The sequence below is a fragment of the Sparus aurata genome, chromosome 1 (genome assembly GCF_900880675.1).
Source record: "Sparus aurata chromosome 1, fSpaAur1.1, whole genome shotgun sequence".
In the NCBI taxonomy this organism is placed as follows: domain Eukaryota; kingdom Metazoa; phylum Chordata; class Actinopteri; order Spariformes; family Sparidae; genus Sparus; species Sparus aurata.
The window spans coordinates 26,237,693-26,371,050 of NC_044187.1; the positions used below are offsets into that span (position 1 = coordinate 26,237,693).

At 41.6% G+C, this 133,358-nt stretch overlaps 6 protein-coding genes across 11 annotated transcripts; 5 read left to right on the forward strand and 1 right to left on the reverse strand.

Moving 5' to 3' along the window:
- The first annotated feature begins 1,624 nt into the window (after positions 1 to 1,624).
- Positions 1,625 to 40,883, forward strand: LOC115579751 (phospholipid-transporting ATPase ABCA1-like). Of its 2 annotated transcripts, none has more exons than XM_030413404.1 (49): positions 1,625 to 1,848; positions 5,936 to 6,044; positions 7,660 to 7,753; positions 9,097 to 9,238; positions 9,447 to 9,565; positions 13,891 to 14,012; positions 16,086 to 16,277; positions 18,235 to 18,324; positions 23,093 to 23,336; positions 23,429 to 23,568; positions 23,662 to 23,778; positions 25,190 to 25,384; positions 26,936 to 27,144; positions 27,230 to 27,406; positions 27,485 to 27,707; positions 27,986 to 28,207; positions 28,448 to 28,652; positions 28,771 to 28,884; positions 29,031 to 29,205; positions 29,321 to 29,452; positions 29,567 to 29,706; positions 29,882 to 30,019; positions 30,112 to 30,341; positions 30,461 to 30,533; positions 30,633 to 30,835; positions 30,949 to 31,000; positions 31,125 to 31,238; positions 31,536 to 31,684; positions 31,797 to 31,921; positions 32,416 to 32,514; positions 32,635 to 32,824; positions 33,003 to 33,097; positions 33,208 to 33,240; positions 33,349 to 33,454; positions 33,726 to 33,800; positions 34,352 to 34,521; positions 34,635 to 34,812; positions 34,960 to 35,075; positions 35,180 to 35,324; positions 35,440 to 35,563; positions 35,681 to 35,810; positions 36,017 to 36,200; positions 36,329 to 36,435; positions 36,675 to 36,816; positions 37,044 to 37,178; positions 37,289 to 37,392; positions 37,518 to 37,610; positions 37,726 to 37,969; positions 38,062 to 40,883. In XM_030413404.1, the coding sequence occupies exons 2-49, from the start codon at positions 5,979 to 5,981 to the stop codon at positions 38,200 to 38,202; spliced, it is 6,813 nt and encodes a 2,270-aa protein (XP_030269264.1). In that variant the 5' UTR covers positions 1,625 to 1,848; positions 5,936 to 5,978; the 3' UTR covers positions 38,203 to 40,883. The 2 variants fall into 2 exon arrangements, with proteins under 2 accessions (XP_030269264.1, XP_030269274.1); XM_030413414.1 differs by having other exon boundaries at positions 31,125 to 31,229.
- Positions 40,884 to 41,083: 200 nt separating this feature from the next.
- Positions 41,084 to 44,171, forward strand: spink4 (serine peptidase inhibitor, Kazal type 4). The gene is made up of 4 exons (XM_030417187.1): positions 41,084 to 41,233; positions 41,927 to 41,958; positions 42,179 to 42,291; positions 43,998 to 44,171. The coding sequence occupies exons 1-4, from the start codon at positions 41,179 to 41,181 to the stop codon at positions 44,041 to 44,043; spliced, it is 246 nt and encodes an 81-aa protein (XP_030273047.1). The 5' UTR covers positions 41,084 to 41,178; the 3' UTR covers positions 44,044 to 44,171.
- A 376-nt stretch (positions 44,172 to 44,547) lies between these two features.
- On the forward strand, positions 44,548 to 53,074 carry stra6l (STRA6-like). 2 transcript variants are annotated; one of them, XM_030416977.1, is made up of 18 exons: positions 44,548 to 44,784; positions 45,132 to 45,207; positions 46,653 to 46,753; positions 46,937 to 47,067; positions 47,176 to 47,296; positions 47,471 to 47,516; positions 47,726 to 47,851; positions 48,186 to 48,259; positions 48,433 to 48,541; positions 48,648 to 48,801; positions 49,031 to 49,106; positions 49,222 to 49,303; positions 49,755 to 49,803; positions 50,644 to 50,761; positions 50,853 to 50,972; positions 51,304 to 51,467; positions 52,215 to 52,358; positions 52,523 to 53,074. In XM_030416977.1, the coding sequence occupies exons 1-18, from the start codon at positions 44,657 to 44,659 to the stop codon at positions 52,762 to 52,764; spliced, it is 2,061 nt and encodes a 686-aa protein (XP_030272837.1). In that variant the 5' UTR covers positions 44,548 to 44,656; the 3' UTR covers positions 52,765 to 53,074. The 2 variants fall into 2 exon arrangements, with proteins under 2 accessions (XP_030272837.1, XP_030272913.1); XM_030417053.1 differs by having other exon boundaries at positions 44,714 to 44,784; positions 46,937 to 47,119; positions 47,203 to 47,296; positions 52,523 to 53,025.
- A 229-nt stretch (positions 53,075 to 53,303) lies between these two features.
- On the forward strand, positions 53,304 to 66,284 carry tdrd7a (tudor domain containing 7 a). Of its 2 annotated transcripts, none has more exons than XM_030442548.1 (22): positions 53,304 to 53,404; positions 54,632 to 54,850; positions 55,054 to 55,198; positions 55,349 to 55,466; positions 55,913 to 56,005; positions 56,362 to 56,402; positions 57,025 to 57,062; positions 57,408 to 57,578; positions 57,879 to 58,613; positions 59,197 to 59,384; positions 59,624 to 59,816; positions 60,036 to 60,147; positions 60,242 to 60,453; positions 60,728 to 60,862; positions 61,685 to 61,768; positions 61,944 to 62,078; positions 62,242 to 62,352; positions 62,867 to 63,050; positions 63,224 to 63,369; positions 63,818 to 64,011; positions 64,341 to 64,501; positions 65,507 to 66,284. In XM_030442548.1, the coding sequence occupies exons 2-22, from the start codon at positions 54,647 to 54,649 to the stop codon at positions 65,737 to 65,739; spliced, it is 3,633 nt and encodes a 1,210-aa protein (XP_030298408.1). In that variant the 5' UTR covers positions 53,304 to 53,404; positions 54,632 to 54,646; the 3' UTR covers positions 65,740 to 66,284. The 2 variants fall into 2 exon arrangements, with proteins under 2 accessions (XP_030298408.1, XP_030298326.1); XM_030442466.1 differs by having other exon boundaries at positions 53,360 to 53,613.
- Positions 66,285 to 67,709: 1,425 nt separating this feature from the next.
- tmod1 (tropomodulin 1) lies at positions 67,710 to 91,486 on the forward strand. Of its 3 annotated transcripts, none has more exons than XM_030434198.1 (13): positions 67,710 to 68,006; positions 73,466 to 73,544; positions 73,718 to 73,807; positions 74,258 to 74,394; positions 79,293 to 79,449; positions 80,824 to 80,940; positions 83,119 to 83,208; positions 84,529 to 84,659; positions 85,408 to 85,515; positions 85,731 to 85,874; positions 86,232 to 86,376; positions 86,982 to 87,081; positions 88,780 to 91,486. In XM_030434198.1, exons 4-13 carry the CDS (start codon positions 74,272 to 74,274, stop codon positions 88,796 to 88,798), a joined length of 1,134 nt encoding a protein of 377 aa, XP_030290058.1. In that variant the 5' UTR covers positions 67,710 to 68,006; positions 73,466 to 73,544; positions 73,718 to 73,807; positions 74,258 to 74,271; the 3' UTR covers positions 88,799 to 91,486. The 3 variants fall into 3 exon arrangements, with proteins under 3 accessions (XP_030290058.1, XP_030290076.1, XP_030290067.1); XM_030434207.1 differs by having other exon boundaries at positions 67,723 to 67,790; XM_030434216.1 differs by lacking the exon at positions 86,982 to 87,081 and having other exon boundaries at positions 67,711 to 68,006.
- A 659-nt stretch (positions 91,487 to 92,145) lies between these two features.
- On the reverse strand, positions 92,146 to 118,226 carry cplx2a (complexin 2a). Its single transcript, XM_030429419.1, has 4 exons — positions 117,963 to 118,226; positions 116,445 to 116,529; positions 96,261 to 96,439; positions 92,146 to 93,881 (listed from the first exon to the last, which is right to left on the reverse strand). The coding sequence occupies exons 2-4, from the start codon at positions 116,473 to 116,475 to the stop codon at positions 93,690 to 93,692; spliced, it is 402 nt and encodes a 133-aa protein (XP_030285279.1). The 5' UTR covers positions 116,476 to 116,529; positions 117,963 to 118,226; the 3' UTR covers positions 92,146 to 93,689.
- Between the last annotated feature and the right edge of the window lie 15,132 nt (positions 118,227 to 133,358).

Below are 133,358 nucleotides of genomic sequence, written 5' to 3' on the forward strand. Positions count from 1 at the left end.
TGTGGCGGAAAGTTCACATAATCACAGAGCAGACAGCAAGACAGTGCATTTTAACTTCATGCAGGAAAACAGACTCACACTGCAATGATGGTTTTACAAATTATTCTTGATTCCTCGAAACGTTATTGTGCCTATTTATATTTCATATAAAGCTGGTGGGGGCATTCATATTTTTATATAGTAGTAAACCAACTGTGTGTGTGTGTGTGTGTGTGTGTGTGTGCGTGTGTGTGTTAGAATGTCTTTCTGTTAAAAGTAGTCATGTGAGCACCATAGACTGCTGTAAACTGAGGTTCATTATTTCATCAAAGTGAAATTTTTTTATATTTTTAATTTTCAAATTGAAGTACATGAATGGTCAGGAGGACCCCACAATTCTCAGCAATTTAGTTACTGTTTTCTGACAAAGGAAGAAATGCAATATAATTGTACTTTAAATGATTTCAAAAGATTAAAAAAAAAATGTAATCAATATCCCCAGGGGGAACTTGCTTTTTTTTAATGATTCTTCAATCAACTTACTGATTAACATTAATCAGCCACTCTCTGTCCCTTTGGCCTTCACAACAAATGTTAGTCACATAAGGACATTTTCAACTTGCCAGGAAACTGGTAAAGATGTGAAATGGAAATGTTGGTGTACTGCAAGTGGCCCACTGTCCATTGCCGGCTGTGGTCTGAGTCTCGGTTTGATAGATGAAAGAAGTAAGTGCAAATGAAGCATTTGCAAGCGAACCTCCATCCATCCATTTTCTTAAGATGCCTGTCCTGTTTAGGGACATTGAAGCCTGGAACCTTCACCAGTACACATTGGGGTAAGAGTTGGAGTACAACCTCTAACCTGCCACAGAGCTAGCACACATATACAAAGAGATAACCACATTTACCCTCTCACCTACATAGCAATGCATCTCAGGAAGAGGAGACTTATGTCAGCAGGGGTTTGAGTCCAGAGGGGTTTGCAGGACACGTTGGAGAGACAAGACTGACAGAGTGTTCCTATTTCTAGTCTGAAATCCCACATGTAACTTAACAGATTACACTGCAGATTCATAGTGTTTTAAATTATAAATACCTAATGTCTATTGTCTAGTATAATTGTTCAACTTTAAAAGGATATAAGTGTAAAAGTCTCCAACTTTACAATTATTTTTTAAATGTTTTTTTCATCTTCCAATTCATTTCCATTATTTCTTATTCACTGTGTTCCTTTCCCGATATCAAATGTTCCTTATTCCCTTTTATATTTGCAAGCAGGTATATGTATGTGTGTGTGTGTGTGTGTGTGTGTGTTGTAACTGGCATGACTGCTTCACTACAGAAATAGACAATCAACTATATATATAAGTATACTAAACTATACTATAACTTTTATATACTTCTTCTATACTATAACTTGATAATGATTTCTCTTATAGGTTAGCCTACTTCAGGTAGCTTTAGACCTAGCCTAAAAATAGCCCATGTAGTAGTAGCCTAATTGAATATTTTCCCTGCACTCATCTTGAGCTTGGCAGTAATTGAAAAGCAGCACCGTGCATCGAGGAGGCGCCGAGGTGTCGCTGGCCCTTTAAGAGATGTTTTGACTCCGCACGTGCTTGCCTTATATGGCGCAGCATCAAATGGTGACCGTTAGTTACCTCTGCCGCCGCTCCGCTGCGCAGCGAGCAGCCGTATAAAACCCTGCTGGAGGAAAAAACTGTTTTGTCAGACACTGAGACTCAGAGGAACGGAGGACAGCAACAGTAGAGGAGTGCAGTTTACTTTCCCGTTATAACTTGTTTTGGACAAGGGAATTCACTTTATGAGAAGGGAAAGAGTGGATATTCAGACGTTCAAGATTGGCTGGTGAGTTTGGAGTTTTTTCTTTTATTGGCAGGGAGTTGGGGGGGGGGGGGGGGGGGTTGTGAGTTCCTTTGTTGGATCAACAAAGAGATGTATCCTATTGTAACGGTTAAATCAAATGTTTATATTAACATTTCTACATTTGATGTCAGCTTAATTTACTGACTTGACTTGACTCGAATTTAACCCTAACCCTCAAAAACCACAATCTTTTTTTGTCTTGAATGCTTATTGCTGCTTGAAAACTGTTTGCCGAGTTTTCTCCATTTTAACGTCGCTAAATTAAACAAGAGTTGCAATGCGTTGAATGGACGTTTGTTCATGAAAGACAATGCCGTTGTTTGGCTTAAATGACATGTATCCCATTTGCTGTTTTTTTACTCTTTCACGATATGGTATATCATCATCTTTTCGACCGAGACGAGGACCAGCGTTAAGCTAGCTAGAGCAAACACAGAGCTTCCGATGATATATTTTCAAAATAAAAGCATCCCCGTGGCAGCGTTTTTATTTCATATTAAATATTGTCTCTACAGAGGAATTGGGCAAATAGAGAGCAAATGTGGACTTTAGCTATTAGTGAGCTTCATTCTAAATCGCCACAGTTGTTTTTTTAAGGCTACAAAAGGGCATATTTTGTGGTCCTAATGGCAACCACTGTTGCATTTGTAGTCACATTTGCTGCAGCTTAATGCTGAAAGCACCTCTACCTTACTCGTAGTCTCATTTTGGCTAGCTTGACGCTGCCGTGGACCAGCATCGCGCAGATTAGTGACCGACAGTAACCTTATTTCAGGAGAACAATGAAACTAAAGTACATAAGTCAGTCAAACGACGATTAACTCTCCCAGTCTGTGCTAATGTTTACATTGAGTCACAGAGGGAAAGATGTCCCCGTATGACAATTAACAGAATCTTATTTTTCATTCCAGCCTCTTTTTTTCTTTCTTTTTTTCTCTCTCAATGTGTTGTCAGCACTGTAATGTACTCTTTTAGTGCTTTTCGTGAACGTACATGCGTGCAGTGATGGTGCAGCGTCGATGAAATGCATTTGCTTTCTGCTCTCATTCGTGGTTTGAGGAAGCAAAAATGTGTTTTGCAGAGCATCGACGCTCTTAAATCGCCTCTTTTCACAAAAGCGCAAATGAATCTTTGCTAATCTTCATTTTGAGTAGTTTTGGTAGATTTTCTCAATGATTTGTCAAATGTGTTCGGAAAAGAATGAAGACAATAGAGTCGAGAGGAAAAAACAAATCCTGTTTGAGTGCGTTATAACACGTGAGCGAGGATTGATGGTAAACAAGTATTAAAAAATGAGATTTTTTTTGTGCCACTAGAGGCGCCCTGGCTCTGCACCATTTGGCTGCTCAGCCTCTCTCCGGTCTTCATACGCTGTTCTTTGAACCTCCGTGTTTATCAAAACTAGACAGTTCACGTAGGATAAACTCGACCGAAGAACGAAAAACGACCAGATCTATGATTGTATAATCTGCAAACCGAAAGCTAACGGGGAACAAAGCTAATGCAAGTTAATGAAATCAAGTCATGTGATTGGCAATAAACATGTAAACGTGTTGCTTCGAAAAGATATAAATCCTCAAATGGAGGTTCAAGGTTTAAAGAGCCACAATTTGTTTTAGTTTTTTGTCGTTCAGTAGTCATAAATCGGGATATAATTAGGAGGAAAGAAGGGAAAAATCCATCCCATCCATTCACTGTGTGCCAAATGTGACGAAGGTGTAAATTGTATACACTGTTGTCCACCCACACACACACACAGAAACATTGCAGAGCACAAGATGATATGGTGTTTTTCAGCGCATTATTTTATAGGATATGTGTAGTAGTGTAGTGGAAGATATTTCAGAGCACATTTGAACTCTTCTGTAAAAGACAAGAAAATGTTCACCGACCTTACTGTCTAAGAAATATAGGCATTAATGTAGTTTCCAGGGTTGTTGAAGAGTTTCATATTGTGTCCTTGTTTAATCGGCTTATCTGCTTTTTTCATCAATCAAATGTTCACGTGTGTTTCCGGTGTACATCTGTTTCTTCTTATTGTGTCTCTTTCAGTAAGTCTGCAGCAGGTATTTTACATTGTTTGTCGATGAAGCAGTTAAATATGTGCCATGAGTGCTGCGTTTAAATCAAGTGACTCATGGAGAGAAAACAGATGTACCCTTAGGATAGCAGATATTGTACCTGGGTCACTGTGTTGTTTGTTGATCCCAAAGTTCCTGTTAGTTTTTTATTGCGACATTTCATACATTCCGGAGGATTTGCTTAATACAGCCAGTTGCATGTAACTGTGGAAAATTTGTGTAATGCCGCTGAGTTACTGGCAGAGAAAGTAAAATGTCGTAGACATCTGTGTTGTCTTAGTGGTCATCCCCCCTTGAAATGATTTAGTGCTAGAAGGCCTATATTCTGGTAGTGATGCTGTGATTTTGTTTCAGCCTCTTAGTAAGTGGATACGGCTGACGTGGTCAGATGTGATTAATGTGTCATTGTGATTAGAAAAAATGTGGTTTAAGACCTCAGAAAACTGGATTAATGACTGGACTTGAAGATCATGTTTGATCATCACTCTGTACTTGTGATGTGGCTGACCACTTACCTTTGTTCTGTATAAAGGACATTCTTAAGCCTTTGTCTTCCATAACAAACCACAAAAAATAACAGCTATAATAATGCTAATACATGTGAAATACAGAATGTATTTAGAACATTGATGTACTCACTGCACCCTAATTAATTCTTTGCAAACATGAAGTTTGTTAAATGTTCGTCATTAGCTATACAAAGTCTATTCTTTAAGTCTATTTTTTAGATTGCATTAATCCAGGAACCCAAACTATATTTTCCTCAAATGCTGTACATCATGAAAACCTTACTGAAGGATTTAAGGGTCACAGTCTTGAGTGGCTGACATGATTTTAATTCTTGATGTCTCTCGGTCTGTCTCATTAAACAGGATTGCAACAAACTTCTTGTTTTCTTAGATTTGACTAAGCAATCTCTACAAAATAAAAGAAAATCACAGAACTGCCAGATATATTTTGTGTACTTTGGACTTCACCTCTTAGTATTTCGTCCAAATGATGGTCCGATCCAAGCATGTTGTAACATGAGTCAATGGACTTTTGAATCCACAAATAGAATAAACAAATAGGCATGAAATTGTGTGCACCACACACAGGTTTTCATACAGGCTGAATTTAGTTGATCTGATATACTCGACACTGGGCTTCAGTGTCGAGTATGTCAGTTTATTTACTTACTTTACAAACCCACTATTTCTATTTGATCAGTGAGTAGTGAGTAGTAGTGAGTAGATTGAACAATGGGGCTGCATGAGACCAAAGTGATCAAATTTACTGTTGTGCGAGATACTGAGGTGTTAACAGGATGAAAATAGTGATGACAAAGGGATTTGTGACTACTTTCACCACATGCAAACTGCCCACCACCCACTCGTCCACCCAGTTGAACTGTAGCTTGACCTTTGGACGGATGAGTCTACATCAGGCGGACCTGAATCTCCAGTGGCTAGCAGCTTTTCTCAGTCATCAGCTAACTTCCATTTGCTGAGCGTTGCTGTACTTTTGGCTGTGCTGCGTTTCAGAGTGAAACAGTTTTATACAATAGGTGAATCTTTTGTTAGCAGTCCTTCTTTGTATATATGATATAATAATATTACGCAGCCAGGTAATGTTTGTCGTGCTCCTGTTTGATTTTTTTCCTTGAGGATTTTTGTTTTTGTGTTTTTTTGTGTTTTTTTCAAAGAAAATGTTTCTTTTGACTCTACATTGCTGTTTACGCCGTATTTTGGCATAATCACCTGGGTGTTAAAGCCATATTTGGCACAGTTGCATGTATTTGGTGATGGTATTCTTCTGTAACAACTTTCTGTTCTGTTTCCACATCAGTTTTGTGCATTAATATGTGCTGGATATAAAGTCTTTGATTAACATGTAGTCTTTTTACAGAGCGAATAAGGTGTTTGTTCTTGACTGTGTGAGCAGTAGTTTTATCTGTTGTGCATGATTTCAGTGGTTGATTATCTCTTTTCGTCTTTTTGGGTTCACAGTGAGGAGCAGGAGAGGGCTCATTGAGGTTGGGAAGACGTCAACATGTCAGTCTCCACTCAACTGGGTTTACTGCTTTGGAAGAACTTTACCTACCGACGGAGACAGACTGTAAGTATCAATGTTTCAAATTACTGTCTCATAGTCCACAGGGCAGTCCACAGTAAAATATCTATCCAGCTATTTGTTTTATTTTTTAATCGTCTTCTATTCACTTAAAAATGTGTTTTCCATTCCTAATGATCTTACCTAGCACTTAGGGTTGCACAAGTAATCAAAATATTATCATAATTGCAATATTATCAAATGAAATCTCCAAATTACAGAGGCTACTATTTGATAAGGGTAGAATATAAAAAAGCAGCCTTATTATGAAGCACTGTAGCGCTACAGAGATGCCGTGGTCTACAAATCTTCTTCAGATTTAAGAAAACATTATGGTTTGGTACACCCCTAACAAATGCCATGAAATCATGATTTGAATATTTATAATGATAATTATAATAAAATCAGTGAAAATGAGAATTGTGGTATAGAAATAACCTTTCCCACTCACTGTGAATCATATTGCAGTTGTAGTCTCTATCAAAATTATCACAATGTACATTTTTGTACCATATTGTGCAGCCCTATTGGCACATATATTTAAGTAACATTTTTCTTTTACAAGTCCAGGTACACAGAAGTATTTAGTTATACATGCTGCTAAACAGAATTATTAATACATGTTTTACTTCTTTGTGTTAACTGTCCTAATAATGCAAGCAAGGTGGAAGGTGGAGGACATTTTCAGTCATACTAACAAAGACTAAAAAACAAAATGGAGGGGTGTGTTTCCTTAAGGAAAACTTCCCCTGAATACTTTGTCTCAGGCACAATTTTTGTGGATTCGCAGAGTTGATTTTTCCAGCGTCACATGACTAGCCACGAGGGCGTTACACAGGCTTTTTAGAAGTTTCTTTTTATGGTTCCAGTACATATGTAGCTCACAACAATGGAAATGATGTAATTCTCCTCTGGGCAGTTTGGACTGAAAAGCATTATAGTTTACAGATTACAGTGAGTCAGTCAACGATGTGATGATGACACATTTACATGTCAAGTCCATTGTCCAGTTACCATCTTGTGCTGGTTGATGCCCACACACTCAAAGTTATGTAAATCAAATTCAGTTCCAAGCTGGAGCACAGTGTATGCTTTATACGTGACGAGGCTCATCTGCACACAATTAAGCCATTTGACCATCAAGCAGAAACCTCTCCTCAAAGTGACAGCAAGGGCTGCTTGACAATCAGTCTAATTACTTCCAACAGAGGGATGCAGTGCGTTTTCTATGTCTTTATTCTTTATCCTCACACTGCATGTCTGTAATGCTGGTTAAGGCTGAGACACAGACAGCTGAGTAGAGGGGCCATATGGTACAGATGGACAAACTCATAGTCCACTAAACCCCACAGACCTCTATCTCTCTGTCTCGCTCTGTCCCCCCTTATTAACCCATATACTCTTCCCAGACTCATGGTGGGATTACTGTTAACAAAAGACAACAGCTGACAACCCCCTCCTCACACACATACACACACATCATTTCTAAAGCAATAACGATTACCTTATTTGAACTGAAAAATATGCAAAAACTGCAAAACTTGTCACTTGTTTTTATTCATTCTTCCTGTATTTGCTTGATTAACGTATGTCACCATTCTTTTTTGTCTTCCTTTCTTAGATCCAGCTGCTGATTGAGATCATCTGGCCCCTTTTCATCTTCTTCATCCTGATCTCAGTCAGAATACATTATCCACCCTATGAGCAACATGAATGTAAGCAGACAGGGAGAGACTGTGGGAGGGGGGTCACATTATGAAAGCTTTTTTTGAGACTTTCAGATTTAAACAATATGAAGTTTAGGGTAATTAGATATGCAAATGCTGCGCAAGGAAAATAATTTATGATTTTTCATACTAAGGAGTATTGATGTTAATTTATATTTACCTCAAACACTGTTCTACAGAAATTGTCTGTTTTTATAGGGTGTTTGACTCTTAGTTCCTGGTAAGATCAACATGTCCCTCATCCAAGGTTTCTGTGTTATCCTCATATAAGGATCTTTTGGATTTGTCAATATTTGTCTGCACTGTGTGAACATGTCAGAGGACCTTTAACTCCTGGAAAAGGGAATTGCAATCTAATTCGTCAGCAGAACTGGTTTCACAACTTTGACCACATTTCAACTCAATAAGATTATCACTGGTTGAAAGCACTTTAAGGAAGGAGAACAGTTACCGGAAAAATAGTTTCCAATTGAGGTAGTTGTTGAAATCCTACTGGTATCGTTATGTAAAGTTAGATTTTCAGTTGGGTTCGACCTATTGAATGGAAAAGACATAAAATTGGTGTTACTTACATGCACCTGCTTTTGGACGAATCAAGTGTCAAGTATAATCATTATGAGTTGGCATGTAAGGGTTTTGTTTACCACCAAAGTAGATCCCTTATTTGGAGCGAAAGCAAATGACAGTGAATCACAAGACAGTTTTTACCAAGTTAACCCAGTAAACCCCCCAAAATGGGTCAACCTCCTGACTCCCCCCCCCCCCCCCCCCCGTACTTATCTTTTCAGTATAATAGCTCGTTAACCTCAGTAGATCACAGCAGTAGCAGTAAAGTCAGCAGATAAGAGGACAAACAATTGTAAAGATAATGTCAGTGCTTTATAAAGCTGATTCCAAAGGCAGTGGCAGTGGTTTATCTGTTGTAGTCTGCATTGGTTATATATAAGTTTATAAGTTATAAATCCTGTCAATGTCATAACACACATCTTTTGGAAAGCTCCCAGTTCTGCAAATGTTCAACACATTTAGCAATAGCTTAACCAAAGGGGCTCTTAGATGTTGGTATAACAGAGAGGTAATTATTTACATAAAAGTTCATACTGTTTCAGGGTTTAGGTTTGTTGATGAGGCAACCAATTAAACATCTAGTAACTGAAACAGTCCTCTGCACTAGGTGGGATTGACAGATTAGCAAAAATAACAAGTATCTGTAAAACAAGTATCACTTTTCTCCAGAGAGGCCCAATTATGTCATTTTCTGTTTTTACTGATATTTAAGTCCAAATCTAAAATTAATCATAATAAGTGTATGCTGTCCCTTTCCTTTCCAGGCCATTTCCCCAACAAGGCCATGCCCTCAGCAGGTACCCTTCCCTGGGTACAAGGCATCGTCTGTAATGCCAACAACCCCTGCTTCCGTAATCCTACGCCTGGCGAGAGTCCTGGGGTGGTGGGAAACTTCAATGACTCTATGTAAGTAACATGACCCTCGTGCTGATTAAGCAAGTAGTAGTTTAATCTTTTAATGAAAGCACTAATTCAACTCTTTCCACAAATGAGTTTTGTGTAATTTTGTATTCATGTTTTCCAATCTTATTAACATTGAGAGCTCATCTTAGGTCTTAAATTCTCAAGAGATGTGTCTAATTTAGTCTCCCTTTCTCCCTGCGAACAACACCAGAATCTCCCGTCTGTTCATTGATGTCAAGAAGATCCTGGTGTATACCCAGAATGACAAAAGCTACGAGGGCTACAAAGGCCTGTTGAGGGCCCTTGGGAAGCTGCAGAAGAACACTGCTCGTAAGGAACATACCTTTCATGTCTGTTATGTAAATCTCTTGAATGACCAACTGATTGATCAGTTCAGTCACCCACCCATTCACATTGATCACCCAGTCATCCATTTTCTTGCTCACATAAACAGAATGGAACACTCCTACACAACTGCTTATGCAGTGACTCACACCTACATTTTATTCACACGTTGCTGGTAATGCTTCTAAGCTTCAGCTTGGGAAATATTTGTGTTTATCACAACATGCTATTTCCCCAAAAAAGCAACATGTATAATGTGTAAGCTTGACAAGTATATTTTATCCCATTACTGGAAACATGTAAAATGTGTTATTTATTAGCTTTTGAAATATTCCAAAACAGTGTTTATAATCACCTAAGAGCCCCGACTTTTGCCAAAATGTAGATTTTAACAATTTGTTAATTGAAACATACTAATTTCCGCTGTAGCTATAATCTCTTTAGATATGGAGTAAAAAGAAAGATTGAGGCATGCTTTCAAAAATCCCAATGTAAATGAAGCTTAAATCATTGCAGATCAAAAAATTAAAAAGGTCACTTTTGCAGTGTAGCATCTAAAACAGCTGAAGTCTTCAGAGCAGTGTAGAGAGTGTGACGTCCCCCTTCCTTATCACTGCCTGCCAGCCATGGTGGGCCCAGCTCCCAAAGGCCTTTGGGCGTTATGCCCCGCCTTTATTACATGCCAGTTGTGGTATAAGACAGGAAAAACAGAAAATTGTGCTCCACCCTGGCAATCGTTGAACCATCCCTGCAGGAACAGATCACAGATGTGATAAGGTCAAGCTGTTTTGCTGTCCAATTTTTTTTGTCAATCCATTTAATAATCATCTTTAAATTTAAGAGCTAGAGGGAGAGATTGATCGTCATGACCCTGGCTGTCAAGAGCAGAGAAAGGTCATCTTTCTAAAATAACGTCTTGTTGTTGACTCGACTGTGCTGAGTTGGTCAAAAGCAACCTGCAAATAGGAAAGAGGGCTATGTTGAACTCTGCACCTACTTTACTTTACTTGAGCAGGAGTCACACAAACACATAGAGATTTTTTTCATTTGGGTTCAGCTGCTGATATATATTTTCCATAAAAAAGGGGTTTGGTTGGTTTCACATCAGTTCCCAATGTGGGTAAATTGAGCAAAGTGTACCATCAGAAATTATGCAACAAAGCAGAACAATCAAGCTTCTTGTTGTTTTGGCTGCCGTCTGCTCTCTTAGCCCAGAGGTACAGTATGTTATGCAATCGCCCTGCAAAGCATAGGATGGCCTGTAAAAAGGAGAGATTACATGTCAGAGCAAATGACAAAAAAAGTGTTCATTTCTAATTTGAAGAATCCTCTTCTCTTTTTGGTTATATCCCTGTCATCTTGTTAGAAGTTTAGCCCAGTAATAGATTTTCACCTTAACTACTCACAGTGGTTTATTATATTTCGACTGGAATGAGCAGAGCCAGGGCTCTGCATTGATTTTTGTTTCCTTTTTGGCTCGTTTGTTATTTTAAACTTCAGTGCTTAAGTGCACTTTAGAAAAGCACAGCGGTCTGAGAGTGCTCAATCCTGTATTCCACATTGAATGGTCTTCAGTCCACGTGAAGGAATGCAACAATATCACACTGTACCATCATGTAGGATGCAGGAGAAGGTAAACAGTGTTGCTAAAGCAGAGTGATGATGATAACAGCACGGATCAAAGAGCTGATGGTGGAGCCTCACGTGGCAGTTAATAATTCAGCAACTGGCGGGGTCAGCGAATGAGATTTACACTGACAGTGAAGGGGAAACTGTGAGGGACCAGGGAGAAGAATTAGCTTTTTTCCTGATAGGATCCCTGCAGGATATGTATATTTATATAATCAGATCTAATGCATTTCCATTCCAGATGCAGTGCAGGATCACATGGCAGATAGATGAAAGGTAGAAATTTTAAGAACTGAGTAATGCAACATTTTTCAGATGAGAAAGATTATCAAAGTACCAAACAGATAAATACATTCTGATCATCAGTCTCAATTTTTTCATATGCCACAGGCTTTTTTCTTATCTTCCTACCTGTCATGACAAAAGTGAAGCTGAAAGTGGATTTGCATAATAGAGGAGAACTTCTTACATTTGTAGCCTTTCACCACCATCATATTTAATCTGGTTGGCTGCTTCAAAAGACTCCATTTGACTCAAAGAAGTGATGTGTCTGAGATTGAGGCTACTGAATTTACCCGTGCTGCCATTTTCTGAAATGCATAAAGTATTCCAGTTTGCTTGCTCGGTGTGCACACACACACACACACACACACACACACATATTTTTTACCCCTCTCTTTGAAAGGACACAGTTTCTTATCATTAACCAACATCGCTACTTCAACTTTGATTTTAACCGTAACCTGCCTGAGCAGTAAAACCAGCTCCTATACTGAAAGGAGGGGAATGGATTTGGTAATATGTGGTTCAACAGATCACAGCCTGCTCGTGGACCAGTTTGGCTGGTGATGACACTGGTTTCAAACATGATAGGCACCACCTGGAGCATGTACAGACATGTTAGTGTTAATGTAGGGCTCACCCTTGCATATCTGGCTGCAACATAGGAAAAGCACACATAATCAAATAAGTCATAGTTTCTTACATATTACATTGTTCCTGATAACTCAGGGGATTAAGAGCACTTAAGCGGTGCAAATAAAGACAAACACACAAAGTTAAGATAGCAAAAGGAAGTAAAATTACATATACAAACATTTTGTTGACTAAACAATCCTGCTAGATTTTCCGTTTCAACAAGTTTGCTCCATCCAGTTTTGTCTGTCCTCATGGGCCTTTGGTTGCAATGCACCATGGGAGCTGGGACTTCCTACTGGGACACTGATTAGACCTTATTAGCACTCCCTGGTTGTTCACTTCTGAGAGTTAAGAGCACACATGAGCATCTGCAGGCACAGGTGCATGATTCATACACACACACGCGCGCGCACACACACACTACATGCACAGAGGCCCATGGAAAGCAGGAATGGTAATATATGTAACAGTGACACTGCACATGTGCCCACTCGACACACAGAAACACACTGTTCTCTTTCACTTCCTCCCAAGGGATGTTCAGTTCAGTCAAAGCAAAGTATTTCCTGTGTGTGTGTGTGTGTGTGTGTGTGTGCGTGTGTGTAGGGAGGGCATCTGATAGCTATAAATGATTTAAAGTACAAAAAGATTTACTGGAGATGAAGGGAGGACTAGAGGAAAGGGAAGCAGGAAGACATTTTAAAATACATACATTTTTTTAAAGCTGGCAACAGACTTTGTAAAAAATTAATCTTGGTAATAAGTTAAATGTGATGCATCAAGCCATGGTAACATAAAAGTATGTAGTTACACAACAGATATATTAACAGATGTTAATAACCAAAATAACAGTATGCTGAGCAGCAGCAGCCCGAGGGCAACAGGAGCTATTCCTGTTCTCTTTGCATGATTCCTCGCAAGTAGTTTCAGCCCGAGTCAAGTGGGGAGAAAAATGGGTAAAAAGCCACTCAGGGTACAGAAAACTAGGTGAAAGGTCGAGATGGTAAAATTTGAGAGCGAGGAGAAAGGAAGATCAGTATCTGGACTAAAGTGGAACACCCTGTAGTAACCCCGACTAAGAACAAAACCCAGAGCTGAGGAGAAGTGAGCTGTGTGTGTGTGTGTGTGTGTGTGTGTGTGTGTGTGTGTGTGTGTGTGTGTGTGTGTGTGTGTGTGTGTGTGTGTGTGTGTGTGTGTGTGTACCACACAGCTGACTCAGGCCAGTTTCAGAAATGGGTTTGACCTTTTTAGAATGCAGCAAAGTACAAAAAGTTCTCAGGATGCAGACAGGACAGTCTGTGTCTGTGTTTGGGAAGTATTCAAATATATCATTTGATTTGGAAACAATCCTTTAATTAAGTGATGTATATTCATGAGCTCAGTTTGAGTCCACTTATCCATGGTATATAACATGTTGTTGTCACTGAGCATTAAAATCATAGCGCTCTTGCTCCGGGGGATTTCCACTGGGTATAATTTCTGTATTGTTAAGGAATTTTAAGAGGAATACTGAGGACAAGGAAAATCTGGGACTTTTCTTGTCAGAATGTATTTTATGGCTTGTTTCACATGGTCATTGCATGAAAAAGTGGTTTACAGCCCAATTTTATTGTGGAAAAGAGATTGAATTTTACTGTATGTAACGCCGTGAACACTGCTGTGAATCCTGGTATCAATATCAACCAGTGAATAAACATGTCTTTTTTTCAGAAGCATCTTATGTTTCACACTTGGTTGAGTCAATGCTTCCATGTTTTTTCTAGGTTTCAAGCTGAAGGACTTTTTGCGAGATGATGAAACCCTGTCCCACTTCCTTCACCACAATGCCTCACTTCCTCATCACGCGCTGAAGCAGATCGTGGAGGCTGACGTCAATCTGGAAAAGGTCGAGTATCATGATTATAGCCCCTCAGAACCAAAGGAGACAACAGAACAGTATTGTTATGTGTTTAAAGTTGTTTTGTGGAGATAATCACACTCCCCCACAGTGCTTGTGCATGAATCCAGTGACCTTGGCTTGACAGTATCTGTTGGGCCATAGGACTCTGCTGTGGCACAGCTAAGCCCTTAATACCCAGCAGAAAGATCACTGTGGGTGGGGGATATAGAAGCTGTTGGGCACCAAAAGACCCTGGCTGCCTCTACCTTGTGTTTTTCTTTCACACAAGAAGAAAATCAAGTTCTTCTTCTTGTTATCTCCTCTGCTCTGTCTCTCTTGTCTTTCTCTTTTTTTCATGATGACGTGATGATCCATCCCCCTGCCCCAATGTCACACACATACATTGACTGAGCCAGCTACCCACCTCAACAACAGCTCCCAACCCAGCCCACCACATCATCCCCGCTATATGATTGGATGGCTGGTGTCACATGCCTGCCTCCCCTCCCTCTCCCCCTGCCCCCATTTCTCCTCACGTGCAGACACAGAGGCTCAAAGACAAATTCACAGTACACCATCTGATTCGGTTCTTGCCCATCAGTCTCTCTCAGACATGTATTGATCAGATAGGATGACTATCCATTAGTCCAGGAAGGATGTTCGGAACATTATTTAAGGAGAGGAGAGAAAATCAACGGAAGCTTGTATGGAATAACAGCAGTGAGATACATTAAAACAAAAATATCTTTAGGGAAAAAATATTTTTGGATTTCACTGGAACGATTCGCATTATTCCCAATCCTCCAAACTCACTGCTGTAAGCCCTGATGTTTTTCCCAATGAAAAGATTATCCAAGTGTGTGTATGTGTGTGTGTTTACAATTTGTAGTCCTACAGACATGATGGCATAACACAGACTAGTCAAGGACATTTAGATGATAAGTCAGTGTGCTCCCTGTCTTTGTTTCTCACTCACTCACACACCCACAAACACACACCGTTTACATACATACAGACACACACACACACACACACACACACACACACACACACACACACACACACACACACACACACACACACTCACAAAGCCACTGTCCAGGGACATAGGATACAGCATTCTGTTACTTTGCTTGCACGTGCAAAGCTGTGGTTCCTCTACACTGTCTTTAACCCTATGAAAAATGAGAGGAGAGAAGTTTTATTTTAAACGACAAAGATGAATCTCGGCACCTAGAGTTTTACTTTTATTATGTGTTTTGTCAAAAGCATTCTAGAAGATGTCCTTTTTGTTTGTTTTTTGTTGTATTGTTTGCACTTTAATAAAACATTACAAACAAAGAGTATATCACATAAAGGAAAAAATATATATATATACAATAGATAATATATGATAAACTACAATTAATCAGTGCTGGAGAGGTTTGAAACCCTAGGAGGGCTTATCGAGAACCTCACCATTAAAATAAATAAGTAAAATTAAATGTATCTTATCAAAATAAGATAACAAATGAATTAATGAGAGAAAAAAACAAGATTAAAACACAATAACCAAAATTAGTAATTAAACAATGAATCAAGAGATACATTGAAAGAGAATCAAGAGATAAATTACAATGGCTTGGCTAGCCCCAGCCCTAAAATTCATAACATTTCTCTCCCACAGCAATATCTTTCTGCGAAAATCATTGTTTTGTTCTCATGGTCGGGATAAGACTGTTTCTAAGCTGATAGATGACAGTCTTTAGAGAGTTGAGAACCCCAGCAAGGGACCTCTGTGAAGAAACAGTGTTACTCACCACACACTGATGCAATGTTACTTGCGAAGGCAAAGTGAGCAAGTGTTTCTTAGAAGAGAAATATAAATAATTTACTGGATCTTCTATAAACATTTATTGGCAGGACCAACTGTTCTTTTGTTTTATGCTTTAAAGTCAAACAAGCAGATCAGTCCCTTTTTTGAACCCAATCAATCACACTGGATATTTTTCTCTTGGTCTATCCGTTCATGGCATGTAGTACACATGTGTTTCCTATTTCTCCAATTTTTCTAAACCACTGTCTTTGTTCTCTGCACAGGTGCTGACTAAAGGTTTCGGCTTCCATCTCAGAGACCTCTGTAACTCCACACCCCTGGAGGAGTTTGTTCACATTGCAGACCGCAACGTCTCCCAACTGACTCAGGAAATTATCTGCAAGTCCTCTAGTGATTGGCTTAACAAGGCGCAAAGCCACTTCCTGTCCAATTTGGATTTCCTCAAACCAATTCGGGTAAGTTTATCCATTGAGTCAAACACAGTTGACCAGTTGTAGTTTTAACATTCCGATGACAAATAGTAATCAAATACTTATAACAACATTCATCTTATTTTCATAGTTTTGGCCATGTACCTTGTTGGTGATGACATTTTACTCAGTAACATTAAACCTGAGAACATCGATTTATCAATCTGTTGGCCTCCCAGTCAGTCAGGTTGACCATTCAGTTTCACAATTTTGCTGAAATGTTTCATCAGAACTCTGGATATTGTCCACTTGACCAGGAAGTCAAACTCTTCCCGTTTTCAATGGAACAAACATTATAACATCTCTGACCTGTGTTACTTCACTGCAGTCAATTGGGGATCATACCATATTGTTTTAGAATAACAGATTTTCTCCTCTGTTTTATAATGAGAATCGCTGAGAGGTTTCGCTATTTTTTAACTTTTTAACAACTTGGGTATTTACAGAATATGTGATATCATGGAAGTGCACACACAGATATAAATGCAGATCCACATCTACATGGTCCTCTTCACCTCAGAGACTTGTTGTAACTGTCTTTGGAGGTCATTTTACTGTGACTGCTAAATGGGAGCCATTGAAAGAAACACTAACGTTATGTGATAAGAGTATTCACTGGTTGTATAGGTGTGACATGAAATTGACAATCAGAGCCGGACACCCGTATTCACCCATTTGAAGTAAATCCCTTGTCTTTAGTGCTTACTATGAAACTTTCCCCTTGTTTTCTTGTACTCATTTTCCCTCCCTCTCTCATCGCCTCTTTTCCCTGTCAGTGTCACCTCTCCTCAAACTTATCTTCCCGAACAGCCTGCCCCCTTCCCCTAAAACCCGTGACAATAATGTGAGTCACGATGGTAAAGGATGGCAAAAGGTGAAACAAACATTGTGCGCTGTAGTTCTGATTATAGAGGAAGAAAAACAGAGAGTGTGTCTTTAAGAACAAGTCAAGTCAGCACTGCTCTACATCCCAGAGCCTCACTGTGTTTGCTGCGCTATTATAAGAGATTAGAAAAGCTGCTTTCGTGTCTCTTGGTATGAGAATGAAATCATTGTCTTGCTAACTATGGACCTGATTCACCTCAAAACACTTGTTCTCCATGCAAAACTCCAGATTTTGATAATCTTTGAAGCATGAATGGAAATTCCGCTCTAAAAGTAAAAAAAATTAGGTTTAAACTGAGAGCAAGAACTCTTATACAACTCAGCTTTCTCTCAAAGGTTACTCTGTGTGGGTGCATGTCTGTGTAAGACAGTGAGCAATAGACATCGTTATGGTAAATAGAAAATGAGGCAGACGACTGAGAAAACGAGAGTGTGAACATACTAGAAAGTTACAGTATCTCTCTCTCTTCCTCGACGGCTGTTCTGTCTTCAGCGACACCTGTGCTTTATCGAGTGTCAGGCGTTCCAGCAGCTGAAAGCATAGTGTGACAGATGAGAACACACACACACACACACACACACACACACACACACAGCAGTTTGAGTGACAGCAACACAGGGGGTCAAAGCCTGACCTGTTGTTCTTTCTCGGCTCCCCTCTTCACCCACCTTTGACCCCAGTGTTTTTCCACATCCCCACTTCTCCTTTACCGCAACTTTTATTTCCCCTCTCACCCTTCTTTGCCAATGTGATGAGTCTTCTCCTTCTATATGCCATATGAGAGAAAAACATACGAAGGAAAACTAAATAGAAGTTTTATAATTAATACTAAATGAATAGGTAGGAAGATAGTACATGTTAATACAATATGACTAGGAGATCTGTTTGTATTTTGCCAACTTTTTGAAAGGACCTTGGCCTCCTTCTTTTCCTGAATATCAATTTAGTTTTATTACCAGTTTCAATTTCATTTTACAGGATGTATTAAATATGCACACACAAAAGAACAGTGTGAAGTCTCTGCAATTTAGTAAAGATGCCCTTTCTCTCAAACAGAAGGATGTGAGGTCTGATCCCAAAGTCGTTCAGGAAGTCTCAGCTGCCACCGATTATCTTCTGGAGAACCTGGGAGCACTGGCCGTGGAGGCAAGTACACTACACACACACACACACACACACACACACACACACACACACACACACACACACACACATCAAGAACAAACCCACGCATGTTACAACAGATACAAACAGGCGACTGAAATATTTGTTTCCAAAGTTCAGACTTCAGTAGTAATGTTTGTTGATAAAATCAATTTTTTACCAAGAATCCGCTTTCTGCAAAGTTATTTAGTGTATGATAAACACAGGTCGCTCGTAGTAATAATGTCAACTTTTGACAGTTAGGTCAGGGACATTTTTTTACCAACAGTGATTTCTAATAATTCAAAGCACACTGATAAAAAGACAAGTAAGTAAACAAGTAAGTTGAAATGAGTAAAAAGGGTCCCTAAGTTCAGCAAGCTGTCATGTGGTGGTATGGGTTTTGTTTTTTAACATTCAGCAATGTTAATTAAGGAATTTTAGCTTTCTTTTCCCATTTTTTGAAGCTAGATTTCACCTCACCTTAACAAACTACAGTATAAATCTTAAAAGCTCTACCAGAAAGGTTTCTTTCTCAAGCTTCAATGAGAACAAAGAAGCTGTATGAGATGTCCCTGTAGGTGGTGGCACGAGAGCCTTACTCAGCTAACAACCAGGTGTCTTCACCGTCTTGTGTACACAACCAATATGGGATCACATGCACACAAACACATGCACAATCTCGCTTTCTCACTCTCTAGCACTGGTATGCTGACCTCAGCTAATGTAACCCAGTCTGAGCAGGTGGAATGTAGTATGAAAGAAGAGAAGCAGCAGTTCATGGTGCAAAACACACATGGCACAACACAACACAGGCCACTTTATCTCAGGCTGCTGCTGAGTTCGCTAAACACAGACCCAGCTGTACGTGTACAAGTGTGTGTGTGTGTGTGTAGATTTTCAGATGTGATTGCTTTCCTGTCTAAACAGCTGTAAAAACTTCACAGATTTCCCCTTTCCTCTTTGTTGAATGAGCTTTTTCCAATATTAAATCCAATTTTATCCTCTTTATCCTTTATATCAACCCGTAAAATTATTGCATAACTCCCTCCTAGGTTCCACCACAATTTTGTTTGTGTCTGAAACGCTCTTGTCGATTTTTTGTTCTACCGTGGAGACCATATGTTTATTTTAGGCCAGTGGTACTTCAGGTATGTTGTAAACACACAGTGGCATGTTCACTGAAAGAGCATCTATTTAATCTGATTATTCTTTTGCAAACAGAAATCATTCCTCTTCAGGATGTATTACTTTGTTAGAAGCAGATTACGTAGGTTTGCTCAGCTGGTTGGTAGACGGCTGGCAGAGTGGATAAATGCACTCATGTAACCTCTCCTCCCTAACCAGTAATCATCTGTAGCCTGTGTTTCAATCTGGGGTTTATCACTGTTGGAAGGCAAAAAGAACCTCAGTGATAATGCATTTTCAAATGTCCTCTCAGTAGTCAAGAAAAAAACTTTTTTTAACATTTGCAGCCAATATCAGCAATATGTAGAAGTCCATCTTTGTTGCACTTTGACAGACATGTTTTAATTTCAAGTTTTGTTGCACTTGCATTGTATATAAAGAACTGGCAGATTGTCCTCACTGCTCTCACAACGATCCTTATAAAATGTACATAATCTTCAATCAATAATAATCAATCAATAATAATCAAAATGAAGTAATCTGTGAGCAACAAAATATCCTTTACTTATTCCTTATTCATAGTTGATCAATCTTGTCCAGCAGCCATCCAAATTCTTGATTTACAGTCATTAAATCCTATTTAGTTGCTGTGCTCTCTTTAACCCTTTTCTCTGTTTGTAAGTGGATTACCTTGTTTAGCCCTGGAGGCTGGCAGTACACCGATTTGAACTCTAATAATCTGGACTCCCACTCATTCCTAAGATATTACATCAACATATGCTAAAGTCTGCATTATTATTAGTGTTAATATGTGGAAAAAAGGGTATTTTTTTTCCTTCACTGACAAGCCCACCAAACAAATACATTTTGAATAATTAATTCTAATTTATAATCAACATGCTTCCAGGAAACATTAGTGACAGTTATCGTCTTTGTATTGTTTGCCGTAAGTAGCTCAAGCCGTTGCTAAGCAAAGGGGCAGGGAGGGAGTGAATAATCTGTAGTAACCTCTCTGTTTCGAAGCCTGATCACTGTCATTGAGAAAACTACAACCTGAAATCTAGACAGAAAACGATTAGAATCTCTAAATTTAACTGACTGTCTTCTAAGGTCAGAGTACAAAGATGTTGCATTTTGATCAGAACCAAAACATTTTGATTATATATTAAGATTCATTTTATGTAAGGCAGATGCTCATTATCAATATTTGAAGTCTTTTGCTTGTTTACAGCAGGAATCATAATATTTGGGGCACAACCTGGTTTGGATTTAGTTAAAGACTACGATTTCATATTAACAAGTCCTTTATGATTAGAGCCTGAGCTAACCTGGTCTAAATACCTGTGTACTACAGCGTGAATTTGAACTTTAGTAACCTCGTAGCAGGCTCTGCTACGAGGTTACTCTGGGACAATCCTCGTCTACTGCCTGCCTGTCTGTGTGTGTGTGTGTGTCAATGTGTGCGTGTGTGTGCTTCCACCTAGTCATCCAAGTTAACATGGGCATCATCCCTCGAGGGAAATGACACATATACTCAGTCACACAAAACGTGTTTTCAGCAAAGTCAAATGAAACCTTTTGGCAGACAGTCGTCTACACGCAGACAAAAAAAGCCCCTACTTTATAAGATATGTTTTGTGTGCAAGCACTTGACACCGAAACAGCGGAAATACATGGTTTTTGAGGTTTCTGTCAGCCATCACTGTTGGCTGCAGGCGTGAAGAGATGAAGACCCATATTTAGTACATATGTAACACATACATGCACTGCTTTTTAATATGTTAACACACATCGACAGCCAAGAAAACCACCTACACAAAGACCCAGATATGCACCCGGTCCAACACACACACGCAGTTCTTTGCGTGAGCAGGAAAGCATGTGACTGTTTGATGTGGCAGTAGGCTCATCTGCAGAGCAGCTGTGTACAAAACGTGCATCTATGATCTCAGATGCAGCAGCCCTCTCAGTCGCACTGTGTCTTTGTTGGAAAACAGTTTTGAGTAGCTTGTTGACGGGCAGAATAAAAATAACATGCTGTAAACAGGTGATTTGACATTAAACTGACTTGATGAAGAAAACAGTGTTATTTGTTCTAATACAGCGATGCGTGACACACCAGGATCTTCTGTTGAGCTTCTGAACTTCTCATTTGTGCGTTAGTGTGTGCATGTGTGTTTATATGTCAGTGAGTGTGTACTCAACAGTTGTTAGTATAATAGCGCTCTGCTTGTGGAGCCTGTGGAGGTTTGCCTATTAGGAGGACGACCGAAAGTAACCTCTCTTTGTTCTCACACCTCCCTCTCCTGCCTTCTCTGCTGTAAGCTCATATGATCTTCTTTCTTTCTCTTTCTTTCTTTCTTTCTTTCTTTCTTTCTTTCTTTCTTTCTTTCTTTCTTTCTTTCTTTTTCTATCTATCTATCTATCTATGACCTACTCAAGTACTTTCCTAAGCTTTCGTGCCTCACGCGTCAGCCAAAGTATAACCTCCTGCGTCTCAAACTTTACTAATAAAAGCTCCCTTTTTCTTTTACCCTTTCTTTGTACTTGTATGAAAAAGACAACACCCCTACTTTCATTCCTTCCGTATCACGAGATGGTGACATAATTGTATGCGCATTTGACTAGGTTGGAGACATTAACTTAAAACTTGTGGCGACTTGTCTCTTGACCCATAGTAACCTCCATCTGTGCCACAATGAACTCCCTGCTCCCTTCAGACTGACGTAACACCAACTTGATGGTAGTGGTTGATAGAATATCAAGGACAGTTTCTCTGAAGAATTAAGGAATGTGACAATGGAATACTTTGATAAGGAACAGTGGAAAAAAATGTCAAAGTCACAATTTGGCTTTTGCCTTTTATTTCCCTTCTAGTCATCGCCGAAGAATTCTGAACTATGATATGACTGTTAATAGAAGTTGAGGAGCAGCAGTACCAGTAGACTGACGTAATAACAGAGCAACAGTACTACCCTGGCCCCAAGCCTACAGCATTGACATTATTTTAATTTAAACACAGTGTAGAGGTAAAACTATTAACACCAGTGACAATATTTACATTCTAAGTAACTCCAGTAATATACAATGTTGTATTTGCTTTTTCTGTAAGAAACGGTGTGTTAACATCCAAGCAACACACCAAACTACATCTAATGTGCTATCTGACCTGTCCTCTGATGAGAAATGCAAAACCACACACACACACATGCATACAGAGGGGGGAAAGATAGGACTGGGGCCAGCAGTTAAATTTATCTTAGTCATGCAGACGGCTAAGTGGTAAGTGTCTCCACCCTGCAATGCAACACTTGACTTCCATGTCTTCAATACCAAGCATAGTGTAGATGATAACCTTTAATAACTTCAAACATGCAAAGTCACACAAACAGGTTGCATATAAGCTCCCCTGTTATGAAAATGATCACCTTAAAAGAAGACGATAATAGAAGATAAGAAGATTAATTATTTTCACTGCTCACAGTTATTTGCTGTATACGAGGCAGTTGGGAAAAATTGAAAAGTGCAGCTATTCATAATCCATATACTTCAGATCACCTTGAAGCATGACAGTAAGACACCTCCAGCAGCCACAAAATGTCACTGTTTTAACAATTATCCATGTGTCTCCCCCTCTCTCCAGCTTTCCAATATGAATAGTTGGAAGGATATGCGTAAGGAAATCCTGTATCTGACTGCAAATGCCACAGGCTCCCCAAACCAGATGTACCAGGCTGTGTCACGAATCGTCTGTGGACACCCCGAGGGAGGCGGCCTCAAAATCAAGTCTCTCAACTGGTATGAAGACAACAACTACAAGGCCCTATTCGGAAACCATGGCAATGACAGCGACAGCGAACCTCTCTCCGCTTATGACAACTCTTCCAGTACGTGTCTAAAGTAACTGGAAACAACCTTTTTTTTTTTTTCTTGTCAGACAAAGTTCAAAATTGAGAATGTCTCTGTGTTTAATCTCCAGCTCCCTATTGTAACAACATGATGCGAAGCCTCGAGTCCAGCCCCATTTCCAGGATGATCTGGAGAGCTCTGAAGCCTCTGCTCATGGGGAAGATTCTGTACACCCCCGATACTCCAGCCACACAGAGAATCATCCATGAGGTACAACAATAGGCCTCTCTAATCTCTATTCCCTCATCAGAGTCATAAATAAAGCTCCATAAATGAGACTGAGTGCATTTGTGTGTGTCGCAGGTTAATAAGACCTTCCAGGAGCTTGGCGTGCTGAGGGACCTCGGTGGAATGTGGGAGGAGATGAGGCCCAAAATTTGGAACTTCATGGAGAATAGCGAGGAAATGGACTTAGTAAGGGTGAGTGTGTATGCACTGATAACACACAGGAACAGACGTCATAGCGTCTCTGTGTTCTTCCTGTTTACATGAAGGGTATCAAGAGAGTAATCTCTGCATCTCTGTCTGAAGTTGAATCATGTGTCTATTGTGAGCACCCAGACTACTTCAGTATGGGTCTACAAGATTTCTGACTGCCCCCGAATGTTGCAAAATCGGTTTGACCTATTATGGGTTCTTTACAAGATGATAAAAGTTCTTGTAACTGTGGAGAAAGAGGAGTCAAAAGAGGGATACATTTTTTAAACATAACATGAGAGATATACAGAAGGATAATTCAGCTGAAATGGGCAGAGCGTTTCAGTAAACTATGAAACTAAATGATTTAAAACAAATCATAGTTGTCAGAGTGGTAATAAAATTTAGGTCTGGCAGCAGTCTGCAATTTCAAAGAAAAACAATCATTTTTCCTCCTGATTACATTAAACAGGGACATGCAGACAAAGTGTTGGTTGTCTTGCACACTGGACTACTTGTTGTGTCTAGTTTAATGGCTATAAAAATACAGTCAGTCTCCCAGATTGTAGTACCATCGTGTTCATAAGGAAGAAGTATCTATCAGATGCCATGCAGTTCACAACATGGCTCTTTTTCTTCCACTTTTCTTATGTAAACTGCATAAGCACCACTTCCACCTAGTGGTGAAAGGTACTACTGTAAAATAAACCTCGTGCCAGAGATATTTGCTGAGCACATTTACTTCATATAAAGAGTCCTGGTTCTCTGTGTAACGATTAAAAGCACTTTGAAGACATGAATAGGGAAAACAAATATTTTTTGTTACTATAATGAACAACTCTTAAAGGCTGATAAATATATTTTTGCAGGTGCCATATGAACACCCATTTATTGGGATTAGTTTTAGACATTTAAAGCTCTGATCAGTTGTTTTTTTTGTGCCACTAATACTGTGCTGTTGTAAATAGTATTTGATTATATGGCTGTCTCTGCTATTTCAGCCACTGTCTGCCATGAAATAGTTTTCTCAGGCTGGGTTCCAGGAAAATGGCTTATGACAGAGATAATTGAGCATAGATAATACTCTGAGAAGAGCCTCGAACAGGGATCTCAGGAAATCTATTGACAGTAAAATAGATCACAAGGAGACACACAACCATACACACAGGGTGCATCAGGAAAAAGGTCTCAAAACCAAAGGCTAAAGGCAGAGAGTGATTATTCAACAATTATTTTCACTGTTCTTTGACATACATTTTAAAGCAAGAGAAAGGAGGTTAATAAGGATTGTATGGTCCTATGACAGTAAGACTCTGAGCTGCATGTAAATGTCAGGTTCTTTATTTAACATTTTAGGTTGTATTCTTTTCTACCACAACTCTGTAATAAAAATAAAAACCTTTCTTTTTCTCAGACCCTGCTCCAGAATAATGCCAGTGCCTCATTCTTGAACACCCAGCTCAGTGGGACTGAGTGGGGTGTGTCAGATGTGTCGGCCTTCCTTTCCAAGGCCTCGGAGGACAAGAGATCTGCCGGATCCGCCTATACCTGGAGAGAAGTCTTCAACGAAACCGACCAGGCCATTCAGACTATCTCACGCTTCATGGAGGTTAGTGTGTTAATCACATGACTAGGGGTAGAAAAATCTGTACTCTCAAAATGTGAGCAATCAGATGTATAAATCAGAGCGTAGGTCATTTTTACTAGGAAACACATCAAATCAAAAAATTATTTTACTGTCATAGAAAATGATGATATGATGTTTTCACATGACAAGCTCAGTCTGTTTATGCAGACATTTGTAATTATGTAACTGTGTGGCTGTCCTTGTTTTCAGTAAGACAGTAAATACATCTCTTTACAGGTCTCAGATTGTGTCTGTAAAATAGGGGTCAGCCAATATCTTCCATTTAGGTCAAGATGCAAAGAAAAGTGGGAAAATAGGTTAAATGCCACTTGCCCAAATAGGTCATCACATTACAAATCTTCTGGTGCCTTAAATGTTCTTTTAATGCACTTTGAACTCAGTTTAGCTCCTGGCACGGCTATTTAAAGACTTAGAAATCAAATGTTCTTTCCACTTCCTCCCCTCATCATATTAAATTATTGCCATGCTGAGTGTGTCACTGCTCCTGCCTTTGCGTAGCGGGTCAGTGTGCCAGAGCCAAGCCTCGGAGATAAACAGCCACTCCTAGACCCCTGCAAAATGTTAATCAATGTTCATGGCATAGTGAATGGTCAAATCTTGATTGAGAGGTCTACAAAGTAACTATTAAAGTTCAGTAGTAAATGTGAACTAATGGCCTTGTGATTTACCATTGACATATAATGATTAGATTAGCTAAATAAATAATGATGTTTTCCATTCCACACACTGATGATTAAACTGATGATTTTTGTGGGTTTAAATCCACCTGACCTTAATGACTCTTTTTAGTCCTCTCATCCCTCATGCCGTTATAGATAATGCAATAACATGGAGACAAACAGTACTAATCATTTAGAAAGACAGAATTTATAAACCTCAACTTGAGGTCAATGTCACATAAACACCAAGTAAACACCATGACATTCCTTTCCTTGACCCACTGCCCCGCTGACTGTGTCTCACCCATTAAAGAGATCATATAATGTGTGTTAAAAGACTTTCCTCGCACTAAAAACTATGTCATGGCCTACCGCAACCATATAAGCCTGTCATGGCTAGAGCATTAGGGGTGCCCATACTATGTTTTCATTATGCTTTCTGAACTCATTGGCTTCTCACACAGTGTGGAGAGATGAGGTACAAGTCAGCTTATGTCAGTTATGTGCAGTATAAGAGAGGCTTATCTACAGGATATCTCAACAACTGTGGTTACTTTATCTCTAAACTCAGTAATTGAGTTTGTGTAATAGGTGTAGCGGTCATTTTTATGATATGAGTTTAAGAGTTGATCAGTTTGTTTGCATCTATTAAGTATCTGTCTTTTAAACTTTTCACATTTTAAGAGATAAAGAGATGCTCCATTTCAGAACAACTTATCTCAGGGAAAGATGTTCTTACAGGGTTTTTTGTTAACTAGGTGACACTGTTTAAATGACACAACTCACTCAAATTCAACTTTACTCTTGGTCAGACTCTCGGAGTAAAAAGTGTGCCTTTGTTTTTTGTTTGCAGTGTGTGAACCTTGACAAACTGGAGCCAGTAGCGAATGAGGAGAGACTGGTCAACAAGTCCATGGGTCTTCTGAACAACCAAAAGTTCTGGGCTGGAATTGTGTTTCCTGACATCACCCATGGCAGCAGCGCTGACTTGCCTCCTAACGTCAACTATAAGATCCGCATGGACATCGATAATGTGGAAAGGACAAACAAGATTAAAGACGGGTAAGAGGTTTTGTCCAACTAATATTTAACCTCCGCACCTTTGCAGTTTAAGTATGTTCTCACTGATTTTTATCTTTGTTTGCAGATATTGGGATCCCGGTCCCAGGGCAGATCCCTTTGAGGACCTTCGCTACATCTGGGGTGGATTTGCTTACCTGCAGGATGTCATCGAGCAAGGAATCATCAGAGCTGTCACAGGCACCAAGGAGAAGACAGGCATCTACATTCAACAGATGCCATATCCCTGCTATGTCGATGACATGTAAGTGACCTTGAAAAGTAAAAAACGAATTGCGCATTACTTAAAAAGTTACTTACCAATTCCGATTTTTTTTCACAGTTTCCTGCGGGTGATGAGTCGCTCAATGCCTCTCTTCATGACATTGGCGTGGATGTACTCGGTGGCCATCATCATAAAGGGTGTGGTGTACGAGAAGGAGGCTCGGCTCAAGGAGACCATGAGGATCATGGGACTGAACAACGGCATCCTGTGGCTCAGCTGGTTCATCAGCAGTTTAATCCCACTCCTGATCAGTGCCGGCTTGTTGGTGATGTTACTGAAGGTTGGTTTTGCCACACACACACACATACACGTGCATACACTCTGTCATCATGCAGGAATGTCAGTAAATTGTAGAAAACAAGTGAAGTCACTCACACTGATCATTGCTGATATTTATACTCAACATTTAACTCAATTGTCAAGGTTTTCCATGATCACGACACTTCATTGTCTAAGAATTTAATCAGTTTGTGGAAAACAAGTGATATCATCCTGCTATCACCAGAAAACTATTTAATTCTCTGTCTTTTTCATTATTTACCCTTCCTCCCTTCTCAGATGGGAAACCTGCTGCCCTACAGTGACCCAGGGGTGGTGTTTCTTTTCCTGGGATCCTTCGGCGTAGTGACGATCATGCAGTGTTTTCTCATCAGCACCCTGTTCTCCCGCGCCAACTTGGCAGCTGCTTGCGGTGGCATTATATACTTCACCCTCTACCTACCCTATGTCTTGTGTGTTGCCTGGCAAGACTACGTGGGCTTTGGAGCAAAAGTTGTAGTGGTGCGTGGAAAAAACTGAATTATATACATATCAATAAGACATGAATAGTCATTATTTTGTGCTAATTGTAAGGTTATTGAAATTTCACCCTCGTATGTACTTTCAAATTAAAATAGAGAAATAAAAAAGGTCCTTATTATTGTGTCAAATGGTCCTACATGTTCCAAACAATCATGTGCATGCTTTCTAGAAATATTATCTTTCTCTAGCTTATAACTGGCTTCTCTGTTGTCCTTCCAGAGTCTCCTGTCTCCTGTGGCTTTTGGTTTTGGCTGTGAGTACTTTGCCCTGTTCGAGGAGCAGGGGGTCGGTATCCAGTGGTCAAACCTGCTGGCCAGCCCTCTGGAGGATGACAGCTACAACCTGACCACCTCTATCTCCCTCATGCTGTTTGACGCCGTGCTTTACGGAATAATGACCTGGTACATCGAAGCTGTTTTCCCTGGTGAGTCATGAATAAAGTTTGTGGTATTTTTTCCTTAAATCATTGATTTACAGTTAAATAGTTTTTTTGTGGTCGTTATAGTGAACAGGACTGACATCAAAAACATTCATTATTACAGGTCAATACGGGATCCCCAGGTCCTGGTATTTCCCTTTCACTAGGACATACTGGTGTGGAGAAAAAGAGAACAATAACCTCTCCACCCCTCTATCAAAGAAGGGCAACGCTGACGGTACAAATCATAATCATCACTACATTGCATATTTACATGTACATATTTACTTGTCTTTCTGTTTTTTGTATCCTTACAAATATGAATTGTAATTAATTAACGTTGTGATTCAAACGTCGTTCTCCTTGTCTTTATTTTATCCACAGCTGTGTGTATTGAGGAGGAACCGGGCCACATCGAGCCAGGTGTTTACATTGAGAATCTGGTGAAGGTCTACAGCCACGGAAAAAAGCTGGCTGTAGACGGGCTGTCCCTGAGGTTCTATAACGGACAGATAACCTCCTTCCTTGGACACAATGGAGCTGGCAAGACCACAACAATGTAAGATAATGCAAACATTACCTCTAGTGCATCTAAAATACACCTCAGTCAGAAATCTACTCTGTTGAGATGGCGATCAATGATGACTATTGTTTCCCTGCTGCGTTTCTGATAGGTCAATCCTGACAGGACTATTTCCACCCACCTCTGGCACAGCCTACATCCTCGGCAAGGACATCCGCACTGAACTGAGCACCATCAGGCAGAATCTTGGTGTCTGTCCCCAACACAACGTACTTTTCAGCATGTACGTTTACAGTCTAGATCTCAGTGTCAGAATCTGTTTATACTAAGAATTGAATTCTATTCAAATTTGTTCCCGCTAACATTTTTGGCAATTGTGTGATTTGTTGTAAACCAGGTTGACAGTGGAGGAACACATCTGGTTTTATGCCCGTATGAAGGGCCTGCCGGAGGAGAAAGTGAAGGCTGAGATGGAACAAATTGTGAACGATGTCGGATTGCCTCACAAACGAACATCTCGCACCAGCACACTGTCTGGTCAGTTTGAATATTTTGCTGTTTTTATTTTTTTTCCTTTTAGTGGCTTCACAAGTAATATTTTAATTGAAGGGGAGTTTCCATTAAGATAGTAATTAGATAGTAAATATAATAATTGACAATTGATTAACAATTGATTGATAATTCTGACGTCTTCTTCCTGTTGTCTTTGTAGGAGGGATGCAGAGAAAGCTGTCAGTTGCCCTGGCTTTTGTAGGAGGCTCAAAGGTTGTAATCCTGGATGAACCTACTGCTGGGGTCGATCCCTATGCTCGCAGGGGCATCTGGGACCTGCTGCTTAAATACAGACAAGGTAAATACAACTGATAGTTGACTCTTGGTCATATCATAGTTATTTCGCATATATGTATTTAACTCTGATGAATGTGTTTGTTCCTCGGTCAGGCCGCACCATCATCCTGTCCACTCACCACATGGACGAGGCTGACATCCTGGGTGACCGCATTGCCATCATTTCCCACGGCAAGCTGTGCTGCGTAGGCTCCTCGCTCTTCCTGAAGACCCAACTTGGCACTGGCTACTATCTGACCCTGGTCAAGAGAGACTATGATCTGACGCTTCAGTCCTGCAGGAATTCTGCCAGCACCGTCTCTTACAGCAAGAAGAATGAGAAGGTAAGAGAGACATCAAGAGGAACAGGCATTTTTAAAGATGCAAGAGGAGGAGTCTCACTTCTGTGTTTTATTGAGTCTTTCTTTTACTTAACTGTTTGCTCTCTTTATCTTTGCCTCAGGAGGACAGTGTATCACAGAGCAGTTCTGATGCTGGTCTGGGCAGCGAGCCAGAAAGTGAAACCACCACCATCGGTAAGAACTGACACTCAGTTGGCTACTTCAAAGCTAGAAAAGCTTATTCTTGTAAAATTAACGAACCCGTCATTCTTTCTGCTGGTTTCTTCCCCACAGATGTGTCCCTTATCTCCAACGTGATATTCAAGCATGTCTCTGAGGCTCGTCTGGTTGAGGACCTTGGCCACGAGCTCACTTATGTCTTGCCCTATCAGTCAGCTAAAGACGGAGCCTTTGTAGAGCTCTTCCATGAGCTGGATGACCGCCTCACCGACCTGGGAATATCCAGCTATGGAATATCTGATACCACCCTGGAGGAGGTGAGGAGCAGCAAAGGGTTTACACACCCTTATGCCTGGCCTTAATTCTCTGCTTGATTTATTGTTTGAATGATTCTGCCAATGTTTTAATCGTATCTCTTCCACCTCTATAGATTTTCCTGAAAGTGGCTGAGGACAGTGGAGTGGATGCTGTTGAGCTATCAGGTGATGTTTGCACTTTTATTTGAAAGTTAACAGAACAAATGGAGGGTTATGGTTTAAACAAAACTGAAGATTTGAAACCCGAATAATAGTTTATGTTAACGTGTCCATCCTCCTGTGGCTGCAGATGGAGTTGTGCCAACCAGAATTCGCCGCCATCATGCATTTGGGGACCACCAGAGCTGCCTGAAGCCCTTCACTGAGGACGACTTTGACTTTAACGATTCTGAAGGTGACCCAGGTAGAACTGCATTACCCATCATGCAGTGCAATGATAGCATAATTTCTATTGCTATCATTGCTGTTACTCTTTGTTGTACCAAAAATATATATAGAAAATGATGACAGATATGTCACATCTTAGAAAAAGTGCAGTTTCACCCTGTCTGAAGAAAAGCAGATTTATATTGCAAAACATACATATTTGGTTCTCTGTGTTAGAACAATTGCAACTGCAGGCATTCTGTAAACTTACAAAATCAGGAAACAGACTTCATTTTGCAAGTTTGCTCACTTGTATCGCCATCTCTATGTGCAGAATCCCGGGAGACCGACTGGCTCAGTGGAACAGATGGCAAAGGTTCGTACCAGGTCAAAGGCTGGAGTCTGAAAAGACAGCAGTTTGTTGCACTGCTCTGGAAACGATTCCTCTACGCTCGGCGCTCCAGGAAAGGCTTCTTTGCTCAGGTATACTGATGGTGTTTTCATAGACAAACAATTTTAAATAGACAAGCAAATGTGGGTCTTTCTGCTTTACATCAACACAATTTTAATGCATTTTCATGATGTTGTTTTTCAGATTGTTCTTCCAGCCGTGTTTGTGTGTATTGCCCTGGTGTTCAGTCTGATTGTTCCTCCATTTGGAAAATACCCAAGTCTGGCTTTGGATCCTGGCATGTATGGAGAACAGTTCACCTTCATCAGGTGAGATATTGCATTGATTTTCTTCTTATTCATTTATCTTGAACTTTTGTACAAACAAAAACATATTCTGTTTATTGTGTACATTCATTCAGTTTTTATGTCAAGAAAAGGAAACATTATTTAAATAAACATGTTATTTCCATCACCTAAGTGCACAACCCATTAAAGATGTAAAGGTTACCTAACTGCATTAATGTCTGCATGTTACCTAACCGATGTATTTTTAAACTCACCGGCTTAGCAATGAAAGAGTGCTGAACTGCACTTAGCACAGTTGTACTATTTTGCAACTATTGTGAAGTAACTGTGAAACTCACATACTGGCGGTATGAAAAATTGATGATAAAGCCATTTTAAATGTTAGTCTATTAGTAGTAGTGTTCCACTTACCGTCTATTTACACTTAAAGACAATTCAAGAAATGGATTTTCTCTCACATTTACGGAATATCAGTATGTGTTAATAAAGGCAACTTGTTCTCTGTTGATATGTAGTAATGACTTACCTGAGGACCCTCACACCAACACACTACTGGGAGCCCTGACAGAAAAACCGGGATTTGGAACACGCTGCATGGAAGGAGAACACATACCGTAAGTTTGGAGAAGAAAAGTTAATGCACATTTGAACAGATCACATTATTGGTTGTTTACACATATGCACAACATTTTGATTTGAAATTAAATTGAAACATATCTTTTTTTGTGCTCCAGGGACATTCCCTGTACGACAGTTGAGGATGAGTGGTCAATCCCGCAAGTCTCTCAAAGTCTGAAGGACGTGTTCGACAAAGGCAACTGGTCTATGGAGAATCCCTCTCCCCTGTGTGAGTGCAGCTGTGGAGGACGCAAGAGGATGCTTCCAGAGTGTCCCGCTGGTGCCGGCGGACTTCCACCACCACAGGTCAGTGACACCAAACAATTAGATAGTCAACACTTAAGTGTCAAATCAAGTGAAGAGCATATAATCTTACAACAAAGAAACGACCAACCTTTCTTCCTGCTTAGACACAAAAATGAAAGTGAACTGATACAATGAAAAGCAAATGGTAATTAGGTGTTTTGTGTGTTTGTGTGTTCAGATGAAGATCAGTGAGAAAGACACTCTTCAGAATCTGACTGGCAGAAACATCTCGGACTATCTGGTTAAAACCTACGCTCAGATCATTGGAAAGAGGTAAAACACTAATCTTACACACACTGATACTAGTGCAAGTTCATTGCTTTATAACTCATATGATGATGTGTTGAACATTTAATCATTTTATGTATTTTCTTCTCTTACAGCCTGAAGAATAAGATTTGGGTCAATGAGTTCAGGTAGGTTATCAGACATGATCCATCTTGAGCTGATTTGTCAATAATATTGAGCTGAGCAGCTCTCTGCTGTTTCCTGTGCTGAGATTAAAACGGATGTTCTCCATGCAGATACGGTGGATTCTCGTTAGGCGCCAGGAGTTCTCAGCTTTTGTCCCACACGGATGAAATCGATGATGCGATTGCTGAGCTGAGGAGACGCTTCCGTCTGGAGAGGGTAAGAGATGTCATTACAGTATTATTTTACTGCGCTCATACACAAGAAAAGCTCAATAATGTGGTTGGTTTTACTACTTTGGTTTCAATTAATGCTGTACACAGTGACTCATTTTGATGTTTCAATAATTTGAGCTGTAGTGGAACTATACGTGTATTATTGCAGATTCAAAGAGTGTCAGCTTACCCAGTTTACCCAGTTTACATGTGCTAAAGATGATTCTCTCCCTCTCCTATCCTCTTTCTCTGTCTCTGCCTCACCCACCCTCCAGGGAACTGCAGCAGATCGTTTCTTTCACAGTCTCTCCACTTTCATCCAAGGATTGGACACCAAGAATAACGTCAAGGTTAGCACACTCACGCGCGCACACACCGGTTATACAACAGCACGTGGCGCTGCAGGTCACCGTCAAGCTTTCCTCGCCAAATTCTTAAACAATGCAGCTGTTATACCCATGTAGACACGCTTCACTCATTTGATTGATATTGTCTAATTTGATTGTATAATATTTGCATTTGTTGCCCATTTGTTTTCACTTTATTATTTATTAATTGTGTTTTTCTTAGTTTGATGACCAACTTTGAATGTTACACATTACAATTTCACATTTTAGTCATGAGGGGTCATACTTTTCACCAGAACCACAAACTGAAGGAGCTTTAATTTTTCAAAAAGAAAAAGCAACCATAAACCTGGAAAGATATAAGACAGAAAATCTGAAGCGGGAGTCAGAGCTGGAGGGAAGATATATGTTTACTCAAGACACACTGTAATCTTTACTCCCTCACAGACTTGCGGCATTCAACTCATCACCAAGCTACTAATTTACTCCTAGCCTGCATTGTATGTCCTCTGAGGTTACAGAAACTAAATGTCTTCCTCTCTCTCTCTCTCCAGATCTGGTTCAACAACAAGGGCTGGCACAGCATTGGTTCTTTCCTCAATGTGATGAACAACGGCATCCTGCGGGCAAGTCTGAAAGGCGGCAAAGACCCCACAAAGTTTGGCATCACTGCCCACAATCACCCACTCAACCTCACCAAGGAGCAGCTGTCACAAGTGGCACTGTGAGTATTATTGTTGCTACAGAGAGGTCCATAAACAGTTCTAACATTTCTTTGACCTTTTCTGAGAGACTTCACTTCTCATTGCTTTCTTTGATCTGTTCTCTCTCCCTCAGGATGACGACATCAGTGGATGTGCTGGTTTCCATCTGCGTGATCTTCGCCATGTCCTTTGTACCTGCAAGCTTTGTAGTCTTCCTCATCCAGGAGAGAGTGAACAAGGCCAAACACATGCAGTTCATCAGCGGAGTGCAGCCTTTCCTTTACTGGCTGGCCAACTTTGTCTGGGATATGGTAAAACATTTCAGATTATCTTGGCCTCTGTTTTAACTAAATTAGAAATCATGGATTATGCATTAGGGTGTATTAAAGTTATCTGATTTTATTATCTTAAAATGTACCAAAACTACTTCTTAACCTCCTCTCTTTCATTTCTTACAGTGTAACTACATCGTCCCAGCCACACTGGTCATCATCATCTTTGTGTGTTTCCAACAAGACGCCTACGTCTCTTCCACCAATCTGCCTGTGCTGGCCCTGCTGCTGCTGCTCTACGGGTACATTCTGACACACACTCAGCTTGTTTGACCCTTACTTTCATTTATTTTCTCTACTTCTCTGACCCCTTCTCATTTTAAATGATCTCTGTATCTCTTCACAGATGGTCCATCACCCCTCTGATGTACCCAGCCTCGTTCTTCTTCAAGATCCCCAGCACGGCCTACGTGGTCCTGACCAGCGTTAACATACTGATAGGAATCAACGGCAGCGTGTCCACATTTGTTCTGGAGCTGTTTGGAAGCAATGTAAATAAGTTATTTATTTTCAGGTAGAAGGGTGCTTCTGAATGCAGTCTAAGAAGTAATTGAGATTGAAAGCTTTACCCTTCATAATAAAGAATTGTCTTTGTTCCCATTTAAGGAAATCGGTGGTATCAACGACATCCTAAAGAACGTGTTCCTCATCTTCCCTCACTTTTGTCTGGGTAGAGGACTGATTGACATGGTGAAGAATCAGGCAATGGCTGATGCTTTGGAGAGATTTGGTAATTTCAGCAGACTTCTCCTACAAATGTATCCAATTTTTTTGTCAAGGAAACAAAAATATGTTTTCTAGATATGTTTAAAATGTCTGATCTGTGGATCTGCTTGTGTCTCTGAAGGTGAGAACCGGTTCCGCTCCCCTCTGGCCTGGGACATGGTGGGAAAGAACCTGTTTGCGATGGCCATAGAGGGCGTGATCTTCTTTGTCATCACTGTCCTCATTCAGTATCGCTTCTGCATCAAGGCGAGGTGAGTGAAGCCTTCGATACACGTGTGATCCCTCAACTTAATTGTGAAGAAAGCAACCTCAAGAATTTTCCTCATGACACAGTAACCATTACTAAAATGTCATAAGTCAAAACAATAAGGGGATTAAGATTTGAATCCCCTCTGGGAGAAGGATTCAACTAAACCCTGTGTTGAATGTGACCCCTCCTCCCTCTCTGTCAATCCAGGTCGTCCACCAGTCATCTGAAACCAATCGGTGAAGAAGACGAGGACGTGGCCAGAGAGCGACAGAGGATCCTGAGCGGAGCAGGACAGTCAGACATTCTGGAGCTCAGACAGCTCACCAAGATTTACAAGCGTAAACAGAAGCCGGCAGTGGACCGGCTATGTGTTGGCATCCCCCCTGGAGAGGTACAGGACAGAAAATATTACACATGGTTTTCTTGTATTTTACAGATAAAAAGTTTGTCCATCATTGAAGCTGTGCTTGTAACAGGATGATAAGGTTAAGCTAATATCATGTCTCTCCCCTCCTTCAGTGCTTCGGTTTGTTGGGTGTGAATGGCGCAGGCAAAACCAGCACCTTTAAAATGCTGACTGGAGACTCTTTGGTTACCAGTGGAGAGGCTTACCTGGCTGGCAAAAGGTAAAATGGTTCAAAAGGTCCAATCATTTGTATTAAAATTCATCTAATCTTCTAGTGTATTCCGCAAGTTCAGCCAGTCTGTCAAGAGGTAGTGAACACCGTAATACATTCTTGGCATAAGTGATACTTGAAATAAATATTAAATCATGGCAGAATTTGATGCAACACTGGAACTCAAATTAGCTTTCTTTAAATTGTTTTGCTTTCTGTGAAACTAAGTACTCTTAAACTGTCTCCAGTGTGAACACAGAGATAGACGAGGTGCATCAGAACATGGGCTACTGTCCTCAGTTTGATGCCATCAACGACCTGCTGACCGGAAGAGAACACCTCGAGTTTTACGCCATCCTGAGGGGCGTTCCTGAGAAGGAAGTCTGTGAGGTCAGTAACACACACTGGAACACATATACATGGACCAACTGTATTTACTATGACAGATAGTTTTGGTCATTTAGATATGAAATAGGCTCATCCTTTTGTTATTGTAGTCTGCAGAGGCATTGTATAGACTATTGGTCTATGTTAATAAACAGATCATTAATCCTCTGTATTATTGTTTCAAAAGAAGATGGTTGACACTAACTCGCAAATATTATCCTGTCCACCAGGTGGCAGAGTGGGGCATCCGGAAGCTTGGCTTGGTCAAATATGTGGACAAGTCAGCGGGCAGCTATAGTGGAGGAAACATGAGGAAACTGTCCACCGCCATTGCTCTCATCGGAGGACCACCTGTAGTGTTTCTGGTCAGTGGAACATGTTCAAACATACACAAATACTTCTGAATCACTGTGGCATACAGCATCAGCTTGATCATTGTAGCAACAGTTGAATATCTGATGTTTCCCGTTTACAGGATGAACCGACAACAGGCATGGACCCTAAAGCTCGCCGTGCTCTGTGGAACGCAATCCTTAGCATCATCAAAGAGGGGCGATCTGTAGTCCTGACCTCACACAGGTTAGATTACATCTGTTGAATCAACTGAACCATATAATTCTATAGCATCATGTCAGTGACTATAGTTTGTGTTTTAAGTCTGAGGTGACTGAGCTCATCCTAGCGTGTTCATGTGTTTTTTGCAGCATGGAAGAGTGTGAAGCACTTTGCACAAGGATGGCCATCATGGTCAACGGCAGGTTCCGCTGCTTGGGCAGTGTGCAGCATCTCAAAAACAGGTGGGAAATCACGCCACAGTCACATTGCATATAGGCTCACACACAAAAGAAATGAGAATGATTATCATTTAAACAGATCCAGTGAATGAAATGTGCTTCATCATGCTCCTACTAGGTTTGGTGATGGCTACACCATCATCCTGCGGGTGGCTGGCCCTGACCCAGACCTCCGGCCGGTGATGGAGTTCATCGAGCGGGAGCTGCCGGGCAGCACACTGAAGGAGAAACACCGCAACATGCTGCAGTACCAGCTGCCCACCTCCCTCACCTCCCTCGCCCGCATCTTCTCCCTGCTCTCTACGAACAAGGAGACGCTCAGCATAGAGGACTACTCCGTCTCCCAGACAACTCTAGACCAAGTAAGCAAGTCTCAAGGCTCAGACTGCAACTAGATTATGAGTTTGTTTACGCTAAATCTAAATCCTGCCTCCTCTTCTCTTCCTTCCTGCAGGTGTTTGTAAATTTCGCCAAGGACCAAAGTGATGAGGACCATTTGAAAGACGTCCATCTGAACAAGCGGGACGCTGTGGTAGTGGACATTTCCCTAAACTCTTTCCTCACAGACAACAAGACCAGGGAGAGCTGCGTCTGATTCCACAACATACCATCAGTGGGTGTTGCTAAGCTTCACCCACCCTCCCCCAACCCACAAAATATGGACCACTAACCAGCTGGGGGAGACAGACTATGTTAAATTTTGTTTTTTTTTCTATTTTTTAGTATTTTTTAATTGTTATCATTTCTCAGTGGACCTGCACGTCAGCGCACAGCCTCTTGAAAAGGCAGAGACTGCAGGTATCGTGACAGACACTGAAACAATGACAACTCAATGCAAATCAATGCAAGAAATATAAATAAATATATTTAAGATGAGAAGAAATTCCTGTGAGGGTTGGAGACTGGTGCTTCTCCTTCACTAAGACGGCCAGAGAAAAAGAAAGAAACACTTGAAGCGACAGCAGGATTATGATGCTGTGTCAGACTTGAAAGCCTGTAGAACTGCTACTCACTCAGTGGACACGGCATCTGGGATGATAGAAGGAAATATCTCTAGCAGAAACATCCCCTGTCCTAAAAGTAGTAAGCAGTAGTCAGGGGGGGAGTGTATGTGTGCTACTCTGTATTGTATCGTAAAACAACGAAAGAAAAAGGTTCTGATCCTTCACTGCCAACTGCTAGATGGACTGACTACTTTTTTATCAGGGTCAAACTCTCTGTCGCTCTTCGTTACCAAGCGCAGTTGTTTTCTAATGCAAAAGAAGCATTTACAATCCAGTTAATTTAAGTCACAAACGTGCAATCATGCAACATGATTATTTTTACTAATTTGATTTTTTAAGATAATTTTATTCTAACAGACGAAGCTAACCTCTTTGGAGTTTTTTCCCAATTTTGTTTGGATAACATTTAAGATTGATAACCAAGTTGTCTTTTATATTTGTTGTTCTTGGTGTCCTTGACATTGTCCAGCACAGTGCCTATACTGTATCATGGTGGAGAGAGAAATCCGAGCACTCCATTTGAAAACAACAACAATGTATGTAGGCTGCTAAGGAATGTATAAGACAGATTCCAACATGTGTCGAAGCACAAAACATCAGCTTTTAGTGAAGATGATGACTGAAACTTGACTGTCTTTTTTTTCTTTTCTTGAAGAATTGTGTCCTTCATTGTCAAAAACAAAACAAAAAAATTGTGGTTGCTTGATGTCTGTACATGACGCAGCCTACTATACTGGCTTGTTTTACTTGTCCTGCCCTCTTTAAATGGAACGGAAGGCCAATCAGCACGGACGCAGGAGAACCGTCACAAAGCGGCAGTTGTGACTTCAACAGAAAGCTGAAGATTGCAGACAATGTTGGACTGGTGTTTTTAAAAGTTCATTGGAAATATATACTGCATGCTTTCGAATTGGCCACACACCTGGACTATCAGCACTTCTGTGTGTGTGTGTGTGTGCCAGAGCATGCCGTCAGATCAGCTTGTAAAGGACTGGAGACGACGGAATTGTGCTTCATTATTGTTGTCGGTTTACCACCAAATAACGTAGAGTTCAGATTCTGTTGTTAAAAAAAAAAAAAAAAAGTGGAAATCTGTGTCAAAATGTAACTTCATGAGTGACATGGAAATGTTCCTGTGGGTAAAACTGTAGCTCTCGTATACGGAGAAAACAGGTTCACAGCTACTCTGCTTGTATGAGGTCTAAAGGTGGCAACTTTTCTTGTAATGCGTGCTTTTATACATGCACTGTGTTAGGGCACGATGGAAGTGTTTGAGACCTGAGCCATCACCGATGTGGATATTATGTACAGTGGCAGCAGTATCTTGTGATGTCAAGTGAAAAAAAATGTTACCAGTGGAATGAACAAACAATAACTGTGCCAAATGGAGCTGAACATGTATCTGTGATCAACCAGCATAATCTCAAGGAGGTTTTGTAAAGTTTTAAGTTGTGCTTTTGTTTCAGTTCTTTTATCCATCAGCTCACAGAAATCCTCCTCTGTTGTCGAGAACAAAAAGCACATTTCATGTCCAATTTGTTCTCCCTCACTCAGTCTCCGTTAGACTGCAAGTTTTTGCTATTTCCTGGTGATGTTGCCAAATTCCAATCTTTCGGTTTTGTCCACATTGATAAGCTGCGGCACTGACTGTACCGTCAGTAACTCAAATTTTAGACTTTCCAGTGTTAGTCCAAAGGCCAGACTGCACATAAAACAGGGACCACGTCTGCTAGAGTTGTGCTTGCAATGCTTTATATTCCGAAAACAAAAAAATCATATCCAGGGTTTAATGTAATGACCAATTGTCATTAAGGGTGCTCTGTGTCATATAAAATCATGGAATGGGTTTCCGTCATCTCGGGGATCTAATCACTGCTGTGGGTCTTCAGACTCACCCTCAGCTAAATGTGAGCACTTTATAGCCTGTAGTGTCAGAGACATAGAAGCAAGAGATTTGGCAAATAAGACATTTAAAATCAAATGTCTGCACTGGAACACAGATATAATTCAGACGAAACGAAGCTACAACACTGCGTCAAAACATTTTTTTGACACTTGAAAAATAGGACAGAAGCTTAAATGATTGAGAGAAATGAGTGAAAAGCAGTAGTGAGATAAAGAGAAACGCAGGACAGTAAGATGGTGATAATTCTCTTCTTGTGCTCAATATTATTATTTGTTTACATTTTTAAGTATTAAACAGCTGTTTGGGTCTGTTACTCATTGTGTATAGTTACTCTTTGCATTAAAAAATAAAAAAATCATACATTTTGGAAAAAAAACGACTCCTGTTTTGATTATTTTTGCGTTTCTGTTGTGTGACCACAGCTAGCTCGGGTGTGACAGATGGAATTTTGTAGCTAATGACTGAACAAAAGATGTGTTTACGGTCTGTGTGGGCATGTGTGTTAATGCTCGCTATAAGTTTCTAGAGCATGCATGTGTTTTTGTGTGTCACCTGCTGTGCTCCCACGCGCGCACACACACACGCGCCCCACACACAAAGTCTGTTGCCAGCAAACACACGCACAGAGGTTTCGGTCAGTCTGAGTTATTCATTCACCAACATGATGACTGGAAGAGCTGTTTTTCTGGGACTTCTGCTCATCTGCGTGGCTGCAGGTAACACAAGAAAAACACGCTCTGTTTGAGGTTTTTTTTATACATTTATTGTAAAGTGGCTGTTACAGATCAAGATAAAGGAGTAGAGTGCAATTTTTAACAGTTTCTCTACATGTTGTGCCTAAAAGGATTTCATGTCCGTGGAGAAAAATCATGTCAGAGGAGATTTCGTTTTTTGATAGTCAACAAAAGAAAAAGACACATTCATGTTGAAGTGCAACAGAATTATATAAAAGTTGTTTGCATGGGTATTATGAGCATTGTACCTTTAAATTAATGCAATTTCATATTAGATAGTGGGCACTGGAGGTGTACAATATGTAAAAAAGGAACATATGATGTAATTTTGACAGATGTTATGATTGTGATTTGATTCACAATTAGTGGGAAAACTACCTAAATCATGACAATGCAATGTGTGTTGTGGTCTGTGCCAAACTAACATGTCTTTTATATCTGGAAAACAAAGTTTTTGCAGCCCTAGTAGGCACTCTTATACTCTACTTGTAGTGTGTTAACCAGAACAGAAATAACTTTATATTCTCGTCTGTAATGTTACTTTTGCACAAAGATATTTTAGTCTCTGGATCAGGAGGGTTGCTGACTCACTTACTCATAAACAGGAGTTTATGACGTATGGAGTCAACTCTTTTCAACACGTACGGTTTTATCAGTCATCTGCTCTCTTTATAGATGCTGAGAAGAAATCTGGACTCCTGAGGAAGGTGCTGCATTTTGACTCATCCCTGTGTGTGTGTGTGTGTGTGTGTGTGTGTGTGTGTGTGTGTGTGTGTGTGTGTGTGTATGTGCGTGCGTGCGTGCGTGCATAGAAGAGGGTGTTTTGATCATGATTAAAGAGGGAAAAAAGTGTGTAATTCAAATTCATGTGGTGTATGAGCTGTCTTCTCAGGTGATCACAGGTGAGCTTGCTTTATGTCCTCGCAGCCTTCCTGTCCTGAAATGGAGGAGATCGTGGCGTGCCCCCTGAACCTCGCTCCGGTGTGCGGCAGCGATGGCAACACCTACGCCAACGAGTGTACCCTGTGTGTCCAGAGACAGTAAGTACACACAGCTGCTGCACCCTCACAGCATTCACACATGAGGTCATATAAAGTCAACTTTATGGAGGCTGAAGTCACCGAGTCGCCCCCCGGTGGTGAAACAGCAGAGCGTAAACAGAAGCTGATTCAAATGACTGGCGGCTTTCCAGTTCAGTCTATTATTCATGTCCTGGTCTGGAAATGAGCAGGGGATCATTAGTCAGTGCTAGAAAACGCTGGTCACGTCTCTGGTGAGCAAATCATGAAAAAGCACAAAATTTCATGAGATCTTGCAGCATTGCGTACAAACCTCTTTAAATCACAAAGAAGCCTAATAACAGGAAAAGTCTGTTTTCTGATATTCTGTCTCTCATCCCTGCACACAATTTAATGTCTATAAAAATCCTCACTGATGGCATTTACCACTTTATCTCCACTGACTTCTCCACTGCTGCTCAAATGTACTTCTACATCCAGACACAGTGAGTTAAAATGAGGTGTGATTTCTTATCATATTCAAATAATCGTTATTGCCATGTGCGTTACATTATTGCCAACGTTTGATAAATAAACAAGAGAGTTTGTATATATAACGAAGACGACAGATACATTTTAAACATGCACACTGTGAATCACTGAGAAACATTTGCTGTAGAGCCTGTTTCTTTTAGTTCATAGCACCAGTTTGTACTTTGCAGTGATGGAATGTAACTAAGTACATTTACTCAAGCACCAGGGTTCAGTAGAGCTTTGAGGTATATGTACTTTTCCTGGGTATTTACATGTTGCGCTACTTTATACTTCCACTCCACTCCGTTTAAAGGCAAATGCTACATTTATTTGATAACTTTTGTTAATAGTAACTTTACAGATTGCAGGCTGCATCAGAGCCAAATCAGTGTATTTTTGAATGTATTTACTTTATCAGCGATCTGACTAAAAGAAAACAAACACACACTGACTGCAATAATCCTAAAAATGCTGAATATTGGATTTAGTGATAGACTAAGTTTATGGACGGCTAACCACTAAGTACAAAGCATACACTTTACAATAAATAAACGTATAATTCACGTGTACTTTTGATGCTAATGTACATGTCATATCAGACTCTATACAACTTTTAGTCAAGTATATTTTGCAATGCCGACTTTCACTTTTAAAGTAATATTTTAACACAATATCGTCACTCTTGCTCAAGTATGACTTTTGGCTGTACGACACTGATATTTTGCAGCTAATCCTTGCCACTGACTTTTCTCCCCAGTTTTCTTTCTCTGAGGTTCAGGGAAACTGAGAATCACAGAATATAGTATTTTCAAAGATAACCTCTGTCAGATTATTATACTACTGTATCATGAAGAGAGATTCTGTCTCAACATCTCTTTTATGAAAAATAGAACACAGCCTGGGCTCCCTGGGTAACCGGCTCTGCCTGTGACAGCCTGGTTCTACAGCCACAATCTGCCCATTCATTCTGCACACTGACAACATTTTCCTTAGTTTTTTTTTATCAGTCATGGTTGTCAGGCACTCCAAGCCACCATGTACTATCTGTTTAGGGTAGACAGTTTGAACTTAGAATTCATATTTTCTTTGCGATTTGGTGGATTCGTCACAATATTTGATATAATTTTCACCGATGTTGATTTAAAGTTGGAATAATCCCAGCTGAGCAAAACAGATTGAATCACAGCGGTGACGTGTTCTGATCCTCTCTGCAGAACAACCAAGATTGACATTTTGATCGCCAAAGAGGAGAGCTGCTGACCTGCCTGGGAGATGATGTCACCACAAAGGTGACCAATCGGGACCTGATTATCGACCCAACATCGGATCCCAGCTCACCTAAATGTCTGTGTCATCACGATGAGTAATAAACATCAATCAGCAGTAAACAACCGTCTGACATTTCCTTTTATTTAGTTCATTAAAATCCAAATCTAAGCCTGCCGTTGGTAGGAAGTCTGAGTCATGCATAAAAGACCAAAACTGATGCTACAAATTAAATAAATCAAGGGAAGGAAGCGAGTGAATGCATTGGAGGTAATAAAAAAGGAAAGAAAACAAAGAAAGTGTTTTTTAGGTAACATAATCTGAAAGCATTCCTTTGTATTGTGGAGGCAGGAGGTGAATGATCGGTTGGTTATCTGTGTTGGGAGCCAATATTTACACGTCTTAGACTGATTAACACAGCGGTCGATAATGTTCAGGCGTGTGTGTGTGTGTGTGTGTGTGTGTGTGTGTGTGTGTGTGTGTGTGTGTGTGTGTGTGTCATGAAGATGACAGGAGCACAGAGCGACACGCTGGGACAGTGGACATGAAACAACAGAAAGAAATAAAGTGTTGAATACTGAGGTCAAAGGTCAACTGTGTGAGTCACATGACCGAAACCAGGAAACAGAGAAGTGGTATGAATCCAGTTGCTTCCTCGGTCTTTACGGCAGAGCAGAGACAGAGCCTTCAAGACTGCAGCGACCTGGCGATGACAGGAACCCACGTGGAGCATGAGTAAGTACAGACTGTGAATACTCTGCTCTCTGCTGCTGACGTTACGGTGCGGCTCTTTACCTTGTTACTGTCAGTGGACGGGTTAGTGTGTCGCAGACTTCACGAGCAGCTTCGAATCGAGATAAAGCAGCATTGAACCTGAACCTGAGCTGATGCTGGTCGATGTATTAGGACCTCTGAGCCGTGATGTTTTAATGATTCTTGATAAGTTTAGCTCTGTTCATCCCATTCACTGATTCCTACTTTCACTTTGTTCCCCCTTGTTTCCATCCTGCCCTGTGTTCCCACAGTATAGATCAGTCAGATCAAACTATTACATCCTGTCTGTATGGTTACTGTGTCTCCAGGGTCGACAGTCGAGTTCAGGACTGTGAGAATGGCATCTCTATGGAACTCTTCCTGCATGTTTCACTCATACCAGCAGTAAGTTGTCCATCGATTTAACCTGCGATATATCCAGAGTGTCAACCTGTCTGCAGCAAAAAATAACAGCTTTGAGACATTGTACATGTCAGGTTGTCAAATGGGTTTAAAATGGTTTACTTAGTTTAAGAAAAAAGGTTCAATTTTTCAACAATAAATGAGTGCTCCCTCAGTTTTACTAAAAAAACAATGAACAATGACGATATTTCATTTTTCACATGACAACAAGGAACACGTAAAGCTATCAGTATGTGCTGACGCTTTATGCGTTTTTGTTAACAGTTTATAGTAAGGGCAGAATCATATCCTTAACTAATGATTAACAAACGCATGACTCATCGTGACTTTAACAGATGCAGGATGTAAACACTTGCTTTTCAAACATAAATACGTGAATACTGTGACATGGACAAACATTTATGTAAATGAAATCCAGCTTACTTTAAACATTTCAACTCATGTATGAAGTATATCGCTGGATCAACATTCTTTAATGATCTCCTGAGGTTATAGTAACTAGATCATGTGTTAATGTTGAGCAACAGGACTTTATGATGCATCCTATATCAGTTTATTCATCAGATCATCCAGGTCATGTGTAAGTTAGTCATTACTTAAGTTTATGATTTGTACCCTTGTTATGAAGTGTTACATAAAGTGATATTTGGGAAATGGCATTTTATGTTTATGTTTTCATGATGTACTCACATAACAGAGGGTGTCTAGAAATATAATAACACTACACACTGAAAATTGAAATTGAATTATCAGAGTTATCTTTAAAAAAAAAAATTCAGTTGGTAATGCGCAAATAAATTGAGTTTTTAAAAAAATATATTTTTTTAGGGTAAGTTATGTCATTTAAACTTGCATTTCATTCAAAAACATTTTTTTCCACAGTACAATCACACGGAAAAAAGTTTGCTAACTAACTTTTAGTAACTCATTAATCTTGTTAGTTAACAAATTAAATTAACTGAATTTATTGTTGTGCTTTTTAAGTTGGAGCTACAATTCTTTTCTTTCAGTGCCAGATCTGAAACACAGCACAGGTATTGCTACTACACCTACAGTGAATGAGTTGAAGTTATAGCAGCTTGATCTGAAGCTGCTTTGATAGGACACTTGCCAAGCTGGTGATGCAAAGTGTAAGGTTCAGATATGAGATCTACATCTTATAAAGTCAGCCGTGTGATCCACTCTGCCACCTCGGACACACAGTATCGATCAGCTTGTTGGTGATCGGAGGATCTGCATCTACTGACATTTGTGCAAGTTTAAATCTCCTGACTGTGATTCTGAAACCTAAAGAAAGAAACTAGCATGTTAGCCATGATAAAAACAAACCGGGCCCATCCACCCCTCTCAAAGTCAACAGAAAGCCAGCAGCTGCAGTGATGCAAACAAAGCATTGTTGAAGATTGTATTGATTTCTCGTCCTGCAGGTGTTTATCACGGGGATACTCTCCTTCCTGCAGAAAAGAGCCAAAACACTGGGCATCGACCGCAGACTGCCTTTCCTGGGAGGACGTTTTGCCATTGTGATGTAAGTCATCAGCAGCGACGAGTGTCAGGATATAAAGTCACAGCAATATGAATAGGTTTCCTTGTTGTCATAGGCAACAGTCTGGATTATCTCACATCTCTCCTCCTCTTGCTCTCATGTATCAGGCTACTTAAAGCAGCTGTGTGCTCTGTGTTTATAGTGTTTGTCATGACTGTGTCCCAGTCCTTTAGACACTATAGGCAGCCTGAGTAATCGGTGGTCATATGGGTTTGCATTCGGTGCCGTGTCCTCCAGCGTCCTGCTGCTCTTCTCTGAAGGTTACGTCCCCTTCCCAGTCCCAGCCTGGGCCAGAGGTACTCCGACTGCTGAACACTGAGATCCAGGCTCTGTATTCAAACCCTGCAGGTACAGCATCTAATAATGTTGACTGATGTGCTGTTTCCCTGGTTCTTATCCTTCAGCTATAATGTTTTTGATCGGAGCATTAGAGGTGGGCCTGGTCTATTTCCCCTTCTTTGCCTGTCTGTCCACGCCTTGCAGAGCAGCTGGGGCAGTGCTGGGAATACTGTACTCTCTGTGCTGGTAAATATTTATTCTCACAATGTGGATTAGAACAACAAAAGGTTTATTTCAACAGTAAAATGATGGTCACGTCACACAAAATGATAAAGAAACACTTTCACAATATATAAAAGACTTTGTGCTGTAGATGGACAGATGAGTGGGTTTATTTTGTTTATCTGTGCTACTTTTTAGGATCACTATTATGGTCTGGGATACATTCACCTGTCCCAGTGGTAAGGTAGGTGAGTACTCAACTCATCATAGTGCAATGGTGCTTGTTGCCGTGTGGCTTGTGACCAAGTTACCAGCCTCCTCCGTCCAGATGATTGTTTCTGTCTGCAGCTTAAATGAATGAGGGCTCTGTATGAAGACCTGCCTGTGGGTACTTTGTTGGACATCATGGAGAAAAAGAACAAATGGGGTGACTTTGTGTGTGATTTTTTAAAGATTCTGGGCATACACCAGAAGATTATCGTCCAGTGGCCCTGCATCCTCTCCCTCATCTTCCTCTTGGGACGATTTATCTACATGCTGATTAAAGCTGTTCGAATACGTCTGCAACTAGAACCAGAGGTCAGCGTGCCCACTGCGTAAAATGACTCAATTGATTCTTGCTGTTTTTTTTCCTAATTTTTTCATCATATTTTTGCTTTTATTTGTTCTCATCTTTATTGTGTTTTATTGTCCTGTAGTTGTAAACATTCACACAAATCATGTAAGAGTGTGAGGATTAACCTTATGCCAGGATCCACCTAGAATATCAATATCAAATACATACATCTTTAATTGAAGGTACAGGAGTATATGGGACTAAAATCTACAATTACATACTAACCTTAAATAATCCAGTTTTAGAATGATAAAATAAATAAATCTTGAATCTTTTCCCTTCAATAATAAACTGCAGGACCCTGAGGAGCTGATTGAGCAGCACCAGGTGCAGCATGTTAAGAGCCTGCTGAGGAAAACACCTGCACACAGGTAGAGTTTCACTTCTGTCGGAACCACTTTTTTCTGCACGTGTTAAGCTGTTTACAAAAAACGTTTAACTTTTGACAGATTTACCAGATTTCAGATATTACTTGAAGGCAGCAACACACTGTCATGCGAACACACACCCATAATCAGGTTTGACCCTCCTTTCTGTGCTGCAGTAAGCCCCTCAGCTGGTTCCAGAGAAGAGTGTATGAGTGGGACCCCCACTTCAAGTTCCCCAACAGGATCATCGGCACTGCCATTATATCCCTCATAGGCCTGTATACGGTATAATTTGACAGCCCTTTCATTAAGTCAAACCAAATGTCTCATCCAAACTCTTTGTTCTGGAAAATGATGACTCTACAAATGTGTCTTTATTTAATTTCTACAGATGACCCTGGCCGACTACAGCGTCAGTAATGTGGCTTTTGACCGAGTAGAGAAGTGGAAGGAGACATTAGAATATCTGGTGACTTCTTGCAATCAGACTGAAGCTCTGGGAGCCATGATACCACAGCTGGAGGAATTCATCGACGTGGCCAGGAGTGAGTTGGTCTGCATGATTCATGTTTCTTGTGGACAGTTCTGTCCGGCTGCCTTGATTGTGAACATTACTCATGATGAGAATGAGCCAAAAAGCAACTCTTCACCAACAAATCAAAGAAATCGCAATTTTGTAATATATTTTTGGAACATGAATTTGTGGTTGTTTATTTATGATCCTTAAAACTGTGTGAAACAAGTTGAGCCTTGTTGTGATTTCTTTTATTCCAGAGTCTTGGCTAGCTACCACCATCTTTGCTAGTCTCAACTCAGTAGCCTACACCCTCCATGTGTTGGCATGTTACAGGTAAGAGAAAGTTTAACCAAAAAACTTAGATTTCAAAAGTTTGTAGGATTTTACAACAGCCAGTTATAATGAGACCCGACATAGATGAAGTGTCATTGTATAACTGTCCACGCAGAAAACACTTGAAGAGACTGTGGAGAGGGCAGAAGGGGTTTCTTCCTGAGAAGTTTCACAACCCTAGCTCAGCTGTCAGTGTAGTAAGTAATGCGCGCACACACACACACACGCACACACACATTCAGCAAATGGCAGTAAATGTAGTGCAAATCAGATTTCACTTAACCAGTGTGAGATCCACCCTAGTATAACTGTGCTGATAGATCAAAATGTGTGTGTTCATCACAGTGTATGATCTTCTGTGTGGTCCTCATATTGTGGAACCATAAGGCTGCTGCACCCTGCCAGCTTCGCCAAAACACTTCATAATTATCACAAACGGGGTTCTAGGCTCTCAGGCATCTTGACGGGGCTCCTCGCTAATTGTGTGCGCAGGCACAAGCTCTCGCATACACACGCATCCGCAAGTCTGATCTATTCAAATGTGTGAGCATGTATTTGAATGTTTGATTATGTAAAGGACACGCACACACTCTGGCTCAATAGACTTTAGGATTGCACAACCAAAGTTTTCTCGTTGAATGTTCACAGGCTTCCATCACAAGATACTCTGGTTGGCAAATAGCGTTTACATTGTGGGGTAAGTTACTCATCTTCTTAAAAACGTGAAAAAGGGACGTGTTCGTGCTTTTAACACAAAATCAAGCAGCTGAACAGACATAGGCTGTAATGGGACTCAACCCTGCTGCTCCCAAAATGATGCCATCAGTGAGATGCTTACATAAGTCAAGGGGAAGGATCCATTAACAGGAAGCTTCAGGCAAAAGCTAACCTCTCAATGAACAGGCTTATTGGTTTAGGATTTAAGTCAGTGGTCTCAGTCTGTAAAAGGTGTTTCTAAACCCCAAGCTTCTCTGAAAGAATTACAGAGGAGGGCTTTAGCATCACATTATGATCAAGGTAGTTCTGCGTTTACTTTTCCACGCTAACAAGTGAGAAAATCACAACTTATAAGTATGTATATTGAAAAATTTGTCGGAAATGTAGAGGAAAAATTCAGAAATATAGCTACATTTTGCATTTAGAACCAACACATCTGCAGAGGATGCCATATCCACTGCCCTCCACTCAGTCATCACACCCCTTGAAAATAACAGCAAGATCAAGACCACAAATGAGTATCAAAACTCCAGAAAACCACAAAACCCAAGAAACCTTTAAGTGTAACATACTGCTAAATGTGTTTGCAGAAAAAACATTTTACTTGACTAAATGTTGGTCATGTTAAAATCTTTTTAGGAATGATGCATGGATGGATTTTGCGTAATTGCTTTTGATCCTATCACACAGAATAGTCTTAAGAGCGGAATAGAAGAATCAAAAGTTACAGAGCAACAGTCCTGAGTAAAACATACTGCAACATGGATATATAAAGATTACATAAGATATTTAGGATGTCTCCTCTGCATTTCCCCTTCAGGCTACTTGATTGTCCATTTTGTCCACTTCCTGTTTGCCCTGCTGTTCGTCTATGCTCTGGTTCTTCCTATACAGCATGGCAGGGTACTGAGCATGCTCAGCAACCTGGGAATTACAGTGTAAGGCTGCTTTCCTTGTGGTTGCGGATATATAATTGGTGGTTAGATAACCAAGTGGTTGATTGATTTTCATTTCTCTTGTGTCTCTCAGCCTGACCATCGCCCTGGTGATCGCCCTGGTGATTCTCCAGGTAGTTCTGGTTCAGATCTTCTTCCTCCAGGACAAAATGTCTCCCACTGATAAAGAAAAACCTCTAGCTCTCAACAACAGGTGGGTGGCCTATATCTACATCTTATGTAAGCGATAAAACCATCACACTGAAACAAAGGTCCAACATCAGCAAACAAAGTCACTGTTGAAAAGGGAAGTGCCGGTGATAAAGGCCAAATGAGATATTGAAGTCATAAAACATTCACTTTCTCTCTTACTTAATAGAGTCAAGTAGCTTCAATGACAGCTGAAACCAGCAGATACAGAATACATCTATGGTGGTGTTTTACAGTGTTAGCAATCCCCTTAAGGGTAAAAAGTGAATATATTTTCAAAGTCAACCTGCTTTGTACAGTGACCTGGAATCACAGTTTCTCTTCCTCCTCTCCAGGAAGGCGTTCCACTGCTTCAACTACTTCTTCTTTTTTTACAATGTGGTGATGGGGATCGGCAACTGCATACTGAGGTTGCTGAGCAGCATTCTGGCGGGAACGTGGCTGGTGTCACGCATAGACCGGACCATAATGCAGAGAGGATATGAAGGCATGGATGCCGGTAAGCTTAACTTCAGCTAATAAGCATGTGAGACAAAAATGAAATATTGTTTAAAGGATATATGGGATATTTCAAGATTTACCCCCATAAAACAACACAGCTAAACTTGATTTTGTCGTAAATACTTTTAGTGAAAATGGTATTAACCTGCTTGCAACCACATCTTCCAGCAGATGGCAACATTTCACAGTGTTCCAGCGGATTTGCTGTGTATCTTAAAGGGTAACTCCACCAATTTTACACATTAAAGCGTATTAATAGGTCTTGTTTCATGTTACTCAGTGGTTAAGTTGCATGGTGGGTAATGTAGACCATGTCTTGAAAAGGAAAAAGAATGTGTGGAACAGACAGCTGATTTCTCTGGTTCTGCTGTATCGATCTTGATCATTTGTTTTGAAACTGTCCAACCTTGTTAGATGAGTGCAGTACTAGACCAGATGACTACATTACCCACAATGCAACCTAGCCACTGAGTTACATCCCTGGAGGTGATTTATCAGATTGTATGTGGCTTCCTCTCAAGCCACAAAAGACTTTATACTACTTTAACATATGCAGCAGTACTCTCTGTAAGCTCACATTAATGTGTAAAATTGGTGGAATTACCCTTTAAGACAACAACTATAGTAATAGTGTGAAGAGCAATGTAGATATGTATGTCTTGTTTATTATTATAAAATGCTACAGTGTTATCTCCTATGTATAGTGTGTGGATGTAACAGTAGGCCTGTGTCTTGCATGTTCCAGGCTATAGCACCTGGGTTGGGATGATCTTTGCTGACCACTATCATAACAATCCAGTCATGGTGTGTTTCTGCCAGCTGCTGGTCTCCAACACGCTGGAGAGACACGCTGCATCTTCATATTCAACATTCAGCAACACGCCATCTGGTCAGTGTGTGCGTGTGTGAGAGAGAGAGAGAGAGAGAGAGCGCGTGTGTGTGAGTGTGGGTGGATAGGTGGGTGTGTGTAGAGCTCTTACATGCACAACCATCCACTGACAATGACTACTGCATTTTTATAATTTGCATGTTTAACTTCTAATTTCTATTCAGAATCCCCTGGGAATAGTCAGGCCAGGAGGCGTTGGAGACTGCTTTACACCTTACTGCGGAACCCTCGTCTGATCCTGCTCAGAAAGCACCACATCTCCGTAACTTCATCACGACGGACATCATCATCTCCACACTCAGATGCAGTGTTGCAGGCTTGGGTCATGGCCTCTCAAACACAGAGTCGCCAAGCAGCATCACAGTCACCACCAGAGTTTGATGTCATACCAGCAGAAGACTGTTAAAGAAACATTTTCTTGGATTTTTTTTTTTTTTTAAATATGTCATTTTTTAGAGGATTTCCATGTTGTACAAGGGACACTGTTGTGTTTTCAAAAGGTTTTTTTCAAAGACCAAACAAAAAATTGTGGAATAGCAACTGAGTAAGAAGACGTTGTTAACGTGTTTAATTAATTAGTCACCATTTGATCAGGTCAGACGGAGCATTTATAATTTGTAATTTATATTATTGGGCTTGATTTATAGTCATTTTGAGAACCTGTACCATGGCAAGCAAACGCTTTGAGTTTGAAATAAAAAGAATTGTGACAGCTCTATTGGTGTGATTCATTGTGTGGTATAAGTGGGACTATGATGCTCTTAATGCTTGATAAAGAGTTATATGAGGAGCCAGGAAATGTATCTATTGTTTATCTATTTATTCATTAAGAACTATTTATTTATTTGACAATACCTATTTATGTTATTTTGATTTATATGATATTGATTTGTTTGTTTTAAAAATGAAAAATTAAGTCTCACTTTCCATGCAGTAGGGGGCGGTAACGCAACATTTCAGATGCAAACCGTCCTTAAACCAACGAAGAAGAACGTTGACGCTGACTTGAACCTTTTCAACTGCCTAAAAACCTTTTAGCTAAAAAAGTAAGTAATTCAACGACCTTTTCTAGAAGATTCACAGGTTGGTTGATCGACCACAACGTGGTATCAGTTGTTCAATAGATGAGTTTTAGGCACATTTAAAGTCAACATTGGCAGTGACCTTTTGAACTTGTGTGGGCGTGTGCGTGATTTTAAATGCTGCGGTAGACGAGCCTAGCAGCTTGGCTAACGTTAGCAGTCTAAAATTACAGGTAAGGCAAACATGGAAACATCTTTATGTTTAATATCTGTAAGCTAACGTCGGAAATGTTTTTGTATTAGTTGGCGATGGGTCAATTGTGGGCTGAAATAAACTTTATTTTATGGCTAGGTGCTAGCTGCAAACGGACTGTTAGCTGCTAGCAAACGCCCACATCAACCCACTCGCCACGATGTGTGTAGCGATAGCCAGAGGGCGGACAGGGCCTATTATTGCCTCCATGGAGGCTGTGTCCGAAAATGAATGTCCAAGGTTTGTTAGTGACACCATCTTGAAATAACTTGGAAAGCGGGCGCCACAAACTTTGGCTCGTGGCTGTAGACACACTGAGGAGGGTGCCATGTCTGTTTTTATGCTTGCTAAATTCACGAATTTGTTGTTTGAGTATGCTGATTCTAGTGTGAGATATCAACTGCTACACTTTAATTTTAAATCTTGGCTTTCACAAATAACTACAAAAGTAATCAGGAATGTGTTGACAACAAAGTGGCGAAATACGAACGTTTTGTCCATGCTGGAATTATTGGGGGGGAGAAAATAAGGCCATAAATCTTGCATCTATCCCTAAAACTCCATGATGAAATAATTGGCTCTTAACTACACAAACTATTCATTGTCAGGTTTGACTATCACAGCTTGCATTTTGCCATATATGTTGCAGGCTTCCTTTCTCTAATGCTTTTTGTTATGCTTTCAAATGTTCCTAACAATGGTAATGAACTGATGAAATGGACTCTAAAACCGTGAAGTACCTCCCCAAACTCCCAAACCATGTTGAAGCCCCGGTACTGTTACTTCTGTGTCATGTTGTCCCCAAAAGTTAGAAGAAACGTAGCACTTACTGAGCATAGCTTGTTCCAAATGATGATGACTCAAAGCTCTGGAGACAGTTTTCAGGGCCTTTAGAAGTACAGCAACATTGCCTTTTTATTGATCCTTCAGATGTTGCTGCTGTACTTGTGCAGTTCAAACCCCACTGATTCATATTTTCTGTGCTGTTTTGGTTTCAGTCTGTATTTACCAGCATGTCGGACAGCGAGTCCATCAAAAAAATGCTGCGGTCAGTGCTCCAATCGAGCAAGACTGGTGTGTCTGTTAGTAGCCTCCAGTCAGAATACAGAGGTCTGTGCGGAGAGTTCATCCCACTGAAGAAGCTGGGCTACTCAAAACTAGAGGACTACCTCAGAAGCATCCCCTCGGTGGTCCGCCTGGAGTACTGCATGGGTGAGGTGAGGGTGGTACTTTATTTTTTATTTTTTTGATAATTATATTGTTCGACCGAGTTGTGATTTTTACTTTGCCTGACATGGCGCAGTTGACTAGCATGAACACAGAATTGAGAATCTCCAAAAAAAAGTTTGTACTTCATAAGATTAAGCTAAATTGTCAGAAGTGTGCTTAATTTTACTGTAACAATAAATCTGCTTTGTAGATTAAATGCTTTGCTGCAGTGTGTCAAGAAACAGCCCACATTGCTGAGTTGGTTGCCAGACAGAAGAGCTCTAAAAAATCTGGCCGCTCTCAACTGGTCAATTGCAGGATGAGGTTCAAACCCTCCAACCCATACATGCTCAATGGTAGGAGACACACGCAAAGCTTTGTGTCTTACGTCAGGACTTTGTCTCTGCAAAAGCCTTCTAATTAAGAGTAGCAACACATTTTGAACGTCTTTGCCTGTAACCCACCACCTTTTATTTCACTCTAACCTAACCCCACGATGCTTTTAGTGAGGCCAAGGTCTTCTCTCCGCCAACCCTCGTCTGCTGATGCCTCTAACTGGATAGCTAACTATTCTCGGCCCCACAGAGCCAACTACAGAGGCTGCAGTGCCTCGGGAGACTACAGGTGAGTAATATTTGCTATCAGCAGAGATCTGCTGTAGCTGCTATTAGTGTTATTTGTCAGTTGTAACCTTTTTTCTTGCATATCAGTTTTTCTAATCCTAAATAGTGTTTCATCTTTTGTCCCCGCTTTAACTTCTAACTCTGACACTTTTTGCACATTAAGGTGTGTTTATAGATCTTGGGGAGCACCACTGCATACATGAAAAAAGTAATATAAAGCCTTTTGTGGCTCCAGAGGAACTTGCATGTGTTTGAGAAATTGCATCCAGTGATTTCACTTAGTGGCTTAAATGCACAATGAACAGTGATGAATGATCACTGGCAATTTATCAGATTAGTCACAACCAGTTAATGCACTTTGATGTGTTAAATTGGTTGAGTTCCCCTTTGAGTGAATTAAAAAATGAATTAACCAATGTTGCGGCGTTTGTTTCCCTGATACATCAGGCAGTTGGACCCAAGGTTGAGCTCCAATACCCCTGTTGTGCGTAGAGCACCTGCTTCACAAACAGCTGTAAAACAGTGTGCCATACCTGAAAGGTAAACATACACATGCAGGCAAACCTTATGCAGCCAACCTGGTTCTTCTATATATTGTGTAATTTTGGGCAGATACACATATTTTAAGTTTACAAATCCTAACTACGTACATATACAGGTTAGTTTGCTATCACAACTTTTTAATAGTATGTAATGCTAAAAATGTTGGTCATGGGTCATGATAGCAATGTGATGGGAGGACATTTCGGAATATATTTTAACAAGAACACTTGAATTTATGTTAGAACCACTTGACCAACCTGTTAACTTATTATTGTATCAAGAACTTCAACAAGATGTTTGTACTGAATGACATAAAGCACATTATGCTTTAAAATCTGCTATGTTGCGAACAGGAAGAAGATGAGCTCTTCAAACTACGACCAGAAGCCCAAAGGTATGTGGGACCCTCTTGGTGTGTATCCTCATCAATTTTACAACATTTATTGGAATTAGGGCTTTGAATATAAATCAGGGTTCAAATAGCTGGATTATTCATGGAACAGTTATTATATTATCATATAATCTATTGTTTAATATGTCTAGGAAATTCACCCTGTACATATAGTACAGCTGCACATGGCCTATAAATAATGCAATATGAAAATTCTCAACAATTTATAAATTGTCCCTGACAACTCGGTACCTCTGTCAAAATCTTTTTTTTTTTTTTTTTTGTGGACAGCTGGTGGAGCCAGGATAACACAGCATCACAATAAACAAATGATCAGATCAATTGTGCTTCATATAGCAGATTTGAAACAAAAAAATTCTTTATTGGCCCCAGTGATAATCCAGAAGATCAGTTGTTATATTGTCTGGGGAGTAAAAGTTAGAGCTGAAACATTTTTAATTTTTCACTGAGTAAGTAATTCCAGACCAGTATATAATATGAATATTGCAAAACAATGATCAAAACTAAAAAAAGAAAAAAACAATCAATCTGCTGAATTAATCTGCTGCATCCTGTCCCTGACATCAGCAATTGTTAACCTTCTACATTGCATAACTTTTCGCAGAGAAGCCTTCTGAGGAGTGGAGACCCAACCAGTCCCAGGTACAACTGAATCACACCACATTACATTTTGTGTTGTCCTTATTACGCCCCTATAAAAGGCCCAAATTAAACTGCATAGACCTACTGCTCTTAAAAAAAATTACATTCACTGAACTGTTGCCTCTGGCTGTTAGCACCCTGGAAGATCTTAATGAAGTCTTACAATAGACAAGCAAAACATTTGTCAATGTTTGCCTTTTTATATGTGAATCCCGTGTTTATGTATGCTGCACATGTGCCACACCCCAAGTTACTGATGTAACAGCAGTAATTTTCTGTCATCCCTTTTAATTCGTTTATTTTGTACTTTTCTTTTTTCTTTATTTGAACTGTGATTTTTCTCAGTCGAGCCTGTATAATGAAGAGCTGGTGCAGAGCAGAATAAGTCAGCTCCTACAGAACTACTGCAGTGGACTGTGGTTGTCTAAACTGCCGGAGGTCTACAGTGAAATGTTCAGTCAGAAGCTCCACCCTCAGACACTCACTGATGTCGAAAAGTGGACAGACATCTGTGTGGTAAGTCGGTTACTTTTATTTGTGCCAATAGTTATACCCCCAAACAAATGAAGAAGGTATTGTGAAGCCTTAGTAGTATAAGGGTACGTCTTATCTTTTTTGGGGGAAATTATCGGATGCTGTTTAAATACACAGATGATAAAGGCGGTTGTTTTTTTTCCAATTGCAGATGTTTGTTCATTCACTGTTTTATTTGTTTGTTTTTTTGCCCATAACACCTTTACCTAACCTCAACATTTGTTGACGGAAGTTAAAGTCTCTTTCCTTCTCTTCTCTGTCCGGCTCATCTGGCCTTCACAGGTTGTGAAACCTTGCGGCACCAATCGAACTGACTGCCTCATCTACCCTCCTCTGCCTCCTAGCCCTTCTACTGTCCCTCGACACAACACCACTCCTCCAACATCAGCCACTGATTCAGGCAGCATCACCAAACCCATTCCATCATGTCCCTCATCAACTGAACAGCCTTCCACTCATGCCCATTCTTTCCATGTTCCTATACATACAGCTTCCCCCTTAGCTAAGCCCACCTTTATTTTTCCTTCACAACCTGTCACTGCTCCTTCAGGTAAACTGTTGTCGTCAGTCACGCTGCGCAGTCCTGCCCTCAACCCAGCTCTTGCTCCCCGGCTACCCACATGTATCAATCTTGCAATCAATGCCAGTGGTGGATGTAAAGACACTTACAACTTACCTACAGCTACGCTCAATCCCAAACAAAACGCTACACCACTGGCCCCCCCCCCCCAAATTGGCTCTGACATTTTACCCCTTTTGAAGGTCACCTTCTCCCCTACGTCCGATTCTGCCCCTTGCCCCCCCTCAAAATCTTCCACTGTCGTCGTGTCAGCTGAGGTGCGTCAGAGAATAAAGGAGCTTCTGTCAAAGAACAGTCATGGTCTGTGGGCCCATGCTTTGCCCAAACTCTTTATGGAAACTTACAAGGTGCCGTTCCCTGACCATATTCTGGATAACTTGTCCCTCTTGCTGGATATATGCACTGTGGAGTACCCCATACCACACAACAAAAAGAAGGTAAGTGAATGAGGAGCCACAGCTTGTACCAGAGTTAACACATTGTGCAAAAGGGCTGCAACAGATAGTTAGTTTCGTTATTGATTAATCTGCTGATTATTCACACAGTGCATCTTTTACTCTTTAAAATTGTAAAACAGTAATCGTCAAAAATTCCCAGAGGCAGTGACACCCCGAAATAGCTTCTTTGGTCCAACCAACATTCCAAAACCCAGAGACTCTCATTTACCATCATAAATGAGAAGTGAGAAGGACTTGACTAATCATTGCAGCTCTTATGTAAAAGTCAAGTTAATTGAGTCTTTAAGAGTAAAATTAAGTTGCCTCAGAGGATCTTTTTGTTTTTTTCATCCACACAGTTAATGTGAGGATGAAAAAAAGTCGAGTGATAAGTTGGAATGGTGATCGGTGTGGGGAAGAGAATACACATTCTCAATTTCAACCTTTGTAACAGTGATTTCTTCCCTACCATTACTTTTATTTCTACAGGGAGCCAAGAGACAATCCTTATTGAATGTCTGTTTGTGTTTAAATATTTGTATTTATTAATGTGTTTGTCACTTATTCTCTGTCCTGTGGTCAGGCCATCCTGTACATCTGCAACACAGCAGACATGGAAGCCACAGACAGCCAGCAGTTCAGTCGCCATCCCCTTCCTTCTGGTCTGGAGGTCGTGGGTGCTGTGTTGCCTCCTCCTCTGGTTCCTCCATCAGAACAGTACCCCTCTGTGCTGATTACTGATGCCAAGAGCAGCAATACTGTTACCATAAGGTGACGCACACATTATTGTCAGACATAAATGTAAAAGTACCTGAAGCTGGAAACAGTATTATTTTTAACAGAAGTACAGGAACAGAAGAGTAGTTCACCTGCTAAAAAAAACACCTCAAATCTTTGTGAGGAATGAAATATGAGCAACCGCTCACATTTGATTTGCTAGGTTACGTTGTTTGAAGACTGATATGCACAGATTGAGAAAAGCTGAAAAGAATGTGCGTCTGTCCGTGCAGGTATGTAGGTGAGAGCTACTCCAATGCCCAGGAGGCCATGGAGGAAGCCATGCACTCCTTCTACAACCAAAGCTCTTCACACCACACTCGGTCTAACCCTGTGGTTGGTCAGCTTGTGGCAGTCAGAGGGGAGGACGGAGACGAGCTTGCCAGAGCTCAGGTCATGGAGGTTATGGGCCGTGACAAGGTTAAGGTAACTTGTCTAGTTAGCTGGTTTGTAGACCTGCTGAATTTTTGTTTACTTTGTTGAGCCTCTTTGAGTATTCAGAACAGCACTTTATAAGTCCAATTTAGTAGTGTCGTGAAATGACTTTTGTTGTGAATTGCCTATCGGTTTCAAACATATTCATTGTTTTAAGCATTGTGCTTCTGTGTTTTTGTATAAAGAAACTGTTGTCTGTGTGTTTGCCAGGTATACTATTTAGACCACGGCTTCTCTGTCGAAACCAGTGTGACTAATCTGCTGGAGCTGCACCAGGACTTCTTGTCACTGCCCTTTCAGGCTACTAATGTTAGACTTGCAGGTACAGACTTTTTCCTGTGTAACTGGTGTAGATGAAACATATCACTCATCCCACGTCTTTCCAACCATCTGTCTTTACCTTCCTTACTTCCCAGGTCTAGAGACGTTTAGCTCCCATCCGTTGGTGCTTTCCTCCTTGGACAAGTTGGCAGTTGGAAAGATCCTGCTGATGGAGGCATTGGAGCCGTGTCAGCAGGGAGAGATGCCTGTGGTAGTGCTGTATGACACTTCTCAGGATGATGACGTCAACATCAACTCCACCTGCCTGAAGGCTCTGCAGGACAAGACCATGAACAACCCTCTGACTGTAAGAATGGTGGCGCTAACTACATGTGTAGTGTGATGCATGTATTAAGCCAATTAAATGCCAGTGGATGAGCACTTTCTCCTATTTTTAATTTAGCTCTGCTGTACTAGTGAGTGGTGCTGTTGTACTGTTCTCATGTTGGTGTGTTGTGTCCAACAGTAGACACAAGTAGTAGAGTTTTATTCACTTGTACCTAAAACCAGCAGATTGTGAGGTCTTCACTGACATCCCTCTCCCCGTTATTATCTAACATGAATCTTTCTGTTGCCTCTAGGTGAATGCCACCTATCAGGACGTGTGTGTCACAGATGTGTGTGCAGATGGTATCATCCACTGTCAGCTGCCCTCCAGAGGAGCCGCAAGACTCAGCAAGTTGTTGGAGGAAACGGAGGCAATCTTCGCCTCCCAGGTAGACAAGACTTTAGGAGCTTGTGAATATCTCCATTTTGCCTGAGTACTTACAGGCAGGCTGCCTAAAATAACAGCTTCAAAATCACGTTGATGGTAGTGTCTTGTAATAGGCTGAATGGTGTCTCTGTCTCAGCCGCTATGCTCTCCCCCATCCCTTGTTTCTGCACTATAGCTTCTGTCAGAGGAAAGGATCACAGCGCGACATACATGTTTCTTTAACATAGTTTACAACACATGACGTTGTTCTGATGTAATGAGATGTGGTTGTAGTTATCACCTACATTATGTCTGACATATTGGTACAGGCCTGGGATTTGTATTTACGACAAAACTTTGTGTGGCACAAAATCGAATAATGTTGCTTTAGCAGTGTTGTACAAAATGTCAAGGCTTACAGTGAAGTAAATTATATTATTTGAGAACTGTAGGTGTAAAGAATACCAACAGTGTAGTTTTCTGGTGTCTGTTCAGTGGGTGGTGGTCCTTTTCTTGATAATGTAAACGTTTGAATTATCTTAACTACAGTAAGTTCACATAAATATCACTTTTGAAAGTAATTGGTTTATGCTTTATAAAGTCAGACCTGTAGGTAGGCTCTGCACATTGTTCCTAAGAGCTGAGCTTGTGTTGACAGAGGCAGGCAAACAATGTTTTACAGTAACTGAGATTTGATCTGATAAAAACGGGGATAACTTTATCCAAATATTTAGAGCAATACTAAACCCATACTGCATCACAACAATACACTGTTGTCCTAAGTCTCTTAAACCTTTTCAGCATGTTGCAGTTGATGCTATAACCCAAATTATAAATGTTCCAGGTGACTTCTGAGTCCCTGGTGTCTAGACCCTTCAGTGGCAAGTTCTGTCTAGCCCGCCACAAAGGAAAGTGGTCCAGAGTGGAGGTAAGAACAGAATCGAACAGAATTTGAATGTATTTCCTTTTTAAAAGCTTAAAATTGAAAGCCTATAATACATTTGGACATTGAGAGTATTGGGATATTGTTTTGTTGAGCAGACAGTTTCAAGTCGAATATCTTTGGCACCCACTTGCTCACATGTTGTTGCTCTTGTTTTCAGATCACCACCATGTACGGCAACAGAGTGATGGAGATCCTCTTCATTGACTGGGGTGTTCCAGCAACTGTAGAGGTCACAGCTCTCAGAGAGTTCCCCCCTCTTCTCCTCCAAAAATTTGTCATCATCCCACCACAGGTCCGTTGTTTGTGTGTGTTCCTGTTGTGGGAGTAGATGCACCTTATTCAACCAGTTAAGTTGATGGAGAAGTATCCTTTGTTCTTTTCATGGATCTATGGTACTTCAACAATGTTTTGTGTTTTTTTTACCCGTGTCCCCATGTTTTTGTTGCTTTCTTCAGGCTACCAAATGTCGCCTGGCCGACCTTGCTGTTCCACAGGGAGACTGGAGCCCAGAGGCTGTTCTGTGGGTAAAGGAGGTTGTCCTGCGCTCTGAAGACTGTAAAATGAAGGTAACATACAGTTAACACATCTGAATTACTTACACAAACTTATTTTTTTCTGCATTTGTATTTCCCACAGTGATTGCTGCCACAGCACAAACATGCAACAAATAAAGCATGAAATTAAACTCAGTGGCCACTCTCCTATTTACACTTCTCCTCCCATTAATGTAAATATCTGTCCTTCATTTGTCCAGACAAAACATCCGAATTGGGAAGAAATTTGATTGAAGTGATTTCAACCATGAAATGTTGTTCAAAAAGTGTACCTAATAAAGTGACCACTCAGTGTATGTTGATTATAAAGGCTTGACTATTTGAAGCATACTGACAGGGAGTGTGGTGCAGCAGCAGTTTTGTTGATGTAACGCCAAATATCCCAAATATAAACACTGCAAATCAAGCTTACGAGTACGGCCTTGTTAGAGAACAGCGTGAAACAATCTCAACGGCCTCAAGGTCACTCTAAGTTTGTGTACATGTGTCTTTTTTTGTTTTTTCTCCATTTCTTCTCCGTTTTGAGATCTTCAAATTGGAGCAGCACAAAGGTGACTGGCTGGTCTACATGTACCTGTTCATCGGCACTGACAGTCAGCAGCTGGAAAAGAGCATCAACTATCAGCTGGCTCAGTCAGAGCTGTGGCACAAACTCACAACACGGAACAACAACAACACAATCACCAGCAGTAACAGCAGCATGGATACGGGTATAACTGCACATCCGACAGAAAGTCTTTTTGGGCTGTTCCCAACAACAATCAGCTTTTTGCATATGTAAACAAGTCTGGCCCAACCTCATCCGAAAGAGCTTTATGGGGGTTTATGTATAGTGCTAACTCTGCATTAATTGTTTTGCATACCCGTTTTTCCACGTTTCTAGCTCACAGTGCTCTGGTGGAAAGGTTGACTCTTGGCAGCTTGTCTGGGCAACCTGTTGACAGAGCAGGAAACTCACGTCTACCAGACACGACCACCAAAACGGCATTGCAGCCACTTCCGCTGCCTCCCCCGCTTGAGCTCCCCCAGGTATGTGGTCTTGGCCCACTTATGTATGTATGTATGTATGTATGTATGTATATATATATATGTATGTATGTATGTATGTATGTATGTATGTATATATGTATGTCGTGGTCTGTCTTCACACATAGTGTGATTCATTGTTTGCGAATTTGTGCATTAAATCTAGGCAACATTTTGTGTTTAGTTTGGTTTTCACAATATTAACAGTCAGCAGATATAGACTATATGTACACGACTTCACTGTCACCAGACAACTGGTAAGCAATGTAAGGATCAATTAACGCAATGACACAGTTCAAAGACCATGGACCACACTCGACATGTACTTTGATGATAAAATAATTGTGCGTACAGAGGAAGAAAAAAAGGAAACAAACCTTTGTCATTAGCCAAACAGAAATGGATATTCAACACAGCCTTATAAACGTCATTCTCCTCCTCCTTCTTTCAGCCCGGACAGAACATGGATGTCTTCGTGCCAGTGGCCTGCCACCCTGGTCACTTTGTGCTGCAGCAATGGCAGGATCTGCATAAACTTGTTGTACTGATGGGGGAGATGATCCTCTATTATAACCAGACGTGGCAGACCAACACCGCCACAGATGTGAAGAAAGGAGATGTCTACGCTGCCAAAATAGACAAGAAGTAGGTGATCAGTGTTTTTACACCAGACGCAGACCTGCCATATAGCTTACCTACAATATTGCTTCATCCGGGACATCATGTAGTCATGCTAACATCTTTTATATTACGATGACCAAAAGAAGTCAGAAACAACATGATAGAAAGCATAATGCTTTAGAATATTATATTCATACTAATAGCAGTTATTCTTATATGAATCTTGCTTATCTTTGATTGCCCATGCACTAGTTGCAGACATCTCAGAAATTACAGGTGATAATCTGTCTGTTTAGTGCTGATTAACAGAATTTAAATGTCATATGGTTTAACTTTTGCCGGCTCCTGTCTAGCTGGCACCGCGTGCAGGTGAAGGGGATTCTGACCAATGGATTGGTTTCCGTCTACGAGTTGGACCATGGAAAACATGAGCTGGTCCAAAGATCTCTGCTCCAGCCCCTGATAGAGGAGTTCAGACAGCTGCCCTTCCAGGCTATCTCTGCGCAACTGGCAGGTGAGTCGGATTACAATTCTGTTTCAGTAAAATTAAATACATTAACCCCTTAAGGAACACCTTTCCAACATAGGAACGCCCTTCACTAAACGAACACCCTTCGTAAAAACTAATATTTTTTTTGCTAATAGTTTTAAGCATCCGATCTTAACAGTATATACTCACTGTTGGAAAGCTGAGACTGTTGTGATTATTTTAAGCCCAAAAAAGTTATTTCCAGACCATGTAATAGCCTTCTAAACTCACCATGACACAACATTAGAAAGAGCCCTCTACCGCAAGAAGCAAGAATGCCTACATACCTTCGGAGTGTTCCCTTTTTCCACAGCTACAACGTCATGCCACAATTTCTTTTTTCATAGTTCGCCAAGAGTCCATAGAATGGGAATATCCATGTCATTTTACCCAAAACTAGCTACAAGTGTCGAACAAGCAAGAAACCCCAGGGTCTTAGCTTTCATTTGAGACCAAGATTATGTTTCTAGGTAAAGGGGTTCTCAAGTTATAAGCCTTTGAATCTCAGTAGGCGCTCTTGGAAAAATAGGACCCAAGCAAAACGCACAGACATGCCTTTAGAAAAAAAATTGTGAAAAATAATTTTTTAGTCTTGACTTCAAATTTTGAGTGTAGCAAGCTGAGACCTGTGGCTATGGCCTAATTGTGTCTGCTGTGTCCATAGACATACCTGAACCCTTATATCTTAGTCAGTTTATTGACATTTTGAATTGGACGGAAACCAAAACCTGTGCTCCAACCTCTGTAACTCTGTCAGTATGTCATAGAATCACACTTACACTTCTAGAAAAACTTGAAGGTGTAACCTTTCCAATGGTACCAGGCACATCCCTGAGTCTCAAACTATGTGGGAGCTGTCATGCTTTTAATTTCGGTATGTCGTTTTGGAAAAAGAACCTTAAAATAGGGGCGTTCATTAAGAGGTTAAGGCCACATTATCTTTGATAACAAAAGGTGGAGCACTGATACCCTCTCCTGTTGGTTCCACAGGTATGACGCAGCAACAGTGGACAGAGGAAGCCGCCATGTTATTCAGGAACCATGTGGAGAATCATGCACTGGTGGCCCAGGTGGAGAGTGTGCAGGAGCTGTCAGAGGTCAAAGGTGAGCTGTGGGAACGCAGGCTGACAGTTTACCTTGTGGACACTACAGTGGAAGCCAGGGACCTTTGGATTCACAGCATCATTGCTGACATCAGCGGCGACTTGTCTTCAGCAGCTTAGGATGGGTGTTGGGAAATGAACCATCAAGGTGACTCTGGGACTTCATGCTGACCTCCCAAAAATTGTATTTTTGAATCAACAACTGTTTTTCTGAATCTTTTCATTTTCTAACTATGGGGAAAGTGCTCAGTGAAATGGAGGCCAAAAGCCACTTCCTTTAGGTAATCAACACAGCTTCATCCCACTTTCATTCATCAGCATTCCCTTTGGTCCTTCAAGTTAAGTCATCTGTTTGTTGCATGGTTTGTTGTGTGTTAATCAATGCTATTCCCTCATCTTATTTGTTTCGTTTGTGCTTTATGCATGCAGTGGTGTGTCTTATTTTACGTTTACTGTTGTGTATAAACGTTTTGACATTAATCTAAGTGACTTAACTGCATCTGCATTAATCTACAGCTGTTAAAACACCACTGATGGGAACACCTTGGTTAATATTATCCTGTGTTATTTGACTGAAAAGAATAAGTTGTAATATTTCTAGTGTTTGTTTCAAATTAAAAGCTGTTGACAAAGAATTCTTCTATTAAAACATATAGCCAAAGCAAGGGTGTACTTTGTCTCAAGGCTTTCATAATGTTGGTGGTTGCTATTTTTCTGAAAGTGTGAGCTGGTATCTCAGGACAACCCCCCCAAATGGATTTTAATTAATTTTAATGTCACCTGAACACCAAATGTGATTTGTATAACCCACCAGTAGTAAATGTTTGTTGAGTGAGCTGTCACTTTACACACTGTGACCTTCCTTCTTTCTTTATAAGCACATTTCAATTGAATTTTAAAAGAAAATGTGGTATATCCATTATCTAATACAAACAAACAGTGATTTTTGCTATGTAGCTTAGTTTTTTTTTTCACTTGCGTTTGCAACACAAACATGGTTCATGGCCGAAGAGCAGATACAACTGGATGGTTGTTGTACAGTTGTGAGACATCTGACCAGTGGTCGAATGAAAATGACTAGATTGATTCAGCACTGTATTTGAGTATTTACACATTCAGCTACATTTCAGGGAAATATAGTACTTCACCACCACATTAACTTGACCACTCTTGTACTAGTTATGTTTCACATCAAGATTTTACAATCAAGAAAGGTGAACTATTAAATTGTTAAACCATTGAAACGGTGGTTTCCAATATGCTCTGGGTGAGTTGTCAGCATACTAATTTGCTAACTGTAAGAGAGTTATATTAGAAGATTGATGCAACTGGAATTGAGAAATATAAGGCCACTTAAACCGACTTGAAACACAGCGAGACACAACAACATTACTTCTGTCTATGCAAATGTCATTCTTCAACACAGGTTTGTACAATGAAATCCAAGTTGTGTTGTTTTTTTTTGTTTTTTTCACAGTTTGTTCAAAAATATTATGCTCACACCAGGAGGAATCTGTAAAATTGTGGGAATTTTACTGATAGTCACTGCTCCACTTTTTCAATTGTGGGAGTTTTTTTGTTTGTTTTATTTTTATTTAATATTTTTGGATGTACTTTTACATACAGGTGTATGGAAGCCATTTTTTCTTCCAGTTAAAGAAAAAAAAAAAAAAAGATGAAAACTTGATGGGAAAAAAAGTAAGTAAATTACAATTAAGGGATTCAAAAGTCAACATTTATTACTTTTGTATTATTTAGTCACAATTCTGACTGTTTGACTCATAATTTCTAGCTTTTGTTCTGTCGTGTTTTTATAAATGTTTTTTGCTGGCCTATGTTAGTATTTAACCTCCACCTCTTATTAACAACCTGTCAGTGTGTCATCAACTAGTGCATTAACAAACACCCTCCAGTGGGTCAAAAGTAACACTTGTGTGCATTAAAACGTTAGCATTTATGAGACGGAAGTGCTGTTCGATAATGGATATAGTTGCACTTGCTGACATCACTGGAGTGACAGGGCAGCCGTGTTGGGGGGGAGGAGGAGAGTGAGGAGGAGGAGGAGGAGGATCTCTCCCCATAAGTTTACTTTGCCCTTTGCGGGAGATGAGATTCTGCCTCCACACAAACCCGCTGCGAACGAGAAGACCAGGGACGGGGGAGGAAACTCGGTGAGCGCGCTGAAAGCTGCTGAATTCAGGATTATCTGCGGGTCATGGACGGTTTCGTGTAGCGCAGGTTTTTGTGCGGATTCCCGGCTTGTGCAGCCGCAGCAGAGCGGACCGCGCAGTGCGACTCCAGGCGGCTCTGAAGGAAACCATATCTGGTCAAAGTATTCGTTGCTGTCACCCAGCGGGACCGTCCGGCTATAAATAGCGCCGGAGGAGGTACGGAAATACATGCAGACATTATACTGCGGGCTGTAAAACAGGCAAATTAGAGAAGATCACTCAGCAGCGGGAAGATAATGTACAGGAGAAAACTTTGTAAATTACTTTGAGAAACTATGGTTCAATTAAGTCATTCAGGATACTGGGCCTCTCCAGGAATACAGGAATAGTTGTTTTTTTTTTTGGTGGGTTTTCTGTATAAATGTCACTGTTGGTGGAGATTGTTTTATTGGCTGCTGTGATGCAAACTGCAGGTCCTCACACCAAAGTCCTGCACAGCTGGAGGTTAAAACTAATACACTGTGAAATGTCTCCAGTCAGTAAATGTATAATATCTGGGCCCGTTCTAATTCTTAGGATTCATCCTGTCCACTGCAACTTTGGTTAAAGTTTATTTTCGATCAAAGTTCAGGTCTTGACAGTGGGAGAAAATAAAAGCAGCTTGCATGACCTGGATTTCATTCAACAAGTGTTTTGGGTTGCAACAGTTGTCTGCTGACATGTTGGATGTCAGTTCCTCTGTCACCTACACACATCGCTGTAGGGGAGATGGAGCCTTGTAAACCTTTGCTACGTGGTAAAGTGACGGTTTTCCCCTTTATTGTGTAGCCTAGTCCTGCAGACTCTTGCATGTGGGCGATACAGCATCGTTGGTCATCTGTCTACAGGAGCTAACTCTCTGTCTTTGTCACTTACTCACTGTCGCTCACTGTTTCACCATCTGGAACATCATCCATCGGTCTGTTCTTCATCTCTTGGACCGGTAATGTTTCATATCATTTTCTAGACTCTGGTTAGTGAAGTGATACACATTTGACACTCTGACCTCTGCAGAATGCACAAAGGACCTGACCTCAGGTCCAAGGCAGCGTGTCAGCTGTGGGCGCCTCATTACACACCTCATGACAGACAATGTCTCGCTGGTCACCAAAAGGGAGACTATGACATAGAAGGCATCACTGATGTGTTCCCTGTCCTCAGCACTGAAGTTGGTAGAAAGAGACAATGTCTGACAATGATACGTTTGATCGTGACTCATTGGACATATTACAGTCGGATACATGGTAACTTCACATTGAATAGAGACTTTCTGGAGTGTACTAATCTATTTTGGTATCTGTGTGCCGTATCAGTATCAAGTGGAAACCCATGTTACTGTCACAGCAAAAACAGTCCTGTAGCTGTTCTGTGCCACACATGGGGTAGAACACAGCAGACCAGTTGCCTGTCAGCTGTTTCTTCTGGGTCATTCGTGCAATTCTAACAACTGCAGTGCTGCAAAATAGCTCAGACAGACATTGTGCACATGTCACAATGAGGCCTGACTTCCTGTATTACTTAGGATAGATGGCATAAAGTATGATGGAGGCTATACACCTTACCTTGTAGAATATTGTGATAATTTTTTTGTTACCATGAGGTAAACGATTATTATTTGAGCCATCATCTGGTTAGAATTCAAAGGTTTACCACATTTAATATATTCTTGCTACAGCAGACCATATTCACACGGCGACCATTTTTCTCTGACAGTACTCTCAGGGTGGGAAGCTCAAACGTTGTACTGCTGAGTTAAAGTGAAACTCTCGCCAAAAAGCAACCAAGGCTTTATTTGTGATTGAATACGAGTCAAACCTTCGTGTAAAAGCATAATTACGACGAAAGAGGCACTTTTAAGATTTACCGTGGTTTTGTTTTTGGGCAAGTTAATTTTCAATGGGGTGCAGGGGCACTTTTACGCTAGCATCAAAATCGCTATTTTCAAAACACTAAGAAGGCTCGACACAACATGAAACTTTGCTCGTACTATCACCAGGGTCTCTACACATGAGAACATTGTTTGTGTACATAGAGAGTAAAAAGAAGGTTTTTGAACAACTCACATTAGTAGCTGTATCTCTGGCGCGCCGCCGTCATGGCAAACAAAAAGTGTCAATCCCCGAGTGCAACCTAACAGGCAGGAGAGTAATGGTGGACCATTCCTCAAGCCTTCTTAGTGTTTCAAAAATAGCGATTTTGATGCTAGCGTGCCAGTGCCCCCGCACTCCATCGAAAATTAGCTTGCCCGAAAATGAAACTACAGTAAATCTTAAAAGTGCCTCTTTCGTCATAATTATGCTTTTACACGAAGGTTTGACTCATATTCAATCACAAATAAAGCCTCGGTTGCTTTCTGGCGAGAGTTTCACTTTAAATTTTGCATGTCCTATAAACGTAAGGAATCGGACACATTTCTATTATTTCACCACCTCCACCACTGATTTACCAGCAACTGGGAAGACAATGGAAATCGAACATCAGGAGGGACATCAGGCCATATTTAAAGACAAAACACCACATTTAAATTATAACCAATTAGCTTCTGTTGAGCGACAGCTAACGTGAGCATTCAACCACGCACTAGCTCACATTACTTTCTGATAGTGTTAAACGAAACACAATCGGAAAGCTGTTCATTAATTCTAAAATATTACAAGGCAGCAACACATCTTGGAAACGTTTATTGAAGCCTATGAAGTGAAACGTCACTGGATGTAAACAGTAATATTGGCTAGGAAGTGGTTGAATGCTAACGTAAGCTAATGGGTTATCAAATTTATTTATCTTGAAAAACAGCCTGAAGGCCCTGCAGATTTTTACTGTTAATCAAACTTTCAGTTGCTGATCAGCAACATTAACATTCATCTGATTCCAGTTATTTAAACAACATGCAACCTAGAAAACATCAGAACAGCATTATACAAACATTCAAGCGCGCGACCCTGAGCGTGACGTAGCACAGTGGTCATCATGTGAAGGCTGGATTTGGAGTTTGTAACATTCATTCATTGAGATCCATGATTAAAATTTTTGTCATACTGTCATTTTTGTCTCAGCCAATACAGATATGATTACCGAAAATTTCACGTCCACGTATTTCATAAAAAAAGTCCATAAACTGTAGTTTTTCACAATTCGTGATGTTTGTATTCGTACGTGGCTCTGTGAGGCACTTCCTTTGTTTAAGTATGTACACGTGTTGAGGAAAGTGGGCCGCCAGGTTCAAGCTCCTATATTAACTGAGTTTGATTTAGGATTAGAGAAGACGGCAGCATATCTCAGACTTGCCAAACGTACTAAACTTGAAGCGAAACATTCACGCTCACCGTACATGCTGTTCATTTCCTGACAGTTTAAGCTGTTTCAAGACAGGAAGTCACCCGCTGGAGCATCCCAAAGTCCACAGCCGTGCTCGCCACGTTCTTTATGTGCTGATTTATTGGCTGTGAGAGTTTTTCAGGCGACTCCGAGAGCACGTGTGAGTTTTACAGAGATTTATGTGTATTTCACGGCTGAAAAACTTCTCCAGGGTTTATGTTTAAAATCAAACGGGAAGATTTACAAAGAAGTTGCCGTTAAAGCACTTTGCTGGACAGGAGTCTCTGAAATTTGTAATTTGGGTGCAAAACAGATCATTTAAATTGCGTCTGTGCCGAGACCAGTTGCCCTGTAGCATCAGTTTGGAGGTTTTAAACACATCTGACTTGATTAATGATCCTGTATCGGTGCTGCTATTCTTGGAGGTTTGAGGAGTGGACGAGTCTCGTTTGGAGGTCAAGGGTCAAGTCAAGTGTTTATGACTTTACAGGGTACATACTGACTCAGGTCATCCAAAGCTGTCTCTCCTTTCTGCCCAATAAATGTCCTCCAATGAAGCAGAAGCTTGTAGAAACGTTATAAATACAGGCACGGGTCTGTTTGATATCATGAGGGCTGGTCGGCCTGTACTTCCAACAGACTTGCAGCGTTCTTTGGAGTTCAGCCCAGTTCTTCGTCTTTGGTTTTGGAAACTTGTCTTGTCATGAAGCTTAGAGAAAGCAGAGCAAAAGAACGGCACGCTTGACCCCACCTTTTAGGAGGTTGTCCAAAACACACTTGCTGACATGCTTACGATCAAAAAGAAACATTTGCACTTAACGATTGCGCTCATAAGAGTTTATAAGCCTTTCTGCTGCCTAATTTGAGGACATGCTCATCCTTTGATGCAGGCTCAGTGAAGTTATAATTAGTGTTGTCATGTGGACGTCCATCAGCAGCAGCTCACCACACATTTCAAACCCCTGACCCATAGTTGTGAGGAACCAGGGCTTAGAGACAGCGTGCATGCCGAGCCTTGCGGTGCCTTGACCCACAAATGTTGGGCTGCAGCTCATCCGTCACCAGTCATCTGGTGCTTCAGCCAAGACCCTCGTTATATGTAGAATTAGAGATGTTAAAACAGTCTGTCCGCACTGTCAGAGAAAGAAAGAGCTGCACGTCTTACAATGATTCATGGCGGACAAGTTTGCATCAGGATATGATTCTGAGAGGAAATGGAGAGTGTGTTTGCACAGAACAGGTTTAATGTCAAAGTGCAAGTTAAATTTGCACAAATTCAATTCGCACATTCAATTTGCCGTCCATCTTAATTAAGTGTTCTAATTTTTTAGAGCAGAGAACGGCCGTAGGTGCAGTTCTTCTTTTTAAAGGTGCAACTTATACTCAAAACAAATGGCTGGGCAGCACATCAGAGGAACCGCTAGCTGCTGCCAACTCTAACTGCCACTAGCTAGTTGGCTAAGATTACCAGAATGGTCCGGGGCTAGCTGATTAGCATGCTAAACATGCTTTGCAGCACAATACATAGATGTCACAATGTCAAAAACCCGTATGATGAGCAGAACGCCTTTTTATCTGGAGATAACGTCACAATCTTCTCTTAATCTTGAAATAACGGCTGCTCTCGACCAATAAATGGCCAGAACACTGACTGAACCACAGCTCACATTATGTAGTCATTTATGGAAACAGCTAGCCTGGCTCTGTCTGAAGGTAACAAAATCCACCAACCTGCCCCGCTGTAGCTTCATATGTACAAATGAGAGAGTGGTAGCCAATCAGTCTTCTCTACTTGAAGCAAAAAAAGTGAATAAATGTACTGAAGTGTCACACTATTCCTTTAAGACCAGCTACCCTGAAGAAACCCACCACCCACCAGAGGTGTGGTTAAAATGACACAAGTTGCCTTATCAGGAAATGTGGAGCCTGTAATGAATCTTCTCCCAGCTAGCCAAACGCGTCCATGTGCAATTTTAAACAGTGGAAAAATGTCTCTTCAGTGCATCTGCAGTGAAAACAGCATCTGCTGGCCTGTGAAGGTTACGCTCTTTCACGATTTCAGACGTGGTGTTTTGATGAGGAGCCGCTAAAAACTGCAAAACAGTTGGCATAAAAAATGAAAAACACAGTTTATAACAGGATTATCTTTCCCGGCCTTTAGCAGTCACCCTGTCAGATACTTTGGAGAGAAAAGAAAACAGGAAAAATTAGAAGTAATAGGGAAATATGATGCTTCTCCATAGTTAACTAAGTGTATTGCTTTTTGAATTATGAGAGTCATTAATCTCCCTTCACTCTGTGTCTCCTCCTCCCTCCAGGTTTCTCTGTTTCCTAGGAGCGCTACGGGCACTTGGCTGCCTTTCCTGTTATTTTACCCCTGAGCTGGGGGTCATTGAGGTGAGTACAGTCAAGTTTTTACGGCAAAGAGCATCATCAAACGACGCTAATGATGCACGTGATTTTTTTTCCCCCCTTTTGAAAAGTCTGCTTCGCTTTGCTCCGGTCCTATGAACACATTGTTATTGCTGCATTCCTTTTATTCACTCTTTCTCCGCTTTTTCCATCCACAGATATCGATTTTTCTCTGAAAACCCCAGGGTCCTGCAGGCTCCTGATCTCCTGCATTTTTAGCTTTTCTTTCTTTTGGAGGAGTTATTGAGGTGAGGGGCCCATTTAAATACCTCTCAGATCCCTCTGTGTGTTAGTACAGTATACATTTACCTTGGCAGCACCGACGCATCTCAGGAATGAAAACCTTGCCGAGAAAATACGAGAGATAATTATTTTTAAAGTAGACGTTTGTTTAATTACTAATTACGTTACCTCAAGCAATTTGGTAGTGTAATGTAATGTAAATGTAGTGAATGTAAGTGTAAAGTCAGTATTAACAATATACTGTGAACGCACACTGTTGTAGGCAGAAATAAGAAAATGTTGGCTAATAATGTATAGTTTGTATCCAATTTTTATGTTTTTCCATGGGATAAAATCAGTCCAATCCACTCAATATTAGTGATATTTCATGCCGAGTAAGGTTAACATTTTTCATCCCTGCACTTTTGGCGTGCGTTTGCATGTCGTGCTGAAGTGACGCTTGTCCATGATTCCAGGTGTGCTGTCCGCCATGTCAGTGATGAGGAAGGAGATGGAGAAGTACAGGGACATAGACGAGGACGAGCTGCTGAAGAAACTGTCGGAGGAAGAGCTGCAGCGATTAGAGGATGAGTTAGAGGAGCTGGATCCGGATGTGAGTTTATAATTTAAATTCCATATGGAGCAGTTTCTGTCACTATGTTGGTGTCAGCGGAGAGTTACGTGGCCGTATAGGCTTAAACAGAGCCTCATTATGTAACGTGCTGCACTGGGCTGTGTATTACTGTAACTACATGTCCATGTGCTCTCATCTAAACTGCTGTTTAAAGCCTGTTTAACTGTTTTAGGGCATTTTAATGCTTTTGAACATACGCACAAGCAACTGTGTGTAATGTAAATAATGGTTCCTGCAGTATTAATCAGTGGCAGCTGATGGACTGTGCTTTGAGTATTGTGTAGACAAAACCAGCCAATCTAAAGTCTACTAACAGGCAGTTAGTGTGACTGCGTGATGTGACCGTAAGGCAGAGTAGAGTTTATATTGTCCGTTTGTTATCAAACTGAGATGTGCGAAACTTATGCACCAACCCACAGTCTACATGTGTATGTTCTATGGTAAATTAGATATTTAATGGTAAGGCAATGGGAGAAATCTTGCATTCAAATTAAATTGTCAGTGTTGACCAATAGTAGAAACTTTAATATTGTTTTCATGGCAGACATTATTTGGTCCTGAAATGGTAACAGATGACTTGGACAAACTAGAATGGCACTCAATAAAGAGCCGAGGCCCAACAGCCTCCTCTGTCCTCACTCATAGATACCAGCCACCTAAATACGCCTGATTTTATTCATCAAGATTCACACACTATTCTCTGAGAAATTAACAGAAATGTTGAATCTCGCAATGTTAAAGAAAGTGAAACAAGATCCTGGAACCGCACCAGAAGTTAATGGGATCTATTCTGGGTTAAGACCCATCCTCCATCCAAGTTTCCTTGAAATCCGTAAAGTAGTTTTTGTGTAATCCTGCAGACAAACAAACAAACGGACACAGGTAAACAAAAAATAACCTTCTTGGGAGAGGTAACGAGTCCCCTCTTTAGCCAGCTGCTAAAGTAATTGATAGAACATGAAAAATGATATATGCAGTGTACATTCAAGGAAAGATGCCAAGAGTTGGTGGTTCCTTTTTTATGGTTTTATGGACTGTCAATCGAAGAAAAAGTGTTTGAAGACGTCACCTTTCCATCTACAGAAAGTTTGTTTTGTAGACAAATTATCAGATATAATCAAATCAATGCAGATAATTCCATAATTGAAATAGCCATCAGTCAAATGCATGAGTGAGGGCGTACAGGGAGCAGTACTGTTTATTAAAGGCTAAAGTGAAACTGAACCAACAGAGATACATTTGACTTAAGACTGATTTGTAATCATGCTACTTCTTCTTCGTTGTTTACAGTTTTTCTGTTTGTATTAGGTGCGGTCTGTGCTAGGCAGAGTCATGGTGCAACAGTAGATCCAGTGCAACAGTTATACTCGTGTTTAGTTTCCGATGCTTTTTATGATGTGTTTATTTCTGCATTTGATGCACCCACTGACAGCTTTGTACCCTCAGTGGTGCATCACGGGTCGAGTTGGTGACAGCAGCTGTAATAGCTTTCTGATGAATGTGTAACTGCTCATGAAGAGACTGGATTCCCCCGCAATGCCAAGGGGATGACAGGAAGGGTATAATGTGCAGGGCTCAGTGTGTGTGTGTGTGTGTGTGTGTGTGTGTGTGTGTGCGTGTGCGTGTGTGTGCGTGCCTGTGTGTGTGTATTTATTAGAGAGAGAGAGAGAGAGAGAGAGAGAGAGACTGATGCCCACCCCCAGTGAGTGACTGGAGGGACTCCATGACGTAAACAGAAGACACAGTGAGAGGCAGTGCGTGCGTACTTGCCTTGTTTGTGCCTGTTTATGAGGGTAACCTGTTACACAACTGTTAAGTGCCCCTTCGCTTTGAAACGCACTGAAAACTTCCAGCAAAGCTTCTGACATCAGTTCCAGTAAGTCATTGAAAAAGCCCCATCCCGCTGGACCAAAAAAAACAACACGTCTGCCAGCTGTAGCCTGCAGTGATTGTAGTGAGATAAATTTAGTGTCAATCATTAGGAGAACATTTTGTGTTTTTAGTACGGGGAGTACAGTTTCACAGTCATCCAATGACCAACTACAACTTGGACTGGTTCATACTGTTTACTCTTTCTCAAACACCGTGGTCTCACTCTGAACCTGAACTGAGATTAGAGCTCTAATTTATAAAATCTGAATAAGTTCATGAAATATTATTTACCTAGAATTTCTGTAACATTTCTCAAAAAAGTGAATATTTACATAATGGAAAGCTTTACAAATGAGTATTTTGATGAGCATTTCAGTGTCTTTCAGCTCATTGTTTTGGTTTTACTGCCAGCAATTGTACTGTTTTGGTTCACCCTCAACTGAATTCTTTCCCAGGTGTAGAAGGCAGCTTTTTTCAACCAAGAGACAAAACATAGTGGAGCTTTTATCAGCTAAAGAGTTGTTTGACACTAAACCAAAGCAAAAATGACAGTGAATATTAGGGATTACATGTAAACACTCCAAAAATGCCACAAATAACTCCAATTAAGTGCAAATTTTTCTCTGTATCAGCAGTAAATATGATATAAATGTGTAAACAAGCAAGCTATTTTCTAAATTTAATAAGGTAAAAATATCAGTTTTATGTTTATGGTTAGGATATATCGGGTTAGTAACATTAAAAAAAACAGAATAAAATGGATTTTGAAAGTATCCAACCAAAATAATCCCTTCGGGCCATCCTCCAAAGCCACTTCACCAAGAAGAGCAGGTCTGCTGTCAGAAACTGGTAAAAGATAAACTTTCCTATCGACTATAATACAAAATGTGCACTGTGAGAAATGATGAGACACACTAACATGACGATATTCCTATAAAAACAAGTTTTAAAACGCAGGCTACTAGCTAGCAGTTAGCCAACGTTAATGTTAAGATTATTTGTACAAGTCAAATGCTTGGATGGGCTTACTAGAGGCCTGCAACAGCCATACATACAGGATTTATTAATTTTAGATGTGATATAAGGATAATTTCAAAATACATAACCGACATTGCCTCTACAACACATTACCTACCCTAGCTTTAACAGTTAGCCTGAGAGATAAGTACAGTTAGAAGGGACACCAGAGAAAGGTAGAGTCTCATGCTGGTAAAAATAACATGCTGGGACTGCCTGTTATCTACAGCCGAAAGAGCGTGTGACATAAAACGCTCAGCAGTGGTGGTGTGATATACTCCTGGCTTTACTATAAATACTACTGTAAGTCACGTGAACGTTTAAAGACCACTAATGGAAAAGCTGAATGAGATGGGAAGAGATTATTCTTTTACTTCTGAAGAGAATATGTCAAACCAAACAATCATGTAAATGTGGCTTGAATTGTTTGGTATACTTCTGAGAATTGCCTCTTTTGTTGCTCCAATAGAGACTGAAGCAAGAGGACTAAGGGTGAGAGCTAAAGAGAGTGAGGGAGACAAAGAGTTATGAGGAGAGAGAGGCCTCTGAGTGCTGAGAGGGCTGATAAGATATGAAGCTATAAGTAGCACTACTTGTAGGAGCCTGCTTTTTAATGTTCCTTCAGGTTGAAAATAACATGGTGAGCAGCAAAGCTCCGGTAAATGTGTTGGTACATTGAACAGTGCAGAAATACACTACCACCATCTCTATTTACAGTGTAACTCACTTTGCTACTGAAAGTGAAAGTTGGTGCAAAATTTAATTCAAATAAAACAATATCTGTTTAGTTTTTTATAATTAGCTGCACATTTATGTGAAGCATCTTTTTTTATTATCCCACTTTTTCTTTCACGATTACTATTGAACCTTTCATGTCTTGGTTAGCCTAATTTATTTGGTGTGTCCTTATCTTATTTATTGTTATTTGAGTAGATACCTGGCACATCACTATATAACTGGTGCTCAAAACATCCGTTTTGTCATACTATCCTGCTGCAGCTCTGTATCCCCCCTCTGTTTGAGAGCCCCTGTCTGTTCAAGGTCCCCTTCCTGAATACCCAGTCTTTTGTGATTGGTCATCTTGTACATGCCTGTGCCAGAACCACTCACTGTTGTCATGTTTTTAGCTTCCAGCTAGCTTCACTCTTACCGTCCACTGGCATGGTCATTAGGCTTTTAACCTTTGAGACCTTTTACATGCACAAGAACCTATAATAAATCGAAGGAGAGGGAAAAAAAAAGGTAAAAATGTAACAGGTCTCCTTTAAATGTTATTTCATGCATTCTTAACTGTTAATTAGTGTTCATGTTAAAAGATTAGTCTGAGTTACAACACACCATGTAAAATCAAAGATTTATAATAATAATAATAATACATTTAATTTGTATGGCGCCTTTCAGAGTAACAAGGACACTTAACAAAATGGAACAAACAAAACAAAGAATAAATGGATAAACACAAATACATAAGATAAAAGATAAAAATAGAAAAGTTGATTGATTTGGCTGGATCTAGAGCTAATAGGCCTTATTAAAAAGATGGGTTTTTAAGTCTCTTTTGAAACTCTCCAGAGAAGTCTGTTTGCGGATTTCAGCTGGGAGAGTGTTCCAGAGAGTGGGGGCTGTCACACAGAAGGCTCTGTCACCAAAGGTTTGTAGTTTGGTGTGAGGGATGGAGAGCTGGTGTGTGCCTGATGATTATGTCCCCCCTTGACTGGAGTGCTGCTCCAAAAGAGTGTCCACTCATTGGTACCACTGTCACCTGGTAGATATAAAATATAGTTATTTATCAGTGCATCGCTGCAGCAAAGAGGGACTCCTGAAATAATTTCCCTTTGCTGTTCTATACTGGTGCTGTAAGGTATTACAGAACTTTACTGTAATAGTGCGACAAAAGGGATACCAATATACCAAAAAATGTCAACTTTTTTCTCCCAGAATACACAATGCCAGCCCTTTAAACTATGTATTTTCGCTTATTTGTCTAGAATGCATTGTTGCCGGCTGGGATGCGGCAGAAGGACCAGACAAAGAAAGCTCCAACAGGAACGTTTCAGAGAGACAACCTGCTGGCTCACCTGGAGAAACAGGCCAAAGAGAGTCCTGACAAAGAAGACCTGGTGCCCTTCACAGGAGAGAAGAGGGGTAAGAGCTGGTTTTCTCATTGTTAAGATGAGAAGGTGTGGGTCAAAAACTGTGGAGTGAACAGACATTTGATGCTACCACTTTTACATTTCCCTAAATATTCTAGATAAGTGAGTTATAAGCATGTGAGCTGCGGATTCTGGAAAATGTTAAGAGATTGAAAAATACTTTTATACTTTTGAATTAGTCATGGGCTAAACTTGGCCACAAACGATAACAAGTGTCATGGGAAACCCTAAAGTCAGAGGTATGTCATGGGAATCTCAGCCATCAATGAGTAGGATGATTTCTATTTTTTTTTCTAAAGGGTGGTCGGTTCCACTACACCAGAACTCTCCAGGCCTTGTGAGGCCGGTCCCAGTCTAGTGTGCACACAGAGGTGTGTGATAGAGGGTGCGAAATACCAGGCATCTCTATGAAACTCTAGAAGGTCTCTCTGCTGTCACTCTCGTCATCTTCTTCTTTGCTCGTGTCATTACCCCTGCCGTTTATTGGACGATATATTGTCCTGAAATATTGATGATAAAGGATATTTTTATGTGGACAGTGCGAGGATACAGGGGACTAAACTCAGAGCTTTGGGCAAATTCTCCCTTCCGTGCTGCTGGCAGCCTGTGTTTATGTAGGGGTCAAAAAAATGCTGACTGAAACTTGAGGAGCTGACCACACACACACACACACACACACACACACACACACACACACACACACACCCACACACACACACACAGTAGACGTATCGGTGAAGGCACAAATCTCTGGGTCGTTCAGACATGGTGACGACAGCCTGTCTGAGGTTATACTCACCTCAGATGGTTCAGCTGTTATGTAAGAGAGCTAGTTTGGACAGTGATCTCGGTGTGACACTTCACTTTACTTTGTCATTTACATTTGAAATATTTTATACCGTATGTTCTCTGTTTTAATAGGAGTTATCTGTCATGGTTTGACATATTGTGTGTGTGACTACTGAGCTGTGTCAGATGCAGCAGTCGGGTCGTAATGAAGTGATTAGTGATGATTTCTTGCAGCCTCAGTTTCAGGGTGACTGTCACACTGTCCCGACTTACTGGGACACTTTAATAGAGCAAAGTCATCGTTAATGTTATTAGTCACACCTGTGCTTTTCCTTCTATAGCAAGTCAAGATGTCGGCTGGGTCGGGTCGCAACAGCATGAGATGTCACGGTTTCATATTATCAGGAGGGCTTCCTCTGGTTGAACAAACGCTCAATTATTATTTCAGCAGTTGTTATCCTGAAAGAGAATACGGTTGATTTAATTTAGAAAATGTCATCCGCTGAGGGTTTGACGCTCATGATAGTAGTACTTGTAGTGTGTGTCTTTGTGTTAAATCTCCTCCTTCATGTTGCAGGGAAAGCCTTTGTGCCTAAAAAGAGGGTGGACCCCATGATAGAGAGTGTGACACTGGAGCCGGAGCTGGAAGAGGCCCTGGCCAGTGCTTCTGATGCTGAACTATGTGATATCGCAGGTAACGTACTCACACCGTCCTCACAGAAGATAGTGATTTCAGGTCTAATCTCTTTTTCACCAAAATCATGCAAAGCTTTTCAAGTAGTACATGAGTTTTTTAACCGGATTTTGTGGTCCTGCATCAAAAGCACTTTTACCAAAGTTTTACAGTTGGTGAAAGCCATTTATGATACACTTTAAAGAGTAGAAAGTGAATATGGAATTAGGGGGATTATGATCTGATTTGTATGTGTTTTAATGTAAAAACAAACACGTCAACACACTCCCATCAAAGCGTCTGAATGAATGCTCCTCGTATGGATTTGATAATGACCGCGATGACTGTGCAGGTGTCTGATGTATTCTTTATCTTCACCTTCTCTCACTAATCAGCGTAAACACCACCATGGGCCTCTGCTTCCCCTTATTCATTCATTTTTCCTTAATCCAGATCTTCTTCATTTCCTCTAGCGCTCCCTCCACCTTCCCTCCACCCTCCCCCTTCAACCCTCCATCAGCCCCTCCATCTCCTCCACCTCTTCCATCCCTGCTGGATATCTCTGTTCGCTAGCTGAACACCATCCAGGGTATCTGTTGACTGCACGAAGCGTTTGCATGGAGCAAGTCCGGTCCTGTGTTGTGTTCATGTTGTCGGCTTGCGTTAAGAGACTTCTCTAATGTACATGCATTACACAGGACTTTTCATGGATTCTCATTTAGTTTTAACCGCTATAAGAGTCTCTGTTACCTTTGCTAGCATTGCAAAGGTCTGTAATCAAACGTCTTGAGCAGAGGCTGAAAATTAGAAATAGTTTTGTAGCACAAGACGTCCCTGCAGTTGTCGAAGGTACCATGTTAAATATACTAAGAGCAGCATGTGTTCTCCAACTGTTTATGTCTCTGCAAACTGTTCTCATGCCCTCAATGTGTCTCTGACAAACAGATGAGGTGATAATTCTTGCTAAATTGTTCCTTGTAAACTGGGCCCTCACTGCAGCTGCTCGGACTCAGAGCGTATTTCACACAGCAAGAAAAAGGAAAGATGAAATACACGAAGAGAAAATGATTTAATACCAGTGAAACTTTCTGTCCACGCAGCATGAAACTTTTACCTGACGAGAAATAAATGCATTGATTCAGTCTGGAAATAAGTAGCCTCTGATGAGTTTATAAGGGTTGAAAGAAGTGGACATTGCTATATTTTTGGTCCAATTAATTTGTAAATCGACTTTGCAGATGCTGCCATGCAAGGAGCTGACCTGCTTATCAGAGGTTGCGCTCAGAAACAGTGGGGGGCGCCAAATCGCACAAAAAGTCTAGAGGAGGTCGCATGCGATCTGATAGATTACCCCCAGTGATGTCACCCAGAGGCAAAGTTGCATTGTGGGTAATGTAAGCTCCAGGTTTTGAAAAGAAAGGCGATTGTGTGGAATGAAAAAGGCGACATCTCTTGTTAAGTATCGATTTTTGGTCATTTGTTTTTAAACTGTCTGTAATGAGACCAACAGTGTTACATGAGTAGATCAGTTAACTGCATCGTAGAACCTGGACATTACCCACAATGCAACCTTTAATGTCTACATTTGGTGAAGCTATCCCTTAATACTACTGGATAATGATTATATTGTTACTGGTAATAAATATTTATTTTTTTAGAGTAAGAGTATACGTGGCTTTATTCTGTCTGTTGCAGCTCGTTTTCACAGTACATTACTCATAATTAAAATTTCCTGTCTAATGGAGGCGTAACACTCCGGACTCATATTCATGAGCAGTTTAGGAACATACCATGAGTTCACCGACAGATACAGAATTGTTTTTAAAAACAAGATCATTTTAATCTTTGCAACAACAGAACATTTGCAGTGCGAGTCTCTGCTGCAGGGACACAAGACGGATCCTCAAGTTGAAATTCCTCACATACGTGGCATCTAGTTATGATGCAGCAGGTGGAGTATCACACTGATCTGTAGTCAGCCAGGACATGTTACCACTTTGCAGCGTACAGGTGCTTGATGATAAGGTCAGGTTTGACTTGCTTGGTATGCTGCAAGTGCTCATGTCTGTCTGTCGGCATTGGCATGGTGGTCCACTGTGTGGCTGTTAACGAGACATTCATGAAATCTGGTGACTCTTTTTCAGCATCTCTCTCTCTCTGTTTGGTCCATCCTAATTCAGTCTTCTTGCTCTCTTCCAGCCATCCTGGGTATGCACACCCTGATGAGTAACCAGCAGTACTATGAAGCCCTGGCCAGCAGCACCATAGTCAACAAGCAAGGCCTCAACAGTACGTACAGTACACATACGCCTGCACGCATGTACCAAATCTCTCATCAAATCCACCTATCAAATATTTCATTCCTGACCTGTCGTCACTTGGTTCAATCACAGTTACATTCAGTGCAGCAGTTTGAAAAAAAACAACAACTAAACAAGTAAAAGTGTCTGAAAATAAAGCAGAGCAGTCAACAAGTTTGAAGAAAAAAATGACCTCATTCAAGAAAAATGTTGAAGCGAGTGGACTTGGACTGGAATCCAGTGAAATGATCTCATGTTGGCAGAATGTTGGTTTATTTGACCAAAGATGATAGGCACGGCCTTGTACAAATAAAGCTGCACTGATCAAAACTAAGTCAATAAGCAGATAAAACTGTACATCGTCCGATCTCCACTCCAGGAATAACACAGACGATTTGTCTGTTTATCTTGCATTACACTGTATAAACTGTACTCTGATATTACTTTTATCACACATGCACACACACACACACACACATAAATGAGCCATTGTTTACACTGCACGGTGGCTCAACCTATAGATTCTCTTCCAGCTCTAAACAGAGACGGAGGCCGAACATTTGACTTCCAAATATGACCGTGTCTCATAAAGGGAGGCAGCTACAAACTCCAGTCCTGATACACGGGACAGTGCATTAAAAACATGAACAATGAGCCTTATTTTGTTATTGTTTGAGCGTTGTTTGCCAGATTTTCACCTTTTTCCTTATCTGATACCGCACAGAAAATAAAAATACAGACTATAATGTTGGTCCAAGATGATTGTATGGCTAAATTTCAGATAAACAACATAATTCACTGATGCAAGAAAATAAAACACACATTTATGGCTGAACAATTAGTATTTTTACATGTTCACTGCCAACTTTCCAAAGTATACTTTTAATTTAATATTAATTTCAGTGCAACACTATCCATATCAAGAGACTTTTTTGCCTGGGTTATGCAATCCATCACACTCAAAATCACATCTGCTGCTGTGGAAGCATAGTTCTAATATACTTAAGTGGTAAAATAGCTTCTTGTGCAGATTAATTGACCAGTCTTTGCTGCATGCTATGATAAACCCCTGCGTTCAACTTGATGGATTACCTCCTGTTAAAAAACTACTTCAAGGAAACTTTGTCACAACTTTGTTTGGCAAGGGCTGCAGGAAGATGAGTCTAAAGCAATCAGCTTTCCTGATGTTGTCCACTGAAGTACAATATGAAGTCTCAACAAAGACGTGTGTGGAAACGGCTGCAAACATGTTGAAATGAGTGTTGTGAGACACAGTAAGGCTAATGTGTGTTGTTCAAATGTGTTACAGGTGTGATCCAGTGCACTCAGTATAAACCAGTCCCTGATGAAGAGCCCAACTCCACTGACGTAGAAGAGACCCTGTTGAGAATAAAGAGGAACGACCCTGACCTGATGGAGGTCAACCTCAACAACATCAGGGTAAGAGTGTTTGTTTGGTCCATTCACTCCGATAACATTTGGCAGAAGAAGAGCTGATTAAATGATTAAATCATTTTATCCTCATAAAGACCGACAGACAGATATAAACACCTGGCAAAATACTAATTGACGCTGTCATGGCTGGTATCATACAGAACTCCAAACCAGGCGTTTGTGGCAGTGCAGGAGCAGTGTTTTCTGTGGGAGAGAGTAATTCCATTTGGCCTGGACTTTGGACTTTTTCACATCCCTGACCTTTTACATGCACAGAAATGTCACATAACACAATAAAGGAAAGCTAAAACCCAAAAAAGCATATTATGACCTCTTTAAACACCATGCCATCAGTTTGGGTTTAATTTAAAGGACAAAGAGATGCAAAGCAAATGAATCCTCTTAACTTTAATCTTTTATAAAAAGATTAAAAGAAAAGCTTTTAACTATTATTTTTATTTTATTTGAATATATTTCATGATGTGCACTATAAAGTGTTGTGTATTTTTTGTGTTTTTTGTTTGTGCCTTTCTTTGACTATCTTGTTATGAGCTGACTTGCACAAGAATTCCAGTGTACCTGTGCAAATGGCGATAAAGACCCAATCTAGCCTCTAATCTCATGGTCATCCCATTAGTGATGAATTCATCATGTAGATGGGAACTTAATTGACTCATAACCTTTTTGATGTTTTGGATCATGAATGATGAATGAAACACATCACATTACTGATGTTGTGTTTGTCCGTTCCCAGAACATCCCCATCAAGACTCTGAAGGCGTACGCCGAGGCTCTGATGAAGAACACTGTGGTGGAGAGGTTCAGTATCGTAGGAACCAGAAGCAACGACCCCGTAGCCTTTGTGAGTCACAGCTCTAACATTTAACACAAAATGCTGCACAGAATCCATTTTAGCTGATTTAGTGCTCCATTCCTCTGAAACCCAGGTCAGGCAAGTTAAAATACTATTTATTTTGATTTGAAGGTTTTAATACGTTTAATTGATCTGTTGGTTGAACTGTTCATAATAAGATTTCAAATTCAAGTGACGGTGTGTGCGTCTGTGTGTTTCCTCAGGCCTTGGCAGAGATGTTGAATGTTAACACGACGCTGAAGAGCCTGAACGTCGAGTCCAACTTCATCACAGGGACTGGAATCCTGGCCCTTATAGCGTCCCTGCAGCGAAACACCACACTACAGGAGCTGAAGATAGACAATCAGGTACCAGCTGCACAGAGTGCATGCAGACCCGCACACACGAACCATGCATGACAGTGTGAGTGTGTCAGGTTGTGTACACAGGCCATCTTTGCCACTTCAGTCTAATGCACCCCTGATTGTATTGTGATGTGTCATGCTGCATAGCTGAACACGTGTGACTCACTGTTTGCTCTTGAGTTCATCTTGTTGAATGATTCTTTTTTCTTTGCCGCACCTTCCATCTTCGTCCTGGCTTTCTTCCTATGTTGTAGCACTCCAGCTCTCTACCATAATTACCCTTACTTTTACCAGCTTTTAATTCATCTCTGTATCTCCTCTTGCGTCCCCCTCTCTCCCCACTCTCTCCCTGAACTCCAGAGCCAGCCGTTAGGAAACAAGGTGGAGATGGAGATAGCCAGCATGCTGGAGAAGAACACCACGCTGTTGAAGTTTGGATATCATTTCACTCAGCAGGGCCCGCGCCTCCGAGGCTCCAACGCCATGATGAACAACAACGACCTGGGTGGGTTACACACACTCACAGACACGCACAGACTCATAAAACAAATGCAGCAATGAGTCGTGGGAACAAACACACACTGTTTACCTGCTCCAAAAGAACTGCTTGGGGAACATGACATATCTTCATGTACTGGACTTAAACTGATGACAGTTGTAGTACATCATGTATTTGATCTGCCCTGGAGTCAGTTGTATTGTGTCTGGCAGTGTCGGTTGTTATGTGCGTCAGTGCTGACACTTTATCTTCACTATATCTCCTCAGATCCTACTTTAATCAGACCCTTAACAGAGGAGTCAGAGTGATATCATCGGCCGGTAACTCAGTAGTACGGCCAGAAAGCCACAGCCAATCAAAACAGCTGCTTCCTAAGTCATGACATCAGCACTAAGAAAAGACTCTGTGTGCATGAGAGGGGGCAAAAATGAAACTAGTGCAAGATTGAGTTCTTGTTATTCACATTAGATTTGGTTTAGAAACAGGATTACAAGTACATACTGTTTATGGACGGTGTTGTTTGTAATGGTTTTACAGGCTGCTTGTATTTTGTCACAAACCACCTGATGTTAAATGTTTGTATCATGATGCTTTCCTCCCCCACCGTGAAGCCCGGGTCGTCAGGTCCGAGTCAGATGGCTCCTTCACCCTCACTCTGTCTGTCCCCGAGCTGGAGAGGGCCTTCGGGAAAAAGTTCAAGTCTAAGACTAAGTACAAAAAAACAAACCGGAACAATTCAAACAGCGCTCAGCCTTGCCTTTCTTCTGCCAACATCACCTGGTTCTTTTCCAGACCACCGGAAAGCGCTGCCACCGCCTGTCGAACTCCTCTGACAGTTTCTGTTGCTTCATCACTTTCCTTCTTCATCTTGTAGTCGTCCCTCTGCACTCCGACCGCAGACAATGTCTCCAAAACATAGCTGCTGTTGCTCTTCAGTCCGCACTATTGTCATAATATTCATTTTTTTTGTTGCCACAATTTCTCTACCCCCCTTTTCCTCAAGAAAGTTTAGGAACCTCTGCCCAACAATACAACAAATGGGACAGTATTGAAGTCTTGAACATCGACCGAATAGGGATTTGTGGAATATCTAATAAATCAGAGAACACTCAACTTTTGCTCAAAATTAAAATAGTAATTAATTTTGATATACAGAATAATAAACAGCAGATAAGATTCATATTCCAATTATACTTTTTGCATCACTTTCCCAATAATAACTTCAGTACAGCTTCTTCTTGGCCTTTTTACCTTTGTTTGATCATTTTCTTCTCATGATCTGCTGTTTCTACTATTCTTGCATCGTCTGGAGGCATTCAGCTTCCTCTGCTCCGCCTCTGTCCTGTCTTCTACTCTTTTAAACAAAACTCTTTTACAAAGATGGATTGCTAAGATTGCTGATGGATCGGGCATCTGCCCTGGGACACGAACACTCTCCGTGTTCACTGTGATTGTGATCATTTGATAAATGTACCGTTTACCACTACATGTCCATACAGTATAAAGTGAGACGACAGGCGCCTCAAAGGGCTCCAGAGGGTGCTGCATGAAATCTGATAAATTGTCTTGATTGACCGTACTTTCAGGAGTTTTAGTTTGGGCTAAAACAGAAGTTTAAAAATTCAAAAATCTGGCTTTGTAGAGTTAGATGGACGTGACCTTACCAGACCTCTGAGTTCTGCCTGCGCCTCATCGCCTCATTAGCTGATCCAGAGACGTTGGGCGAGTGGGAACACACTGCTACACGCATAACCCTCCCAAGTCTTCGGACGAACTACCCACATTTGAATTGCATCGAGGGCAGTGTAGCCACAAGTTTTTGATAGGGAAGAAGAATGTGTGAACTAAAAACGAAGTTGTTCTGCTGTATTGATACATTTTTGTATCTTTCCACCATGTGTCGTACAAATTTAAAGGAATACAGTTCTAAAATAAGTTAAACCCACAAGATCAAATCTAGTTTAACTTATTGTCTCAGTGTATATTGTCATGATCTGGTGCACAAACAATACACAGACAGCAGGGGCAAAGAGGGGCTCTGTAGGGGGCCCTCACCTCATTCTTGTCCCAGGGCCCCATATTGGGTTAGTCCAGTCCTGCTCATATCAGTGTCTTGCCTTTGTCTTGTGTTTTTTTTTCCCTTCAAGATCTGCTGTCAGACAAAGTGCTGTAACTGTAATGTTTCTGTCTTACTTTCCTTTCGCTGCCTGTCTTTGCTTTTCTCATGTAAAGCAAATAAGGCCGGCCTTATTTGCTCTGCTTTAGCTATAAAATCATTGTTGACAGTGATGATGAACCACCTTCTTGCATTCAGTAGATCTAATTCTTCTATTTCTCCTTGTTTACCGTCCTTCGTCCTCTCTTTTCTCCCTCTCCCGTGTCTCCCCTCCACCTCCTCTCCATCTACAGTAAGAAAGAGAAGGCTTGAGGGAGGACCCATCTTCCCCAAGTGTCGGACGAATGTGTAGAAACCAGGGATACTCTCAACCCTCTGTTCCCCCTCTTCGACCCCCTTACCATTTTACCAAACAAAGTGTTGTCACCCTCTTCTGCCTCATGCCATCGGTGGCCTACCAAGAGGACCACGGCCTCCATGTCAGGTTCAATTGTTTTGGGGTTCGTAGTGAATTTCAGAACTCTTTCTACTTTTCAGACTTAGATTTTAGTAGATATCGAAGGATCAGATGGGATTCATCAACAGTGATCTTCTGAGCTTTCAGTGCATGTAAAAGGTGACATCGTTGGTGCTCTGAAGTTTGAATTTTGACCCCAAGGTCCAGGCTTGAACTTTCATCTTGAATCCTTTAGTATCTCCTCAAGTGTCTGGATTCCTTAATAAAGGGGGCTGGTTTTTAATGAGGGCCCATTGAAAGTTTTACAAATCCCTGTTTCTATCGATGAGTTGAATTCTAATTATTATTATTATAATGCTGTAAATGAGTTGTGCTGTCATTACTGTTGTTACTCAAAGTTACCGATGTTGGCATACAAGGTATTTTCTACCAATTATACACAAAAGATAATGTCCTTTTTTAATTTGATAGGCCTAAAAGAAACCTCAGAGAAATACTGTAATATTGGATTTCACATGAAAGTCAAAATCTGATGTTACGGCCTTTTTTGTATTCGGTCCAAACTGTATTTCAGTGACTGACTGTCCTCAGATACTAAGCTATACAGACTCGTCAGTAACAGACAGATAGATCTTTAAACCTGGCTACTGTGAGATTTGTCGCTATATACAGAATATATTTATTTGTGACAGACCTGATCGAGAGTCAGAAGCCGTTCAAATACTTGGCCGAACTGGGATTGATGCTGCTGGATTGTGAAAATTGCTTGTGTGAAAATGTCTCTGCAAACGACAATTTATGCTTTGTTACATTATCCAGCATTTACATTACCAGTCCCTGTGGCGTGGCCCCAGAAATTCTATTTACTTAAAGTAGAAGTAGATAACTTTTCAAACCCCCCACAGCAAGCTGACTGGCTACTGTCCAAAACAGAAAACAACCATAGGAATCCCAATTTGACCTAGAAACTGGGATATCAGTGCAATGAAAAGGGTTAGACATCAGGTTGTGTTAAAGGTGTTGTTGATAACATTCAGCCACTAAATGTGGCATTTCATCACCCCCTCCTCCACTGTATTCACATCATGAACCCACTGTTGTTCAAATCATCTGCACCCTCAAGTGGTTTCCAGTTTGTGCACTAGCTTATGTCACTAGCTAGAAAATATATATGTTGCAGATGCTAGCTAACGTTAGGGCATTACAGTATGTTGGTAGCATACTGTAGAGCTCAGCCATTCTTAAGTATTTCTTTACCAAACTGGCAACTACTAAGACTGCTGATCACTGGTGAAAACACAGAAACCACATCATTGGCTGACAAACCTTGTCAGAAGCCGGAACCAACCATCAGAATTCTCTCACAGACATAAAAAAAATATACGTTGATGGTGTAATTTTCCCACCATCTAACTGTGCAATCAGTATTTACTTTAGAATGATAAGCTGAAGCTAAAAAGTTGTCTTTTGCCACTTGAAATTAGATATTCGACAAATCTGCCTTAAAATATCCAACGAAAACCACCTCCTTATCTAGAACGTATCTGAAAGTAACTTTGAGCATTTGAGGGTTCCCCAGCTCTCCACCAGGTCTGGTTTGTTGACTGTTTGTGTTTGTTTATTTTTATTTACTGGAGCTAAGACGTGTGGTTTAATATGAAATGGGTGGTACTGTTGACTTAACTGTGTATTACAGGTTTCACGTTAACGCCTCAATCCAGGTCTGGAGTATTTCAGTAATGCATGGTAGACACAGATTATAACACAGGAAACCTCTCATGTCTTTACAGCTGTTAGATTACATTTACTGTTTGATTAAAACAGATGCTGGCAGACTCTTCACAGTTTCAAAATGCTTGTTATCTGTGACGGCTCTCAAATCAACCAAAAATGCTGAATCAGAATGTTTTCATCAAGGGGCAGAACATGTATGAACCTGTTTATGTCCTTGTCAGCAATGATAAACTCTGCTGTACATTTTGCAGCACTTGATGGGATTTTTTTCACGATCAACGGCACAATGAGAAAAAGAGGGGTTAGCTGCTATCTAACGAGGAACTAGAGCTAATATGTTGCTGTCTGAAAATAAAACGGCTCCGGTTAAAACAGCAGGAAATGGTCTGCACTCTTTGTGACGACTGAAAATAAAATTGGTATTTCCTACGAGAAAGTCTTTAAACTAGCAGTTGCAGACTCGAACCATCTGTGTTTCCCGATACTGACACTCAGTGATACAATCGACAGCATGTTTAAGGGTTAGTTAACCCGTTTAATGTTATTTAATATCACTGCTTTGTTACTTTCTCGTCAGCGCTGTGGGAGTTATGGATGTAAACATTTGTAAAAAAAACAAAAAAGTCGCCGAGTGCGAAAGGTCAAAGAGGACGAGGACTCCTGCCGCTCACAGTCTGTGTGTGTGTCCTGTTCTTCTCTTCTGTCTCGTGTTTTCTGATATTTTAGTGCTTGACTGTGTTTCTTTAGGTAGATCACCTTTTGTGGTTGAATTTTTGTTTATGAAATAAATAAAGCTTGAAAATAACATTTCCATCGCGTCTTTGTTCTTGAACTGATTGCAGTTGGATTGGTTGGATATTAAACCGGTGCAGTGATCTTACATGTGAAGACAACAGTGACTCTCTGTGGCAGAATGGATGAAATACACCAAGTCAGTTCATCGCTCCCTGTGTGTTCGTTTCAGGGCAACAACAGTGCTCAGCTCTGCTAACTTCTGAATGTATTTTCCTTTAAATGACCTTTTAAAACAAAAAAAGGTATAGTGCACCTTTCTAGCTACAAACAGCGTTCTGGGACGTTATTTTCCTCTGAGAACAGCTTGTTTATTCACTTATGGGAAAGAGATATAAAGAGTTAGAGTTAGAGTTTCTTCTCCAAAACTACATAGTGCCCCTTTAAGCATCAAAAGTCCAAGTAAAAGTAATATAAACAAATATCAATGCTATACTGAACACTGGGGGACGATTGTCTATCATTCTGACCCTATATTCAATGTTTTTCTGATTATGATTTCTTTTTCATCTTATTGCAGATTTTAAAAAAATTAGAGTAATTTAAAAAATGTGCTTATTTGGCCATGGCACAGGAAGCAATCAGCAAAGTAACTTAAGTTATCAGACGAACGTCGTGGAGTAAAAAGTGCAACATTTACCAGCGTCGCATCACAGAGAACAGAAGATGACACGTCTTTAATGTCTGTGAACAAGGTTTTAAGTTTTTATTGAATCTCAGGCAGAAACATACATGATAATCCTTTATTGCTCGTGGCATTCCACATCACCCTCATTCTCACACCTAAACCAACGATAAGTAGAACTGAATAAAGCATCACTTCATGGCATCTTTTTGCGTGTGTGTGTCTGTGTTATGCTTGTGTGTGTGTGTGTGTGTGTGTGTGTGCTTGTGTGAGTGATGTCTCTCCTCACAATTCCTCATGTGATGCAAAATCCAGACTTGGCGTCCACTGTTCAACTTAATACTGCTTATTAGAGCTTAAAAATCACAAATACATATATCGTATTTATTCACACAGATTCATTCAGTACTCTCTCCCTAGTAGTAGATCCTGATAGTAATAGTATATATACTGTAAGTTCTGGTTTTATGGCTGAAAGCTTAAGGTTTTGGCTGTTGTATGTACGGCTACACGGTCATTCTTCATCAAAACAACGAGACAACAGAAAAAGAAAGAACCTGTAAATGAAATCTCCTGAATGCATACATATCGTTTTCTTTTAATTACTCATATTATTGACGGTTATATCGACATGGTAGTGAAATCACACTCAAACTAAGGAGTTATTGCCATAATATTTTTTGCATGATAAAGAAGAGGGAGCGGGGGGGTGAGTAGGTACATACTTCACACAACAAACCAGACAAATGGCATGCAGGACATAAGAAGGAGACGCACTGAACAGGGGGAGTAGAAACATTTCTTTTTTAAACACTACACTACATGGATGTCGTTACACTTCGATGTTGGGCGTTAGAGGAGTTTGTGTGGGGGGGATAGACAACAGGTCCGACAGAGGATGTGTCACACTGTGTGCAAAAAGTTTGACATAAAATTCGAACGTGGTCGAACACAAAACAGTAGCTTTAGGAGCACACAACAGTAGTCTTTAAATTTCCTTTTTAAAATATGGCTTATCAAGTTATCACATTTTTTTATATATATATTCTAGAGACAGACACACAGTTAGTATAATAATTTCATATAATATTTTAATGATTGTTCGCCCACCTTGTGGCCTGTAACGTACTGTATTCATTTATCTATGTACAAATTGAGTGAACGGGGATATTATTTTTCCGCGCTGCCAGAGAGCTCTGCAGCTGTCACAGAGGAGAGAAAAAGAGTTTAAAACGTCTCAGACTAGAAGGATAAACCATCTAACATGGTGTTTTTTAGCCCCTCTGCTTGCTATTAGCTTCAGCAGTGTAACATCGCTAACATTAACCTCAGTCAAGCTAACGTTCACCTGGCTGGTCAACCTAGCTAAATCCATTGGCTACAATTCACACTGCTGGTTCACGTCTTGATTTATTTTCCCGTCGTTTGTCCAAACACCAAAATGTCACACAAGATTAAACTTTACTTGATGTACTTCAAGAGCAAAGTCTGTACCTTTCATGTGAACAGAGAAAAAGTTCCTTGATTTAAACCAACCTTGTGAATGTAGCCTATGAACAAAGCTAGATAACGTTAGCATTAGCTAGCAGGCTAGCCTACTTCTTCAGCATGTCTTGCAGTGGGCCTGGCAGGTATTTCATCACTTGGTCCATGATGCTTTCCTCTTCCTCCTCGTCACCACAGCCAGCCGGCACGGCCTTCTTGGGTCGAGTCAAGCTGCCGGCTGCGGGCTCCTCCGCGGCAGCTGCTGCCTCGGCTTCAGCCTCCTCGCGCTTTTTTAAGCCGTACTGGTGGTCGGACACAAAAATGATATATTTGGAAGTTAGAAGAGTGAAGGATGCAAAGGAAATGCCGGAAGTAAACATCACCGCTGTTCCCTCAACAAAAAGCAAGCTGGACTTTTCAATTGGATTTCGGATTATTTCAGAAAATAAGCTCTGGGCTCAAGGCAAACACAAGTTTACTTCCAAGTTACTTTTGTTAGCAAGAAAATTAACATCACTTTAGTGATTTTTGAAGCGTAAATGCAGTCGGAACAGAGGTAAAAAGCTTCCGTAAGCTAACGGTATATTTAACAAGCCAGCTGACTGCCTGCACGCATGAATGGGATGAACATATAGATGTTCATGCCTTTCAATTTTCTGTTCCACCCTAATGGCTAAAACTGGGAATAGACAAAAAGTCATTTCTAAATCTCTTTTATTTCACAGTTTCTTATGTAATGGATGCTCCCTGAGTCCAAGTGTTTCACATGACCTGCGGCGCTGACTGCAGCGTCTGCACTTAATGCATGACAATATAACCCTGAACGTATTTTATTTGACTTGATTGTCATTTGACACCAAGTCAGATATGTCAGCATTTTCAGGAAAGACACAGTTTTCCAGTTGTGTTTATAACTGTTATTACGATTAATATGTAATTACGAAAACTCCAACGCAACATGATGCACATGTACTGCTAGCCATCCATCCCATGGCGCCGTCTCCTGTTTTTGTTTTTGAGTAGGTGCCAACCCTCGTCATCTGGGTCTGTCAGCTTGGAATATGTCAAAAGCAGGGCACATGTATTGACTGCTTCTGACAGTGCACGTCAACATTTTTGCTGCATTTATTTGGTTGACAAAGGCGCACGACAAAAACCAGCTTTGAAAACTGTTGCTGCCAAAGATGCATCGACAAAAGACGGTATTATGGAGTCGGCAGCCAGAATTTGAGAGAAAATGTAAAACTGTGTGCTTTTTAGAGAAATAATTTATCATTACTGACGGCTTGCGTTAGAGAGAGCAGTGAAATACTAAGATGTTACTGATCTCATTTGTCAGGTGGCAGTTCTGGTAACAATGTCAGTGACTTTAAATTCCCGCAAAACAGCTTTACATATGACACTATTCGCTCTGTCATCCGTCACGCAGAACGTATGAACACGGAACTCAGCTATAATATGGACATTTCTCGCAGTATCTGGCACGACGGGATAAAGCGGTGGAGAAAGCTGACAGCAAACCTTTTAGTAACGAGCACTCTGGGAGTTGTTCCTCGCTCTTTGTTCTCCTCGGGGAGAACTTGAGGAGAATAGAGGAGGTGAGGAGCCAGGGGAGGAGAGCCGCTTTTCATCCCACTGTCTCACAGTATTCCCCTCAGACCTGCCCCACCCACAGACTGCCTGTCTGTCACACTCTCTCTGCAGTGAGGTGGGCACGCTGCAGGCATTTACCATCAGAGCAGAACCTAAAGCAAACACTGCCCGAGTACGAACTTGCACTGACAGCAGACAATAAACAGCGCCACAATGCATAAATATCACATTGTACAATTAACATCCTGTTGTTAGTCGTGTTCACTGAACAAGAATTTGGTGCATAAAGGTTGTCTTGGATAGCAGTTAGTGTTTTAACAGCACCACTCTCTCTGACTCAGCCATCTCCGTCTGAACATTTAAATGTATCCTAATTAATCACGGCTCCCCATTTGGTTTATCTACGACTTTCTCCTTCGCTTCCAGCTCCTTCCTGACGCTCCACTGATCCGAGTTAAAAATAACATAAAAGCAAACAAAAATAGCGTGATTATTCAAACACAGGTCTGTTGTAAAAAAAAGAGTTTTGCTGTCAGGCAACCGAGATGTGAAGCCTTTAGAAGCTCCGGCATCCAAAACCATCAAAGCTTCTCACATGAATGTGGCACAGTTTTTTTTTTATTTTTACTCTCGCTTCTCTGTTTTCTTTCGCTCCATCTTCGATTTCACATTTCTGTGAGCGTCCATTGTTGGAAAATGAACGTTATGTGTATTCCCTTTTTGTTTTTTCTTTGTTTTGGTGGCTGGATTCCTGATGCAAACTGACTGACTTGTTTCCGTGTGTTGGGTTAACGATGGTCAACCCCAAAACAAAATTGGCAATGTACTTTTCTGCAAACAAGGAATATGTTGCAGCTCTTAATTTCTTTATGATTGCATCTTTACATTTCTTAATAATAATATAGTAAAGTTTCTTAATAATTAATTCCATTTTGCTCAGTATTTAATATTATTTAATATTATTCTTGGAACTGCTAAGCATCTTATTGTATATAGTGTATAATGTTTGCATATTGTGTATTGTACTGTTTTTATATTTCTTTATATTCAATTGAGTCAGTTGGTAATTAGACAGCATATTGTCATACCTTATCCCTGATGCCTTGCCTCATGCTTTCCCTCTCAGCCTCCATCTTGGCATATTTGGCCTTCCTCTCCTCCTCCTGCTGCCTCAGCGCCTCCTGTCGCTCCTCCTCTTTCTTCGCTGCGTCGGGGTCCTCCTCCTTCTCCTCCCCACCAAGCATTTTGCCCACATCGGGAGGTCCTCCTGAGAAAGAGAGGAAGTGAAAAAAACGAGAAATTACACGAGACACAGTGACAGCCCTCAATCAAAACTATCAGGTTGGTCTGTAAGACACATAAAGAGGAACAAGACTAGCAGGTAAATGGGCATCTGGGACATCTCTATTGTCTTATACGTAGCACATATGCATCATCAATTTATCCACACAAACCCATGTTGCTCTATCATAGTTAACTTAATCTGTACTTTAATGCACTTTTAGTGACTATTCACAAAAAAATCCTCATTTTCATATATTTACACAATATCATATTTTACTATCTCATCTCTTTACTATCTTCATTGCACGTTCCACTTGTCCAGTCTAGTCTGTGACAAATTAAATGATTCTGTTTCTAAATGTCTGACTCAACATGTGCCGATGACTCCACCCTGTAGACAGGCCCACTGGGGACAGACACTCCATACTGGGAACATGCCCAGCGTCCACTCTGCTACCTGCATGGCACCACCATGGTTTGGAAAAGAAGTGGCCTATTGCGGCTCTTTCCACTCATGTGTGCAAAACAAATGGTTTCCACAGCCGTAGCCAAGACTGTCACTCCCCCATGCAGTGCAGCCACACCCTCCAAAAACAAAACAATTTATAATTTACCTAATATCTATTTCACACCTGAGGTTTACCTTTAACTTCAAATATAACTTATGTGAATTGTATCTTTACACATGGAGGTCTAATTGTTGTTTCAAACACCTGATAAAATATTCCTTTATTTCAGATTAGTTAGTCTAAGGTCATTAAAACATCCACAAAGAATGATGAAGACATGACCTCAGTGTCCTCAACAGCTGCTACCGCTCTGATGGTTTCCTAACTGGAGGTGGGGGACGTCTGAGGTGCATTTCTTCAGCTGTAGAAATGTATTTTCCCTTTGCCATGATATCAGAGGAAGGGAGTATGGATCAGGTCTTTTTGTGCATCAAACTGGGCCAAGCTCACCGGTTGATCAATGCATTAAGACAAATGTTTATTTAACTACTACATTTTCTTTAATTTTATGTTTAAATATGCAAGTTATTCATTATCTAGATTACATTCATTTCCCAAAACAGAAAACTTAACATTGGATGAAATCCAGGTTCAAAATTGTTACACATTTGTTGCGACCAAAGGATTTTACAGGTATTTTTGGCCATTTTGTCTTGATTTCACTACGGTACAGTAAACACAAGCAAGCACTAGGCAGCATGGAGGCCAGCGACGATGCTACGTTGACCACTGGCTTGCACATTTTACCCAAATTCCTTTCTTATTTACGCGCCACCGCCAATGCGTCATCACTTCACGCAGCGGGAAATGCGTCAGAAGAGCAGAGAAGTGCAGAGTCAATTGACCTGAGGGTAAATACAGAATGTACACTCTCCCGCTGCACACAGAAGCCTGATCTTAGTGGTTTTAAGTGGGATTTGTGACCAGTGGAAAAGAGGTCTCGTGCCTCCCCGCACCAGTCAAGTTTGCTATTCCTCAACTTTGCTGCCGAATAAAAGACAGAGCGTTTTTTGCAGAACATAATGGTGTCATAGTGTAGTTGACCTTTGACCTTTTGGATATAAAATGTCCTCACTCCATCATTTCATCCTGTTAGGTATCTTTGTGAAATTGTCTCATGAGTTGTTGCAAAAAAAATAAAAATAATTGTGAGGTCATAGTAACCTTTGACCTTTGACTGACAAAAACAGTCAAATCAGTTCAACCTCGAGTACAGGCAGATGTCATCGTTTTGTTTTTGGTTAGTTATTTCCTGATTTATTTAGTAGTTTATATCCTCTTATGTCTTGTTGTCACTTTCTTGTTCCTGCTCACCACAACAGTGTTCCCCAGTGTTGTGTTTCCCTCCTGTGTTCCCCCCGAGCCTGATGTTCCCTCCACACCTGTCTCACATCATCCTTGTCAGCACTTCTCTGCTCACAGCGTCTCTCCACCTGCACCTCATCCCCTCGTTAGTTTAGTCTGAATTTAAGCCTCTGTTGTTCCCTCACTCTTTGTTGGGTTCCCTCGCCTGCTCCCCTGTCCTTATGTGCGCCTGGTCTGTTCCTCGTAGTTCTCTGCTTTTTTTTCTGCCTAACTTTAGTATTTTCCCTCACCTGCCTCTTGTTGCCAGTTTTCATCGCCTGCTTTTTTTTATCATTCGCACTTTTGGATTTTGGGCATTAAGCTGATTAAAGCTTACTATTTGTTATACTACCTGCCTGCCTGCCTGCCTGTGCGTCTTACATTTGGGTACTTTCTGTGTAACTGTGACAGTGGATGTTTAGGACAAGTTTGAAGAAATTCCCTCAAGGCCTACTCGAGATATCACATTCACAAGAATAGACGGACTGCTCGAAAACATAATGCCTCTCGCCACGGCAATCTCTGGCGCGGAGTTGATTTGTTGCAGACAATTATAGTTTGCATTGCAAGCTTCATGGTTATGTCATGTTTGTTTTAAATACGGAAATTAGGTTATTTTCAGAGCACAAATCAAAACTAAATTAAAAACCTGAACGTGTGTTTTGGATTCCCCCCCCCCCTCCTAATCTGAAAGAAGACACGTGGAGGCAAAGTAGCTCGAAATCTCACAATTGGGTGGAGTCTGATCAGATTAAGCAGTATGCATTGTTTACCATACTTCTCAAACACTGAGAAACACACAGAAAATCACATTAACATGTGCACGCTTGCTGCGCAATATGCGACAAGAGAGACTACATAATGAACATGGCTTTTGCTGCGCAATATGCGACAAGAGAGACTACATAATGAACATGGCTTTTGACTATTACACAACGAGGCACCCCCAGTAGGAGTTAAACATCCCCTGAAATAATGCCTCGTGAAGCCAAGGCTGAAAAATGCTGACTGCTGCAAAGGAAAGCATAAGAGAAACGAGAGAACCTGTCACCAAGCATCAACAGAAGAGAAACAGATGAAGAGGAAAGCCAGTGGTCTGAGGGATTTGGGCAAAGGCAGGGGGAGCAGCTAAGTAGTGAGGAGGAGGGAGAAAAAGAAAAGAGGGAAGAAGGACAAGGGAGATAAGGAGTCAGTATACTGCTGCTGAATATTATGACAAAACCATATTTAGAAAAACAAGGGGAGCATGAGGAGAGGGAGAGAATCTGTCAGAAACTATTGAGTCCAATTAACTGAGCTGTTCCAGTTAGTGGGATTACCCAGCAGTTTCTGTGCGAGCGGAGAGAGAGAAGGGAGAGACGGCTGAAGAGGTGGAGGGAGGGAGAAATGGAGGGGGTGTCGAGAGGAAAGTGACAAAATGAAAGGAGGAGAAAAGGAGAGGAGGACAGGTGTAACGGAATGGATGAAAGAGAGTGAGGACAGGAGGAGGAGGAGGAGGAGGAGGTGGTTAAGAGGCAGACAAGGGGCATCTGAGGGGAGAAAGCAAGCAGAAAGAAAGAAAGACAGAGCTCTGCTTCATTGTGCAACTGCCCTCCGGTATCGTTAGTATTTTGATTCATCAGCATAAAAAAACAAAAAAACTGCAGCAAAATGCAGAGAGATAAAAGACAGGAGAGGAACGGATGAGGTGAAAAGTGATGAGTGCAAATGCAGTGAAGGAGAGAATGAACGGGGAGAAGGGGAAATTAAAACATTAGGGAAACTGCAGACTATAAAAAGAGAATGAGATTCACAAATTCTGGAGCCTTTTGTTTCCATACTGGTGACTATGCAGCACGATATGAGACATTCATTTCAAATCAAATTAAAAAACTGTCTAGTTAGATGAGCAGAAAGCTGCATTGTTCACTAATATTATATATATTTTAGTTTTACTTTGATTTCAGCAGATAACAAACGTTTAATGCAAACTGAAATGTATTCAGTGAAGCTACTGAAAGTTCTGTATGTGTTAAAATAACTTTCCCCATGAACAGTGCTTGGTTTTCTATTTAACTGATCCAAACAGATCAAACAAGCAAAAGATTAAAATGAATACTGAATACTGACCATCAGAAACAGCGTCATAGTGTCACGGTAACATTGCATCTGTCAGGTCGGGGTTTTAGGGAAGACTATGGAAAGGGGAAGGTGGACCCAAATGCAGTAACACACGAGAGGCAAGGCGTGGGGAAACAAAAGGCGAGCTTTATATAACAAAAGCTGAATACCAAACAGACAAAACGGGGGCAAGAGGCAAAGTAGCAACTAAAAACAGTAATACAAAGTAGCAACTAAAAGGCAGGACAAAGTACAAAGAAAAAATCAAAGTTCAAATCAAGAATGCAAATGGCAAAATCCAAAATCCGAAAACACATACCAGAGACGGGGGAACAAGGGACAGGCAGGAACATGGACGGGAGCATGGACGAGACAGACGCTGACAAGAACAATGACCAGACAAGGAGTGAAGGGAACACAGAGACTAAATACACAAACACTGATGACGAGACGAGGAACAGGTGAGGTGGACCAACAGGTGAGGTAACGAAGGGGAGGAGCACATGAGGACATGAGGGGAACAAAACAATAGACAGAGGGAGCCAGAGGGAACATAGGAAAAGACACAGGAGAACTTAAAGGACACATGAGGGCAAGGAAAAACAAGACACAAGACACGATACAAAGACATGGAAATCAAATACAAGAAGCAACAAGACAAAACCAGACAAGAACACAACAGACAGATTTACAGTCATGACAGTACCCCCCCCTCAAGGGACAGCTTCAAGATGTCCCTCAAAACATAAGTCCAAGTGAGCCTGGGAGGGTGGAGGGGGTCTGGAGGAGGGCCAAGGTCCAAACAAACAGGAGAGTGGAGGCGAGGACTGGAGCCCACTGGAGGCCGGGGGCGTGGGCTGGGGCCCCCTAGAGGTCGGGGACGTGGACTGGGACCCACTAGAGGCCGGGGACGAAGACGAAGACGTAGGCGTTCTGGAGGCCGGGGACGAAGACGAAGACGTAGGCGTTCTGGAGGCCGGCGACGAAGGCGAAGGCGTGGGCGCTCTGGAGGCCGGCGACGAAGGCGAAGGCGTGGGCGCTCTGGAGGCCGGCGACGAAGGCGAAGGCGTGGGCGCTCTGGAGGCCGGCGACGAAGGCGAAGGCGTGGGCGCTCTGGAGGCCGGCGACGAAGGCGAAGGCGTGGGCGCTCTGGAGGCCGGCGACGAAGGCGAAGGCGTGGGCGCTCTGGAGGCCGGCGACGAAGGCGAAGGCGTGGGCTGGGACCCACTGGAGGCCGGCGGCGAAGGCGTGGGCTGGGACCCACTGGAGGCCGGCGGCGAAGGCGTGGGCTGGGACCCACTGGAGGCCGGCGGCGAAGGCGTGGGCTGGGACCCACTGGAGGCCGGCGGCGAAGGCGTGGGCTGGGACCCACTGGAGGCCGGCGGCGAAGGCGTGGGCTGGGACCCACTGGAGGCCGGCGGCGAAGGCGTGGGCTGGGACCCACTGGAGGCCGGCGGCGAAGGCGTGGGCTGGGACCCACTGGAGGCCGGCGGCGAAGGCGTGGGCTGGGACCCACTGGAGGCCGGCGGCGAAGGCGTGGGCTGGGACCCACTGGAGGCCGGCGGCGAAGGCGTGGGCTGGGACCCACTGGAGGCCGGCGGCGAAGGCGTGGGCTGGGACCCACTGGAGGCCGGCGGCGAAGACGTGGGCTGGGACCCACTGGAGGCCGGCGGCGAAGACGTGGGCTGGGACCCACTGGAGGCCGGCGGCGAAGACGTGGGCTGGGACCCACTGGAGGCCGGCGGCGAAGACGTGGGCTGGGACCCACTGGAGGCCGGCGGCGGAGGCGAAGGCTGAAGCCCTCTTGAGGCCGGATCGCTGACTGGGAAACCCTCCTGGGCCTTGGCCGAACCACCAACAGAGGTTCGCAGGGAGCTGGTGGCCTGTGAGCCAATAAAGGGTCGCTGGCGGCAGACGACCTTGGCCTGGCCTCAGACCAAGAAGCTGGCACGGGACTTGGCACCGGCCGGTCCTCCGACCGAGGAGCAGACGCAGGACTTGGCGTGGGACTCGGCCGGGCCTCCGACCGAGGAGCAGGCGCTGGACTTGGCGTGGGACTCGGCCGGGCCTCCGACCGAGGAGCAGGCGCTGGACTTGGCGTGGGACTCGGCCGGGCCTCCGACCGAGGAGCAGGCGCTGGACTTGGCGTGGGACTCGGCCGGGCCTCCGACCGAGGAGCAGGCGCTGGACTTGGCGTGGGACTCGGCCGGGCCTCCGACCGAGGAGCAGGCGCTGGACTTGACGTGGGACTCGGCCGGGCCTCCGACCGAGGTGCAGGAACGGGCCTCGGCCGGGCCTCCGACCGAGGCGGGACTTGGCATGGGCCTCGGCCGGTCCTCCGACCGAGGAGCAGGGACGGGCCTCGGCTGGTCCTCCGACCGAGGTGCTGGGGCAGGACTTGGCATGGGCCTCGGCCGGTCCTCCGACTGAGGAGCAGGGTCTGAACTTGGCACGGGCCTCGGCCGGACCTCCGACCGAGGTGCAGGAACGGGCCTCGGCCGGACCTCCGACCGAGGTGCAGGAACGGGCCTCGGCCGGACCTCCGACCGAGGTGCAGGAACGGGCCTCGGCCGGACCTCCGACCGAGGTGCAGGAACGGGCCTTGGCATGGGCCTCGGCCGGTCCTCCGACCGAGGAGCAGGGACAGGGGCTTGACATGGGCCTCGGCCGGTCCACCGACCGAGGAGCAGGGACAGGACTTGACATGGGCCTCGGCCGGTCCTCCGACCGAGGAGCAGGGACGGGCCTCGGCCGGGCCTCCGACCGAGGTGCAGGGACGGGCCTCGGCCGGGCCTCCGACCGAGGAGCAGGGACAGGCGCCATCAGGTCCGCCGACTGAAGGCCACTGGCAGGTGTCGACCGGGCCGCCGACTGAAGGCCACTGGCAGGTGTCGACCGGGCCGCCGACTGAAGGCCACTGGCAGGTGTCGACCGGGCCGCCGACTGAAGGCCACTGGCAGGTGTCGACCGGGCCGCCGACTGAAGGCCACTGGCAGGTGTCGACCGGGGCCGCCGACTGAAGGCCACTGCAGGTGTCGACCGGGCCGCCGACTGAAGGCCAGCTGGCATCGGCTGGGCAGCCAACATAGGAGCTGGGAATCGAGCCGAGGCATGGGCTGGTAGCTGTGCTGTGGCTGAGGCGTGGTCTGTGGCCGGAGCTGAGGCATGGTCTGTGGCCGGAGCCCCAGAACCTGACTTCAGGGAGCCAGGCCGCTGCCGAGAACGTCGCCTTTTAGGTCGGGGAGCCTTGTAGGCCAGGCGGGTTCCCCAGAACGGAGACACTTCAGCTGATGCTGGAGTTGAGACATGGGCTGAGGCATGGACTGAGGCTGGTAGCTTGGCTGTGGTGTGAAAAAAAAGGTTGCTAGCAGCAATCTGACGAGCCCTGCTAGCTGGATTAGTCATAAAGTCTTGGTACCATCGAATTATGGCTAAGCCATCAACTGCTGGGTCTATTTTTGGTCTGGTCATTCTGTCAGGTCGGGGTTTTAGGGAAGACTATGGAAAGGGGAAGGTGGACCCAAATGCAGTAACACACGAGAGGCAAGGCGTGGGGAAACAAAAGGCGAGCTTTATATAACAAAAGCTGAATACCAAACAGACAAAACGGGGGCAAGAGGCAAAGTAGCAACTAAAAACAGTAATACAAAGTAGCAACTAAAAGGCAGGACAAAGTACAAAGAAAAAATCAAAGTTCAAATCAAGAATGCAAATGGCAAAATCCAAAATCCGAAAACACATACCAGAGACGGGGGAACAAGGGACAGGCAGGAACATGGACGGGAGCATGGACGAGACAGACGCTGACAAGAACAATGACCAGACAAGGAGTGAAGGGAACACAGAGACTAAATACACAAACACTGATGACGAGACGAGGAACAGGTGAGGTGGACCAACAGGTGAGGTAACGAAGGGGAGGAGCACATGAGGACATGAGGGGAACAAAACAATAGACAGAGGGAGCCAGAGGGAACATAGGAAAAGACACAGGAGAACTTAAAGGACACATGAGGGCAAGGAAAAACAAGACACAAGACACGATACAAAGACATGGAAATCAAATACAAGAAGCAACAAGACAAAACCAGACAAGAACACAACAGACAGATTTACAGTCATGACAGCATCCTGGTGTGCGTTGCACGGTGATGTACTAGCTTATTGCTGAGAACAAAAATCAACTAACTACACAATAGGAAATGGTTTGAAACAGTATTGAAGCAGTAGTAGTAGTTAGTAATATTGAAGACTGAGGACCACGCCGGCATCTAAACAGACCAGCGTGACATTAACTGGTGTATTTATATGATGTAATAGTTTTCTAGCCCTCAAACTGACGTAGTTTCAGCTTGTGCATTAAAATCCAGTGGGGTAAAGCTGAGAAAAATCTTAAAATAGTCTGCTCTGCGTTCCAGTCAAAGTCCTCCATCAACCTTCAAGTGATGGAGGTGCGGGGCACAGAAAGTTCACAAATACTTGGTTGACCGAAACAAAATGGTGCACACACCAAGAAGACCCTGAGCAGTGCATCCGTCTTGCATATATACAGTAAATGAAATCAAAACTGCGACAACGAAGGGACAGATGTCTTTACACATTTTATTTTTTATACTTCGAACTTATCTATTCCATTCACTAACCACATCCAAATACTGTATCCTACCCCTCCACATGGGTGCCGCTTCTGTTGTGTGACATCAGACAACTGCTACCTCAATAATGAGAAAGAAAAACAAAGCATATTTTGAACACAAAAGCGTTTTTTGGACACTTCAGCCATTATACTATGCGTTGTAATACACGCTGAAAGAAATGGGACGGCATTGGAGCCAAAATGGCTGAAGAGATAAAGAAGATGGCCACCAGTGGAGAACTCAAATGTATCTACAGTCAGTGCAGTTTACAGCAGCGTACAGGCTCCACTGTTCAATGGACAGGTGCAGATCACATCACAGCAGTGAGGGCTCAGCACCAAAGATGGAAAACTGAATAGAAAAAAAATAAAACAAGCAATCAATCGCATTATTGAGCCACTTAGATGTCAGTGAAAGAAACAGATTAGAAAGAAATTCAGACAGAAAGAGAGAAATCCAAAGTAAACTCAGGTATCAATGGATCTGCATTTAATTAACAGCACAGGGAAGCTGACAAAGCAATATCTGATCACTATCCCTGCTCTCTGACAGAGGTGTGTATGTGTGAGAGAGGCACAAAGAGAGGACGAGGGGGGAGAAGTGATCTAAAGAGCATGTACAGTGAGCGTCCATATGTGCACATATGCACATGTGGATATAAATAATTGCTGAGTTCCATTTTAGGCTCTCGCGCATGAGTTCTCATGTGGTAACATTTCATGTGCGTGTGAATCCACATGTTTATCCATATGTCCGTGTGTGTGTGTGTGTGTGTGTGTGTGTGTGTGTGTGTGTGTGTGTGTGTGTGTGTGTGTGTGCGTGCACATTATGTATGCATGATATCTGCTGTGACTTTGCATTAATGATAACATTTACATGCAAGAGGTATTTGAGATAGCGGCTCATATCCCAGTTAAAGTGTTACTGTGGACTGTTTCTTGGCGACTTTAATCCCCACTCACGCGCATCCATACATACTGAATAGGGTCTGTTTTATCTTAATTGCCTTAGGGAACAGCTTGCATTCGAGTTTAAGTCAGCTGCTGCAAACACCTGAGGCCGAATACAAAAATTGGTCCAATTAAGAATCAGTGTTTGCAGCTGAGACATGGTATACTACCTGCTGTTACACTATTTTCCTTTAACCTTAACCATACAGTGAAAATCCAAATAAAACTTGATGAGGATGGGTTTAACCCAAAATGAAAATTCACTCATTAACTCCTCGCCCCCACACCGATGGAAAGTCGAGCAAAGTTTCATTGTCCATAGAACATTTCAAGAGATTCACAACGAAAGAGCGTGGTAGCATTTTACTAAACAACTGACATGGCTGGGGACTTGTTTTACCATGTAAAAAGAAAAAAAAAAAGGAAAAGTTTATCAAATGGCTCCATACAGGCCTAATCCGAGTCTCAGACACCTGATTTCCATCAACAAGATTATTTTTCATTTTTGGGTGAACTTTTCCTTTCATGTTTACAGGCATCAATATCCTCATCAGCATCACAATATCCCAGATACTGTATATTTAGATTTCTCAGAGCCAGAGTGGGAGCTTATCTGACACGCTGCAACCAGTATTCAGGATCAGCTTGTGATCTGCATACCTGAACATCTTCACCAGAGTCCGTGTAAATACCGCCATTGAGTCCTGTAAGTGGGGCGATGACTCACGAGCAACTAAGCCTCATTGTCAAAAGATTCCCTTACCCTGCACGGCCCAGAAAAAGCCCCTCCAGTTCCTCTTTTTAACTACATTCTGCCAAACGAAAAACAAACTGGGTCTGGTTTCACAAAATCTTATTAGCACATTCAGATTGTCTTTGTTCAAATGTGAGGAAGACGAAGAAGAAGAAGAAGAAGAAAAAAAGAGGATCCTGTGAGACAAAGCCCAGAGTTATATTGAGCAATGTATGATCCTGGCTGCTGCTTTGTGAGCCATTTTAGAGATACAGCAATGTCTTTTCAAACCAGAATAATTCTATTAAGCTCTCCGGCATCACATAAGCTGTGTCGAGCTATGTTTTTTGATTAAAGTGTCACTGCACTTTATCCCTGCACATATATATATATATATATATATAGTATGAGGTTGTAGTAGTGTCGGAGTTAGACTCAACATATAATAGGCTGATAAAAGCCTGTAATGGAAAGCAAACAGGCTGGACTTTAACCCTGCTTTTGTCGTTTTGCATAATCTGCATTGAAACAGATGAGACAACGTCAACAAATAGGAAAAGACACTTTCATCATGTCAGTCCAATGACAGTTCGCTCAGATTTTTGCACGGAATTTGACCTATTGATAAAATAAATGCAAATTAGCTACAACGTTTAATCTGTTTGAGTCATTTTAGAAGAAAAGTTAAACATTTCTCCATTCCATCTTCCTAAATATGAATATTTTCCAGTTTCTTTAATCCTTTATGAGAGTTAACTGAATGTCTTTGATTTGTGGACAAAACAAGACATTTCAGGATGTCATCTTTGGATCTGGGAAACGCCAACTGGTGGTCCCCCAATGTTTAAAAAAGAAATGCTGCCAAAATGCCCCTGTGGTAAATAAAACATGATGAATTGCCCTCTAGGTTCCCCACGGCATACAGCCGGTGACCTTTTTATTTTTTTCAATCCACCACTGGAAACACCGATCGACATCTTTCCCAACTTTTTGACATTTTATGACTAAACAGCTAATTGTTTAATCGAGAAAATACTTGACGGATGACTCGACAAATGAATTCATATTATATTATTATATTATAATAATAATCATTAGTTGCAGCCCTAATATGCTATTTAGGATCTGACTCGGATGCCTTTAACACTGGTTTTGCCCACACATGAATAATGCTGAATAAACAAACCGTCAAACATGCAGATCATCTGGGATAAGAGTTCCTTGTCCACCAACCAGAGACTTTTTGCCTTGGCAACAATCTCCTCCCAACTTTGCCAGCAGAGATACAGTAATGCTGCGATTCTTTTCTCGATATGTGGCCGTTGCTTCTCTGCTTAGATAAAAGGTGTCATCTCTCTAATCCTTTCCTTCTGGAAGTTCTTTTCTCAAATCTTTGTTAAATCCAAAGTCTTGAGGGAAGGAAGGAAAGAAGGCTAACCTTGGCTAACTCTCCCAGTGCTTGAACTTTTGACAGAATCAGATAAACAGTACTTATCTGCTCTTTTCCCTACTCGAGGTTCTCAGGCAAATCCCTCTCTAAATCCAAAGTGTGGTGGGAAAGCGGATGAGTGTAAAGATCTAGGCTTGGCCTTCAGGACAGAAACCATTGTCTCAACACGGCTTATTTTAACAGCAGAGGGAGAAATTGGAAGAAAAGCAGGAGAAACTGCGCTCACTGTTGTTGCGCTGTATAATTGGTGGCTGTTTGAGTTCGCTTACATTTCCCTCAGGTGGAGCAGCTTTGCACAATGTACTCTGGATGTGCAGTGGGACAGCTCTATATTGCAGAGGGACTGAATTCACAAATGCTGGCTCATTCTCTTGAGCCACAGTTTAAAACATATGGGTTGTTTTATTAACTTCCTTTGCAGCAGCAACATTATAGTATTCTACAATATATACTAAAATTACCTCATATTTGGAAATGTGTTACTTTTTTCCAATGTCAAACAGAGGTTTATGGTCTTTTATGTTTATATTTTTATGCATTGAGGGTTAGATTTAAAAGACACATAAAGGGACTTGAATTCAATGAGCGGATTCAAAACTGGACTTACTAAACTGCTGTTGAACCCCAAACCTAAGGTAATAAAGAGTAAAATAGCTTGTGTTTTCTTGTGAGAACGAGTTGATTATCTCATTATATCCTGATAACAAAGTACTTACTTCACAATGTAACAGCATTAAAAGAATATTTTAACGAGCGTGGCCGTTCTCTGCCTCCGTGATAAATAAAGTGAAAACAGCCGACAGTTTCTGCTGTCAGAGCTTGGGATTCACCACTGCTGGCGCCGCTGACGTTTGGTCCCAAAGAGGGTCTTAATATTCTGACGCACAGTATCTGTCAGGGCTGGAGAGCGGCGCCTTTTACCTTTTTTATCGTAGTAGTGTTTTAACGTGGTGTTCAATGTCTGAGTCACTGTGACTCGCTAAGCCCTCAGCAATAAGTTATAGTGTTTCTCAACTGTCTGTAGACCAGCAGGGTAGAGAATCTGTCTCAGTCTGATGCTAGAAAATTGTTAATCGCCAATGTTGGTCGTTTTTGCACTGCTACTGGCATAAAGGCACCCTGTGGAGAGTTTGACCACTGTTTCCATGAGCATGTTCACATTTTCTTCTGGCATTTTCTATTGCACATGGACAAAGGCAAGCATGGAGGCAACGTGATATACGTTAGATTCCTGACGTCAGTCTCACACTATTCGACTAGTGGCAGTAACATGCACAGAAACATATCAATGCACCAACAAAGGCGGGAAAGACGAAGGCTGCAGGCTTGCGGTGACAGTTTATTGAAGTCTATGGGCGATGCAGGGACAAACCCATATATATACGTCATAGGACTTCTGATAAAGAAATGCCTCCAGACACACTTCAGAGAGCAGATTAACCACTGATTTCTTTATCTACAACATGTTTATCTCTCGATTTCATGTAGGAAAGGCTCCTGTTCTCCTCCTCAGTGACATTTGGTCGAACCTGCCACATTTGGCCACAACATTATAAGCCCTGTCCATCATTTTGAAAGAGAAATCATTGGTAAACCTGCTCTCTGAAGTGTGTTCTCTCATTTTCTGGAAGTATTTCTTCATCAGAAGTCAAATGTTGTGGATAAATGAGGTTTAGTGTATTTGACATGGATTTATATAGTAATACACTAGTATACTAGTAGTATACTGACAGAAATGCTCCATATAAAGAGCTCATAGACACCAGGGTTCTAATCCAACTCGTCTTTCCTCTCTTTCAGTATCTCTCATTCGTGAATTACTGTAGATGTTTGAATGCATTATTTATAGAATCTGGACACACACACACACACACACATGCACACACACACACACACACGTACACACAGATACACACACACACTCTGTACTCTAGGAGGAGCTCAAGGTCAAATTGATGAATTGAATTTGATTTGCTGGAGTAATGCACAAGAAAGGGGGAAGTGGTTACGTGTGTGTTTCTGTGTGCGTGTGTGTGCGCGTGGGTGCGTGCGTGTGCGACCAATCAAGCAATGAAGACCTGATTCCCTCAGCCAATCACATTAGAGTGCTGCTGAATGTGATTATCTGCACTTTGAGTAGAAGGGGTGAGGGGGAAGAACATCTCAAGGTGTCTTCTGTTTTCATTTCACCTCAGATCACACTGCTCTGTCACACTTAACCACTGAAAATGTCTTCCATTAGAGGGAATTGATGGACTTGCTGAGACACTGTTAGGCCCACATGTCGACATATGATCAAATGTGAGTGAAGTTCGCCGAAGGAATAATAATGATAAAAGAAATTACATGTTAAACTTGGTTAAAAGTACTACACTTATACTATACTTACTTATACTTATACTAACTTATACTTCAGATTTAATCAGCAAGTAGATCCCCCTTTTGTTTACAATATGTAGGATATATAGTTTCATTTTTATAGTTTTAAAGAACATTTCCTTATAAAGCAGGGCACTGTGTTTTTTTCATGCTAGGGTTTCTCAAACAGGAGTAAATATTTGTTTGAGACCATTTTCAGCGTCCATGTTCATGAAAGAGCTTATTCTAAAGTAAAAGTCTATGGCACCAAGAATACAAAAACAGTAAGATATATCAGTCTTTAGATGAACAGCTTTTCATGAGATTTGACAACGTAAAGTTAATATATAGAATAGCATTGCTTGTCAAGCAGAACAACCCAACTACACTACAAAACTAAAATTTGGCGAGCCAGCTGCCTTTTATATTTATTACAAAGTAGTAAACCATGGGGAGCAGCAATTAAAAAATAATGCCAACCACGGAGCATAGTGGGGTCTGCTCAAGTTCACTTGTTGTCTCTGTCTTTTATCGTTTGCGAGTTGCAGCAGTGACAAGCTTTTTTTTTTTTTTTTTTTTTTAAAAAGCTCTTTACAAGAACATCATTTCTGCATCATTGTGCAAAACAAAAACGGTTGGCACGAGTTTGTATTTGTATTGGGATTAACAATTCAGGAACAGGCCACTCACTGTCATAAGTTTTTTTTAAGTATCAACAGCACAGTACTAACAAGCCGTTAGTACACCCACCTTATCCGGAGAGCGCATACGTTTTACCACTTCTGGTGTCGGCATAGAGAGAAAATGAGTCAGTGATCCTATTCATATCTGCTTCTTCATTTTTAGACAACTGTCTCCCCTCTTCATCCAAGTTGAGTCAATTTTGTTTTTTTACTTACGTCTGCCAAATCACAAAACCTCAAATTATTTAAATTTGCCTTGAAGGGCTTTTGGAGTCTTAACAACACCAACTATGAGGAACTCAATAAAGAAATCCATTTACAAAAAAATAAGCTCAAACATATTTCTTAACAGATTTAACTCGACGTTTTTACCTAAAATAAGCTAATAAGCTACTAGTGGCAAAATATACAAGTATAACAAATGTTCCCCAAGCAACATCATTTAATGAAAACATAAAACAAAAGTTAAAGGAAACATATTATGCTCAATTTCAGGGTTCATAATTAAATTTTTGTTTCACTACTTAAGTAGGTTTACATGCTGTAAGGTTCCCCTTCTGTCTGAAACACTCTGATTTAGCGCCTGTCTCTTTAAGGCCCCTCCTTCTGAATACCCAGTCTGCTCTGATTGGTCAGCTCACACATGCCTGACCCAGCACCAATAACAACAACAGAGCAGCTGTGCTGAATCAATTCTTACATGCCAAACTAGCCACTAGGCATGAATTATGCAGATGTGTGACTCCGTGAAGTAGTTTGATGTCACAAAGTCATGGAATCAAATGCAGGACTACTGACGAGATGTTTCAGGAGCAGTGTACGAGAGAGGAGAAACTGTTTTTACCTTTTTAACTTTCAAGAACTTTTACAAGAACATACGGTATATAAAAAACTGAAAAAAGCATAATAGGTCTCCTATGAATGTTTGTTCATTTGGTCATTTAACCTTACCATTAAATTAATGGCTGTATAGCGCTGACTTTCCTGCTGAGATTGTCAAGGTTCGACTGCTGCCCGGGGCCTTCACGGTTTGATTGAGCTCAATACCTCGTATTATGACTACTTCACTTGACAGTCCCCCTCTATTCTGTCAAACTAACTTTAGTTTGAGGAGTTGGGAAATGCTGAGTCAGCGCCAAAGCACTCAGGAGCAGAAGCAATCAATGCACAAAGAAACCTCAGTGGGTCCTTAGTTTAAGGTAAGGTGCAAACACTGTGTGAGGGCTTCATTAATGGCTGCCAAATAACAACATGCTCCATCAGTAAGTTTTAAAAGAATAGAAATTCAGTAGATTACAGTACATCCAGGTTATTAATGACTCATGTCTCATGCTGATCTCGAGACATTTATAATTTGATGTTTAGAAATGGATACAATGTTCCAAGATGGAGGACACACTGAAAAGTTACACGTCACTGCACTCAAAATAAGGGCTGGCGCTGGCTCGAAAAAAGCATAGAGAACACAAGAGGACACTCCATAAAGCTAATCTATACTAGTCAGTTCTGTGAAGTTAAGAATGTAAAACAGATGTTTTACACTGCTGCCCCGCCATCAGCAGAGTTCCAATCAAGTTTTTTGCCTTTCATATCCGATCCTCAGGCATCCATTAAGGACTGTGACTTTGCAAAAGACAGTGCAGCAGGAATAAAGAGATAAAGTGCCAATTAGGCATCGCATGATATGGAAATGTAATGTCATTAATATCCTGTCCAACGTAACTGTGATTCACGATATCCCATTATATTAAAGATATAAAAACTTTTGAATAAAAACTTAAATAGCACTAAAACATCACTTTAACCTTACATTTTGTTAGATAAAAAATATTTCAATTGCATCAGGATCAGACTCACATTGTTGTTTTTTTTAATTAAAAGAAGCAAAACAATGAATCACAGAATCTTAACTAAGTAAAATCATATGGTCTTCCTGCAAAAATAAAAGATTAAAAAAAAATGGCGGTAACCTCATCTCCCTGACAAATTTTTGGTTTGGAATCCTTATTTACACAGATCCAATCAAACTTGTTTTTGTGTTGGACACAATGTGGAAGCCGAGCCCTCAGTCACGGTGACAGCCTTAGGTGACTCAAACTAAATCACAAAACCAATATAGGACTGTACATCAGTGAGCTAGACAGCTTTATGTTATTCATGTGAGGATATTCACGACTATCTCTATTAATGATTACCCTGCTAATGAAAAATAATAAACATATTTTCAGTGTTTTTTTTTTTTTTTTATCCCATCTTTACTGGCTACTGCAGTAAGGACCATCCACCAAACATCTAAACTCTGCAGACGTTATGACTCTGGATTTGAGTCCTGCTGAATCATCTCACTTATACGTTGCTTCCAAGTATCTGTAACCGAAGAAGCCTTGGAGGATTAGTGAATGCACTGGCAGCGTCTCTTTCACAGACATCCACACACTCATCACCGATCACATTCAGCAAAACACTCAGCGACAATGAAGCAAATCCAAATCCGAACGGAAGCCAAACGATTACAGGGTGAAAAAAAGCAAGGTAACAACAGGCAATAATATCTGATCGCTGGCAGTTTCTGTGTTGGAGTTTTAAAAAACAGCCTAATTTATTGTGTTACTAATCCCTCGAGAAGTTATCTCTACCGCTAGCTACCTATCACTGCAGGTTGTATGAATTATTTCATTAAGGTTATCTGAAGTGGTTTTTTTTGCAAAGTTGGCATGGTTTTGACTAGATGCTAACGTCTGCATGGTTACAAATATTTTGTAACCATGCTGGCCCTGATACCGGTGGTAGATGAAATATCAGGGAATCACCACATTTATTACAATTTATCCTGAGAGGGTCATGAATGTGTGCACCAACATTTCAAAGGAATTCATCTAAGGGCTGTTGAGCTATTTCAGTCCAAAACCACAAATCTCAACCTCATGGTGGCGTTAGAGGAAAAATCAGGAGAGTGCAAAAGTCAGATTCATCCTCTGGGGAACATGAACGTCTGGACAAAATTTCATGGCAATTTATGTCATGGTTCAAGATATTTCAGCCTGAACTAACTGTACACCCACAGTGACATCACCCACTGGTTCATCGACTGCCATTTTGAAGTGTTGAGTTTGGCTGTCACCATCTTGTTTTGGTTTGGGGGGGGGCTTGGTTGTCACCTAATTTACTCTAAATAGGATCATAATTCATTGAAAAGGACTTGAAAACTATCGAGATCTTAAAATGATTAGGACAAACACTTTGCTGAGGTAAAGAATCAAGGAAGCTGCCGTCCACAAAGCTACGCTAGTGTGGCTACTAAAAATGGCGGCAGGAGAACCATATATGAGTATTTAGTTTGGGTTATTCAATAACTGAAAGTAAAGCCAGACAGGAAATGTGTGAAGGAAAAGCTGTGCGACAAACGTCCACAGTCAGAATTAAGACCGAGGTTGTTACTGTTAGATGGTGCGCAGCTTAGACATTAAACCTCAGGCACGCCCAATAACGCAGCTTGATAGATTTAACAGATTTCTGTTACGCTTACGTATTGACTGACAGGCCTGACCATCAGATTGATAGCTTAGCAGATTGATTACCTGGCTAATTGTTTTCTTTCATTATCTGATTTTTTTCTTTCCCCCTCGGGGAGCTTTAAAGATTCGGTGCGCCGTCAGCATTTTTACAGACACTTCAGTGGAAAGAGGTCACTGTGTCCCAATCCGTCAGCGAGGACCGGAACCAAAGACAGCTCAGGGTCCTGCAACGACGTCTGAAATGCCCTGACAGCAGAATAATCGCCCTGATAGGCATACATATTGATTATCAGACACATATCTGCACTTTCTTCTTTCTTGCATCCTCTCCACCTCTCTTGTCTTTCTCTCATATACAAAAATCTATACCCTGAAGTCGGCCTGTGCAGCGTCCATAATTAATCTCGCCTGGGGATGCAGTACACACACACACACACACGCTCTGTCCTATACAATATCTATAAAACATCTCACCAGCACAGGCAGAGTACACACACACACACACACAGGCAAACACCCACACTGGCAAATCTATTCCCAAAGTCCGCAGGCGGAGCGCAGCCCGACTTCTGCGGAGTAAAACCAGCATCCAATGCAGTGCAGTTGATTTAAGAATTCATAGCGCAGACTCGAGGTACAGCAGCTATGCAGAGCGAGGCAGCGGCGGCATCCCCTGCATTCCCAATGAGGAGGCTCAGCTTCAACTCCACGTCCCAACTGTAACTTCCTAGTAGCTCTGTAATGTGGACAACAACAGCTCAGCATCATGCACGGCTGACCGGTGTGTGTGCGACTGCTGCATTACTACTGCCGGTGCCACTTTCCTGCCGTTCCCCTTGAAGCTATAGCTGACAAGGAGGATGGATTACAGGGTTATAATGAGGACTAATTAGGGGGCAAATAATAGCTGAGATAATATTCTAAAGGATAATGCCTGGAGGCTTTACAGGACTAAAAGTCTTGCATAGTTCTTGGCAAAATAGCCCCTCTCTATTTCTCTTGCCTGAAAAGACACCAACAACCTGCTGCCTGGTCACAACTCAGGTTTTTTTTTTCACTTCATTATGAGGATTAGGAGAAAATTAAGCATGTCTTGTGCTTGTACACACCTCTTCAGAGTCCTCTGAGTGAGCTCAAAAACGTGTGAAAGATCAAGCTAAAAATAAGAGAAGGTGACATTTTGGAAACCCAAGGTTTCCCACTTGACAGGTCTGTTATTAGAACACGGGAAGATGTACTACTGCTGCTGCTGCTGCCTCTGTCGTGTTTCATCTGCAGCAGTCATTACCTCTCTAGCAGAGATTTGATACACTTTTAGGGGAATCATCAGTCGCTTTTTTTTCCAGAAAAGCAGAAAGGTAGACAGCATGACCAGGTTTCCATGATCCTGGTCGTGTCGGGTTATGTCATTCAACGACTTCACCCACAGGACATTTTATTTTTTAAAGGAGTCATGCCCTGCCCTGAGAGGTTTTTAAAAGATGGATGTAGAGAGAGAAGAGGGGAGAGAGAGAGAGAGAGGGAGGGAGAGGGGGACTGCGCAGCTGATGCTTGAAGTCAGGAGTTTGGTGCAGGATGGATTATCCCATCCCACCATCCCCATCACCACCGGCCCAGTACTAGTACAGCACTTCTGCCACTGAACAGCCCTTTAAATCCTTTACACTGCAGTGCTGTTAAATCAACCTCCAGCCCGGCACACTACTCACCTCCCAGCGCAGCTTTCATTACAAAATTCATGATGAAGCAGTTCTGTGTTCTCCTCCTTCTGTGGTCACGTTATCAGGGACAGACCTGCAGCCGGGGGGAACAGAATACACAAGCTGTGACTGCATGAACACCACTGTTAGGGCATGCAGTTTCACTCCAGCGGTTTTCATACACAGGAGTTTGATGGGATGGGGGGAGGACGGTGGTGATGATGATCAGTAGCGATGCGGACAAGAAACGACCTCCAGACAAAAGACCTGCAAAAATCAGCCCACCAAACAAATGAAAAAGCTCTTGTACTTTTTAAGAATAATCCCAATATCGTCACAGATTAAAGTCCTTTAACTCCACTTCCTGAGCCTCAGAACGTAATCGCCTCCACTCCTGAGAACAAAACAGGGTGATTAAACTGGGTTAGGGTGGCTTCACCCTCAAGTACATGGTGTCCTGAGTTTTGTGGAGGCACCTGCGCCCTCGATTTTACAACCAACACTCCATCTTGTGTGGATTTATGCTGACGCCGCCTGGCTTGGCTGTGTTGTGTCCTTGTGGAAATCAAAAAAAAAAAAGGGGGGGGCGAACAAAGACGGGGTCAAAGATGAGCAAGCGAAGGGCATGATCTCGTGTCAGGAGATGGGCCTCAGAGGGCATCGCTTGACACAGTCTGAGAGAAAAAGGACTTTTAAAAATAAGATTTCCAGCCTCACTCTGCGTACATCCGTACTTCTGATTTGTGACTTTATAATGAGCATTACGACATTTCACTCCCTTGTATGATCTCATAGTATTTGTCTTGGGGTTTTAAATAACTCAGGGATTAAATTTAAGATAAAATCTTGCAGTGTTTTTTCCTATAATATGACTTCTGGGACTCTTTGTCTGAGGGACTCGTGTGAGTTTGCAGACTTTAGGGCGCTTTTTGATGATTTTTAAAAAAAAAAATAATAATCTCCTGTTATCATAATATTCCAATGATATGTATAAAAGAGTCGCAGAGCTGCAGAATGAGTTTATATCGACCATTTTCGCTCCTGCCATTGCAGTAAATGAAAGCAGGGGATGGGAGAGAAAAAAAAATCCTCCTTAAAACTTGCCGCACTCATTTTTATGTCGCTGTTTCGTCCCCGACCCGTTTTCATTCGCCCGAAGTGGAATCTGCAGCATACAGCTGAGCGTCTTTAAATCATTTCCTGGTTCTCTTCATCATCACCGCCACCACCACCTCCACCACCATCATCTGCAGCAGCAGCAGCTTCTCCTCGCATGAACCCTTTACAGTATTAACACACCGCCACTGGTGCGGTGCAGCATTTTCTGTACAGTATGTGCTCTCTGTCAAATTACTGCAGACATCCAGAAGCCAGTTTGCTCCGGAGGCTGCGTGAGAAAGCATCAGCATCTTTTCTCCCAGTGCACCATCCTCTCACACCATCCGGTCCCGTCGCTGCCCACAGTACAGCCACACGCACACACACCCCTGTTCTGTTCTGTTCTGTTCTTCGCCTGATCGGACATACCTTGATCTGATCCTCCTCCAAGTCTCTATATCCCTCCAAGAAAGAAAGAAAAGCTCCCGTCGCAGTCCACTCTCCCTCTTCTTCTCCTTCTTCTTCTTCTTCTTCTTCTTCTCCTTCAGCGAGGTGAAAGAAATCACAAGTTGTGCGTCTCACGAGCGGGTTTGTGCCTCTGTGCGTGTGCGTGCGCGTGTGTGTGTATGTGTGTGTCAGTTTGCAGACATGCCGGTTGTGTCAGAGTCAGGCTGCAGCGGCGGAGGAAGAGAGTGTATTCCTGCAGGACGAGATGAGAGCATGCAGAGGGAGAGAGGGGGGAGGAGGGAGGGAGAGAGGGAGCCCACCAATGTGATATCACTTCAGTCGAGCTCCTGGTTCATTTCCACTGTGTCGACAGGGGACAAACACTCAGTGCTTTTTTAAATGCTCCAAATAAACTCGTGCGACTGCAGGGAATCATTCCTGGAGACAGCATGCTGAACAGCCAATCAGCACTTCCTCGCAGCTCTTCATTTATTAGTTCCTGTCTCATTAAGCCATGCCTTTAAAGGCTCAAGGTTGCTTTCATTTTCTTCTGAAAGATGTGTTTTGGGGTTTTTGGTTTTTTTTTTAGAGAGAAAAAACAAATGTTGGAAAATTAAAAACACATACTTTATTTAAATGCAGTTGAAATGGCATGATGTTTAAAGGGGCTCAGTGGAACTCCGGTCGGTTGTTTACCTTCGCACACTCCATTTCGAGGTTAACGTCAGTGACTGTTGTGGAGCGCAGATCCATCCACAAGCTTGTACGGGGTCTCATTTTCCACCTCACGTGGAAATCCGCTCACGCATGGCCAATGAAAAAGGTGAGTAACACATGACAATTGCGCCATTTTGTACATGAAGCCCTTTAAATGATACATACTATTGACAAAAATGTTCACTACTGAAATGACATTTGACGTTTAAAGCACATGGGGACAGCAGACGTTGGTAACTCACAACCCAGTAGGTCGTGGCAGTTGGACGTGGCAGAATGGCAACATCTATGGTGTTGGATTTTTGTGTACGCACATGGGCACAATTGTTTTCTGTATAGAAATCCTGAAGATCACAGTTTTTCAGTGCTTCCAGAACAGATTTTTATGTTATCTCACCAAAAACAAGATCCCTCCCTAACCTTAACACAGTGTCACGGCTGTTTCACAAACCTTAACTTAAAGCTGCTATAAACGTTATTTTCTTATTTAAAAAACTATTAAATAGCTCTATATTGCAACAGCAATCACTGTTATTGAGTGTTTGGTAAGTAAGCCATGACTCTTCACCACCCACTCATGCAGTAAAAGACATTTTCTGCTATCTCTGCCTCCTTTATCCAATCAGGACAGAGAACTCCATAAGGAGGAGGTCCTGTTTGCTGCTCAGGGGGGAACACACAGAGAACAGGATCTTCCTGGTACCTCCAGAGGCATTGGACCAGTGTATGCTGCCAATTCCAGGTTTCCCTGTGACGACTGTGACCACCGAGAGATGAAAAACGCTTGGAGAGGAGAAATTGGCCTGAGCTGGAGTCCTGAAGTCTGCACAGAGACAGCTATGTTGAAAGTCACAAAAACAACATACAATTTGTGTTCATGTACACAAATCCTGTAGATGTTCTGTAATCCCGAGGAGCAAGACAGGTGACCAGGAATTGGCTCAGAGGTTATTCACAGTAGGATCTTATATCTGAACAGGGTGTTTTTATTTTATTTATAGATATTGGTTTGGTATTGATGTAGCTTGTTCATTTTAATTATGATGTGCATACCAAGACTTTTACATAAAATCCTAAAGAAGTCATGAAGTTATTTTGATATTTTAATCTATTTTATTTTCATTTTTTTATGTACAGAATTGAATTTGTTTTATTAAATGAGCCCCAAGTATTTCCCAATGAAGCACTGAGGTAGAGACTGACTTCGTTAATACAATGAATAGCTTGCTGAGTGGCCGTCGAGGCAGCAGTAATGATTGCATTGCTTTTGTGTCATTCTTGCCTCGTCAGATCAGCCATCTTGACCACTCGTCTGCAAACCCCAAGCCCCGAAGGGAACATAATGGAAACAACCCTTTCGACTCTATTTGTTATTCTGACTTTTCCTTTAATGTAAGCAATTCCTGCCTTGGCAGAGCTGCTGTTTTTCAAATGAAATCAATCGATCAATAGAGTAGTCATCTCCACCCTCAAGTCCTCTTTCTAAATTCATGAGTCACAGTGACAAGGCTTCGAAATAGTAGGGGGGGACGGGTTTATGGAAGGTTAAAGATATTACAGTAAGATATTTGACACCTTTATATTTCATTTTCCACTGGCAGACCAGAGATACTGTGGTGTAATGTCAGCTGTTTCAACAGTCCCTTGAAGATATTTCCTTGGCAGGCTGGGGAAGACTGCAGCACATAATGTGATGCTGCAGCTACCCACAGAAGGCAGCATTAGATTTCCCCCAAAATGGATGCATCACCTGTTGTCAGTGTTTTTTAAAGGATTACTGACTTCCTTAGGGTTATATTTTTTGGATCCGCATGATTTAAACCAAACAAACAAACAAACAAACAAACAAACAAACAAACGGAAGTTTTGGCCTAAACTATCGAAGTAATGTTGGCCCCCTGTTGCTGTTGTCTGCTAATGGACAATTAAAACACACAATTATGGTGACCTTACTTTAGTTTGACATGGAAATAAGTGGTTTACAGTTTTAGAGCTGTCTCTTTTTTAATGAGGGAGGGCTGCAGGGTATTTTTTAGCTGCAATACTGCGAGTGGCCCCTGGACAAAATTGGAGGCAAGGCTGAGCGGTGCAGTGCTGTCTAGGTTCTATCAAAATATATGGGTGCTGCCCCTCGGCAGGCTTCCAGAAGTTGGCCAATCAGCAAAAAGCAGGCTTTTAGGGACAGGGGCTAAATCAGATGTTTTAGACAGAGGAACAACTGAGTGGCTGCACAAAGAGCCAGTTAGACAAATATTTTTGACCAGTGAATCATGCAAAGTTAAGCCAGAATCAAAACATAGAGCTGAAAATGAGAATAGGTCTCGTTTAATGCTTAGAGGTTGTTCTGGTTATAGGCCTTCAGCTAACGATGATACCATTCAGTTACCTAGTTCAGAAACAGAGCAACATCAGCAGATCGAGGACAAATTTAAGGGACAAAGAACACTAATCGGTTAACCTAACCTAACCTAACCAAAAGCCCGGCTCTAAAATAAGCCCTCCCTGCCCCTACGAGTGCTCACAATGCCCTTGTTTTTTTACCTCATACTGTAGTAACGTTGTCACACCTCACACACATGGTGAGGCAGACAGGCAGAGAGCACGGAGAGGACTAAAGGGAGCTTAAACTGCTGCATCTCCCATCAATTAATCAAGACGCTGGAGCCCGTGTCCAGTCAACACACTCTGGCACAACCATCCATCACCTTGTTTATGGCCTAGAAAGGCTTGGAAACAACAACAGCACGAGAAACGCTCACACATACACACACACACTGTCGCTGTTGTCCTCCAACTGTCCACCACTACAGTATAGTTTTGTTTATTTTTTTTGTGTGTGTATGATTTATACTCTCTTGGTTTTAAGGACAGTAGTTGGCCATTTTTGCTCTTGACCCAAATGTACTGTACGATTGTTTTGAGGTCGTGTATGACCGAAAATATTCCCCTCTCCCGGTGACGCTTCACATCTCTCTTTCTTTATAAATCCCTGAACACCCCATGAGGCAATGCGAAAGTTGAGTTTTTCGAAATCTGCATTAAACTATCGTGATTTTAACAACATTTCACTCTGCGTGTCTGTGGACACTTTGCACTTTTAATAGCACAGTATTCAAACAGCCAGGTGGTAATCTGGCACCACGTACTGTTCCATCCCTTTGTGCAATGTGATCTGATCTTGTTGTTTGTTCAGTCTTTGTCGGCCTCACAACAGAAGTTCAAAACGTTGTTTATTTCTTTAATTGTCCACATGTCAGCATGAGGCCTCTTTCCAAGTAATGAGTTACCACGAGTGGGTGCCAAAAGAGACAAAGTTACTAGTTTGTGCCTGGTGCCACTGCAGTGAACACACTGTGGACACACTGTGAATACACTGATGCTGTGGCAACCTATGAAACACACAAACAATTACAATGAAGGCCATTTGAAAACCACATTAGCATTTTGTACTAGAATATGTATGGCAGAGCTCCACAGGGACTGCATGCCATTCAAAAAAGGGCAAATTAACATAGCACAGCTGTGGTTCTGCCTTTCTTGCTTTCTTCATAAATTTAGACATCTATTTTTGAATATTTTGACATAAATACAACTGTTTCATTATTTGATACTGATCATTTACAGAACGGATAAAGATTTTTGAGAAAAAAACCTTTTGAAGTATCAGTATGGTGTGCAGCAGTCTACCTTTACACACTAAAAAACTGTACCAGGGAAGTGTGTGAGCCTTACTCTGGTCTTAAGTTAGGCCAACGCAACTCATGACATTTTCTCAGCCCAGACGGGAGATGGAGGGAATGGTGTGTCACGATGAAGCAGAGAAGGTGCGCAAAATGCCTGACACGGCAGGCAGGAAGTGCAATTCATTAACCTGATTCTTGAGCATGGCACACAGGGAAAAGGCATAGATGAAGAAACATCCGGAAAACACAACAGATGACTCAAAGGCTGAACTGAAGACTGGACTTAAATACAGTCCAAATTCACGAGGGGGGTTAGGTGCAGGTGGAGAGAGATGATGAAAATGGGTGACGGTAAAGAGTGGAAAAACACTAGCAACAGGGAAGGAGCTGATAGAGGGAAAAACACTGGGAACAAGGCTGGGCAAATAGACAGGTACATGACAGGTGTGGAGGGGAAATCAGGCTGATGAAGAGCACAAGAAAACAGAACTCTGGAAACAGGACAAAGACACCACAAAAAGAAAACCTAGAAAACACATAAAACACATATACAATGAAACTAAAATGACAGGACCATGAAATCGTAGTGGAGTTGCCGGCAAGGGACAACAGCGTTTCAACTTTTGTAAGTCGGACACCAGTGGATATTTTTGGGGAGCCCTTGAGACATTTTCCAGCTGTGTTTGTGACGACCACAAAACATGTCTTTTAAGCCCAAACGTGATCTTTTCCCAACTGGGTTGGTATTTCTAGTTCACCTCCCTCTATTTGTGCAAATGGCCATTGTGGAAATACTTAACGGCATCAGATCTGCTGAATCTGTTGCCCCGGGACAAAGTGGAGCTGATATTAAAATACAGTACACTATTGGATGCTGAACTTCTGCCTGACGGCGCTGCTGCAGTCAAATGAAAGGTGGATTATGTCACAGGACAGCATCTTAGTGCCGCTGTGCCATTTCTGGAGGCAGACTGTAGCAAAAAAGGCAGCGATTTAGGTGTCTGCATCAGTAGATCCTCAGTGAATGGGTTTTTTGAAATCCTTTTGAATGCCTGCATTCTAAGTTACCTGCCATTAGTGGCATAGCGTCAGACTTACTTTCTGAATTGGAACCTGGGTGCTTGAATTGTCCGTGATATTTCGGCTAATATTAGTCTCCTCAATTTTATTTTTCCATAAGGAAAAGGTGACAAGTGTACAGTCTCTCATGTTGCAGTCACCTTTGTACATAAAGGACAGTTGTGCTGACAAAGAGCCAGCTGTCTCAGCACATGGCCCCTATACCAACTCTGATTCATGAGGTATCATCTGCGGAGGATATATATAAGGGACATGTATCAAATCCTGCTCATTCTGATGGGATGTGCAAGCCAGCAGTATGCCACTCAGAAGCTTCGAATTGTCTGAAGTACACTGAGAAAGATTATTCAGAGGATGAACCATGTGTGCAGCGGCAGCCAAAAACATCCTTTGAGGTCTGATGCGTGGAAAAACCGTTAATCACACAATACACATACATTAACACGCATAGGACCAGCGAGAGGCCAAAAATGTTGAAAAACATTTCTGTGGACCTTTTCACAGATATACCTCAAATAGAATAAACTACTTTATTTAATTTTAAAGGTGGAATATTGTTCTTAAATGCTTTATTGAAACTTTACATTTGTAATGTAACTGTATGTCTCATTAGCTGTAATTTTGTGTTGTATCTTGTGACAACACTGTGCTTAGGCTCTGGTTAGGTTTAAGCACAAAAATACAAACAACAAAACATTTGGTCTCACCTGCTTTAGTCACCCAAAACATGGATGGGGATATCGTTTTTTAATCACAACTAACAAATCTTAATTGTCCCGAAGCTTCCTGTGGTGACACACTAACAGATGTTGGAATATGTAGCCACCTGTCAACTGCTTTTATTCTAAGTTGTTGACGCATATGTGTACATCAAGAATGGATTACTTGGACATGAAACTCATATAACCCAGGAGGGACTTGAACCAAAAATCCCCAGCTCCTGAGGCTGATACCTTATCCATTAGGCCACTGAGTCTATTTCTCACATCATTATATGTCGATCTATCTCTACCATTGTCCACTGCACTCATTAACGTCCCGCTTCTCTTTCATATAACACATTTTGGGCAAAGACTATTTGCTTTCTGAGACACTGTTTTAACAGTCTCCTTCAAATGAACCCTCCCCACGGCTGACGAGGTGAGCACACTGCATCTTATCTTTGCTCCTCTGCTCGTGAAGATAATTTCACAAATGTCCTTGAAGCTGTGCTGACAGGGTTAAACTCAACATCCTTGCTCAACCGTATAACGTCCCTTCTCTCATCCTGTTCCCTTGCAGACTTAGCACAAAGGATTCATACATCACCTTTCGGTACTTGTGTGATCCACTTCACTTATTTAGAAAAATCAGAAGCAACTTTTGAGGTTCTTGATCTGAAAATGTAACTTAACACTATGCAATTTAAAAAAAATGTGGTGTAATGTGATGTTATGGTAGTGAAATTTATTTAACGAGAGCATTTCAACCTCTCTGTGATGGTGACGTGATGTCCCGTTGATGACTATAAAATTTCAAATGTCTTTGTCTCGAAGGCAGAGTATTAATATTTTAAATTAAAGATTACAATATTAATGATTTCACAGCAGCTGCTTTAAAGCTGTTTTGTCGACAATGTTTCCTCTTCACTGTGGGTCATATTCCTCCATGTGAAGGGCACACTGGCCTCTGTCAGGCCATTCTGTGAAGTCAGAGGGGAGGAGTCGTTAGCCTTGGATATTAGTCGGCTGTCCATCATCCCTGCTGCACTCTGAGGTCCCCAGAGACACTGAAAGAGGGAAAAGCAGGAGGCGAAGGGAGGAAAAGAAGGAGGGAGGGGAGGCAGAGGGATTGCATGTAATTGTGTGTGTGTGTGTGTGTGTGTGTGTGTGTGTGTGTGTGTGTGTCCATCAACCCGTAGAGGACCTCTGAAGTCCCAGACAGAGGGAGGTGTGTACTGCTGCAATGCGTAAAGGCATCACAGCTTCACGGCTTCATGCAGTGAGCAGACTGACTGACTGAAAGACTGAATAAGTGACTGACTGACTGGCTGGCTTACTGACTGACTGACTGGCTGGCTGGCTGGCTGGCTGGCTGGCCGGCTGGCTGACGGCCTCAAGGATTTACAGTGCGCTATATAAATGCCATACGACTGAATAGCTTGCAGAATAATTGAATACCGAGCTGCCTTTATGGGCTTTTCAGGTGAGTCCCACTTCCACCAACCACAACAGTTGACGCCATTGTGCATGTCAGCAAGAGAATTAACTGTGCATGGATAAAAATAGAATAACACATATTTAACATTAAGAATGAATGATTATTGCCATATTTATGTTAGTTCATCCTTAACTTTCAATCCAAGGCCCAATGCCATTTTCAGTATTTTCCCCTACCCTTCATTTTCGAGTGCCCCCTGTGTGATGGAAGTGATTGCAATTTCACCCTATGAAATAGGACGACCCTACAAGACCTGCATATATCATCAGTTGACATTGATGGCTCTCACATAAACAGTCAGTCAAACACTCAGTGAAGCGTTGTGTCCTTTTCTTCTCTGTCAGTCAAAGCTGCTGCGGGGAATGGCAGACAATATCTTCTCCTCTGTAGTCATTTATTCTCATTTAGATGCATCAAGCTGATAACGTTTCTGAAATAATGGATGGTATTTTTCACATCTGAGAAAGCAGTGTTCCATCACCACCAACTTTGCATTACATTAGATTTAGCTTTTTGTCATCATAAAGAGTGAAAAGTTTTTGTGTGTTGACATTTTTGCAAAGGATTCATTATCTAAATGGGTTTTGCTTTGTGTGTACTCAACATGTTCATCGTGACGTCACCAACATTTGCACACTCCAGACCGTTTGGAGTAAATGTCCAAACTGATCTCAAGGAAAGGTCCGATGTCTTAGCTGTACAGAAGTACCAATCAGACGATTTATGTAAACTTACCAAAACATTTATGTAAACTTACCCTTGATGAAAGAAAAAAATATTCCCACATTAAATTACAATTTCGCGGTCGAAATAAAAATTATGAGACAGATTTTTCATCTTATTATTATCTTTTCTAACAGCTTTGACTTCCATATACATACAGACTGTCTCTCTAAATTCTTAATTCCGAAATGAGACAGACATTAATGTTCGTTCGTTCGTTCGTTCGTTTTCTTCCGCTTTATCCATGCGGGTCGCGGGTGATGTTACTGCTTTTATACCACCTTATTCAAGGTGGAGCAGGGTTACTGGGGCCAAATCCAGTGACTCTATGGGCGAAGGCCAGGGTACATTAATGTCTTTGAAAAAAAAGATTTTATCCATCCCAGGTCTACAGATACTGTCATGATCTGCACAGCGGCATACAGACTTCTCGCTCAATTCAGTATTAGAATCACAGGTTTTTCTCGTAAGTGTGACATCACCGGTTGCCATATTGCGGTGTCAAGAGATCATTCGCTCCCTGAGGTCCAACAGCAGGCCGAAGAGGTGGTGAAGGAAGCATCTCAGTGTGACGACTGGAAACACTCCAGAATGAAGAGACGATGCTTGCTCATGTTTGAAACGCATACAAGTAAGATGTAACTATGTATGCTTAACTGTATTTCCTTACTTTGCCTTAATAAGTGGGACAGGACGGAGGGGAAAGGCACAGCTTAGGGACTAAGTCACGGCACGGTTACAGTGCAGCAGGTACTTCTGCGCCGTCTGTCGCTGGAAAAACACTGTCGCTCTTTCTAAATGCGGGTGCTCCAGACTCAAAGCAAGTTTGTGTCCTCACTGTAACCCCAGTGGTCCAGTCACTGGACTGTACTGTCCACACACTTCGACTGCAGGGTATGGGCAGTACCAATTCTCTCTCCGCCTTCACTCTCCTCTGTATCTTCCCCCTGTACCTGTCTGAATTAGGAATAAAATACTGCAGGAGGCTGGGCCCCCCGCTCTCCTCTACAAAAACACTTGGAAAGCATCCAGAGCAGAGCGCATCGTGCCCTAGAAAGCTTGTGCAGTAGAACTGTCACGGAGCAATGCAGGGAAGAGAGGAACGTGACAGAACTGGGAGCTGGATTCACGCCCACCACACAAGCAAATATGAGCATGAAGGTAGTGCAGTGGACGGCAGCGGCAGTGATTTGGATTTCTCTGACCAGATTTAAGATTCAGTTTTTGTATTACACACGCAGCCTTCAAACAGATGGGACTGCTCTGCTCTAGTAACCCAAAGTAGCTGACAAAAAAAGCTAATGTGACTGATGAACAGATTAAACTCACTCCTCTATACCCATCTGAAGGAAGACTAAAGACACACATTTTAAGAACTCCTGTAATCAGTCCCTAGATTGTTTCCCTGAATAAAGCTCTAATAATTCTTTCACTGAGACATGATGGCATTTCTATTGGACACAATAAAATGCACAGGCAGACTGAACAATACACTGGCTCTCTTCAGTCTTCAAACAAATAGACTGTGCATTTTCCAATTCTTCCCATTAACCTCTGTGCAGAGCAGATCCATTGTCAGGTGACCTTTTGTTGTCATGTTGCACTGTTAAGAATTTCTTCTTCTTCTTCTTCTTCTTCTTCTTCTTCTTCTTCTTCTTCTTTTTTTTTTTTTTTTTTTACAGTGTATCTACTGTAATTTATTTTGTTACCTGCAAAGGATGAATAATAAACAGTATTTTACAATCATTAGGAGATTCTGTAGATACTGTTGTAAAGCCACAGTAAATTTACAGCAATTCATTACAGTGTGGAGGTGGTCGCACAGGGAAAGCTCCCAATTCAAGCACTCTCTGTGATGACTTCTACTACTAAACAGGGCAATTGATTAAAAAATAAAAAATAACCTATAAAATAACAACAACAATAAAACACATGATCAATGGTTTTGGAACAAAGCTCAAATGACAAAATTGTGTCACAAATTTAAAATGACTTTTTGTCAAATCACAATCCATCTAAGATTGCTCAGCTGTAAATGCTTACTTTAGCTTATCGTCATAAAGTGATACACTCTTCTCACGCACCCCCCATTTAGTAACAAAGGAAGCATGGAGAGTTGGACCTGGACCAAAATGTCGTGTTTGCCTGCGGAGACAGACTGCACTGGAGGCAGTTTCCTGCGGAGCACCTCTGACGGGTCGGCCCTGTCCAAACAGATGCTCCTTTGAGGTAAATGAGCAGAGGTGACTGTCGTTTGCACACAAGGTGCTGAACAGATCAAGGTTGTCCGCGCTTTTATTCCACAAGATGAAAAACAATTTTGTACAATCAGTGATAAAAGTGAAGACGTGAAAATAAGACACATCTCGTGATATTGTTGCAAGGTTTGTTGACAGTAAATCTCTCCTATTAGAGGGAAGGTTTAGCGTTCTGTTAATTCTGCAGAGCAACTGGAAGCTTGGCAGCAAAAAAGGAAAGATGACTATTAGCTTTTGAGCCTTTCATGACTATTCAATGGAGGCAAATTAGACAGGACTTAAAACCCAGATTTTTTTCCACCCACGTAAAATAAAAGCACACTTGAAGTGCCCATCCTGGTTTTGTCTGGTTTTGTTTGAACTGATGGTGGAGTAGAAAAGCTGGACGGACTGCAGAGCTGAACAGACTTCTGATTTAGGTGAGAAAAGAAAACGCAGATGAGCCAGCCTGGAGAGTGATGCATGAGATATGAGACCCACCACCGCCAGCTTTTAGAGTGCTTACTCGTGTTTGTGTGTATGTGTTTGTGTGTATGTTTGTGTCTGTGTGTGTGTCTGTGTGAATGTGTGCATCTAAGCGTATATGAATGTGTGTGTGTGTGTGTGTGTGTGTGTGTGCTCTCTTATGACCCAGGGAGCATCAAAGAGAGAGCCAACAAGTTTAGAAAGAGCACAGAAAAGAGACAGAGGAAAGCGTGTGTGTGTGTGTCTGTGTGTGTGTCTGTGTGTTTGTGTCTGTGTGTTTGTGTGCGCGCGTACGTTTGTTGGCTGTTCTGTGAAGTCATCCTAATTAATAGCCGAGAGTGTTTGGCTGAAAGCGGTGTTCCTTGAATTAGAAAACCCTCTGTTGTCCAACTTGGCGGGGTAAACTAGTCACATTAGCGCCCATATTCCTGGGACTCATAATAATGAGATGTTAAATATCTTTGCAGAGTGCTTTCATAAACAAAATGATACAAATTACTATTCATGAGAAGAATACGCAACAAGGAAAATGTTATTTTATACGGTAATTATTTACAATAAACCATATCTATCTTATCTATCTATATAACTAGAGCTGCAGGCTCTTATATAATAGTGAGAAGGAGGCTCTGCATACACATAACGGGCGCAGATAACTGTGTCTGTGTGTGTGTGTGGTGGTGATCAAATTAGACCTCGGTGCAGTGATCAATATTCAGCGGGTCACAGTTAGTAGCTTCATGAGGTGCAGCCACCCCAAGGCCTTTTCATCCCTTGGTGATAAAGATTGCGCTGACAGAGCAGTCTTACAGTAACCACCAATGGCTCGTGTCCAATGAGAAAGGGTGTGTCAATGTGTGGCCATGTGTGTGTGTGTGTGTGTGTGTGTGTGAGTGTGTGTGTGTCCATGTCCCATATGTCCATTGCCATAGGATGAAAGAGAGGGATTGAGCGAGCGAGGAAAAGCATTTGATTTCTTGCCGTATAGAGCGCTGGAGCTCAAATGAAACGAAAGAATGTGACTACTCTCTCATCTTTAAGTTTACAGTTATGTATTTGTATTTCTGACAACAACATGGCAGAAATTATTCCTATGAGGAGTGACCTTTTTGACAAGGTTAAACGATAACTGAACCAAACCTAAAAGAGACCACTTAGGTCTAAGTTACTTCTAGTCACAAAAAGCATTTTAGCGCTGTCTATTCTTCTTCTCTACTATACTAAAGCAGACTTATTGATTTTCCCTCCTTCTGGTGTTTCCCTGTGGTATTACTGTTGGCACTGCTGTTGCAAAGACAGTGTTAGCAACATGGCTACTGCTAACAGCTACTGTCTACAGTCCAAAGAAAAGAAAAAAAAATAATTTAAATAAACAATTTAAACTGGAAACCCTTATCTCAGTGCTATGGAAATGTAAGTAATACATCCAGTTGTATCAAATAAGGTTTTAATTCATGATTTTTACTTGACATTGAGTATTTTTGCCTTGTGTCCTTACTACTTCTACTGAAAAGATCTTTTCCTCCACTGCTGGGGCTGGCAGATGGTCAAACATGGTGAGTGAATAGACGGATGGAAACAAAAAAATCACATCTGTGCTTCGTCACTCTGGATGAATGTTGGACCCTGGGGAAACAAGTAACAGCAGGTTTTATGGGGAGAGAAACACTCACTACCAAAAATACCAACAATGATTGTGACTATAATAGCTTTGAGGTAGCAATCTGAAAATAACCTTTTGTGTTGGTGCTGCTATCACAAAGGCAGCTGCATTTTCCTCAGAGTAGCAGCTACCACCAACACAGGACAAAACATGAGCTTATTCATTCATTTAGTCTTAAAGGAGACCTGAAGGCAGATAGAAGTGCCAGCAGTCAGCCCTCAGTTTGTTTGTTTTTTCCCACGAGATTTCTTGCCCGGTGCAGACAGCATAGTGAAAGCAAGGTTTATAGGGAACCAATCTAAACGCTGTTGGTGTTGTGACTCTAAAGCCTTTTATTCCTTCATAATGACACGTCAAAATAAAAAACTTACCGGCTTAAATGAGTTAAAAACACAAAATTGTGGACAGATGAGAGCATGCCAAGCAGACTCTCCCCGTCTCTCCTTTGTAACTCCCTTCTTCTAGAAGACAATGATTCAGTGTTTATTGATTATGTTTTGTGTCTCATCCTGTACATGCACCCACACACAGAAACACACGCTCACACGCAAACACACACGCACACAAACTGCTGATAGCATGCTTTCCAGTGCAGCCGAGATCTGCAAATACATTACATGTACTCTCGGAGGGTCCATGCATATTTGATGACTATAAAAAGGTAAGGCTGGGGGAGAGCTATGATGGCCCTCATGCTCATTCCCAGTACAGTACACTCTCTACCTGAGAAAACTGCGCATCGTTATTTCTAACAGCCTACAAATTTTAATTACAAACAGCGCAGTGAGAATTTTGCCAATTCCCTGGCCGAAAAATGTATTTACGGCAAAACAAGCAGCAGCCATTACGTCCGCTGGTCAACCAGCAACGATGGTTAAACATGTAAGCCATGTCAGCAGTTTTGCTAAACACCTTTGGCTGTACTTGTCTGGTCCTATAATTTTTTTCCAGCTTTTATTTAAAGTTTCAACCTCAAACATTTGCAACTACAGGTGAACTATTGTGTCAGTGTTTCATCTATTTAACGAATGTGTCCAGACTGAAAGCTTTTTCTCCTGCTCAGTGTTACTCCGCGTGCTCCGGCTGCAAACGCCCATACAGCCTCTCCCTGCTTTACATGTGACTTTGCAGATATGATGTGTGCCCTTGAAAGAGACCTTGGCTTGCATTGCAGTCATGGCAATGAGAGCAGCACTCTGGTCACAGTGCTGCCCCCCTGTGGACAACATGTAGCAGTGCATCGAGTTCTCTGTATGGCATGATGGAAATACACTTTATGTATTCATATGGGCGGAGCGAATTCCCTGAGAGATAATGTTGTAAATTATAAATCATCAGTTATTGGCTCTAGATATGGTTGTATGCAAGCTGTGTAAACTGTCCACTCTGCGATAAAAAATTGTCTCTGAATGAGGAATTGATGTACAAAAAAACTATTAATGCTAATATGGGTTATTGTATCCTACAATAAGGAAGTGAAACACACACTGGGTTGGTTTTTAAACGGCCAGTTTCATATCTTCATCACTGTCTTGGTCCGATACTACTATGTAAGCCTAAAAAATAAGATGGAGTCAGACATGTACATGGGCTGCAGTACCCCCCTAAAAAAATGAATCAACTGGGAAGCTGTGAAATGACAACAATTAGGTATATTATCTATGTTTCTACAACTTGCAACCAAGAACACAGCAGCATTATGTTTCCCAGCTGTCAAGCTTCCCACCTTGAGTGTGATGTTGGTGGAAAATGTTCTGCCGTGTGAATAAGTCCTATTGATTGTCCACACGAGTTAAAAACTTTCTTTGATCATGACACCGTATGTTACGTGACAGTTCTGTGGTTCATCAGTCAAGTGTATGAACCACACTGCAGACTGGGGTCTCTGTTAACAGAGACAAATAGGCAAATCTGTGTAATACTGTATAGGATCCATGTTTAACATTTGCCAAATTTACTAGAAGGCCTTTCATAAAGTTTAAGTCTCTCCCAACTGAACAACTCACAAAATTGAGAGATTTTATAAGAGAGTCTGGGGAATTTTCTCTCTGTTTATATTTGTTTATATTTTATACTGTATATCCTTTATGTTTGTGGCCAATTCCATACAAAATATTCACCTCCGAAATGAACAGTATTGTGATATTTTCATAGCACTGATTCTTGGAAAATGGCAGCATCTGAAATCTCTCTACAGCAAAACGCCCCACTGACAAAAACAGCTCACTGAAATGTCATTGTGGGACATAATTTACTCATAGCAGCAAAACACCCAAATGCCAAACTGCTCCAGAGGGTCAAAGACGTTGCTAACTGCAGTCTGTCTTACTTTGCTTTGCATTGTGAAACTTTATCAGTTTTCCCCTGAGGGATCATTAAAGTTTTTTTTCTCTTCTAAATTTAATGAATCTGATACTGAAAGCAGTCGCAGCCATTCTATGCCAGGGTGGCAGAGTTGATGTTCACCTCTAAAAATGTCTTATAGTAATACTGAGTTAGCAGTTTTTGTACTTGACCCATCTCATAATCTAATGAGATAATGAACATGTTTGCATCTCCTGATGAGAATAAGATTCTGCCGAAGGAACAA

Bases quoted from the DNA above. Each gene is read 5' to 3' on its own strand.
- LOC115579751 (XM_030413404.1), top strand. From the start codon at position 5,979: ATGTCAGTCTCCACTCAACTGGGTTTACTGCTTTGGAAGAACTTTACC. The intron at 33,455-33,725 runs GTAAGAGATGTC...CCCACCCTCCAG, and splicing joins GACGCTTCCGTCTGGAGAGG to GGAACTGCAGCAGATCGTTT. The intron at 35,811-36,016 runs GTGAGTGAAGCC...CTGTCAATCCAG, and splicing joins CGCTTCTGCATCAAGGCGAG to GTCGTCCACCAGTCATCTGA.
- tdrd7a (XM_030442548.1), top strand. From the start codon at position 54,647: ATGTCGGACAGCGAGTCCATCAAAAAAATGCTGCGGTCAGTGCTCCAA. The intron at 56,403-57,024 runs GTATGTGGGACC...AACTTTTCGCAG, and splicing joins CTACGACCAGAAGCCCAAAG to AGAAGCCTTCTGAGGAGTGG. The intron at 60,454-60,727 runs GTAAGAATGGTG...TGTTGCCTCTAG, and splicing joins CCATGAACAACCCTCTGACT to GTGAATGCCACCTATCAGGA.
- cplx2a (XM_030429419.1), bottom strand. From the start codon at position 116,475: ATGAATTTTGTAATGAAAGCTGCGCTGGGAG. The intron at 96,440-116,444 runs GTGAGTAGTGTG...TCTCTTTCTCAG, and splicing joins AATGAAAGCTGCGCTGGGAG to GAGGACCTCCCGATGTGGGC. The intron at 93,882-96,260 runs GTATGACAATAT...TCCGACCACCAG, and splicing joins GGCAAGGCATCAGGGATAAG to TACGGCTTAAAAAAGCGCGA.
- stra6l (XM_030416977.1), top strand. From the start codon at position 44,657: ATGACCGAAACCAGGAAACAGAGAAGTGGTATGAATCCAGTTGCTTCC. The intron at 45,208-46,652 runs GTAAGTTGTCCA...CTCGTCCTGCAG, and splicing joins ATGTTTCACTCATACCAGCA to GTGTTTATCACGGGGATACT. The intron at 49,107-49,221 runs GTAAGAGAAAGT...CTGTCCACGCAG, and splicing joins CATGTGTTGGCATGTTACAG to AAAACACTTGAAGAGACTGT.
- tmod1 (XM_030434198.1), top strand. From the start codon at position 74,272: ATGTCAGTGATGAGGAAGGAGATGGAGAAGTACAGGGACATAGACGAG. The intron at 80,941-83,118 runs GTAACGTACTCA...GCTCTCTTCCAG, and splicing joins TGAACTATGTGATATCGCAG to CCATCCTGGGTATGCACACC. The intron at 84,660-85,407 runs GTAAGAGTGTTT...GTCCGTTCCCAG, and splicing joins TCAACCTCAACAACATCAGG to AACATCCCCATCAAGACTCT.
- spink4 (XM_030417187.1), top strand. From the start codon at position 41,179: ATGATGACTGGAAGAGCTGTTTTTCTGGGACTTCTGCTCATCTGCGTG. The intron at 41,234-41,926 runs GTAACACAAGAA...CTCTCTTTATAG, and splicing joins GCTCATCTGCGTGGCTGCAG to ATGCTGAGAAGAAATCTGGA. The intron at 41,959-42,178 runs GTGCTGCATTTT...ATGTCCTCGCAG, and splicing joins AATCTGGACTCCTGAGGAAG to CCTTCCTGTCCTGAAATGGA.